A 144,179-nucleotide genomic window follows, 5' to 3' on the forward strand; every position below is an offset into this window, starting at 1 on the left:
CTTTATATGGGTTTCTTGCAGGCACGTTATATCTGCATTATGTTTAATTAATTTAGATAATATCCTTTTTCTCTTAATTGTTGAATTTAAACCATTTATGTTTATTGATAGTAATTTTTTTTCTTCTCCCATCTATTTAGTTTTGTTTTGCTCTTTGTCGTGTAACAATTCCTTTGGCGCTAAAAAATAAAGACACTTCACTATACTATGATAGCTGGAATTGTTGGTATAATTGGATTGACCAAAGATAAATAATATATTATAAGGCATAAAAGAAAAGTATCAATACATAATAACGAGGTAACGATATAAGTTAAAAACAGGTGTGGTTATATGACATAAGTGAAGGTGATGAAAACAAAAGAAGATCTTGCAAACTGTTAAAATAAGAATACTTTTAATCCTGTAACCTCTTTCTTTCTTTCTTTTCTTAAAATTCTTTCCCTCTCTTCCTCTTCTCTCTTCTTTCTTTTCTTTCTTTCTTTCTTTTGCTTATTTGTGTATGTATTGTGACTGGTTTTAATTGTAAAAATTAATAAACTATATTTTTTTAAAAAAAAGATAAGAAAAAATTGTAATCGGTTTAGCCCTTTTAAATATACTATATGTGTCAGGCTTCAATGTTTCCACACTCACCATGAAGCCCCACATGGAATTAACTGAACTGCATGTCGGCCAGGTTGATGAATGACGGCGAGGTCATTGATAAGAACAGAAAAAGCTAACATGTAGAAACCAAAAGCAAGTGATGAACTCCAGTCAAAATGAAGGATTGTTATGTCGATGCATGCTGGAGGTTTGCAGAACATTAGAGAACATTAGGGGGGAGTAGGTAGATAGATAGATAGGAGTGTAGTGGGGAGAAACCCCAGCTGGAGCAAAGACTGTTAGAGGGATTGTGATGAAACATTTGAGACAGAAAGGGGAAGTTGGTTTGAATAATCTAAAGGGTGGCTATAGCTGTGGGGAGGAGGTAGTGGTTTAGGGTTACATTAATCGGGAGTGGGATGATAGATGCGATTAGGAGCACCGGGAGGAAGCATGGGGAATTAGCCGGGAGGGCAGATGTTAGGTTAATTACGAAGGGTGGATTATTGCAATAAAAGGTGCTGAGAGGCAGTTGCTCTCAGCACTGGCTTTACACAGATATTTTCTTGTTGTCGCTGACTTGGCTGGGATGTATTGTAAATAAACCATTATCTTAACTCCACAGAAGCGAGTAATGTAGTTTATACCTAAAATCCCTACTTGCCTAGAAAGGCTGACAGAAAGCCAGTGCTCATTTACACCTGTACTTTGAGTGAAGAGAGAGTGATTGTCGGGTGACTATGGCGGAAGGTACGGTTCCAGAATGGTCGGAAGAAGAGGATGCAGAGGTAGAGGAGGAGGCAGGGGAGGTCGGACAGAGGTTGAAGCCGACAGTGGAGGAGGAAAATATGCCTTTGCCAGAACAACCAGGTGAAACCTAAACTGCCTAAAGGTAAAAAAAAAAAAAAAGAGGTGCAATTGAGTGAATCCCTTCATCAGCGGAAAGTGGATAAAGAGGCTTTTGGGGAAAAGCCTCAGCATCATGAGAAAGAACTGGACTGGCGGGTCAAACGTTGGCCTGAGGAAAGCCAGTGGGTGGCACCAGGCAGTGAAACTCTAGACATGCTAAGAGGTCAATTTGAAGAGATTTCGTTGAAGGGTCCTATTGGGAGGGGTTTAACTGAGAGGAGAAAGGGGTTGAGACCAGGCAGAGACCCCTTATTCACATCCAGTCCTATGGGGCTCCCAGAGTTGTATGTTGGAAGATTAGATCAGTCAGAGATACAGTCTCAAAGTCATGCAAGATGTGGAAGAGCAAAGGTATACCGCAGGACCCTGTGTATCAGAATGGCGAGACCTGTCATCTGGAGCTCATTGGGAAGTACCAGCACAAGGGAGATGGGGACCCCCTCCCTTAACTGCAACTTTTGATGGCAGTGCCAATAGGATAGCTGTATTCTTGGAGCAAGTCATTAACCACTTCAATCTGTATGGCCATAGTTACCCTTCGCATTGGTCTATGGTAGTGGCTGTGACAAGTGTATTAGTAGGGGAGGATCAAGAATGAGCAGTAGACATGCATAGCCATTGGTCAGCTGAATTGGGGGATAGCAGACAATTTTTGGTGGCATTGAGAACCCGTTTTGAGGATAAAACAATCGATAAACAAGTGGAGGAGGATTTGCTGGCTGTCAAGCAGAAAGGCAGAACAGCTCAGGAGTATGTCAGTGACTTTTGACAAGTGGTTGGCAGACTCCCTACTTTACCAGAAAGTCTATTAATCCATTTATTCAGGGAAGGACTGGATAATAAACTCAATCAAGTTTGTGTTGTGGTTCTCATACAGCATTAATAGACTGGTATAGGATAGCTATTGAGCTAGATGATGGGTTACGTAGATTAAATCCAAGACCTGAGGAGTGATACCACATAGAGGTGGGGTCCCAGTAAAGAGCCCTACAATCAGACCACTACAAAGTCAAAGTGGCAAATGAACAATGAGGTGTTTCCGATGTGACAGGCCTGGACATCGGGCAATGGACTGTCCAGTACCACAGTTGTCTATATCTAGAGATCCTCAGGTGGCTTCAACGTTGCATTAAACTAAATTGGATGGTCAAGGTTGGCAAGAACATGAGAGGATTAGGAAGGCTAGTGAATCAATCTCCAGTTAGTAGCGATGTAGAAAGATCGTCTATCATACCATCAACAGCGAGGGATGAATGTGAGACAGAGGAAGAGGTGCCTGATGACCCGATGGTGAGTGGACCTATTCAACCTTTTATTAGTACTGTTGCTCTTTGGAATACACGTACCAATAAGGGGACAAGGTTGGGAGCACTAATAGATTCAGGGTGTATCAGGTGCTTAATAAGTCAAGTGGTGCTGGATAGGCTAGGGTTATGGAAGGTCCAATTGAACACTCCTATCAAATTCACACAAGTGTACAGGTCTGTATTGGATGGGGTTCTGGCAACTCACCAAACCAAATATGTTAAATTGGTGATGGGAGAGCACTGGGAATGGATATCTTTTGTTGTGGTGTCTCACATGAACGAGGCACTAATTTGCGGTTAGCTTGGCTTGATAAGTGGGAACCAGTGATACATTGGGAAGGGGGTTTTCAGAAAATACAGCTGGCAATTGAACCACATCCACCTACCCCTGATGATGTACCACCAGCCGCCAGTAAATCAGTACAAGAAAAGAAGACCCAATATTACAACATTGATACCCAATTGAATATGAAGATTTGGAGGATGTTTTTAAAGAGGAGGGTACTGATTCATTACCTCCCCCTCGAACAACGGATTGCTCAATAGAAATAATGCCTGGAGCAAAACTTCCGAAACCACGAATGTACTCAATGACACCCAAAGAATTGGAGGAGATGAGGAAGTATATTGGGAAACTTTTAAAAAGAGGATTCATTACGCCTGGTAGATCTCACATGGCAGCTCCAGTGTTGTTTCGTGAAAAAAAGGATGGTGGTCTACGTCTATGTGTTGATTATAGGGGCCTAAACGCTATTCGTGTAGAACCCTTGTATCCGCTACCATTAATAAAAGACTTATTAGCAAAAGGACGGATTTTCCTTTAATAAAAGACTTATTAGTTGGCAAAAGGATGGATTTTCACCAAGCTTGATTTAAGGGAGGCTTATTATCGAGTAAGAATTCATCAAGGTGATGAGTGGAAGACAATGTTTAATTGTCCATTGGGCAGTTATTGTTTTAATATAATGCCATTTGGTTTGCAAGATGCCCCAGCAGTATTCATCCAATTAATCAATGAAGTTTTGCATGATTATCTCTATAAGGGTATATTAGTCTATTTGGTTGATATTTTAATATATTCCAACACAGAGGAAAAACATAGACACTTAGTAAGGCAGGTACTCAATAAATTATTAGAGGCCAAACTTTATGTAAAATTGTGATTTTCACACTAAGCAACTGGGCTATCTTGGATATCGTATTTCTGAACATGGGATAACAGTTTGCTCCTGTTAATCCAGGTCATTTATTGATGCTCCTTGTAAACAAGGGAGTTCATAATCAGATGGTTATGATTATTAAGCAAGCCAAAATATCAAAGTTTTGTGCAAGGATGGTATCAGCACCAAGAGTGCTGGTGGCTTTTATGCTTGAAGCAATTAAGAGGCTTATTGTAACCTTTGACGCAGGCAGATATTTTGTAATTCCTTCATTATGGCTATCCCTGACATTGAAATGGAATTCAGAAAGACAAGAAAGCTGCATAATGCTGGAGAAGGGAGAGGGGAGAGAGAGAGAGATAGAGAAGGAGAGAGGGGGGGAGAGAGAGAAAGAGGGAGCAGGAGAGAGACCACAACACATATTCCATTGCTGCTAGGGCCTAGGCTAAGCAGATATCACAGTTAAATATTTGACCCAATTTCTTCCACATTTGTAAAAAGAAATCAGATGAATTTCATCATGTATGATTGAAAAGATGAAGACGAAAAATATAGGTGAACATTATGCTTCTGTGTTAACATGTTCTAATTTATTTATGCTGTGCACATTGCGTAAGAGTGGAGATATTATTTCCATCATTTCCTTAACCTAACATAATTTATCTCAACCTTGACAACTTACATGAAGACATGTAGACTTCAATTCCCAGAATTCCCCAGACTGGGGAATTGTGGGTCTTTTTTTTTATAAACAAAATTTTATTTTTTAGACAAACATACACAAGCACAACATAAAAACATCAAGCCATCTTCCACTTATGTAAGTACAGTGTGTCGGTTAGTTACAAATTGTTTTGTGCATCCTCTCCATAATCCTCACTTACAATTACTTGTATATATTCTCATATTATCAATCAAATATTCCTAAATACATTATTGTCATTGTTAATCAATCATTTGACTATACTATAATTCATTCATGCTATGCAAGATATTCCATATTTTTAAATTGATTTATCTTATAATAATTCATATTATCATCCTAAATCCATCCCATAATTATAATATATGTATTATCATACATCTTTATGTATTCTATATAGTTCTATTCTCCTTATATTGTAAAGTTCTACGTATTTCATTACCATATTTTATTTTCTAATCATTGATAAAATAAATCCCAAATCTTATAAAATTGTTTATCTTCTCGTTCTCTAATTTCAAATGTCAATTTACTCATTTCAGCAAACTCCATTATTTTCTTAATAACTTCCTCCTGCGTTGGTATTTTCTCATTTTTCCAATTTTTAGCAAATACAATCCTAGATGCTGTTAATACATTTGCAATTAAATATTTCAATTCCCTACTGTATATTTCAGGTAAAATTCCCAATAAAAATATCTCTGGTTTCAAGTCTATGTTTTTTTTTGTCATTTTTTCCAACCTTGTCTGGATTTTAGTCCAATAACTTTTAGCATCTGTGCACGTCCACCACATGTGGTAATATGAGCCAGGTATCTGATGACATTTCCAACATTTTTCAGATTTGTTCTTGAACATTTTTGCTATTCTTGTTGGGGGTAAGTGCCACCTGTAAAACATCTTATACAAGTTTTCTTTATATGCTGTTGACATTGTCATTTTATAATTTTGAGACCACAATTTTTGCCATTTCTCTAAGTCAATCCCATATCCAAAATTTCCCCCCAAGCAATCATTGTTTCTTTAACTTGTTTTTCTTCTAATTTAATTTCTAATAAATATCCATACAGTTTTTTAATCACCTTTTCATCAGTACTTGTCAAAATCTTATCTAATTCAGTCAGTTCATCATAAAAACCTTCTGTTTTGGAATCTTTATCATATCTAGAGTGTATTTGCGTATATGAAAACCAATTCATCTTTATACCTTGTTCTTCTAGTTTTTGCATAGATTTAAGTGCGCCCTTTTCATTCAATATTTAACCACATTTAACTGTTTGTTCATTTTTATATGTTATAGGATAAGAAAATGCTTCAATAGTCGATAATCAGACTGGAATTTTCAAATAACATTGCTTTTTAGTCTTTTCCCAGTTTAGTAACAAAGCCTCACGTATATAATGTCTTCTAAAATACCCCTGTGTTTTAGTTCCCTTGTACCATAAGAAGGCATGCCACCCCAACAACAAGTCATGTCCTTCTGCAGGGGTGGGCAAACTATGGCCCGCGGGCCACATCTGGCCCCTTGGTCTTTTTAATCCGGCCCGCCAAAGATTGGTACAGAATTAAGGTTTGATGTGAATGATTGAATGATTGCATTCATTTGATTTTGACTTGTAATGACAGGCATTTCGATACCAGGTGGTGCATTAGGCGCAGTGACTTGATTTTGCGGAGATTTTGCAGTTTTTTATATGTATCGTATCTTGTGCTGACCCGGCCTGTCTGTCAAATTTTAAAAGTCAATGAGGCCCCCGAGCCAAAATGTTTGCCCACCCCTGTTCTAATGTCAACAGTCTAGTATTTCTTAGTGTTATCCATTCCTTAACCCACATCAGGTTTGTAGCTTGATAGTATAACTCCCAATTAGGCAGGCTAAATCCTCCTCTTATTCTAGCTTCGTGCAACAATTTTAATTTTATTCTTGCTTTCTTTCCCTGCCATATATACTTCAGTACTATTTTATTTGAATCTTCAAAGTCGTCTTTTCCTAGCCTAATTGGAATTGTTTGAAACAGATATAAGATTCTAGGTAATATATTCATCTTAATTGTTGATATTCTCCCTATTAATGATAATTGTAAATTTTCCCATTTCGCCAGATCTGTTGCAATCTGTTGTTTGAGTTTAATATAGTTATTCTCTTTAAGTGTGCTACATCTTGCTGTCAAATGTATCCCCAGGTACTTAACCTTATTTGTGACCTGGATTTTCAGAACATCCGCCAAGGGAATTGTGGGTGTTGAACACATCCCAAAGGTACTTTTTTCCAAAAGGCAATTGGAGATCTATAGGAAGTTCTGCTGCTGAACTCATCCTAACAATTCACATTGAGGTGTAAGATTCAGAATTTTTTTCCCTACCCCCATCCTTCCTCCCCTGGCACAATCCAAATCTTTCATTCCCTCTTTTAAAGGACAACAGTCAAGGTGAGGATGTTCTGAATCTTTTTCTCACACTATTTTCCCAGTTAATTGTTTTATCTCCCCCACATCCCCTTTTCCTTTATACTTTATCTTTGTCAGTTTCAATCTCTGTCTTATCTTATGTAACTGTTATCTCTGGCTGGCATGCTCAAGGTCCCGTCTCTTAGGTAGTGCCACCTTGTGAGATCTAGAAGTTATGCCTTCAAAGGGGAGTAAGGAGATAACCTTGAAGGAGAAATGCAAGTACAGTTAAGTAAATGTTAACTTCGGTTGGAAAAGAAGATGGGTGGAAAAGAAACTCAAGATCACCCCACCTTGGTTTTCTTGAGTTCAAGAAAGAGCAGATGGAAACTTTCAAAGCTTTCAAGATTCTGTTAATATACAGCTGTAAAGTTCCAGTAGTTACTGTGGTATCGGTTTTCCAATCTCACAAAAGTGACACTTCTCTACTGCAGAGTCTTCCCTATAGAGCTGCATCCTTAGAGAGATGCATCTTCCCAGAGATGCAGATGGCTCTGGCCATGGTGGGTTTTGTTGTGTTTTTGTAAGGATGCTCCTTTGGACAGTTGGACTAGGAGGTTAAGCAAACCCTGATGTCTATGGCGATTCTCAGTTATCCAGGTCATGGTTGTCCCAAAGATGCTTGGAAAAGCACCTTTGGGACAAGCTCTGATGGTTAATCTGTTTAGGTCACTTTAAAATCAGGCAATCTTAAAATTGTAATGATAAAGGGACCAAGTACAGCCAAAGAAATGTACTAAATAACATTAGAGGGCATAAAAAATGATGGCCTTGGACAGTAATGGTCAAATAAGGTGACCTGAACCCTGGCCAAGAAAATAACATGAGAAACAGTGGTGGGATTCAAAAATTTTTACCACCGGCTCTGTGGGTGTGGCTTGGTGGGCATGGCTTGGGAAGGTTACTACAAAATCCCATTCCCTCCCCACCCACCCCACTAACCTGATTTCCAGCTCCGTTTTCCTGTGCAGGGCAACAAAAGAAGACCCAGCCAATGAGCTGGGATGCAGGAATCAGAGAATAGATGGGTGTGGGGCCAGTCAGAGGTGGTATTTGCCAGTTCTCCAAATTACTCAAAATTTCCGCTACTGATTCTCCAGAACTGGTCAGAACCTGCTGAATACCGCCTCTGATGAGAAAATATCCCAGACAAGGTCCTCCCTAGTTCATATGAGGGTAAAGTGTGTAAAGGGGAAGCACCTTCAGACTGACAGTGGTACCTTGGTACTCAATTGCTTTGAAACTCAATAAATTTGATACTCAACTCATTTTGATGTTAAAACGTTGTCCTAGCACTCACTGTTTGTTTGGTAAATAACACACTAGAACGTGTCAGTATTGTCTGGTGTTCACACTAGAACATTGTGATATTATTCCTTATAAGAATAATTTGTTTGGTACGCAGAAGCGTTACAAGTACAGGACTTTTAACAACCTTGAAGGAAAGATTAAGGGGGAAAATCATGGTTATAAAAAGGCACATTAATGAAGGAATTGCTTTTTTTATTATGATTGTTGCTGGGCAGCAATGTTTTATCATGAATTTATGCGTTTGTAGACTCATGAGTCTGCAGTGTACAAATTTGGATGGTGATGTTGATGGGTATTTGGAAGCTTCGTGTCTTCTGAAAAAGCAAACATTGCAAATTACGTTACAGAACAAAGGACGTCATGTTGAGCCAGACTTTTGGTTTCTTCCCAATCTGTGACTTGATCTGTAGCTATTAAAATTACCACCGATTTTTTAAAGAAACGTAATTATTAAAAAGACCTGCTCCTCCCATATGCCTGTATCCGAAAGGAATGTCAAAGACTTCAGTAAGATATTTTCATGTTCAGATAATTGACAGGTGGTACCAACATATTTATTTTACTTGTGCAGCTGGTTTTCCAGCATAGGAAGGCAAGAAGCACCTATGGGAATACATGTCTTTCTCTTCCTTTAAATTAGGCAGCCCAAATGTTCATAGGTAGTCTATGTGGGAATGGAAAATTCTAATGACCCCCAGATTGTACCAGTTGCTCTTACCCACATCTAGTGCTACCTTGGTTTCCATACAAATTGCTATACTAATTCTTCTTTCGGGAGGGAGAGGAATGTAAAGGGTTTTAAAAGGAGGGTAAATGTATGAAGATGATGTTTTAGATCCTGCTGACCTTTCTGTCTTTAAAGAACAAGACCAGAATTTGTCATGGACCTCACAATGATATCATCAGATCTTCCTTCCAACTCCTCAACTGGAGAGTACAAAAATGCTCATTAGTGAGCTGCACTATCTATGTTTTAGTATATTTTGGATATATAAGCCCAAGGATCATTGAATCCCTCGCAGTGATAAGAGAGAAGCTGACTCGAAACAAGTGTGATGACCCTGGGTGGGATACAAAATAAACACGGTCACAAAATACAGGTGAAGCCCCTTTTATTCCTTCACTTTGCTTCCAAGCTCCAAACATCCTGGACTGGAGAGAAAAAAATCCCACACAAGAAGGAGGAAATGCCATTTAAATCATAAAGAGTAAAAAAACAACACAAACCAGGCAAGATAAAGGCTCGAAGACACCCACAGATATCAGAACACACACTGGGAAGGACGCCAAACTCATGCTTTGTTTCCAGCACTTGCCTGTAAACATGTTCGTCCTCTTATCCAGTTGTCACAGCTGCAGCGCATCAAGGCCCTTTCCTCCCCAGTAGACCATGTCTCTTCCTTATCCTCTCCTCCCTGCATGTCCTAGGATGGAGAGGGGATGGGCCTGGGTCCTCCTCTGACTGCCCAGCTGTCCTCTGCCCTTCCCCAGCCTCCTCCACAACCTCCGGAGCCACACTTCCACTACCCGTCGGATGTTCCTCCTCTCCCTCAGAGTCAGTCTCCACCAGGGGCATGACACAAAGAGATGAAGAGAGACCAGTTTCTGTCAATAGATAAGAACCATGGACATGACTCTGGAGAAACTAGGCACAGATGATTAAATAAACCATGTTTTAACCCCAGGAAAGAGTGAAAGAAGCTCAAATTGATTCTACCCTAATTCTATTATGGGGTATGAGAGAAATGAACTCAATCTGGGTCTCAGGATTTTGTTGTTGTATCTCCATAAAGTGCAGTGTCAGGATTCTGGCAGTTGCCCTAATTAAATCATGAGCTTCAAGCCAAGCTTCAAAAACTTCAAAGAATTTATTAGGAGAGAACATGTCAGCATCACCTGTATGAAGCCAATTTTGAGACACATAATTTACTGTCACCCGTGATCCTGATTTTCCCCCACCCCTCTGGGTGTATCATAATTCATATTCTCCAGCAAAATACATTCACAACTAAGAGTCATCAATCATGTTCTCCAATTAGAGATTTGCTTGGCAGAAATTCTGGTAGCTTCGTTATAATCTTTGCAAGATAAGAATGGAGTATACCTTCAGTTCCAAACTGCCACACTGCTTTCAAATTTCTTTCTCCCACCCCCCCTTCTGTTCATGGCAACTCGAAAACATAGAAATGTTTTATGAGTTGACATGCAGTATAAGTCAAACTTACGCAGTTTCCTGATTTTGTCCACTTGGAAAAGATTGGTGTAGTCTTGTCATTATGATCCTGTACCATATGAGGCTTTAAAGTTAAAAGCTATGTAGAACTTTAAAGTTCAGCACTCTGAAGTTCACCTGGAAGTCCGCTGGCAACCAAAGTGGTGGGTAACAAGGGGAAATTGTGATGTGCTCATTAGTACTCTGATCACTACCTTCCTAATCAACGGTAGATTCTGAATGGTCTTCAACGGCAGCACCATGTGGAGTGAATTGCAGTGATATGTTAATTTATTGACCATCAATAAGCCTCCAAGTTGGAAATGGTTACCACAAATGCACAAGATGGAGCTTTGCAAAGGTCCTCTCCGTTACCATTTAATCTGCATTTCTAATATTAAAAACTCCTGCTCCCTTCCTAATTTTGAAGATATATTCTGCAGGATGACATGCAACTGAATCAAGGATCAAAGCTGTCTCACAGAAAGTCCAGGATTACCATTAATGATGGTATTGAAAGAAGCCAGGAGATCAAATCAAATCAAATCAAACATTTATTGTCAATGCACAACATGTGTAGAATGAAATTGAAATGAGCCTCCTTGATGCTTGCCCTGCAAGTCTATCATATTAAACTTAATGGTGGTGTTTATGTTGCATTCAGAAGTCTGACAGTCCATGGATAAAAGCTATTTTTCAGCCTATTCGTTCGGCTGGCTATGCTTCTATATCTCCTGCCCAACGGTAGGATAGTGAAGAAGGGTGTGAATCATCCCTGAGGATTTTCTGTTGAGGCAGTGGGTCCTGGCAATTTTGTCCAGTGGTGTCAGGGCACACCCCATAATTTTTTGTGCTGTGCTCATCACCCTCTGTAATGCCTTTTTGTCTGCAGCTGTCAAGCCAGCATAGCAAACCATAATACAATAGGTAAGGACACTTTCTATCGTAGACCGGTAAAAGGAAATAATCAGTCATTCCACCTGACATTTCCGCAAGACCTTAAGGAAATGGAGTCTATGTTAGGCTTTTCTAACCACCTGGTATGTGTTATTTTTCCAGGTGAGATCTTGGCTAAGGTGGACTCAGTAGGATCAGGAAGTATGCTGCCCACCTACAGGGTATTCCATGAAATCTTGAAACCAGTCTAGACAGTCCACTATCCCAGAGGTGGTATTCATCAAGTTCTGACCAGTTCTGGAGAACTGGTAGCAGAAATTTTGAGTAGTTTGAAGAACTGGGAAATACCACCTCTGACTGGCCCTGCAGCCAACTATTCTCTGCCCCCAGCTGATCGGCTGGATCATCTTTTGTTGCCCTGCACAGGAGAATGGAGCTGGAAAACAGGTTAGTTGGGTGGGGTGGGAATGGAGATTTTACAGTATCCTTCACCTGTCATGCCCACCAAGTCACACCCACAGAACCGGTAGTAAAAAAATTTGAATTCCACCACTGGTTTCAGCCAAATCCTTTCAGGCAGTGTTTCTCAACTTTGGCATCTTGAAGACATATCAACTTCAACTCCCAGAATTCCCCAGCCAGCAGTTCTATTCCTTCCAAGTGGCCACAGTTGAGAAATACCGCTTTGGAGTATCAGGTACTTCAGAGGTCACTGTAAACCTTTTTAAACATGTGTCTCTCCTTAGGAGCTCTTGCTTGTCAATTGACCATGTAATTACACTGTTATAGCCATGTTTAATTTTTTTAATAGGATTTTGCAGTAACCTTACCCTGGACTGGGGAGGGAATGGAGATTTTACAGGATCCTTCACCTGCCATGCCCCACCAAGCCATGCCCACAGAACCGGTAGCAAAAAAAATTGAATCCCGCCACTGCACTACCCCATTCATCTCCATAGCTGCAAGCTTAACAACCTTCACTGAAAGTGAGAAGATAAACTGCTAGTTATCCCGCCCAGTTGGAAAAGATGTACTTCTTTCCTTCAAGGTGGATGGAGCACTCCTTTTCCCAAGGTCACATTATTCACTGCCCTCAATAGCTCCCTGACAAGAGAAGAAATCCAATGTCGTGGCAGCAAACCACTACCTACTTGTTCAGGATTGACAATGTCAAACCACCTCCCATGAGTGCCTCTGTCATCTCTTAATGAATCTGACCAGCCAACAAGTATTCACTGAGTATTCACTGAGTGAATATAAGCAATTTTCTTCTCCAAATGTCTTGCAAAGGTGTCACAGTAGCCTAATACATGATCATTTGCACCAGCCTTACTCAGGAGTATTCAGGTCACTCATTTCCCAGTGGTTTTACTGTCTATTTTTTACATTTATATTCCTCAATATGTCAGTTAATTGCCCAAAAGAAATGAATTGTAGATAAACATACGTATTTCTGGAACTTCTACCCATAGCTACTCAAGAGTTAGGAAAGCTTACGTATAAAATTTATTCAGCCAGAAAGAAGTACAAATGTCCCAGGAGTTACATACATATATAACAGATGCTCAATGTGAAGATTTTGGAATTTTGCTTGATACAAAAAAAAACTAAGATGGGTTTGTGAAGCTCATTTCCAAGCTCCACAAATCCAACCTATTCTTCAGAGGACAATCAAATGTCTAAACAGAAGTCAGGAACAAAACTCTGAAGGTTAAGTCCCCTTTACCGGGAGTCTCCAACCTTGGCAACTTTAAGACTTGTGGACTTCAACTCCCAGAATTCCTCAGCCAGCTTTGGAATTCTGGGAGTTGAAGTCCACAAGTCTTAAAGTTGCCAAGGTTGGAGACCCCTGCCCTATACTTCCCAGGAAAGTTTCTATTCACTACCTGATGTAGAGATTGTATGTGGTGCTTATGATTCACGAGCATTAATGGCATTGTTATTTTTATGGTCCATTAAGACAGCCTTGATTGATTCCAGGGGTGGGATGCTACCGGTTCTGCCTGGCTCTATAGAACCGGTAGCTCTGAAGAGCAGCTTCTGTGTCTGTTGCTGTTTGGCCTACTCACCCGCCCGGGTTCTTACCTGTCCTTTATTTCCTGCTTTTTCAACCTCAAGCTGCTTTGCGCGGCACAGCTGAAGTTGAAAAAGCAGGAAAAAAGAGGCTTTTCAAATGTTGCGCACCCACACACAGAGCTTGTCAGCTGTCCGGGCAGCACAGCTTATGACGTTTTACATGCGCGTGCAGCAAAACATAATCACCAAACCGGTAGTTACACCAGTTGAATCCCACCCCTGGTTTATTCCTGGAGACTGCTATAACAAGTCCCTGCAGTTTGCTTGGCAACATTTTCAGAAGTGGCTTTCCGGGACCTTCTTTCTAGAGCTGGCAGAGAATGACTGACTCAAAACCAACCAGCAGGCCTCATGTCTAAATTCTATAACTCAGGGTTCCCACTTTTAATACAGCACCTTTAACTACTGTACCAAACTGTCGCTGTATCTTCTTAAAAATGTGTGAAATTCTCCTTTCAAAATTATCCACACATGCAACCAATGTTATGACTTTCAGCAGATTTCTCCTAATCTCACATTAAGTCTCATAAAAAGTTTTTTGTTCCTTCACCTCAATAAGAAATAAACACAAGTAGCATCAAAGTCTGGTAGCTATGTTGAAAAATGAATGTCATTAATCCTAACCACCCATAGGGATGGACAGAGAGATCCAAATCACTCAATTTCCTACAAGAGATTACAAGCTTGTTTATGACACCTGAAGTACAATAATGTCATACGCACCCCAAGGATCCTCCCTAGAACTTTCCTGTGAGAATGAAAGACCAGCAACTTGCTATTGAAGATGACAACAGCCTCATCAACAAGAGTGACACTTTGTAAACCTAAGAAACCACAATCTGACAACAGGTGGCCATTTGTGAGTAAGGACATTCTAGTTTGGGAAGTGATGCTGGTATCTGATTCTGTGGGAGAGGACTCACAATTGAGGCTGCATAAACTACACAGAGAGCTCAGGTCTTATTATAATCGCTTTCCTTCAAGGAACCTTAAAGGTACACTTTGAAGCATCTTCACAGCAGCGGGGTTAAGCTGTGCAGCATCAAAATTAAAGGTACTGTTTTGGTCTCTGGACTCTCCTGTTTAAACAGGTTAGTGGAATGTTATACCCATTTAGAACACAGATCCATCACAGTCAAAGTTCTGTTCTCTTTCATTGCCTTCTTAAGGCAGTATCTTCTGCCATTCAGAGCCAAGAACATCTATTCTAAGCCTGTCCCATGAACATGGAATGTGAATAATGCTTGGGATAACCTGTCTTATCTTTTTAACTTAGTGCCATTCACCTTAGGAATATTTTGTTCTAGTAACATGAAGCAAACACACATGCAAACTGAACTACCATTCTCTTCATGATTTGTGATGCTGCCACCCTGTAGAATGACTTCCCCTTTTGCAATATGTCAGATCCAACACCAAGAGTAGATGTATAAGTCTTTTCTTTGTAGGATGGTTTTCTCCACCCATTTTCCCCCTCTCATTTTTAATGGATTTTATCATAAAACTACTTCAGGTTTTTTGCAATGAGAAACAGGACAAAATACTTTGGACTAAGGTGATTATTAAATTTAAATGTACTGACCTGTATTCAATTTGGGGGGGTCTGTTACTTATGAACTCAGCAGTCAGATGAAGATTTGCAGATGGATTCTGTTAATCCCAAAACTGTAAGACAAGATTTGGTTGGTATTTAAATGAGAAGTTACTCCCGTCTTCCTAATTAGGCTAAACTCAGAAGTCAAATAGCATTCCAAAAGAACCAATGGCAAATTACTTCCTCAGTTGCAAAGAAAACCACATGGTTCATAAAGTAACTTGGAACTGAACTCGACTGAACTTGAGCCAGCTACCTTATTTCTGATAGCATCTTCATTTTTGAACAACCCAGTAATTAGACAGGAGTTTCCATAAAGCTGTTGTCTAGATTATATACTTTTTAATTACAGCAATTACTTCTTTCTGCAGGTGCCTCCTTGAAGAATTCAAAGGCCAGGATATTTTACTTTTATTCAGCAGAGCCAGATATTTCATAGATCACTGTGCAGGGTAAGAAAGAAGATTGATGCATTTTTTGTTTTTTTAATAGCCGTAAGAGATCTGTAAGGCCAACTTATTTATTATTTACAAAGATAATTATGATAGCAGTAAGTTACAGTACCAAAGAAAAGTAACATATTACTTTAAGAGGTTAAAAAATACAAGAGAAAAAAGTATATTATTATTCAATATTACTCATCTACAACTATCATTGCCTACTATTGAGTATAAATGTGTCACATTATATTATGCTTGTCCAGAGTCTATGTCTATAAGCAATCCACTCATAGGTGGCAAGTATAACCAGCTCTCTCCAATCCGTTGAGTGAAATGTGGCCTTAGCTTTATGTTATGTCTTTGGAACTGGTTGGAGTCCCCAACCAGGTCCGCTGTTTGAGCGGGAGCACCAGCCGCTCCCATTGGCTGGCTCCGTTTGACAGTCAGCTATAAAAGCCGGCTGTCGAGCAGAGCCAGCCCGTTGTTGCCAGCTAACCTGCTAGTTAGAAGGCAGATGCGGCAACCCTTTATTCCCTGTAATAAAGCCTGTTCGTTGTTCACTCTGGCTCTTGCCTCTTCCTTCCATCGCTCCACAACCCTGGCGACGAGGATGGGATGTGATCGAAGGCTAGCCAGACGTGTTTTTCAAAAGAGCTGTGGTCACTGAAAGCGAAGCCACGGGCGCTGTAGCCGCAGCCTCCGGCGCTCACAAAGAGCGCGAAATTCAAAGAGCCTCCGTAGCCTAGAGAGACAGTCACCGCCTACGCTCTTCTAAGAGCGCGAATTTCGAAATACGACTGAAGAAGATGAACCCTGCATCTTCAAAATGAATGCTAATCCAGCATTCCCACCATTCAAGCCAACCGAGGAAACGTGGGACTCATACAAAAATCGTTTCAGCCATTTCCTTGATGCCATCGGTTTAGCAGACGCCGCTGAACACAGGAAGAAATCCTACTTCCTCAGCTATTGTGGGGCTGCAGTGTTTGACACCGCTACAGCACTAGTCGCCCCTCGCGCTATCAGAAGCGTACCGTGGGATGAACTCCAAGAAATCCTCTCCAACCACTACTCGCCAAAGCCATCTCAGATAGCCAGGAGATTCGCCTTCAGAATTAGAAAACAGGCAGAGGGTGAGTCAATCAATGAGTATATGGCAGCTCTGAGGACAGCTGCCTTGAAGTGTGGGTTCAAAGACTACCTAGAAGACATGTTATTGGACCAGATCGTCTGTGGGTCAGGGACCTGAGGCTCCAAAGATGTTTGCTAGCAAAAAAGGACTTGAACCTAGCTCTTGCCATAGAGGAAGCCCAAGCTGCTGAGCTCTCTGCCCAATCAGCAGCTGAAATTCAAGGTACTCCGTTAAAGCCCAGCAGTTCCACCATCCATTCAGAGGAAGTGCTCAGTGATGAAGACCCCACAGACTCATCAGACATTAACCGTCTTAAGCAACAGAAGCCTTCACAGGTAGGAGCGGGGCAGAGAAACAACTTCGCCACCAAACAACCTTCCATTTGCCTAACCTGCGGAGGCTCCCACTCTAGGGCATCCTGCAGGTTTAAGAACGCCATCTGCCTAAATTGCCAAAAGAAGGGTCACCTCGCTAGAGTCTGCCAAGCAGGGCGTACCTTGCCTCAGAGACCTCCACCACCTTCTAATTCCCAAAGGCAAGTGGAGGACTGCTATACCTGCTACCACGCTAACCATACTTCCCAGACTCCCAATAAAATCAAAATCTCTATTTCTTTAGAAGGTAAACCCTGCAGGATGGAGGTAGACACGGGATCGGCACTTTCAATCATCTCCTGGGATACCCTAAAGAAGATCCAGCCCAGACTGTCGAAGAAGCAGCTACAGAGATGCCACCTGACACTGCGGGACTACCAGGGCAAGAACATCCCTGTCCTCGGGAAAGGCAAGTTTTTAGTTCAATTCCAAGCCTTTAAAGGCCATTTGCCTTTAGTGGTTGTTAATGGTGCCCTCCCCAGTCTGTTGGGGCTAGATTGGTTCCCCTCCCTCGGCCTTAGTGTAACTGGGATCCATGCTGTCTCAACTTCTGACGTAGATGCACTATTTTCAGATTACTCTGATGTGTTTAGCAGCGAGCTGGGTTGCTATTCTGGCACCCCCATCTCCTTCTCTGTGGACCCCCAGGCAATTCCTCTGCGCCTTAAGCCACGCAGGGTGCCTTTCGCCATCCGTCCCAAGTTAGATGCAGAACTAGATAAGCTACTAAAGCAAGGGGTGTTAGAACCAACTGATTTTGCCAAATGGGAGACCCCCATAGTCACCCCACTCAAGAAAGATGGCAGTTTAAGAATCTGCGCAGACTATAAAACCACCCTCAACCGTTACCTGCAGGTCAGCGCATACCCTGTCCCTGTTATTCAGCACCTTTTACACACCTTCGAACCCGGCACCATTTTCGCCAAGTTAGATATGTCCCAGGCATACCAACAGTTCCCTGTTGATGATCAGACAGCTGAATTACAAACCATAGTCACACATAGAGGGGCATTCAAGTGTAAACGCCTCCAATTTGGTGTAAGTGTAGCCCCGGGTATATTCCAATCCCTCATGGAAAGGATTCTCCAAGGCCTCCCAGGGGTTGTCCCTTATTTCGATGAAATCTTAGTCTCAGCAATTGACAGACCTCAGCTCATACAGAGGGTCAGAGCGGTTCTAGAGAAGTTTAGGCAGCATGGCCTCAAACTTAAAAGGGAGAAGTGCGCCATCGCCGCTAGGCAAGTGGACTTTCTGGGATATAGGATAGACACCTCTGGCATCCACCCAATCGAATCCAAGGTAAAGGCCATCCATGAGGCACCCACACCAACTAACAAGACGGAGCTCCAAGCTTTTCTGGGGCTACTAAACTTTTACGCCTCATTTCTCCCGCACAAAGCATCTATCGCTGAACCCTTACACAGGCTGTTAGACAAAGAATCCCCCTGGCATTGGGGACCCAAAGAAGCCCATGCTTTCAAGTCAGTCAAATCCTTACTTACATCGGATGCAGTTTTAATTCAATTTGATCAACGACTCCCCCTGGTCCTAGCTGCTGATGCATCCCCCTTTGGGATTGGGGCTGTCCTAAGCCACAGACTTCCCAACGGTTCCGAGGTGCCAATTGCCTTCTTCTCTAGGACCTTCTCTACGGCAGAAAGGAACTACAGTCAAATAGATAAAGAGGCCCTGGCTGCGGTGGCTGCAGTTAAAAAGTTTCACGAATTTTTGTTCGGGCACCATTTTGAACTTGTAACTGACCATAAACCTCTCCTGGGACTCTTATCAGGGGATAAGCAAACCCCGCAGGTACTATCACCTAGAATGACCAGATGGACTTTATTCCTGGCCGCTTACTCATTCAAGTTGGTGCATCGACCTGGCAAAAACTTGAGTCACGCCGATGCCCTTAGTCGCTGCCCCCTACCAGTCCCAGTCGAAGACCCAGCACCGGTTCACGCCATTTTTGAAGTTAATGAACTTAAATTACCAGTTACAGCCGAGGACATTGCTGCGCACTCAAAAAAAGACAAGATAATTGCCCGGGTTCTGGACTGGGTGGGAAGGGGGTGGCCGGAAACTCAAGGTACCGTTGACTTTGCTCCTTTTAAAACCCATCAGCAGGAACTATCGAAGCTACAGGGATGTCTGTTGTGGGGTACAAGGGTAGTCATCCCAGCCACTCTTCGTGTACCCATCCTGAAGGTGCTTCACGAGGGCCACCCGGCATCGTAAGGATGAAGGCTCTGGCCCGCAGCTACGTTTGGTGGCCCGGCATGGATGCCCAAATCGCCAGCTGGGTAAGCTCATGCCAACCTTGCCAAGAAACCAGGGCTGCCCCACCAGCTGCCACGCCCACCAGGTGGGAGAGTGCTAGTGCCCCTTGGTCCCGCCTGCACATCGACCTGGCTGGACCGGTGCATGGCAGGACCTTCTTGGTGGTTGTGGACTCCTACTCCAAGTGGATAGACCTGGCCCTGCTACCCTCGACTACCACCCAAGCGATAGTTAAGGCTCTGACCCGCTTATTCGCTACCCATGGACTCCCTGACACGCTGGTGTCTGACAATGGCCCGCAGTTCACGTCATGTGAGTTCAGTATGTACGTTGCTAACTTGGGCATCCGACACATCCTTACAGCTCCCTTTCACCCCGCTAGCAACGGGATGGCTGAGAGGGCAGTCAGGTCAGCCAAGGAGGCACTTGCCAGGTTCGGCCAGGAAAACTGGCACTCTAAACTGTCACGTTACCTTCTGAGCCAACATACGACGCCATGCACCACTACTAATAAATCTCCTGCCGAACTCTTGATGGGGAGACGCCTTAGGACCACCCTGGACAGGTTGCACCCCCACTACTGCCCAGACGCCCCTTTAGGGTCTGACAGTCTGGTCAGGGACTTTGCCCTGCATGACCTGGTGTACGCCAGGAATTATGCAGGGGATCCTTTGTGGGTACCTGGTCAAGTCGTATCGGTCACAGGTCCGAGATCCTACAGGGTCCTCCTGGAAGATGGACGCTTGTGGCGGAGACACGTGGACCAACTCAGAAGGCGATGGAGAGGTGCGACTGTTACCGGCCCAGCCCGACCTTCCAGGGGCTCCCTGTCGGGGCCAATCTGCTCAGACGGAAGCTCCCTGCGGGACCCGGTCTACCCCATCGACCAGGAGTTTGCTGGAGGACCCGAGTTCCTGACCAGAGTCACCGAACCAACAGCCAAGCGAACCTGTTTGCCAGCCGGACCTAGCGACTCGCCCAGGTCAGCCCGAACTGGGGGACTTACCGAACTCGCAGAACACTACACCGGACCAAGCCCATTCCCCAGCAACCTCCGAGGCGCTGCCCGGGGCAAGGACTTGGCGCCAGCCAGTTTACCCGGGTTACGACGTTCTGGTCGCCAGTGCAGAGAACCGACTTACCTAAAGGACTACGCATGTCCCCAGCTGGGGGAAAGGAGTGTTATGTCTTTGGAACTGGTTGGAATCCCCAACCAGGTCCGCTGTTTGAGCGGGAGCACCAGCCGCTCCCATTGGCTGGCTCCGTTTGACAGTCAGCTATAAAAGCCAGCTGTCGAGCAGAGCCAGCCCGTTGTCGCCAGCTAACCTGCTAGTTAGAAGGCAGATGCGGCAACCCTTTATTCCCTGTAATAAAGCCTGTTCGTTGTTCACTCTGGCTCTTGCCTCTTCCTTCCATCGCTCCACAACACTTTATCTTTCCAATCCTGCAGTATCAGTCTTGAGGCCATAGTAAAAGCTATCAAATTCCATAGTAAAAGTTATCAAATTCCATGTACTGGGTATGTAATTCGAGAGACTATTATGCTCTGAAAATTTTAGCTCTTGTCACAAAGTCATATTTATTCTATATATGTCACAAGCCACTACTTTGTCCTAACAGGAAAGTCCAGCCCTGCAGATATATTGGGACTGAAATTTCTTTGTACAGGGAAGCAATTACAATATAGAACTGCAGGATAAATATAAGATTGAGGTTGCCTGCAGATTAGGCTATGCAATGTTTTGATGATTTAAGTGATGTCCCATCCCCAAAGCTAAGTCATGACATGTTGTGGCCAATCAATGGCCAGAGGAGCTGGCAGCAGACTCGGACAGTGAGAAGGTTGGGGAGGAACATGGGTCAGTCCTGAAGTCTGGAGAAGGCTCTGATTAGTGCTGTGTCGGGAGGCAGAAATGAGGCCAGGGCTGTTGGACGGTTATCAGCTGCCTTCGGAGTTGGACATCAGTGAGGCAGAAGAACAGCTGGAGCTTGTTCCCAGTGTGAGCATGCACAGAGTTGCCAGATGAAGGGAACAGCTAAGGAACAAGGGTTGACTTGGGAGTAGAGCCACAGGTGGACAGTGAATGGTCCTTCCCATAGGCAATAAAAGAGGAGTGAAAGGGGAGTGGGGTTTTGCAGGAGACAATTAGTTCAGGCCTGCATTCTTGCCCACTATTGTGGCATCTGAAAGATATCAGCCTGGCCACCCTCCAAGCCTGATAAAGGTCTGTAATTGGGAACTACCCTGAAAGACTGTTGGCGGGGACTTTGCTGGAGAGGAATTCACTGTAAATTAAATAAAAGGAGTTTATCAGGACGAGGACTCGGCTTCATGCTGTTGGAGAAGCCTAGAACATGACATGACAGGACCCCTTCCGAGAGCAGCCCCTTTGCCTCTCTTCACCTGCCCAAACAATTGAAGTAGATGAAATAGCAATAGCGCTTAGACTTATATACCGCTTTACAATGCTTTACAGCCTTCTCCAAGCAGTTTACATATTGGTCCCAATAATCTGGGTCTTCATGTTACCCACCTCAGAAGGATGGAAGGCTGAGTCAACCCTGAGCCGGTGAGAATCGAACAGCTGGCAGTCAACAGAATAGCCTGCAATACCACCACCACGGCTCAGTGGTAAATTGTGATACGTGCATAGAGGCATCGCAGCTTCTGCAAGGACTAGTTGAAGCTACAAAGCATGATTGTAAGATTCCACCTCCACCCCATTTATAATTAATCCTTTTGATTTATCTTGCTTGCTGTTCAGTTTAATGTTTTGACTTTTAGTTTTGTAATAAGGCCTTATTAGAAGCTAATATTCTAAACACACACACACACAGAGAGAGAGAGAGAGACAGCAGAGATGCAAGTACTCTAGCTCAAGGCAATTGTAAATGGTAACTTATTTGGGTTTTTGACGTGGCATGAAATGCAAAACTTAAAATATTTGGAAGCCATGTATTGGAAAACATAGCAAACATTTAATTTTTCAAGGAAAGCTTCAAGTTCATAAGTGCACTCAGATACTCTACATTCCCAGGATCCGTTTTCAGGGCTATTTCATAGGCCTCAATGGTTTCTTTTTTTAATCCAAGGCATTCGGAGACAGATCCCAAGATTTCAAATATCTCAACACATATTAGACCTTTCTTAACCGTTTTATGCAACAATTGCTTCAAGCTCCTTTCACATTTCTTTTGTTCGAATGAACCGTTTTCAATTTTCAGCCCAGCCAGGTACTGTTTCATAGCGTTCACTTCTGATTTTCTGTGACGTTCCTGAAAACACCCATAATTAAAATGGAGCTGCTGCTTCTCTGTAGCAGTTAGGTTGCTGATGGCAAACACTTTCTGAAAGGTTTCATCTGCTTTCAGGAGTCTTTGTTGTTCGACATACATGTTAGCAAGATCAATATAAGCATAGATGAACTTGGTTTTACGCTCCACCACTTTCTGCAAATGAAAAATGCAAAGGTTCAAAAGTTCAAACTGCTTCAGAACAAACTGGAATTGGCCTTTGGAGACTTCTTTTTTCAGTGCGAAGTACTGTGTTCTATAGCAAATCCCAATCTGATGGTGCAAGAATGCAGAGTTCGGGGTCAAGCTCAATGCTTTCTCCAAAAAGTCCAATGATATCTCTACAGCTCCTCTCCTTCTATAAAATTTGGCAGCATATCTTAATACATAAGGAACATCAGGATATTTTCCAAGCACTTCCTCAATGTATTTTTTTCCTTCCTTCCCTCTGTTTGTGTCCTGTAACTTTAATGCAAGGAGAGGCGTCACAAATATGTCGTTGGGATTCAGTTTTACTGCACGCATCAAAGGTTCCAATGAAGAGCTTTTTCCTGAATGTTTTTTTGCATAATAATCTTCCAGGCGGTATATTGTGACTGCATAGCCTGAGTTAAATTCTGGGTTTTCGGGTTCTTCTTCCAGGGCTTTTTCAAAGCTCTCCTTGGCCTTTTCATAATACCTGACTCCAAATTTTAGGAGCGCCCAACCCTTTTCACAGTAGATCTGTGGGAGCTCCAGCTTATAAGGAGACTCACTTCCAAGTTGCTTGCAGATGCTTTCTACCTTCTCCAGGTAGGCTTGGGATTCAGTAAGATTGCCCATGTGGTAGTGCACCCAGGCATAGTTGCCCCAGGTCACCAGGCTTCCCTTTTCAACCTTCCCAGGGTATTCTAGGGGCACAGCCTCTTCAGCTTTCTGCAAGTTTTCCAGGGCTTCTTCCTTCTTATCGTTCAGGAATTTCACATAGGCAAGAAGGTTGTAATTTTGAACTTTGGATTTATGGATTAAGAACCGGATCTGTTCAGCAATTCTTTCCTCCAATTCATCAGGGTCAATATGCTCTTTCTGCAACTCCCAAGTAAAATGGCATTCAAGTTGTTGGAGAATCTCCTTTAAACCTTCCCGGAAGAGGAGACTGCAGGACAAAAGGAAAGAGAATGAGAAACAGTTACATTGTGGAAATAAGAATTAAGAAAGAGTTATCTCCCATTAACTGTGATAATGGGAGTTTTTTTTAAAAAAAAAACCCTGAACATTTTTGTATTTGCATTTTTGTATTTTTTTAAATATACTGGTAGATAGGAATTAGTAGTATTTGCAGTAATGGTCTTCCAGAGAAGAAATGTTAATCTGAAGATGCCTGTGCTTTTATCACAGCAAAGCAGAAAAATAGAGCACTGGAGATCATCCACAAAGTGCTCCAGACAGATGCTCTTCTAATAAATGCAAGACATCCGTCTCTTTAGACAGTGGTGGGATTCAATTTTTTTTTACTATTGGTTCTGTAGGCGTGGCTTGGTGGGCATGGCATCCCCATTCCCTCCCCAGACCTGGGGGAAGGTTACTGCAAAATTCCATTCCCTTCCCACGAACCTGCTTTCCAGCTCCGTTCTCCTGTGAAAGGCAACAAAAGAAGACCTAGCCAATCAGCTGGGACTCGGGAGGCAGAGAATAGATGGGGGCAGAACCAGACAGAGGAGGTATTTGCCGGTTCTCTGAACAACTCAAAATTTCCGCTACCGGTTCTCCAGAACTGGTCAGAACCTGCTGAATACCAGCTCTGTGTTTAGAGCACTGGAAGACATCTTTCTCCAACCCAGATTGTGCCTTTAAAGACATTGGGTATGCATACTTATTTTACTAAAAACTTGTTAACTATTTTTTAAGCTATTAGGAAGCTTTGGTTCCACATGTCTGAAAGTATCAGGTGAGTTCCCTTCAATCCTTAGTGGAAGAAGTTTTAAATGCAAATTTTAAAACTTTTTAAAAATGCACATTTGGGGAATAAACAGCAAAAGGTTATTCGAACTTTGATTGTATTTGATTTAAAATACAATTTTGAAATTAATTACATCCTTCCTGTAAGAAAATGCTTTTGTTTTGAATTGTTTTAAAAAAGGGTAGATGAGACTTTGAAAAGTTTGGACACTAGAGGAAACTCGAAGAAATTATAGTTTACAATTAAAGGAACAGAACACTTAAATTAGACTTATACAGAATTAAGCAAATTCTGTCCATTTTAACACTGGACATATTGAAAGGTATCTTTGAACAATGGACCCAGACATTATCTTTAAGATATCTGCCTATATAGATAGACTCTGTTTAAAAGTTGTTAAGGAAGGGAGCTTATCTGACAAGATTGCAACTGATCTGGAAGTGTATTTAAAAGTAACATATCCGCTACAAGAATGATATGGAAAAAGGACTGGACATACAAAAGGAACTGGCTAATGTGTTAATTAGAAAGAATATTTCCTATATTGGATTTACAAAAGAGGCTTGTTGAAGAATTTTGTGTGAAGGGATTAAAAAATGAAATCAAAATCTAGGGCATTATTTGAAGGAGATCAAGTTGCAAAAGGAATTCAAAGCTGATTTATTTGATCGTGGTTAAAATAGAAATATGGGTATTCCCTGGTAACCCTCAATTGACTTTCCAGATCACAGAAGAAATGACAAGGCTTCAAGGGAACGATGGCCCTTTTATGACTTTATGTTGGCTCAGAAATTCTGGGAGTTGAAATCCACAAGTCATAAAGTGGCCATCATTCCCATCTCTGCTCTAAGGATTTGTTATATAAAGGAGATAAAATATGGGAAGAAGATACCATTTGTTGTATTTTAAAAGAAGGCGATAAATTATTTAGGATGGACGAGATTATATTTGTATAAAGAAGTAATTTCTTTATAAATTATAAAGATTTGCAGGTCAACTATAGTATTTTAAAAATTACTTATAATTATTTTTACCCACAAAACATCTGTTGTTCTGTTCATCATCTTCCTGCTAAAATATTCCATACTTTCCAATCAGTAATTCAAAGCCCACAAGTCTGAATGTGAGTACTGTTGTGGTTGTTGCCATGAGTGCCACTTAGACTGCTGACTTGAAGTTTTAGGTCAAAAACAACATCAAAAAGATGGGAGTTGCCTGTACAGTCATAATCCCCTCTCCTCTCCCAGTACTGTTTCCCCTACGTTCAGGACTTCCTTAATACATCTAGCCATATGCTAACCACAAAGGTACAACGTGTACAACAAAGGTACAACATGCATGGCGCTCTGATTAAATCTTACCTTTTTCTCCCTCCGCCATCAACAATTAAGAACCAGAGTGGTATTTTTAAAGATTTATGCAATTTTAAAATTGCCCATAACCCTCACAGTAGGACTTGGAAGTATATAGGTGAAACATCAAACCATTAAAATAATATATACAAAATTTTAAAAGGCAAAGATGATTAAAATTCAACATTAAAGAGTTAATTAAAAAGGTGTGTATGTGTGCGTGTGTGTAAATTTGAACCCAACTAGACAGATATATTTTGAACACACCAATAAGCCAGGGAGATGGCTGTCATATAAACTTAAAAAAGGGAAAGAAAAAAGATTAATCTACCAACTAATAAGATAGAAATGGTGATACTCAACATGGAATAGAACAGAAAAAAGAAATCGTCCATAAATGCTTTGAAGATCTATATAAAAAGGAGCGAGTAAATGAGGATAAAATAAGAAATTACCTGGACAAAAACAAAGGATAAAATAATTGGGGAAGAGATGAGAGAATTATTAAATAAAGATATCACCTGGTCGGAATTGAAAATAGGAATAGAAAACCAAAAAAACAGTGAATCTCCGGGACCAGATGGGATTCCAGGGGAATTCTGTAAGGCAATAGGAGAACAAATAGGACCCCTCATAATGGAAGTCTTTAACGATGTCTTACTTGCAGCCAGGATGCTGGACTTGTGGAGGGGAGCGTTGATTTTGCTAATCCCGAAGGAGGATTTGGACTCCAGAAATATACAAAATTATAGGCCAATCTCCTTGCTTAATACTGACTATAAAAGATTTGCTACCATTATAGCAAATAGATTAAAACGAATCCTGAACAAGTATATGCACAAAGATCAAAACGGATTCCTCCGAAACAGGCAAATCAGGAATAATTTAAGAATAGCCCTAGATGTTTTAGAATTTTATGAAGCCCATCCTGAAAAACAAATATCCCTGGATGTTTCTAGACACCCAGAAGGCTTTCGACAACTTAAATTGGCAATTTTTAATTCAGCAAATTTATAATATGAATTTAGGCACTAAATTTGAAAATATTATAACTACTATCTACACCACACAAAAGGCAAATATTATAGTTAATGGGGAATATACATGGCCGATAAAAATAGAGAAGGGGGTTAGACAGGGCTGTCCACTCTCATCCCTGCTCTTCAAGCATTCCCTGCTTGGAAAAATTAGTAACGAGAGTTGTAGCACAACTATAAAGACGTGGGAAAATACCCGAACAAAGCTGAATACCATACATATGTGTGTCTGTGTGTGTGTATCTTTGGTTATTCGGGTTTTCTCCCGCATAAAATTGGAAGTATCTTGGCAACGTTTCGACGAAATCTCATTTGTCATCTTCAGGCTTGTGTCTTCGGCTTTGTGCTTCTTGGAGTAATATTATTTGCTTCCTGGAGTAACATTACTCCGAGAAGCACAAAGCCGAAGACACAAGCCTGAAGATGACAAATGAGATTTCGTCGAAATGTTGCCAAGATACTTCCAATTTTACGCGGGAGAAAACCCGAATAACCAAAGATACACATACAAAAACACGTGAAAAGCTCAGAAAACATACACACACCCACACACATGAGAGAGAGAAGTTGGATGATAGATGATAGGATGGATGGATGGAGAGAGAGAGAGAGAAAGAGAGAGATGGATAGGTTGGATAGACGATAGGATGAATGGATAGATATGATAGATAGATATAATAGAGAAAGACAGATATAGAAAGAGATATAGATGATGGATGATTTAGAAAGATGATAGAGATGGATAGATATGGTAGATAGATATAGAAAGAGATAATAGAAAAAGATCATATAGATATAGTGTGTGTGTGTGTGTGTGTGTGTGTGTGTGTGTGTGTGTGTATCTGTATGTATGCAGGTCTTGGCGTGTTCGGGTCTTTTCCCATGTAAGATTCTCAATCTTACACAGGAAAAGACCCTAACACGCCAAAACCTGCATATCTATCTATCTATCTATCTCCTGATGATGGCAGATGAGATTCCGCCGAAACGTTGCTACAACTTTAAAAGCACAACTATAATGACATGAGAAAATACCCGAACAAAGCTGAATACCATACATACATACATACATACATACATACATACATACATGGTATTCAGCTTTGTTCGGTATTCAGCTTTGTCTTTTAAAGTTGTAGCACAACTATAAAGATGTGGGAAAATACCCGAATAAAGCTGAATACCATACATACATACATACATACATACACACACACACACACACACACACACACATATATGAGAGACAGAAGTTGGATGATAGATGATAGGATGGATAGATAGATAGATAGACAGACAGACAGATAGATAGCAATTGACAGATGAGTGTGCATGAGTGATGGGGGAGCAGAAATGCCCACTTGCAAGTCTTTAAAGGAGTGAAAAGGATTTTCACATGCAAATGGACCGAGATTGGCTGCAGGAGCTGAAGCCTGAGAGAAAAGGAACGACTTAAAAGAGCTAATACTTACGGTAAGAAAACAGTGCTACAAGCTTTAGGAATACGTACATACTACTAGAACATAGAGACAAGGAATTTGTAGAGGAAGTAAGATGAGAAGAGTTGTGAACTTATAGGACTAGGAAGATGGTAGAACAAAACACGGGCTTAATTTTGTACAGTTCGGGGTGGGGAAAACTAACGACAATCTTTGTGTTTTGCGTTCTGTACCTTATTAGAAAAATCTCCAACAGGATGGACGAGATCCTTCTTTCCCATCGGAGCTTTCCCTTCAGGGCTGTTCTCGCAGACATAAAACCGCGAAGCCGCCCTGATCTTTTATTTAAAGGAACTCTTGGAACCGCAATCCAAGCACACAACCCAGCTCCAACAAAAACCTCCACACGATGCCAGCTCAATTTCGACGCCGGGCGCTTCTTCGGGCTTAAGGAATCATTCGCCGCCTGCCCACAAGACCAAATCGGCAGGAGCAATCAAAGGCAGAAATGCAAAAGACAACCCTCAGCAAAGAAGAAGAAGAAGAAGAAGAAAAGTGCCTCTATTATTATCCGTCTCCTTACCTCATGACTGCAGGTTTATTATTAGGCGTGGGAGGGGGAAAACCCCGATGGTTCTCCTTTTCCTTTTTTCCAGGAATGGCGATCAGGGTTTTCTTTAAATTTCACACACACACACACACAGAGGATCGGCTGCTTCTCACGGCCAGCCGTCTGGTCAGAAAGAAGTTGGGAGGGGAAAAAGGGAAAAACGAAACTTAGGCGATCCAGTGAGCTCAGGAGAAACGAAACTTCAATTCTGCCCTACTGGAAGTAAAGTGTGGAGCAGAATCGATTTCCATTTCTTCTCATTCCGCCGTTGTTAAGGGGGTGACGGGCAGGGCAGGGTGGCTTTTCCTGGTTTGGGGTTAAATAAGGTTAAGATTGGCCAATAAATCTGGTCAAGTTTAACACACGACACTCCGTAGAACTGACGGGAAGGAATAGACGCGCTGCTTGCATTTGTCTGTGTTAAATACACGGGTGTGCGTGTTTATTGCACTGTACATCTGGGAATATGGCTGAAGATTTTTGGGGGGAGGGGAGGTGTACAATCTAAATCAGGGGTCTCCAATCGTGGCAACTTTAAGCCTGGCGGACTTCAACTCCCAGAATTCCCCAGCTAGCAAAGCTGACTGAGGAATTCTGGGAGTTGAAGTCCACAAGTCTTAAAGGTTAGGGTATCCTGCTTGGGTGGGAGAGTTGGAATAGATGATCCTTCCAGCTCTGTTGTTCTGTATCTTTTGTGTATCTGTTGCGTTGAACAGTCAAGGCCAGAAATGCAACAACCCCTCTACCCCTTCCCTTATTAATTCCTTCCCTTATGATTGCATTCTGTTAGCAGGGTGGAATGGAAAGCAACTGAGTTTCCTAAAAAATTGCCAAGCTCGATTAATCTACTCAGCCGGGTCAGAAGAAAAGAAAACGTAAAAAATCCATAGCTTTGGGAAACTGAAACGAAACGAAACTTGGTCAGGCTGAAGGTAAAATCTGGAGTGGAATCGGTGTCCATTTCTTCTGGTTTTTTGGTATTGCTGAGGGGCAGGGCAGGGCAGGGCTGGGCAGGCTGTCTTTGTATGTTTCCCAGTAAAGAATAGTAAGGGTGAGTGGACAAATCTTGCCAGGTTTAAGACACGGCACTCTGTGAAACTGACAGGAAGGAATTAACACTGCTTGTTTATCAGCTGTGTTAAGCAAATAGAGGACTGTACTATATCACATATCTGAGGATTTTTGCAGGCTCTCCCAGATAGACTCTAGACAAGTAACTCATCCAGGAGTTGTAGCTCTATCTTTAATATCCCTTGCACCTCTGTGGCACAGTGGTTAGAGTATAGTACTGCAAGCTACTTCTGCAGCCAGCTGCCTACAATTTGGCAGTTCAAATCCCATCCTTCCGAGGTGGATAAAATGATTGGTGGGAGCAATTTGCTGATTCTGTAAACTGCCTAGAGAGGGCTGTAAAGCTCTACGAAGCTACATATAAATCCTTCATCAAGTGCTATTGCTATTTATAGACCAGGAAATGAAGGAGGATCTTTTCTGAAACATTTGCCACAGGCCATTTTTTTCAGGGAGCCCAATTAATTTTGCAACAATATAGACAGAGTTAACCATAGTTTCAGTTGTGGGAAATGTGACCATCCTACCTCAAGCCAAGTCCAAAAATTTCAGGGAATTTCTAGAAGCCTGGCAGCCTGACAAATCAACTATCAGTAGACACATAGGCATTAACAACTTCTATAGACTCTGCAAGAGACAACCAACCAACCAAAAATGGAGCCAACAGACCCAAACACCTCTCCACCAGCAATCAGCACCCAGATGAGCATAGATTAACTCCAAGGTTAACATCAGACCAATAATCAAGTAAACAATATCCCAATCAAGAAACTGCCAAAGAAGCTGCCAACAGTAAACAGCCTAAACGAAGAATCTGTAAGACCAATGCCATCAGCAAGTCACCAGAAAATAAACTGACAGCAAACCAAACTCCTTACTAGCACTGGTGATATTACCTACCTAATTCGGGTAATGAAATGTCTGCAAGAAAGCAAGCCTCAAGGACCCCTCTTTTTAACCCTGGACTACAAATATTCTTTATTGGTCTCTAACTAAGGGCCCTTCCTCCTGTCTCCTTGGTTTCTTCATTCTGAGTCGGTATTGATGTTGCACCTTGAATTAAGATGATGCCATTGAATGGAAGACAAGCAAACTCAGCCTGTCTGGAACAAGGATGTAGGCTCAGCTCCAGGATTACTATGACGTTCCTCAGGAAGAAGTCCAGCAACAACCATTCTTGGAGAGGAAAAATGCAATGGAGTGAATTTTGATCCTGACCAGATTGCTTTTTTGAGGAAGATTCCAAAACAGGCTGAGGCTTTCGCAGAAACCACTGTGGCAAGTGCAATGGCTGTGGAAGGAGACCTCTGGTGCCAGGATCCCAAATACCAGCCACTCTGTGGTGGCCACTCATGCTGCATTTCTTTAAATTTGCTTGGAATCTAGTGATGGCAGACCTCTTGGACCTGACATTACTTGTGTGTGGTATTAGTAAAGATAAAATAGAATTTATGAGTTGCGGGCAGATGCTGACTTCTAGGGTGAAGGCTCCAAACTCTGGACTCTTGTGGAAGATGATGTTCATTTGCTTTGGGATCTACAAGCCCAAGTTTGAAAGCGGTGTTACACAAAGTGCTGGATACCTTTTACTGAATCATTAAAACAGCCGTGTCTTTTTCAAAGCTTGAACAGCTCTGGTGTTTATTACCTATTCAATTTAGTTCACCTTCGTCCCCCAATCTCCCACTGATCGAAGTTTCTTCTCAGTCACTAAAATCGATCTTAATAGCCAGAAAGCTAGAAATATGCACAAAGGAGAATGGACAAATCCACATTGCAAACCAGGAACCTCAACAACCTAATCCCTAAATGTTCAGCAGAAGAGCAATTCTTCAAAGGTAGAAAAGAAATGACCAATCTGATTTTGAGGGGCAGCACAACGGCTCGAATAAGTTGCTGGTTAAAACATAAAGAGGGAAGAGAAAGAAATCAGGATTTTACACCATTTTGTTGTTGTTATATTTACAAAGCTGAATTTAGGCCTCCCTAGCTCAAGAACACCTCTGGAGAGCCTGAGATACTAACTTCTACATCAATGGCTCCCGAACTTTTTCACTCCACCGCCCCCTTGGTGCTACAAACTCATCCTCAGTGCCTCCCATCCAGGGATGGGATTCAAATTCCTTAATAACTGGTTCTATGGGTGTGGCCTAATTTGTGGGTGTGGCTTGGTGGTCATGTTACTGGGTGGGCATGGCTTGCTGAGTGGGCATGGCTTGGTGGTCACATGACCGGGTGGGCGTGGTTTGGTGGTCATATGACTGGTGGGTGTGGCCAGGTGGCCATGTGACTGCCAAACCAAATATAAGTGGTCCTCGCTTAATGGCCGGTTGCTTAGTAAGTGTTCTAATTTATGACTGACCTCCCCAGAGCTACTTGACCTGTTTTTGGAGCTTTGACAGCCATGCGCGTGCGCACACACACACACACACACACACACACTCACTCCCCCTTCTAACCTTGCTGGACCAGGTGGTTGGACAAGATATCTCATTCACTTTCTCCTCCCTCCCTCCCTTTCTTTTTCTTTCTTTTTCTTTCTGTCCCTTCTTTCCATTCCCCCTCTTTCTTTGTCTATCCTTTTTCTTCCTTTGTGTCCCTTTTTCTTTCCCTTTTTTTTCTTTCTTCTCTTCCTTCTCTTTCTCCCTTCCTCCCTCCCTCCATATTCCATTCACCTTCTCCTCCCTCCCTCATTCCCTCTTTCTCTCTTTCCCTCTTTTTTTCTGTCCCTTCCATCCCTCATTTGTCTATCCCTTTTCTTCCTTTCTCTCTCCCTTTTCTTTCTTTACTTTCTTGTCTATTCCTTCTCTTTCCCTCTTTTCTCTCTCTCTCGCGTTCCCTCTCTTTCCCTTTCTCTATCCCTTCCTTATTCTACCTATTTTCTGCCCAGGAAGGCGTGGCCTAATCTGTCAAAGGCCCGGGCTAATCCTGCATCACCCCATTTTCCCTTTCAGAGACCCAGCCCTTAATCTCCCCATTTCCTCCCCCACAACCACCTGTTTTGTCATCCCACAGCCATGACTTTACCTTCCTCTCGTGGCTGGCTACCAGGGAAGGCAAGCCAGGGCTGAGCTATTCTTGTCGCTGGGCTCCCCGCCAGCCCATGTTGCCCTTGTCACAAATGCCTGCAGCTGCCACTGTTTTTTTCTGTGTAGCTGGACTGCAGCCCCACCCAAAAAAAACCACGGTAACTGGAGTTTTTTTTGCAGTGAAAATTACCAACCTCCTGCTTTGCTCTGCTTTTCCAATGTGCCGCTGCGACCGCATTCTAGGCGCCGCCCCACAGGTCCACCCCATTGAGCCCACTGCACCAGAGGGACTTCTCCAAGCAAGTCTGAGCGGAGTGGTGCAGCAGTCAATGGTTGAGCCTTCATGGCCGGTGCTAGAACGTGGCAGCAGTGGCGGGTTGGAGAAGCAGAGCAGAGCTGGAGGTCGGTAATTTTTGCTGCAAAAGACCTCCAGATGCTGCGTATTTCAGTGAATCCAGCTGCACCGAAAAAAACACATGGTGTCTGGATTCTTTTTGGAACGAAAATTACCGACTTCTGGCTTTGCTTGCTCTGCTTCTCCAATGCCATCAGCAATTGTTGCGCATGCATGTGATGTCGCACCTGTGCAATAAGGACTGACTGGGCAGAGAACCAGGGTTGCCATCTGGCCGTTTTTCAGGCCAAATTCGAGAAATCTGGCTGTATAGAAATCTGTTTGGCCGTGAAAAAAAATGTCTCCGGCCAAATATATTTGGCTGGAAATTTGGCCGTATGAAAGTTGCTTGGCCATGAAATCGAAATTTTGGTCGAATACCGGTTTTCAGTACAGTATATTCGCATGAAAATGACTGTCAGATCATCTGAAAACCTCTGAAAGACAACGCGATACAGGCCGAAGCCTTCTGACTGAACAGTGCTGCGTAATATAAGCGGATGTTAATATCTCAGTATTGGATTGTTTTCTCGCAGTGAGAGGGTTTGTTTTTTTTACAGGTGAGGTGTGAGGAAACTCTTGGCATGGCAACAGGGCAGGAAAGCGCCCGTGCGCTGAATCAAAGAAGCGCCGCACACGTTTCCATCCCCTTTTTCTTCGCGCCTCTGCCACGAAGCGGAATGTGAGAGTGTCATTGCGCACAGGGGTGCGAGGAGCATTTCTTTTTAGTGCCTGCTAAAAAGTGCCTGAGTCTCTGATTTCACAGAGAGGTCACTTCATGGGAACAGGAGACTGGCCCCAAAGAAGCCTCTTTAGAGATTTATGGAGATTCTCAGTCATCCAGCTTTCCAAGCGGTAGTAGCGGTTATTTGAAGTGAGCTGCCTAGCCTGGATGTGAGTAAAGAAACGCAGAAATTCCCATGACGTCACGTTGTCGAATAAAGACTATTTTTTATGATTTGATTATTTAAAAACAGTTAAAAAAACAAAAAACAATATATCCTCATGTTATATTGCATAAAAAAGTTTGGCTGGAAAATTTGGCTGTGAGAGAAAATAATCTGGCCGAATTTGGCCATATTTTGACTTGAGTTTGGCCGCAGAGCCAAGCTGCGATCTGGCAACCCTGCAGAGAACGGAGGAACGGGCAGAGAGGAGCAGGGCCAGCCAGGGGCCCATTTTACTGGTTCTCCAAACTACTGAGAAAAGTAATGAACTGGTAGAATCCCACCCCTGAATTGCTCCTTGTGAGGGTCCACCTCCAGCACTGCCCTGCCAACTCTTAGCACCCCCCTGCCGGCCCCCTTGCCTCTTAGCGCCCCCCTAAGGCAACCCATTTTGGGAACCACCGTTCTATATTCTCTTATAAATCAGATTAGCAATATCTGGAAAGTGTTTATGGCATTAAGCAAATTTTAATGTATGATTCCCTTCTGGACAATAAAAAGCAGGTTTTGGAAGCATATTTGTGAGTGTATGATGAACGTTCTTTGATTTTCAATAAATTTGACAGATGGGGAAAATCAACTGGGAATTTTTGATGTTGGATAGCTTTTTAGGGAAAAACAGGAAGGTTTCAAACTAATTAATTACCCAACAAATTATCCCATCACAATCAAATTTTGACCTGCTAACTGTGTAGGTGTGGGTACAGGATATATGCAGACTCATAGGTATACATTCTACTATAAACCTCTTTATATATAAATCAAGAATTAAAACAACCACACTCAGATAAAAGTCAATCCCAATCACCATATCAAATATATGTGAGTATTACAGACATTTCTTGCCAATAAAACTGGTGCAAATTTATTACCAACTTATGTTTCCCCAGGAAGAGGAGTAATACGGTAGCTGTGTTTTGGACATTATTGTACAAGCCAGCATCCATGCTTCTATGAATTACGTAAAAGACAATCAACTCTGTGGCTTCAAGACAGGAAATCGAATTATAAACAGAAATAAATCATTGCAGCAGAACTCCAGGCCTGCTCAGGCCTATTGGGAACTTAGATTCATAAGTTCCATTGGCACGATGGGGTACCAATTTCTTGAATGATCTTCCATTCCAATGTTGTCACACTAGTACGAATTATTTTCAGGTCCTTTGCAAAGGAAACCTCTGAGATGCCTCAGCCTTTCAAAGTCTGTTTTTATCTGCAAATCCAAATCTAGGTAAAAGTCTTGGCGTTGTTATATTTTTTTTTTCAACAAAAAAGAGGCAAGCCGCATTGTCAAACGTGGATTTTCAAAAGTTCCTTGCAAACAATACTGAGGCACTTTGACAGATTTTTAGCGATCTAAAAAATGACATTCGAGTTTACTGCGCCACACCTTTTGAACCATTTCTGCGTCCTGTTTCAGTGTCTTTCTTTCCTTCTTTCCTTTCCCTGTGAATACAAATTGTTTCTAACACTGAGTTCATTTGCCTCACACCACAGTACTGGGATCCCATCACAATTTACAAAATCACCATGATCACTGAAGCCTTTGTTTACTACAGGCTTTTTAATTTGCTAGGAAGACAGACCGTTTCTAAATGAAAATTCTGTTTATTCCTGCCTCCCTCTATTGGAGGAAAACAAAATCAACTGTGTAGCAGACTTAGCAATATCTGTTTTAGGCAAAAGGGGAGCATTAGTACATCTGTCATCTTTTGCTGTGGCTGCTTGGCTCCCCAGCCAACAGTTCTTCACCTCTTTGATCCAGTTCTCCAGTTACCAGATAAACTATAGTTCCATTTGTCCAGCTTTCTTGTTTGGCCAGAGTGTCTCTGCTCCCTGGTCCTGAGGATGTGGGTGTGATCTTGGCCAGTCGTGCGCAGCACAACAGTGTCGAACTGAGTACCATAGAAAACCCACAAAGCAGGAAAGATGCAGTGTAGTTGCCAGTTGTATCCACAAGCCAACCTGTAGGTAACACAAAAGATAATTCATGTATTTGGATTAGTTCACATACTTTTGTGGACCAGGGTTCGTTGGCAATCAGCTAGCTGGGTTTATACAATGGAAATATGCTTACGGTTTACACCAGAAATCATGGTGTACAAATAATAATAGCATTTAGACTTACAACATTTTACAAGCCTCTCTAAGCTGTTTGCAAAGTCAGCAAGTGGACCCCAACAATCTGGGTCCTCATTTTACCCATTTTGGAAGTATGGAAGGCTGAGTCAACCTTGAGCCGGTCAGGATTAAACTTCTGGCAGTGAGCAGAATTAGACTATATTCTGCGTTCTGAACACTGTGCCACCGTGGCTCATAGCTAGAATGTCTTTCTTTCTAAAGCCTAGCAAAGTGTATATACCTAGCCAGCAGGTCTTGAAAACATGAGTTTCTTTACTGTTACCTTTGCAATAAAACCCCATCCTAAGTTATTAAATGACACATCCATTCAATTCAAAGGTTATACATCCATTCAACTGGCTCAGATCCTGTTACTCTTTGAGAGGGCACTTAAGATGGATATTCCCTTGGATGTTGGGGTCAGGGTATTGATGAGCATGTCCTGCAAGGTATGACACATCTTGGGGCTACCCCAAAATGAATGTTATTTTGTTGGGACTTTTGTTTCCCTGTCAGTGGGACTTATTATATTCTGTTTTTATTGCTGCACCTCACCTCCCACCCCCCCCCACACAATTTTTGCAAGTTGAGCAGCCTTATAAAGACCTTAAATGAATGACTAAATCATGTTGCAGAATCAAAATATTTCACTCCTCCATTCCATCATGTCCAGATTTCTTCACATTCCTAAGAGACAAAATCTCTCTGGAGGAGGAAGGAAAAAACCTTCAGCTGCAAAGGCAGAAGGTTATGTTAAAGGGGTACCATTCTCAGCGTATGAGTGAGCAGAATGGGGGACACGGTATTGTGATTTAGAGACAGTCCTTTCAAAGATCTGTAGGTCCCGAGCAGAGATGGGACTGTAGTGTATCCTTTCAAATAGAGACTCCATCACAATCTCTGTCCACCATCTTGCTGGTTTTGACCTCACCTTTTCCACAGCTTCTGTCTCTTCTCATTGATCTCTCATTAGAACTACAAATCCCATCATCCTTTATCGGGCCCTGTACACAAGGAGCATGCTGTTCTGAAAACTGGTGATTAGTACCTGACAGTCTGCCGATTCCGCTCCCTCGTCTAAATGCTTCCTTATATAACATAAACAGCAGGAAAGGACCTGCTGAATCAACATAATTTAAATGTGATACATACGTCTGATTATCTTGGCACAGTTTCAGGGGCTTGGCACAAACATTTGGCTTAATTTCCTTTTTGGAAGAAAAGGAGGCATACAGTATAGCAAGCCTGGACCGTACATTAAAAAGATTATGAAGAAAAGAGACATATACAACCCTTCCCTTCTTTCTATAATAAAAAATGGGGATGGGTCTTCTCCTTGACTTGTGTGGCTTTCAAGCCCTGGAGGAGGTTGGGAGTGAAGGAAAGTGAAGCAAACAGAAACAAGTGGAGACATCCAGGAACAGCTCTGAAGGAGTTCTTTAAACCATAAAAAAAAGACTTGCCTGTTTTTACAATTTGAAGATTAGACTTCTCTGGATTGCTCTACTACTTCATAGATTCAGAAAACAGAGTTCATAGAGTTCATAGATTCAGAAAACAGAAAATGATCTTGGCAACGAAAGTGTCAAACTATGGTAGTAAATAACAAAAGTCTATCCGTAATATTTCAGATTCATCAAAGCCCTTGAACTACCGCTCACAGAGGAGCAACAATATTATTCCTTTCCCGTATTTTCCAGGTTGCTGAAGAGAAGAGATAAGAACACTCTGCCCTCTAGCGTTGAGTTTATGAAAAAATTACACCTTTCATTGATTTTGCCCAAAGAACTGAGCATCAGTCTGTTTGGGGATCTGTTATTTCATGTGTGTTCGTTTATAAATCCATACTGTCAATTGTGTGTTAGTTTAAAGATCCCCATTGTCAGGGCTCCAACAAATCCACCCTCATTCAAATCAAAAGTCTCTCGCTGCATCACAGAGAAACTATGGGTTTAGTTGACACCCATAATATATTCATGTAAGTGTAGGCAGCTTCAGAGATTCATGGGATCCACAAAGATCCTTCGGTGGTGTTCAGAAGGCCTTCTGAATTCTCTCAGTATGTTGGTGAAAATCTAAGATGGAATTGTGGAGAATACTTTCAAGTTTCCTTCTTAGTTCTCAAAAAATGTGGGATGAGACATTCATGGCAACACTTAATTCAGTGGGGATAGAGATGTATAACATACTGATGATACCTCACTTGTTGGGGACATTCAGACTCACCGAGTGGCCTCATGTAAGATATTAAAATAGAGAGGAGAAGCATTGAATCCTGTGGCACCCCCACATAATAGGGGCGAAGGACAGGATCTCTCCTCCCCAAACATCACCAACTCAAATCCAGAGGAAAGGAAGTGATCCAGCACTACACACTGTGTTCCCATTCCCAAAGTATACCATGGTTGATGACACTGAAAGCCACTGAGAGGTCAAGTAGGGAAAGGATGGCAGTTTGAAATCTAGGTGTGCAAAATAATAATCATACTTCATATATTAGATAACTGCCCCAGGCTCTTGGCTGCTACCGGTATAATCCTCTTTCTACATTGGATTCCAATTGATTTAGCAGTTTCCCACCTTGTCCTTCTGACTATGCATAGGAACTTGTACCTGTGGTTTTTATGGAGTGCTTTCATCTTCTCTTCCAAAGTTTTTTTTCATTCCTCAGCTGGGCTCTTTCGTTTGCTCTCTCTTTGCAAGGTAGGAAAGCCTTATGAGTGGATCCCCTTTGTTGAATCTCTCTGAATGCCTGCAAGCGTTTAATTTCACCTTCTGGCTCCTGCCGCCATCAAACTTCAGGCACAGATCAAAAGCTCCTTTGATGGCTATGCTCTTGATTCCTTCATTGCTCATCTGGATATGACACTTCAAGGTTATTTTGGTTTTCCCTCTCATCAAAATAAGCACTGCTGCATATTTGAATGATTCGGTGGTGATATCAACAATTCTTGCATGTAGCAAATATCTAACCAGCACTCCATCCTCACGTCTACAATTCAGTTTGGTTCTCTTCTTTTCTGGGACACAGGCAAAACCTTAGAACCAAATATTCTCATGTGTCGTGATCAAAGCTGGGCTTTCTTCCATGCCTTAGTTTATATGACAGTATCTCAGCACCTTGACAGGGAAGCTGTTTTGCAGCTAGATAACTTCATTGACTATGTCTCATGAGGAGGAGAAGCAATGGATAGAAACTAATCAAGGAAAGAACCAACCTAGAACTAAGGAGAAATTTCCTGAGAATGAGAACAATCAACCAGTGGAATGCCTTATCTTAAGAAGTTGTGGGTGTTCCATCACTGGAGGTTTTTCAGGAGAGATTGGACAGCCATTTGTCCAAAATGGTATATTATATAGGTAATTCTCATTCAGTTTGGTGCTCACAGGAGAATGGCGGAATAGCAGGTGTCAGATTAGGAAAAAGGGAAGCCTTTTAAGAGCCAGACATTTATTGGGAAGAGAAAGCTTCACATGAAGGTGATGGTTGGCAGATGAAATGGCTAAAATAGATTTAGATAGTTCTAGTGGCGATTGAAGATGCACTGATAGAGATACTATGGTTTTAATCCAGAAAACTAGAAAACTACAGTTTTAATCCAGGAGAGATACAGTTGACAGAACTGAATGAAACCATATTTGACAGGTGTATATAAACAGATCTGTATATTATTCTGATTCCCTCCTCTGTACTGACCTGCAACTGGTGGGCTGACCAGGTAAGGGACTGCATGAAGGAAGTAAATCATTCCAAGGGCGGAGGATAAGGAAGCAGTCCCCACGACATCTGCTGTCACCACAGGAAGTAGAGTGATGTAGGCTCCGTCAAAATAGCCAAAGGTGAAAGAGAAAGGCAGCAGGAGTGGAAAGCTTTGGAGAACCGGAAGGAAGAGGCAACAGAGACCATCCATTGCCACTGCAAAGAGGTAGCAAACATAACGGTACTTCTTCAGACACCTGAGAGGGAACAGTCAAGAAAAGAAAGGAGAGAGTTAGTTGTGATGAGATCCTCTTTTTCCAAGGAGGTGGAGGGGAGGAGGATCCTTCGTGGTCTTGTGGTTCCACCTTTTATTCTTTTTTCATATGTTTGGACTTCGGGCCTATTCAGATCTTTTTTCTCCTGCCAGGCTAGCTATCATGTCATCCGAATAAAAAGCAACAGCTTCTTTTCAGGTTATACGCTAACACTAATTCGTAGCATCTTTTTCTTCTTCTTTTTACAACCCTGTAACCTCTTTTATTGGGTTGGAGTGGGGGCAACTGAAAGGAACTGAGTGTTTACTGGCCGGATGCCCTTCCTAATACCTACGTGGAGATAGCAACGGACAGTTTCTCTTTTGTTGTTTGGCCAGGGTGGGCGTGGCTGGGGTGGGTGTGGCCAGCTCAATGTCACTCGTGTCAAAGGCGCCTGTGCTGGGCCAAGCTCCAGTGGCAGAGGATTGCAGGAGGCCACCGCAGCCAAAAACGGAGCTCGGGAGCCCATTTTCGCTGGCAGAGGCACCCCGGGCCGGTCCTTTGCTGTTTCTGGAGTGGCCCTGTGGGCCAGATCTAAGCACCCCATGAGCACCCCTGTTTTAGAAGAAGGTGGGAAACATTACATCAGAAGGAGGGAGAAGTTGAGGATGACTATAGGTTGGGCCCACAATGGTCTGAGAATACTACAAAGGCTGCATCACAAAGAAATGACTTCTGCAAACGGCTCCTCTGTGCAAGGAGAGCATCCAAGTGCTTAGTGCCTTGAACCATCTCCTTCCCCTGCACAGCCCTCTTACCTTTGATCCGTGAGCCATCCAAAAGTAATATTGCCAATGATGTCAATGACTCCAAGGACAGACATGAGAAAAGCCGCCTGTTGGTGGCTGACTCCAACACTTAATGAGTAAGGCACCAGGTAAACGAAGAGTGGACTACAGCCATAAGCCATGAATAAGATGGACACTGCAAGCACCACAAAGTCTGGGGTCAGTACAAAGTTGTACTCCTGCTGTGAGCAGCGGCACACCCACTTGTGAGACCATAGCTTGATCGCAGGGGAACAGAAAGACCACGCTTTGAAGGCTGGCTTTGGCGCTTCCAGCTCAATCTCAGAGAATTCCAGCATGTTCTTGTGGTCCTCTTTTCCTGCAATTGGCCTCATTAAGGCGCCACAGACACAGAGGTTCAAAACAAAACCGCCCAGGATGAGCAAGGCGCCGCGCCAGGAAAAATGCTCAATCAGAAGCTGGACCACAGGAGCCAGGATGAAGGTCCCAATGCCGCAGCCTGACATGGCGATTCCATAGGCCAGGGCTTTTCTCTTGTGAAAATAGTTGCCTACCATGGCTACGGCTGGAGAATATGAAAGAGCAAACCCCAATCCTGGAAAGAGAACGACACACACACACATATACACACACAAGCAGAAGATAAATTAACTGCAGCAATCAAGAGGGATTGACTAGTGAAACTCTGTATGTTTTTCAAAAAATATCCTTCCTATTTTGCATTAATCTGCCTTTTAAAATATCTTTATACTAATTAAGTTGAAACAAGAGTGAACTAGTCGTCAAGCCCAAAACTGAACATCTGCATAGCCATTTTATTTAGCCCAAAACTGAACATATGCATAGCCATTTTATTTAGCTTTATTATATATTCCTTTTCTTTCTTTCTCTTTGCTAGGTATGGTGGAGAAGGGTTTCGGGATTGCCACATTCATAAGGTGGGAGGAATGGAGATAGAGAGTACAGTTTAGGCTAGGTGGTTCTTCTTCCTGTGGGAACATGAACTGACCCGGCTGAGGCCTTGAGGTGGAGATTGATGACACTAGGCAACATTGATTTACTTCTATTGGAGAATGTGACCTTTGGGGCTGTTTCTAACTTCCAATATTATGTGGTGTAATTCCAGATTGTGTCAGATCCGGAATTACAACAGACTTTGACAATTTGATGCTTTCCTAAATAAAAGAAATTGTCTTGGAAGATGGACTTTGTTTTTTTTCTTTTTAAATGGATTTCATCACTTGGGAACCTGACACTAGTATTTTTGCCAATATTACTCCTAAGAACCAGCATGAAGGCAGTATGTTTTTCTTGGTTTACTGATCTAAGGTTAAAAGTCCAACTTATATATCACAGTTGAAACCTACTATTCCAAATATCTTCTATTAATCTGTTTATCTAAGATACCAATCATTAATATATCTAAAGCTTTGGGTTCCATAGATATTTTATTTCTCATAATACATCCCATTAAGAAATCCTCTATGGCAGGAGTCCCCCAACCCTTGGCCCGCGGTCCACTACTGGGCCATGGCCTATACAGAACCGGGCTGCATGTATGGCGAGCTGGTGCATGTGTATGTGTGCGCAGCTTAACGTGCACAAATTGAGCTACATGCACTTGTGCATGCACCTCGGCCTGCCGCTCTCACCGACCAGTTCCCCTCTTCCCTTCGCCCCCCCAGCTGGGCCGGCAAGCGACAAAGGTTGGGGACCACTGACCTATGGATATTTTATAATGTCACCAGTAAAAAGAACAGATGCATTTACAGACAATGCTTCCAACTAAGGTTGATGGAGAAGTGTTGGCCCAACACATCAAACATCCATCACAACACATGATTTTTGTTCTTTGTATAAACAGGTTCTTGGCAGCATTTCTGTGCCATATTTTTGCAAAATTGTTGTTAAATAGCAGGGGTCTAAGCAGTAAGCTCACATCACTACAGCTACAATGCAGGCTTTAATAAGTCAGCAATTTTAGCATAAACATTTCTTCTGTCTCATTTTGAACTGGGAGAGAACAATGGGATGCTTTAGTTTTGTTCTGTTTTTAAAAGGAAGGTCTTGATTCATTGGGAACAAGACTCTGGACAATACAGTCTGCTACAAGTAAATATAGTCAATCAACCATTAAATGTTAAGCCTTCACATATACCCAGGTGAAAAACAGGAAACCTAAATTTTAAATTCAGAAATTAAGATTTCATCTCCACTCAAATGTGAGTATTATTTTCCAGATCTAATTTTAATTCTATTCCAATTTTCTTTATATTCCTTTGCTGGTTTTGTTAAAAGTATCCATAAAATCTCTTCTCTCCTTAAATTCTTTCTTGGATATCAAGTCAAAATACTTTTATTTGGGCAATTAGCCAGCAAAAAACTGAAGAGTAAAATTACAACTGTCCCATTGCTTTTTGATCAATAGGATAAATGATAATACAGCTAGTTTTACAAGTTAGATTTTAAATATCTAAGATAACTTTCTTGAAGGTAACTCCCACTGTATGGCTTTGTATAAACTTTCTCTCTTACTTAATTCCCAAACTGTAACAGGGACATTACAGTAACCTAATCCAAATATCTAATGCAATGGCCCCCAACCTTTTGGGCACCAGGTTCTGGTTCCGTGTTTTTCCATGGATCAGAGAGGGCGTGGTTTCATGTGCTGCCTGCATGCCATGGACCAGTGTCAGTCCACACACTGGGGGTTAGGGACCCCTGATCTAATGTACTCCAGTTGTAATCCTAAATAAATAAATTCAAGAATAAATTCCACTGAATGCAGTTGAACTGCTTCCTAAATTAATGCACAGGATTACACTCCCATGCATTGTATACTGCAGGTAACAAAACAACGGCTCCCACTAATGTGTACGTAAACAATCATACCCGTGCTAGAAATAATACCTGTAAGAATGCCCAAGGAGAGGTAAAGGTGCTCCAAAGTGGTGGCGAAGGAACTCAAGATAAATCCAGCAGATGCCAGGAGTCCTCCGAGCATGATTCCCACTTGACTAGAGACATGATTGCTGATGAAACTCCCGAGAGGAGCTTGAAATGAAAAGAAATAGCAATAGCACTTAGACTTTTATAACGGTTCACAGTGCTTTTACAATCCTCTCTAAACAGTTTACAATGTCAGCATATGGCCCCCAACAATCTGGGTTTTCATTTTACCAACCCTAGAAGGATGGAAGGCTGAGTTCGAATGGGTGGAGAAATATAATTCTTATGTTTAACATTAAATTGATTTTAAAAAGGGGAGCATCTTTCAGAAGGCAAGTTTAATTTCAAGGCAATTGGAGAATACTGGCAAAGCTTTAGTTTCACATGGACAAAGTGACCCACAGAACCCTATATCAGTAGGGTATAATGGTTGTATGGATGGAGTCAACCTGGGGAGACATAGAATCAGGGTCTCCCCATAGCCATGCAGCTCACTGGGCACTGGTGGGATTCAATTTTTTTTACTATCAGTTCTGGGGGTGTGGCCAGGTGGGTATGTGACTGGGTGGGCGTGGCTATGTGGTTTCCCCCCCCCCCTTTTTGCATCACCTATTCCCCGTGCCCCGTTTTTTGCCTACTGGGCCTCAGGAAAATACAACAGTGAGAAGGGGGGGATCGGCTATGCCGCATGATTCAGATTCACTAGAAAGCAAGAAATCTGATGATTTTCTGCTTTCTAGCAAATCTAAATCATGCAGCAGAGCTGATTGTTGGAAATACTGGTTTTGCTGAACCAGTAGCATTTTTTTTAACTATCAGTTCAGCCTAACCAATAGCAATTTTTACTACCGGTTCGGATGAACCGAGTCAAACTGTCACTGGGTGACTCTGAACTAATTGTTCTTCATTCAATGTAGAAATAAAGAAAAGAAAAAAGCGTGTGGAGAATTATAGATACACAAAACTGAATTCCTGGAGGAAAGTCAAATTCTAACTGTAATCATTAAAGCAATTACAGATAGTCCTTGACTTATAACCACAGCTGAGCCTAAAATTTCTGTTGCTAACCAAGACAGTTGTTAAATGAGTTTTGCCTCATTTTATTACCTTCATTGCCACTGTTGTTAAGTGAATCACTGCAGTTAAGTTAGTAACACAATTGTTAAGTGAATCTGGACTCCCCATTGATTTTGCCTGTCAGAAGATCACAAAAGGAGATCATGTGACCCCTGCAACTGTCATAAATATGCCAAGCATCTGAATTTTGATCACGTGACCATGGGGATTCTGCAATGGTCACAGATGTGAAAAATGGTCACAAGTCACTTTTTTCAATGCCGTTGTAACTTTGAACGGTCCCTAAACGAATGGATGTAAGTCAAAGAGGAAGGTTTTTCTCAGGTCCAAAATAATTCACTTTATTTTAGCCTTTTCCAACCTGGTATCTTTCAGTTGTATTAGGGCTGAAATTCCCCAAATTTCCAATGAACAATTCTGGGAACTGAAGACTAAAACACTGAGTTAGGAAAGCTGAATTCGATAAAATCAAGAGCTGAGTCCATTTGGTTCTAGTTATTTGGGACCAAGCATAAGGAGGTTATTCATAATACAAAACACAGCAGAAGTGTAAGCATTGCTGGTTGGAGGTTTGCATCATCTGCCATGTAATACTGTACAGTACATAAATACTAACCACACAACATAGTAGCACAATCTACAATGGAATGGATCCAAGCTGTCCGGGCATAATCTTGTGCAAAGTAAGTCTGGAACTCCACAAAAAATATTGAGATACATCTGAGGAAAGGGGGAGGGGGAAAGAAAACTTATCATTGGATGCAATACCATCACAGTGAAACTTGAAAGATTAGATAGAAATTGACCGAACACCTACTAAATCTAGAACTAAGCCAAAATCTCTAAAAAGATATCCATGTTTAAAGATATGGTGATGGTATCTCTTCAGCATACAAATCTTGCAGTCTACAGTATCTGCAAATCCAGCCTCCTTATCAACCATCATCCTGAGATAACAGCAGCAACCAACGTTTCCCTAAATGCAATTATTTTCACACAGATTGACAAGCGTATCTAAATTTAAGAACAAGGTTTACTTTGGTGAAAAATAGCTCATCTTTGAACAATGGATTCACTTTACGACTGCCATGTTTGTTTTACAACCAGATTTGCTCAACGACCACCAAAAATGGTTGTAAAATGAGGTCAGTCAAATTATGACCCACTTTGTCACTGTCATGACTTACAATTTAAATTGCCAGGCTTAATTATGATTGTAAATCAAGGAGGGCCTATAATGATGAAACTATGCAGTGCTAGGAGATTTCTGTCATTAGCAGGGAAGGCAGAGGTTGAGGTCTTGTTTTTAATGTTATAATTATACAAAACAAATAAATGGAATTTAAGTGATGTGACTGGAGAACTATGATAAGAACAGAATAGATAAATTCCAAATTTGACCAGAGCAACGTGAGGAATACAAATAGCAAAGGAATTCGTCTTCTATATTCAGGAAGTGCCAATCCTGCCATTTGACAAATTAAAAGTTACATGTGTTATGGATTGGGGAATACATATAAATATATATTTTAAAACAGCAATCGTCATTGTTTAGACTTCATTGTTGTGCTTCCAATATGAGAGGATGTATACTAGGGTGGTAAGTTCTATAATGATGCTGTCAACTTCGAATCGAATCTGGCAGAAACCATTTTTCTACTCCTCAGTTGCCACACAGAGGGGGAAGGAGGATGAAATATGTTGCTGGACAAAACACAGAACTTTCTCGTGGGAACCAAAGTAATCTCTACAGGTGGTAGATAAAGACAGGGAGGAGTGCCTGGAGAACTCCACAATTAATCTAATTGGCCAACATGACCTGGGACTTTTGGGGAGGGAGTTATTTCCGATTTTAATTATACCGAAACCACAGGAAACATTTAAAGTTGGTTTTCCATTTGATTGTGCCAATATGATGTACCCAATAAAGAAGTTCTTAGAGGAAACCCCCAGTGTCAGAGTTCTGATTTGCTTGGGTTCGGGATCTTGACAGATAACTTTTACCCTTGCAACATTACCCAGGGGTCATGTGAAAATAATTATAGTCATAGTACTTATTGTGTTCAAGTGGAAGAGTAACCAGACACTAAACAATATTGTTACCAGTACAGGAAAATTACTTGGTAACTGAATAGCAAAGGAATCAGTCATAGTCGTAACTACTTGAGTCTGAGCACTGGCGTACAGTTTCAGGTACAGGTATTTTTTGTATTTGGAAGCAATAAGTACAATAGAATGGTTAATTAAATTTTATTCCAAGGCAGTGTGAGAAACAAGGAAAAATAATAGAGTACAGCTCATAAAATATATATTTAAGAAACAATAACATAGTTTGTCTACTTGGAAGGGCTGATAATGTCTGTTCATCTAGGCCAAGGATAGAGGGAATAGGGTATCTGATCAATATGTCTACCTGTCCTTGCCATGAAATATAACTTATCCTTGACTGTCTTCACTTACCCTATGTCGAAATCATGGCCATGGCAAGGTAAGGAGTATCTTATTAATAGGCAAGGACAGAGAATATCCAGATTTTCCATACCAAGGACAAGATAAGAAAGTTAAAACAAAATAAATATTCAAGGTTTGATAGCCTTTTGCACTTGTGGCAGCTTCATCACTTGAGACTTTCAAGAAGAGATTGGACTGCCATTTGTCAGAAATGATGTAGGGTCTCCTGCTTGGGTGGGAGGTTGAACTAGATGACCTACAAGGTCCCTTCCAACTCTGTTAATCTATGCGGATCTAAGTTGCCAGACTTTTTACCATAGAAGAATTACTCTCAACAGTCAGCCCTCAAGATGAATTGTTCCTGTGGCTGAGATTCTTGGAAATCAAGATGAAATGCCTCCAGTATGGTCAGCCTTAATTCAACCTGTGGCTCAGAATCCTCTTCAAGATTAATCAATTCCACCCAAATGATAGATAAATTACAATCAATGTGTAACTCTATTTTTAATTCATTTATTTTTATCCCTCCTTTATTATTTTATAAATAGCAAATCTACATAATACTCCTCCTATTTTCCCTAAAACTAGGGAAAATTCACCTGAGGTGAATTGGGCTGAGAGAGTGATCTGCCCAAAGTCACCCAGATGGTTAGATATCTAAGGCAGGACTAGAACTTACAAGGCCTTGGTTTCTAACCAGGTGCCTTAGCCACTGGACCAAACTGCCTTATGGTAAATTATTCTATGGTTGTAAGGTAACCTTATGGTAAATTATGAGGCAATTAAGGTTCATAAAGATACTGGCATAATAGTTAAAAGATTTCCAGTCTGGACTTCAATATCGCATCTCTTTTTATGAAATTATATGAATACAATGAAAGTTCAAATTAACAAATTCCAAGCAGAGCTGACAAGAGTGAAGTCAATAATTGATAATTCTCGTGAACCCCAAGCTGAATGCAGAGAAACTTCAATTCAAAAATAAGTAAGGAACTTACATCTGCATGATAAAGCTTCAATTAAACTACAAGGAGAGCTGGCCAGCAGAAATGTAAAGATATTCCTACAAATAAAGAGCCCACAAGCTGTCCGCTTCTCTTTATTTTCATCGTTAGAAATTATCGCCCAGAACTTTGAAGCAAAGAATAAAATTAATAAAATAGAGCAAAATCTCATGGCCACTAGGTTTACCTGGTCACAGCTCGAGTGCAGATCGTAACCAGGAAGCAGCCAATCACAATCATCCATCCCCATCCGCCATCGGGAGGAGAGGTACTTGAACGTTTCTTTGCCGCAGCCATGTTTGATGAGGAATTACTGCTTTTTAAACTGAGGTAAAGTTAGTTTAAAAAGATGATTGCAGAATGTACAGGAAATACTACCTGTTACAAAGATTGTTCAACATCTGAATTAAGGAGAACAAAAGAAAAAATAATATCAAAGGTAAAGGTGTTCTTCTAGCTCCAAGGATTGCAAGATGAAAATTTGACACATTGTTGGAACATGATAGATAAATCTAGGTAAATAGATATGTAGATAAATCAAGAGTCCCACCCAGTGATCTAAAATGTCTGATTTGATTTTACTGACTGATCTGAATTGACATAAGTATTGAAGCCCCTCAGTGGTTTACAAACAAAAACAAAACCTAATTTAAAATCACAATTTTAATGGCAGTGAAAAATGCAAGTAAGTAAAAAAACAATAATTAAAATCAAGAGTTGAAATGATATAAAAACCTGTATGAAATATGTGCTGTAATGGCCTTCTTAAAAGCTAATGAAAATATTATACCTCTTATCTTTTCAGGTGAGCTTGGATGGCAACAGAGAAGGAGGATTTCTATTCATTGTCAGATGAGCTTCAGGTAATCTTAACGGTGGTCTACAAATATTCTCAGTAAACATGGAATATCATATATTTTCTTAAAACAGCTGTGATGGTGCAGTGGTTAGAATGCAGTATTGCAGGCTAATCTGTCAACTGCCAGGAGTTGGATCCTGACCAGCTCAAGGTTGACTCAGCCTTCCATCCTTCCAAGGTCAGTAAAATGAGGACTCAGGTTATTGGGGCAACACGCTAACTCTGTAAACCATTCAGAGAGGGCTGTAAAGCACTGTGAAGCAGTATATACGTCTAAGTGGTATTGCTAATGCTAAATAATCTGAACCTAAGCAATAGAGGACTTTTAAAATATTGATCAGGACTTTAAGTATAGAGATGATATGGTCTCTTTGTATCCTTCCTAAAACTAAACTTTTGTTATCAGTTGAAGCTTTCTGTTAAGAGACAAATGTTGAGCAGGGAGAGGGGAGAGGGGCGTGTAAGACTAGAAGACCTCCAAAGTCCTTTCCAATTCTGCTATTCTATTGCCCCATGTAAACCTCATTACTATAGTCTACCCTGGAAGTTGCCAGCACATGCGTCATAGCTTTATGATTATTATCTCCCAGAAAGGAATGCTGTTGACATACCAGAAAAGCTGATCAAAGGTGTTCATGTTCATTGCTTTAATCTAGGAAATGAGAGAGAGTTCTGGATCCACAAGCACTTAAAAAAATGCATACCTCTTCCTTCAAGTCCATTCAGAACAGACAGATCTACCACTTCTTTGAAGTTATTCACAAGAGATACCTCCGTCTTATTTGGATTCAATGTCCATTTGTTATCTCTCATCTAGTCCATTGCTGGCTGCAGAAAGGCATTTGGGGAACTTGGCCATTTTCTGAAGAAAATATAGACAAATAAATCTGGGTATCATCAGCTTCTAATCTCCAGATCACCACCCCCAGCAATTCCATGCAAAGATTGACCTACACTGGAAATAAAATGATCTTTTCCAGTTTAGCATAGTGTATAGATGTAATCTGCGTGATGCCATGATTACTTCTTACTGCTAGAGAAAGGGGTTTAGGTCAGAACATATTCTCATACGCTCACAAAACTGCATTCCCCAGAATCTTCCAGGAAAAGGTAAGATAAACTGATTAAAAACTTCTTCAACTGATCTGCTAACATAAGGGAGATTCCATTCTATACCTTACAATGGATGTCTCTGCATTTGCAGAGCGACCAAAGTAGAAGACCTGGCTCACATCCTATTTGATTTTGCCTGCATGAGAGGGTGAGAGATAGTACCTTGGTTTATATAGCAAACGAATGACCCATTGGGATCCCCATATCAAAACAACTTACCTTATGTGCTGCCAGAATCTGAAAATAACGTTTAACACAGCACAGTTCTTAAGCAAAATGGCTCATTTGAAATCTGCATACGTGGGACTGATTGGGGTAGATTGTAGGGGTGACACCAAAATACAATTTTAGCATATTTTATCTATATTTTAAATTATTGTATTTTATTCCATTTTCATCTTAGATTGTATTTTGTTCCAATTTCATTTTAAATAATATTTTATTCTAATTTCATTTTAAATTGTATTTTATCCAATTGTATTTTATCAAATTTCAGTAATAATTTGTTTGGAATGCTGAGTTGTCTGGAACTCTGCACTTTGATATGGCCCAAGGGCTAATCAATCAATCAATAAAAATATGATACCTGCTAACAAGTAACTAATATATATCTCAGAACAAGAGAAACAATGTCTGAAGCAGAGAATACCATCCTTGACAGACTTAAAACCTGTATCAATTCTTTTAGAGTTTCCTCTGGAAGTTCAGGGGTGTCCACAATGGAGCAGGGAGGGGAATCTAAAAAGACAATATGGCAGCCCAAAAAGGGCATGGCTTTGAGTGCATATTTTTTTAATCACCCTCATGGACCCAGGAAATGCAGAAAATCCTTTTAGGCCATCTATCTTAATAGCTCACAATGCTTTTGAAAGTTATATGGCTTCCGCCCCTTCCCTGCAACCTTCTGAATTAAATTAAGATTTCAAACAAATACAGAAAAAACTGTCTGGTATGTGTTTCAGTTTTTCTTGGAGACGAACTTAAAATGGCCCAGCTGCAGTCTAATTAGCTATTGCACACATAGTATTCACGCTGACAAGAATCAGAGGCTGACCCATCAAATGTCATCTGATGCCATCTAGGCTGAGACTAGTTTCTCTGTAAACAATCACAAGTTACTTAAGAGAAATCTGCAGGTTACCATTTCTAATTAGTACTGATTGAAGATGTTCTTCCATCATAATTACCAAGTTCACACTAGGATTGTGTCACGCTATAAGAGCTTCTCACAGAACCAGGCTATATGTTGGTAATCAATTTACGTTATGGCCTTTGCCACATTGGAGCTAAAAAATCAGCTGTAGATGTTTGGCTGGATCCTTGGATTCTACACAGAAGATCCCTTAATACTCGTGTTTTGAAATATGCTTGATATTTGCTGGACAACATGGACCTACTCTGATGCTTCCTAGCCCTGCCCCACCGCCATTTGCAGCCCCCAAAGCTCTCCGTGAACATAAGGTAGCATTAAGGTGGCAAAATGGTCACATTTCTACAGTACAATTTTCTGCCAAAAAGAAAACAAGGGTGAGAGAGCCTCAGGAGCTGGCCTGAGATTTCCAGACTGGTTTCTAGAACAGGGGTGGCAAACTCAATTTCATTGAGGGCTGCATCTGGTTTGTGTTTGACCTCGGGGGGAGAGCAGAGTGGATGTGGCCAGGGTGGGCATGGCCAGCATAACATCACTTGTGTTGGGGGGCACCTATGGTGGCCCAAGTGCTCTGCCAGCGAAAACGGGGTTCCCGAGCTCCGTTTTCAGCTGCGGTGTCCTCTTCCAGTACAAATGGAGCTCAGGAGCCATGCATGGCCCTCACAAGCTCCATTGTCAGCTGGAATGGCCTCCCTCAATCCTCTGCCAGTGAAAATGGAGCTCAGAAGGACCCTCACAAGCTCCATTTTCGCTGGCAGAGGCACTGCAGGATGGTCCTTCATCAATAGATTTAACAGATAATCAGAGTTGGAAGGGACCTTGTAGGTCATCTAGTCCAACCCCCTGCCCAAGCTGGAGACCCTACGCCATTTCTGACAGATGGGAGTCCAATCTCTTCTTGAAAGTCTCAAGTGATGGCGCTCCCACAACTTCCGAAGGCAAAGCTGTTCCATTGGTTGATTGTTCTCACTGTCAGAAAGTTTCTCCTTATTTCCAGGTTGAATCTCTCCTTGTTCAGTTTCCATCCATTATTCCTTGTCTGGCCTACAGGCACTTTAGAAAATAGCTTGACCCTTTCATCTCTGTGGCAGCCCCTCAAATATTGGAAGACTGCTATCCTGTCTCCCCTGGTCCTTCTCTTCACTAGACTAGCCAAGCCCAGTTCCTGCAACCGTTCTTCATATGTTTTAGTCTCCAGTCCCTAATCATCCTGGTTGCTCTTCTCTGTAGAATAGATTTCTCTATTTCCAGGGCAGCCCCGTGGGTCACATATAAGCACCCTACAGGTGTAGAATAATGAGAAATGCTAGGGATTGCTAGGGCCATACAAATAATTTGGAGGGGTGCTTTGACTGGAAGACATCAGCCTTTGCTTCATTTGTATGGCCATTCTCGTGGAAAATTCTTCTGAGTATACCCAGGTAAGGGCAGTTAACTTCCAGAAATTTCCTGGTTACAAATCAGCACTGATTCAATTCGAGTTACAAATAAGAGAATCGAAGAAGGCACTTCCAATGACCCAATTCAAGTGTGCGGTTTGAGGGAAAAGCAATTCAATTTGACATTTTGCAATTTGTCAGAAATAGGACAAATTAATCTTGTCCTATCACAGGGAAGCATTTAAACACTGTAGCTGCTTCCTTTGCGGGGTAGAACGGAATGAAAATAGATATGATGCAAGGCATTTATCTAATTTTATCTTGATTCTGTCGAGGTTGCACCATGTAATAAGTTTTTCAGGCATTTTTTCTTCAATTTACAAGCAGAGATAGCAGAGTGAAGGGAAGGTCAGCACCACAGCCATGAAATTTCCCCTTGAAAGGGCCAACATTTGCTGAATCACAGCGGAAAGCGTCCAACTCAACTTGAAAATAACAAATCTAAAAAAATGTTCAGAAACTAAGCTCTTATTTTCCCCATTTGCATTTCTGGAGAACTGGACTTACTGCAACACTGGTAAGTGACAACTGATTTAAACATGCAGGTAATTTGCCCTTGAATACAGATAGTTCTCAACTTATAATAGTTCATTTAATGACCATTCGAAGTTAAATGGCATTGGAAAAAATGACTTATGAACATTTTTCACACTTATGACCAGTCATCCCCACAGTCAGATGATCAAAATTCAGATGTTTGGCAACGGACTCACATTTATGACAGTTGCACTATCCCAGGGTCATGTCACCTTTTGCAACCTTCTGACAAGCAAAGTCAATGGAGAAACCAGATTCATTTAACAACTCTGTTTTTAACTTAACAACTACAAGTGATTCCCTTAACAAATGTGGCAAGAAAAGTTGTAAAATAGGGCAAAATTCACATTACAGCTGTCTTGCTTAGCAACAGAAAAGTTGGCCTCAATTGTGGTCTTGAGTTGAGGACTACCTGTATTATGGAGTACCAGTAAAGTTAGCCGATATGGCTTTGGTGGCAAGCAAACTGGGTAGGGCATCCTGGGAAATATAGGTTTTTTGGGTCAGAATGACTCTTGATTTGGTTTTGTGAGACAGAACAGCATTGCTGCCCCTGTTTACAGGGATTTTCTGCGGTACTAGAAGGATTGGCACAGCTGATTGACAAGTTCATCCTTTCTCCTTGAAAAGGCCAGTTCATCACTGGCAGGACTGTGTTGTCCCATTCTGGCATTCCTCTGTAGCTCAGTAAAAAAGGCAGCAAAACTCAATGAATTTCAGTGCTCAGAAATAGAAAGACCACAGAGAACCAGAGTGGCGCAGAGAATTGTTAGTATTAGTTGTCCTCTTTTCTTTAAACAAAAAACCAAAAAGACAGTTGACCTGTCTTTCTTTCTTAGGGTGGCATGGTAGCTCAGCAGTTAAGACACTGGATTTGTCAGCTGGAAAGCTAGCAGCCCATGTTCAAGACCCAAATGCCAAGCAAGGGGTGAGCTCCCATCTCACTCAAGCTCCTGCCAACCTAGCAGTTCAAAAACATGAAAATGCGAATAGATCATATCACTTCGGTGGGAAAGTACAGCACTCTGTGATGTCACGCTGGCTACATGACTGCAGAAATGGCTTCGGACTCTGCTGGCTTAATGGCACTATCAGTTATAGTTAGAAATGACTAGCAGAATAAAATCTGCAGGGACTCCTTTACCTTTTTACCTTTCTTAAAAATGTAAACATTTTGGCCAGTTTTCACCCCACTCAAGGACTAGCTACTAAATGGTAGTGGATTAATCCTATTTTGTCCTAAAGATTCATGCCCTGTTTTTCTTAATCCCATCAACCTGGAGCTGAAGGTCTTTCGTTTTGTTGATAGGCTGGCCCAGTCTGAGTCTGCTTTCTGTCTTTAAGAGCACGTTTCTCCATTTCTCCCTTAGGGGAAATATTCTATTCTGCCTCTTTAATATTGCCAAAAATATTTCATTTTTCTGGCAGGGGTGGGGTGGGGTGTGCGGCTTCCCACACCCCATTGATTTTGCTTGTCAGAAGGGTTGCAAAAGGAAAACACACAATCCAGGACAGTGCAACTTTCATAAATACAGGTCAGTTTTCAAGCATTTTAATTTTGATCCTGTGACCATGGGGATATGGCAATGGTAACAAATATGAACAACGGCCACAGGTCACTTAGTGCTATTGTAACTTTGAATGGTCATTAAAGGAATGGCTGTAAGCAAAAGCAGAAATACCTGCATAAGCAAAAATGCCTTGAAACAACTTCAAAATCAATCAGACAGTTAACTGCTTCCTATAATAGTTCTCCTCCTTCTGATTTACCAGCTACCTGAAAGTAATTCAAAAAATGAAGTTTGGTGAGCAGATATATAAAACCCAGTAGCTACTAAATGGATAAACGCTTAAGTGAAAGAAAAAGAACAATCAGCAAGGGGCAACCTTAAAGGTAATTCTAAATCTGTGTTTTGGCTCCTCTGTTGCTTAGGATTAAAGAGTTGAAGAAGCTTCTTGGATGAGAAGTGAAACGTCTTCAAAGGAAAACCAGAAAGTCCAGTTGCCTCTTGAAAAAGCACCTTTGGGACAATCATGATCTGGGTGACTGAGAATCTCCATAGACTTTGGATTAAATATACACATTTGCAAATTTTTGATAAATAAAATCCAGTGGGATAGACACGCTAATACATGCAATTTACTACCCATTTGTTAGAGGAGAAAGCAACGCATGTTAACAGGATTTTGAAGATTAAATGCACAGAAATGTTGACATGTTGGAAACACCATTACTTGCTTTGAAGCCGTTACTTTTAAGTTTACCTTCTGGATCAGGGCTGCAAAAATCCAGATGACCAGCGGATGACACAAAGAAAATGCCCACTCTTTGCTATTTATTGTTCATCTGATCCAGAAGCCTGATCAAAGCAACTATTGGCTGCCCAACCTTTGACTGAACAGATTCCCAAATGAATAGATGACGATGTAAACTTCATGGAAATAAAGCCATTACTCTGGCAATAGTTCAAGGGAAATAAACTTCAAGGCTTGACTTTGATAAGAAATTCATCTTGTATTCAGAAGAACATATTTCCAATTATTTTCCTGACGTTTTTTCCAGGTTGGGATGAGGGAAGGAAATTTGAGGAGAAAATCGTTCAACAAACTTACTTAAAAACTTCCTTACTTGATATCCTCCTGCAGTTAACAACTGAAAACGACAACAACACCCCCAGGATGCCTCTGCTTTTTTCCATCTGCCCTCTTGGATACTACAGGGTTTGGGCCATTTCTAGGTAAAATTTCACATAGGGAAATATTTCTTTAATTAACTTATTTACCTCATGCCATTTTTTTTTTACAAATAACTCAAGGCAGCAATCATATCCAACATATCTTCCTCCTATTTTCCTCACACCAACAACCCTGTGAGGTGAGTTGGGCTGAGAGAGTATGACTGGCCCAAGATTACCCAGATGGCTAAGACAGGACTTGAACTCACGATCACCTGGTTTCTAGGCTAGTACCTTAACCACTGGCCGAAATAACAAGATATCACAGAACTGGATAGAGTTCTTTGGGAATTTTTTCTAGGACAGCCAGAGATGCACAAATTGTGCCTGTTTACTGTCTACATCTGCATAACATACATCTCCCTGGAAAGAAAGCAAATAAACTATCTTAGGTTAGCCTTAGGTGCTGAGATATATATATTTTTTAATAGTAGCAGGTGGTTATCCAATAGAGAGCCCATATACTTTACCTTCTACAACGTAATCTTATCTTGAGGGAGAAGACAAGTCTTGGAAGACAGCTTGTTTTCCAAGTTATATAATTCGTTTTTTCATGTTATGGTGAATCATGTTTCACTCAAAGTACAATAGAGTAACCAGATCTAGATCCACAATTCTTTACATGGATTGTGCCAACCTTTTGTAACCTGGTGCCCTTTAGAGCTATTGATGGACTACAGTTTCTAGAATTCCTAGGTAGTATCCAGAGAGCTCTGGTTCCAACATATTTGAAGGACAACCAGGATGGGAGTAGGATATTCCCTGTCCAAGTATTCTCCGCTCTGATATGAAAACTTCCCCCAAACAAGTGATTTTTTTTATCAACTCCATATATTTGTGGCTCTAAACCACTTTAACTCGTTATTAATACAGCTTTGCTATGAATACATTTGCCATCCATCCATGGCATACATATTAGCATAATCAAATTCCTAGCTAAGATTCTTTTATGCTTTGTAAATATCACATAATTCAACAGCATACACAAGTGGTGAGAACCAACAGAACAATAACCAAATCAGCATCATGTAGAAAGAAAAGAAATAGTTGCATTAATATGATTTATGAAATGGGGAAGGGAAGGGGAGGGAGGTCAGTACAAATGTGTCTTAATAATATTTGGTTATTAAATAATTTGCTTAATTCAATATATTTATGAAACATGGCCCTCTTTTGCAAGCTGTCATGTTCTTTCAAAAGCTGATGGATCTTTTATCCAAGAGAAATTTACAGATCTAGTCCGTACTACCAAATCCATGACACGGTACTCAAGCCAGGAATTCAATGCTGAAATTTTGATGGATTCACATGCTAAAATTTAAACATTTTCATCAGATGTTTCTCCAATAATTTTACTTTCTCAATGAACTATATAAAAGCAAAAGGGCCAGTCTGGTGAGCAGAATTATGTTCCTGTAGGACTCTTCATAAAAAACAATTTAGAATTATTTTAGCATCCCGCAGGAAAGACAGTGAAACTTTCCAGGAAATTGAATTTAGACAAAGGAACAAAGGACGTCACTACCAGATTTCAATCTAAATTGTTGAAATAAACTGTATTCATCTATAGTTACTGCAAACACTTTTGGTGTTATTATTAACTCTCACTGAGTTAGTCAGCTCACTAGCACATACATGTCTACCTTGGCACCAACCAAATGTTTTTTGAATGTCTATGATTCATGAGGGAAAGCTGACAGAATTCTTTCTGCATTTTATTCCTATTTGACCTCAGTGTTTACAATCTGTTCAACCATATTTAGTATTATCTTTCACGCATCTGAGTAAATTAGTGCCATTCCATAGAATGCCACTATGAATGCTATTAGCCTTATATTAATGCACTTCAAGTATTGGGTTCTCTGGTCATTTGGAAATGTCATCCTGATCTTTTCAAGTTCACAAGGTTAAGTTTATGTGATTTTTCCCAAAGATATTTTTTGTTTTTCCTTGGAGACATTTCGCTTCTCCTGAAGAAGCTGAAAAAGGAAAAACGTCTTCAAGGAAAAACAAAATCCACTTGCCTTTCCCTTTGGGAAAATCACATCAAGAGTTTCCTCTTGAACTTGATAACAGTCCAATCAGCCCCACCCCTTCTGGAATTTTTAACTGAATAGGTATTTTGATAAAGAGCAATGCCAAATATGTATATATCCAAATCTCAATGTTATTGATTTTTACTCTCTCTTGACTATCATCACTGTGGTTCTTCAGTGGATTTATGAGCTCAATAAAATCAAATATCCAAATACGGAGGCTGTTCAGCCACAAGAATCAGATAAGAATGCTTAAGAATCTTTGAAGAGTGGTTGCATTGGAGAACGTCTATTTGAAAGGTGCTGCCAAATTTGCCACAATAATTATGAGATTTGGTTGGATGGTGGATTCAACAATGCAAGAACAAATCATAACACTGACAGAATTCCTTTTAACTAAGTTATGAGATCACCTTGCTTAAAAATTACTATTAAGTGTGACAATTCTATGTGTGATTCTTATGCAGGATTCTCTTCTGTTCATCCTGAAGTTGCCACAGCTTTTCATAAAAAATAAAATGGGTGGTTAATTTCTAAAGGTTTTCTGAAGGTTAAAAATGATATCCATTGTAAAATGACCATTATAAGAACTTAGCTGCTAGATTATAAAAATAAAATTAATCGTGTCATAATATTCCCAAACTACAATACTCTTCTTCAACTTGGTGCTTTAACTCCCAGCCCTCAAGGGACTTTGTGTTGTTGGGACTTGTAGGCACTAAACTCACAGACAGCTGGAGGGCCCCAGGCTAGAAAAGACTAGCCTTAAATATAGTACAGGTAGTGCTCAACTTACAACAATTCATTTAGTGATTGTTTGAAGTTACCACGGCCCTAAAAAAGTGACTTATGACCATTTTTCACATTTATGACCTTTGCAGCATATCCCTGTGGCCAAAAGACAGATGTTTGGCACCTGAGTCATATTTATGACATTTGCAATGCCTTGGGGTTATGTGATCGGCTTCTGACAAGCAAAGTCAATGGGGAAACCAGGTTCAATAACAACTGTGTTACTAACTTAAAAACTGCAGTGATTCACTTAACAATTGTGGTGATAAAGGTCGTAAAATGGGGCAAAATTCACTTAGCAAATATTTCACCTCGCAACAGAAACTTTGTGCTCAATTGTGGTCGTAAGTTGAGGACTGCCTATTCTGAGTGAGCTACTGTACGTTGTGACGTGTTTTGTAACATTTGTTAGAAACCATAATAAAGTAATGTTCAGCTTCTAAGCTTCCATACAGTATTTCATGTTGCAACATTTGTAAAAGAAGGAATAAAGCAAATATTTTTACCTCAAAGAATTGGAAACTGCCAAGATAGGCCTTCATCTGCAGATCAAAGCAGAAATGGAAGGATACTTCTGTAAAGAAATGAATATAAGATTGTTGCTTTTAAAGAGTATTTACAAAGACACGAGCAACAAAGAATGCAGTTTTGATTATGCAGTCGCACATGCTCAAGATAATTTTGGAAATGGATTATCAACTAACTTGGTAACCTATAATTTTTTTCCACATTTACGTGTAATAGCCACTTATCGAAGATCCACACACCCAATGTTTATAAAAATGTGTTCCGAGAACAGAAATAACATATTAGCAAGGACAATTCCAACATCATTTAAGGTTTGAAACCAGGGTCATCCTAGCAGCCTAGATATTGTGTCTTGATTCACACATGACACTAAGGCAAGGTTTGTTGAAAAATAAAAGTTGATTAAAATAATCTTATTAAGTCATAATTTGACAGATGATTTCTATACTGTAAGAAGCTAAGCTGAAACCAATTTCTTTTTGCACACTAGGATTTAGTGAAGTGTGTGAATCTAAGCTTCCTGTGATCATGGTTAGTCAATGAACTATACAATTGTTTCAGACTTCAAATAATTTGGAGCAAAGAAGATTAACACATGGTAGAAGGGAAATCAAATAAAACATATCCCTTAGGCATCACATTCTCTGTGTCTGAAAACCTGTTTTGATGGGGCAAGATCTTTTTTGTCTAAGTATGCAAAACTATTGATCCATGTCAATCAATTTTACCTAAGACACCACGAAAAGCTTGTCAGAACAAGTGCTAACTGAAGGTAAGCAGTGAATGGTAATCCAGCTTTTATCATACTAATGTAGCCTATTAAATTAAACGAATCAATCAACTTCTAACCCATCTTGGAAATACACATTCTGATCAGCAGGTTCAGTCAGCCCCAGCTGGCACCCAAGAAACTTCACCATAATTTACCATTTGCCAAGTCAAGATGACAATCATCTATTATCACATAATCGCTTTAATGTGTTTAACAGTTTTCATGTGAAAAACTGTTGGATTAGCTTCATAAATCTGCTTAGTAAGTGAGGCTAAACTGATGAAATTCACTTTATTATTAGAGGCAGTCTGTTCTCAGGATATGCATGTCACTTGATCCTCCTGGCTAAACACACTTTCTATGGTACATAATCTGTGCAATCTTTTGAATCAAAAACAAATGTACACAAGTGGCATGTGATACAATTAAATCAGTTGCCATTCTAAAAACACCACTTTTTTAAAAAAATCAAGAGCTGTGCCAGTTAAGGGTCATGGACCAAGACAAATACTCAGGACATGGGAAGGATAGCACTGACTCTCCAGAAGGACCAGGACTTTTGTCCCTTGAGAAGAGGTGAGGACATTCCGCAACTGCAATTTCTAACACTGAATGATCTCAGATCTTACATAAAGTGGACCAAATCTACAAGTGGCTCTTTTCACAGAGGTAGCTCATATATCTCTATGTGGAATGCATGGGAACTGCCAATCAAACTTCAGTAAAATGAGCCCTTCCCTGGGGGCAAGTTGAAGTGCTTCCCACCCATCTTCAGACTGGCAGAAAACAACTTCAGCATGAAATCTGACTCCATTGCTGACCTCTAACATGCCTCTATTTAATGCCAATCCTTTAACTTTCCTCCAAAATAGTGGGTGACAAAATGTTACCCATCGTCAGGTTGCCCTGTGTAATCTCAGTGCAACCACTTCTCCAAAAAAGGCCAGCTCTGCCTTTACAATCCAGCAGAAAAGAAGAAAAAAAACCAACTGATGACATGCATTTGCCTTTTTCCACTCCCTTAACACATCGGCAGTTTTATTTAATGTATATCTCCTCTTTATTATTATTACAAACATGGCAGTGAAGATATCCAGTAAAACTTCCTCCTCCTATTTTCCCCACAAAAACAACCTTGTGAGGTCAATGGGCTAAGAGAGCACAACTGGCCCAAAGTCACCCAGCTTGCTTTCAGGGACTAGAACTCACAGTCTTCCGCTTTCTAGCCTGGTACCTTAACCAGTCTAAAACAAAATTGTTCTTAATGAACTCTTGTTGCACAAAAAAAATCAAAGGTCTTGCTCACCATTTTTTGCTTTATGTTTAAAGAGGATTTTGTCATTCATCTTAATAGTCTTGGGTATATGCCTTTCTTCTCTTGGGGGTAGGGCACCTTTTAGAGAATTCTTGCATATCAGCAGCCAGTGGTTAGCACATTATTAAAAATCGGTTGGGTTCCTGTTGTAATGTTTTAGTGTGCTTATTAAAGTGCTTGAAAATGAAAGTTAGGGATGAGCAGTGGCCATGTTTCTCTTTATTGGCCTTTTTAAAATCAGGATCTCCATTTTTTGAAAATAATTTTGATTCTGTGCATCTGACTTTGCTGCACACTAGCATACTACTTTTCAGCTGAGTTTCCAAGGCTGTACCTTGGATTTTCAAGGATTCTGAAAAAAACATAACCCTGCTTTTTAATTTTTTTTTACCAATCTTTTTGGAAACATTAACCTCTGAAGTCCAATGTGGATTGTTTTGGCAATCTCCCACTTGTATGGATAGATGAAAGGTCAACATTTCTAACAGATCAGAAATCAATTTTAACATATTTGGAAAAAAGTATGGAGCTGGGTGCTTTCTCTTTAGCTCTCTTGACAGCTAATATAGCTTTAAGAATATCTAGATTCTTTGCCCTCTCCAAATTATACTTTCCCCCAATCTAGATGATTGGGAAAGGTTACTAAAATGGATCATTACTATTATCCTAATTTCCAGTTTGTTTATTATTGTTAAATCCCCTATTCCCCTTGTTATTTCAATTATTCCAGCATTATAGGCAATAATGAGAAATCAAGTGAAAGGAAGATTTTAATTGATTCCATTCAAGGTAAACGATCGATTAATCTTGATAATGCTAGAGGCAAAATAAGCATGTGGGGAAAGAAAAGTATGGATCTGTGCCCCTCCAGCTGTTTCTGGCTACAATTCCCAGCACCCACAGCCAGCATGCTAATAGCGAGGAAGCTTGAGTAACATCTTGAAGACCACAGGTTGCTCAACAGATATTTTCTTATCTTCATGACATGGAAAAGGTCAGTACATTGGCCTGGGTCACAGGTAACTCTAACTCTAAATGCTTGTTAATAGTATATGAAGGAGACATGCTTGTATGCTCCAACTTCTCTTCTCTTTCAGAGTATCTACAAAAGGCTTTTGCTGCCCTGTTCAATGAACTATAGTTTCTGTCAGCCTCAAGATCTCTTCGGTTGCCTTAACTACTATCTATCTCATTTATTTCTCCCATATCTTCTCTATTGCTAGCCTTAGTTTCTTTCGGCTGTCATTAGCAATGGGGGGAGGGGTAATTGTGGGGGGGAAGAGAGCTGGAGGTGTTTTGCATTCCTTTACTGTGGGCAGAAGAAGGAGGGGGTGTATGATTTCTTCTTTTCAACTTTCATTTCCTTGCTAGCCTCTATCCCTTTTGCGCAGCTGTGAAGTCTTATCAAAATATGTCAAGGTCAACGGACAGAGGCCTCATCACCACCTGAAGATGCCCACATGATCATATTCAGAACTTTTAATTGGAAGAGACTTCTGAACTTCGGGGGGTGGGAACAATTCCATTTCTTTGTATGTGTGATCTGCGCGCCAAATCCTCAGTTTCGGAATTCAATTTGTAGCTTCCTTTTCATCATCCAGTAAAAGAACAACTTTGCTCTAAACCATGGAGTCTGGGTATTTCTTTCTTGGATTTTGAAAGGAGCACACACTGACAGTTTCTCTTAAGAACAATATCAACAGTGATTTTGTAAAATAAGCAAAGGAACAACTGCCATCATTTGAAATTGGTTTGTTGCACTCATCAGATTTCGGGCTGGTAGACACATTGCATTCGGTCCTAGTGTAGTTTCTTGGCTTAACAGAATCCATTATTTACTTCTATATGCTGTGTAAAGTCACACAAACACAACCTAGTTGTTTTAATGTTTTAAAACTAGCATAGATCGGTGTCTGAACCCAAACTTTGTTCAAAGAAGCACCCAGCAAGAAAGAGAACCCAATACTTCAAGTCCAAATTCATTCAAATGCATTCCATCAGCATTAAACCAGAGTTCAACATTATGTGTGGAAGATCATTCTCAGTCAATTCTTCTTTTTTCCAGAAGGCAGGGCAGAGAAGAACAAAAGAATGTTCAAGTCTCCTTGTTTTCCTTCTGTTTTTACTTACAAGTCTGAATTGTCAACGATGTTCTTTTGCGGGTATATCAACTTAACAGCCAATAGTTGCCAATAAGAACCTTGTAACAGAGGCAAACAAGGGTGTGCTACACTACTTCAGGATTCCTGGCAAATTTTTATCTGAGTCATGAGCTAATTGCACATCATGATTTCCATGTAACCTGAAACACTCTCAAGCTCAAAAAAGGATTAAGCCAGCAAGTTTATACATCGGCACAACTTTCTCCTATGAATGCTGGGAACTGGAATCTATTATTTATTACTGATCTCTGCAATACTGGAGTAACATGACCCTCGCTTGTCAGTTAGGCAGGGCTTACAAATATCCTGTTTCAAGCACTTATTCGACTTTTTCAAGACCCCACTTGCAACAGACTTTTGTGGGCAAATGTACTGAATGATTCAGAGTATATGAGACCACATAAGCCTAACACTGTGGTATTGCACCCTTGCCATGTTTATGAATGACACGCCTATATGAAATCCTCCCACTGAAAATTGGACTAAAAGAGGCAGGTCTTTGCCAGCAGCTTCATGTGGACAGATAAGTTGGATGAGTGATGAGATGAGAATCCTTGAGTAGATCTAATGACCAGACAATGGCTGAAAATCAAAACAGAGGGGAAAATATCTGATTAAAAGAAAACAGATTTTTAGCCTTGCTTTCTCCTGTTACAAATCAAACTCTTCCCTTAAATAGCCTGACAAGTTCCTTAAATAACCTGATAGCTGTAGGTAGGTAAATAAACCAATTAGCACACCTCTTATTGAGCCTATCAGGTAGTCCTTGACTTACAACAGTTCTTTTAGTGACCGTTTGAAGTTATAATAGCTCTGAAAAAAGTGACTTATGACCGTTTTTCACACTTATGACCATTGCAGCATCACCAGGCTCAGGTGATTTACATTTGGATGCTTGGATTTGGATTACATTTGGATACTCACATTTATGACGGTTGCAGTGTCCTGGAGTCACATAATCTCTTTTGTGACCTTCTGACAAGCAAAGTCAATGGGCAAGCCAGATTTGCTTAACAACCGTGTTACTAATTTAAGAACTGCTGTGATTCACTCAACAAATGGGGCGAAAAAAGTCGTAAAATGGGGCAAAACTCAACAAATTTCTTTCCTTAGCAACATAAATTTTGGGCTCAGTTGTGGTCGTACGTTGAAGACTACCTGTCATTGTATACTAGTCGTTTATAAATATTTTACATATTTTTATACAACATGGTAGCTGTGGATATATTAGCTTTGGGTTTTTTTTTCTGTTTGGCAAAAAAGGAAAACATTTTTAAAAATTGGGTGGGGGGGTATTAAAGAAGATTTGTACAATTGATATATGTGCCATAAAATTGGTGTTGAATCTTACCAGTCACATATTTTTTTCCCATGACAATCAGACCCTAACTTGGTCTTCCAACTGTGCAATTGTTGCCACAGTAACTGAGTCCAGGCACTTTGCTGCTGGTCATCCTCTTCTTCTCTTTTCTTCCACCTTTCCCAGATTTAGATATGCTCGATAAAGCTTGGCCTTCGCACAATATGTCTGAAATATAATACTTTGAACCTGGTCCTTTGGGCCTTGAGTGAGAATTCTGGGTTAATTTGTAATAGTGATCTGTTTGTTTGTTTCACTGTCTACAGTATTCTCAGGAGTCTTCTCCAATCTCAGAGTTTAAAGGTGTCAATATTCTTTTTCCCCCCCCCCCCCACCTTTTTAAAGGCCAACTTTCTCTTCGATAAAGTGTCACCGGAGATAGCATAGACACATCCCAGCACCTGAATATTTTTTTTCCAAAGCTTTCATAATTACTCTACCAAATGTTAGTCAATGGCAAATTCATTTAATTGCTTCTTCCTATACTATTGATGGTAGATCCTAAAAGGCAAACGCTATGTGCCATTTCAGTATAATAATTAGCACCGTTGTTTGTTTTTAATATCAAGAAGCCACCATAACTGATTGAAAGCATCCTGTCGTATTGTATTATTGCTTGGAAGCATTACTGTTTCGGTTAGGAAGGCTGCGCAGAGTGGTGAAGAAGACAGAAAAGATTATTGAAAGTTCACTTCCTTCGACCCAGGACATAGCATATAAGCGCTGCTTAAGCAGGGCTCGTAGTATTGTCTGGGACGCATCCTCTCCGCGACTGGCTTTCTTTATTACTTCCTGGGAGGAGACTTCGCGGTATCTGAAGCAGAACAACTAGATTCCGTAATAGCTTTATACCATATAAAGCATGGGTTTCAAACTCAAGGCTCGCGGCCACAGGATGCTTAAATCTGGCCTACAGGGCCACCCTGGAAACAGCAAAGGACCGGCCCGTGGTGCCTCGGCCTGACGTAGGCTGACTGGGTGCTGATCTACAACTTGGTGGTGGCTGGCAGAGTGCTGTAGGAGGCTGTCGCAGCCAAAAACGGAGCTTGGGAGGGCCACACACAGTTCCACAAACTCTGTTTTCGCTGGCAGTGTTCTGGAGGCTTCCTTCTGACCCATGCACTTTGCCCTCCTACCTCTGACCACACACCATGAGCAACCTGATCAAGGAGAATGAGCATAGCAGCAGCAGCCACAAGGAGGAGGTAAGGGAAGCTGGGCACCCCCTCAGAGGGGCTATGGGGTCTCGGTGTCTAGGCACTTGACCTCCGCTGACTAAGGCTCTGGACAGCCGTCTGGGGGTCCTCCATGTGACATGAGAGGGATGGCGAAGCTCCTCTGGAGGATAAGGATTTGGCCCTCTCTCTGGTCTCACCTTCCTCCACTGGAGACAATGGATCCCCCCAGCCCCACCCAGGCCACCACAGGCACCCATGACACGAGTGATGTTGAGCTGGCCATACCCAGGGATGGGATTCAATTTTTTTTAACAACCAGTTCTGTGGGCATGGCTTAGTTGGTGGGCATAGCCTGGTGGTCTTGTGACTGGCTGGGCGTGGCCAACTAAATATCACTACATCGTGACACGAATCTCCTCGCCTGGCCTCTCGTGACTGTGGGGATGCTGCAACAGTCGTAAGTGTGAAAAATGGTCATAAGTCACTTTTTTCAGTGCCACTGTAACTTTGAATAGTTACTCCACAGAAGCAAAGTACCAGCAAAGAAGGGAAAAAAACTCCAGAGACGTTCCTGAGACAGGAAGTCTAGTCCTGCCAAGAATGTAATAAGGATTAATGGAGAGACAGTTTCTGTAAGCAACACCAGAATGTTTCCTTACTGCCTTCCTTACAGGATTAGGCCAGTAATTTCTTCTAACAACCGGTTCTCTGAACTGCTTAGAATGTTAACAACCAGTTCTAGCAAATAGATGCGAACTGGTAGAATCCCACCCCTGGCCATACCCACCCCAGACATGCTCACCTGGCCCTCCGAGGTCAAACACAACCCTGATGTGGCCTTCAATGAAATTGAGTTTGACACCCCTGATATAAAGTTTGTTAACTCTCAAGACTCTTTTTACCACTATGTATTCAAAATGGATGGTGATTTTATATATGTATGTGTGCGTGTGTGTGTGTATATGTATAGGTATATGTTTTCTTTAGTTTTTTCGGGTACTTACATGTATGGCATTCGGCTTTGTTCGGGTATTTTCCCACGTCATAGTAGTTGTGCTTTTGAAGTTGATGATGGCAGATGAAATTCTGCTGAAATGTCGCTACAACTTTAAAAGCACAACTACTATGACGTGGGAAAATACCTGAACAAAGCCGAATGCCATACACGTATGTATGTATGTGTGTGTGTGTGTGTGTGTGTGTGTGTGTGTGTATATATATATATATATATATATATATATATATATATATATATATATATATATATATATATATATATATATATATATATACATACATACATACACACACACACACACACACACACACACACACATACTCAGACCAGGCACCAGAATTCCATTTTTCAATGTATGCCTGTGTATTCACAGAAAAAAAATGAAAATAAAGGTTATTTTATCTTAAATAAAACACAACCAGTACAGGTAGTCCTTGACTTACAACAGTTCATTTAGTGACTGTTTGAAGTTACAAGGGCACTGAAAAAGTGACATATGATCATTTTTCACACTTATGACTGTTGCTGCATCCCCATGGTCACATGATTTCCATTCGGACGCATGACTATTGCTTCATATTTATGACAGTTGCAGTCTCCTGGAGTCATGTGATCATCTTTTCAACCTTCTGACCAGCAAAGTCAGTGGGCAAACCAGATTCACTTAACAACCGTGTTATTAATTTAACGACTGCAGTGATTTACTACACAAATGTGGCAAGAAAAAAATGGGACAGAATTCAATTAACAAATGTTTTACTTAACAACAGAAAATGTTGGGCTCAATTGTGGTCATAAGTCAAGGACTATCTGTACACTGCAGATAAGGGGATACATTGTTGGAAGGCTTTTTTTCACATCTACCTCCAAATTATTTCCAACATACTAGGTTCCAAATTGAAATGTAGTTAACTTCAAAGAAATTGACATCTTACTGTACATGCTAGCTCTCTTCAGCCATGCTCTCTGGGGATACTGAGAGTGATACCTTCATCTGGAAAGCATCACTCTGGCAAAGAAGACTGTCCTTCAAATTAGTCCCCCTGAACTCAGGAGCGCTTGCCCAGAACGGACACAAACAGTTTTTCAAGAAAAACAAAAGTTTTTTTTAAATCATACACTGCAAGGTTATCATTCAAGGATACAGAATGTTCTGTAGGATGCAAATCCTTGCTGCATATACAACTTTACTGTGTCCTCAGATTCCCATTTATAAGGTTACCTTGAAAAATTCAAACTACACCCAAGTAATTTCATTGCCGTCCTCACTCTTGCCTCTGATCCCCCTTTGAAATCCTGTTTTGCAATGGAAAATTTATTTTGCTGTGCAATAGTATTTATGGTGTATTTTTATGGATGATTATTGTGGGTTTCCTTTTTCAGCGTGTCATGCTGTTTCTCAATCTTTTTTTTTTAAAGTTCATTACAATTTTGTTACCTACAGGTATAATTTAGAACCAGTAACTGTAGCTTTTTAAGTAGAGTCTTTAATGTATACCATTTATTAATTCAGTGATCTTCAACCTGTGGTCTGCAAACCCCTGGGGAGGGGGCTGTGATGTCATCAAAAGGGGTCCACGGAGGCTTGAAGAAATGTTATGATTTAAATTTTGAGTTAAGACTTGGAAGCCTGGCATGGTCTGCTGCCAGAAAAGGTATTTAAAGAGAGCCCATAGTAAAGAAAAGGTTGAGAACCACTGTATTAATTGACATGTGCCATCAAGTCAGTATCAACTTTTAGCAAACACATAGTTTTTCTCCATAATGGCACCTATTGCCACTTGCCACTTAATCCACTCATCATGCCACTAAAAAAGTAAAGCTGAAATATTGGTAAAGTGCCTTACTGAATGCACACAGATTATGTGCTCATAATACAATTCTCAAGAAAATATTACTATGGGTTTTATTTTTTTAAATAGCCAGTTTAACTGCTTCATATCAAGTTGAACACTAAAAGTGGAAAATAAAAAATAGCAAGATGAATGATGTTCAGAAAACACAATATATGTTAAAATTTCAAGTAGTTTGTATTATATTAGAACACAAATAGGTTAGGGGTTTGTAGGAGGAGAAAGATATCTAACATGAAAGAAACAGATTAATGTTTCAAAATCTTGACTGCCTCATAATTGTCACTGTCTGCAATAATCCCACTTGGATACGATTTTACAAAAGTTTCCTAAACATATCAGCCCTTTTTCTGATACGATGGAGAACAACAAGCTTCTGACCATAGCTCTTTTCATAACGAGAGGAAGAAACAGAAATTGTCCTGTAATGATAATGAATCTTAAAGTATCTAACTATCAAATTTGGATGAAAACAAGGAGGGCAATGCAAATATACAATTTCTAATTTCAAGAGTTCCAAAAAGCATGTTTGGATAATGCTTTCACTGTCATTGCCAATGGTGAAAAGCAAAGCTTTAAGTTCTTTTAAACTCACTGTCAAGACGGAAGTCAAGGATGAGGAGGAAGAAGAAGAACAAGGAATGTTGAAGGAACGGAGTGACTGGGTTCACATATGATGATGCTAAGAAATGAAATGATTTATTTGGTTCTGACAAACCCAACAGACAATCAATACAGAAAACAAGCTATAGTTCTGAATTATATGTAATCACAGCCAGACTTCATTCTCCTTAATATGCAGCCAGGTAAAAAGCTCCGAGAAACTTACATTTGTTTCCTCTCTTATGACGTTTTGGTTAGCCTTAAAGAATTCATTGCATATTTTGAAGTGTTTCTAACAGACCATTACGTCTGTCTTTGCATTCTTATTTCAAAGTCACCAGAAATATCCTACACCTACTCAATAACTGATGTTTACAAGCCAACATTAAACCTGGACAGGTTCTAGGTTCATCTCAGAAGGTGTTTTATCACTATCACAGAACTGCTATTCGTTCATATGAAAAGCACCAAAGCACTTTCGTAATAAAAAAAATAGTGACATCACTGTTGTCTGGGGGATACTCAGCTAGGGGCTCCATTTCTGTCTCCGTTAAGTTGCCCACCCAAATTGTATCCACTTACCGACTCACATCTGCCCGCTTGTGAACTGCTAGGTTGTCAGGAGCAAGGGACAAGACTCCCAGCCTACCACACAGCAGCAACTGGGTCTTGAACACGAGTCTGCCAATCATCAGCCCAGCATCCTAACCATGTCCTAACCAGAACAATTGCTAAACCACAATAGTTTCGTAAATTTCCAGCACTGCTGGCATCACACTTCAGAGGCAGTAGCGTGACCTGTGTGTGGTATCATAAAGGAAGGACTGTAATACAGTTCTTTAACTTTTCATAGCTATATACCCATAAATAGAAAAAAATATTGAATCAGACAAGTTTGTCTCTTGGTGCATTTATGAACAGTTTGTGTAATTTTCTTGGCACCAAGAAGGAAGCGATTGGCCTTGATTTCTTCCAGAATGTTTTGATGACTTTCCATCTAATGTCTACTCCTACTATTTCCAGTCTCCCATGCAATCACACAAAAAACCCAGCGTACCTTTCAAGATTAGCCAAAATTAGTTAATGTTGCTATCTTGATGGGCTGAAATGTGACACACAAGAAATTGTGTAGGGGTTAGACTATCAGATCTAGGCTGCAGAAAGCCATTAAATGGCAGGAAGTTATGTTAACTCCATGACATCTGGTTGTTGATGGGATTTTTGCAGCCCCATTCAAGATGGGCATCAAGACATCAATGCATTATTTAATAACTATGTTTAGCATGTGAAGGACACAAAAACTCATCATTTTTCAATCCAAGGAAAAGGGTTTTAGAAGACGAGAAAATATACGGAAGGGAACAGAATATTGTGAAGATGCTGAGGATATGTGCAGCTGTTCTCTGACACTCAAGAACAAGCTGGGACATTCCAGAAAAGTTACAAGCAAGTCAAAGGTATAATATTAACCATAATGGATGTATTAAGATATTTGAAATTTAATAGTTGGAGCAGTGAAGGATTGAACAATGAGTAAGAACACACAGTTGTAGCTAATTGATTGAAGAGAACTAGCCACTGCCTTAGGGAATCTGAGCCGTGATTGGTTGCTGTGAGTGAAAGGGGCTGTTTCCTTGTTTCCCGCCTTTTTCTTCTGTGTGTTCTCTGGGATTTACCTCATGCTGTGTTGATTTACCTGACAATGTTATTTGTCTACCTTATTTACTGTAAATATATTTATAACAATCTTGAACTACGTCGCCTATGGTTGGACTTAAGCATAGCACACAAAATTATCTGCTACAATGTCCTACCAGTCAATGACTACTTCAGCTTCAACTGCAACAATACAACAGCACACAACAGATACAAATTCAATGTTAACCGCTCCTAACTTGACTGCAGAAAGTATGACTTCAGCAACAGAGTGGTCAATGCCTGGAATGCACTACCTGACTCTGTAGTTACATCCTCTAACCCCCCACTCCTTTAACCTCAAACTATCCGCTATTGACCTCATCCCATTCCTAAAAGGTCTGTAAGGGGTGTGCATTAGTGCACCATCGTGCCTCCCGTCCCTGTCCTATTGTCCCCATTTATTTGTACCTATTTCCTGTATTCTTACTCATGTTTATACTTATACCTATTATCTTGTAAGCAATTAACAAATAAAATAAAATAAATAAAAATAAAATAAATAAACATGCAGAAGTGGCCTTCATCCTGCAGTGGATAGACAATGGCATAAAATGATGACGATGACGATGATGACAACGATGATGATATAAAACTGCATCTCTGACTCCATTCGAATACCCGGCTGCACAATTCTCTGTCAGGACGTCAGATTCATATAAGCAATTTTGGCTAGAATTTTTTCCTCAGAATTTCATTTATTTGAATGTGTCCACTAGCTGGCTGCCTCTGAGATTTTTGTACCTATGCTACGCAAAGCAACTAATATTAAACTAAGGTCTTGCAATCTATAGGCAGCACGTTACCCATACAGATCTATGACCATGTCTCCTTCACAGTATTTTACAAGAGATTTCTTTTTAATAGGTTATTTGTCATTCAGTTACACTTAAATGCCTTATTTTATTCTCTTGCAACTGACTTGCCCAACAACTTTTTGGTAGAAAAGCTCAAAATAAGTTTTACATTTATCTATTTTTTAAAAAAATGTTTATTTTTAAATTGTCCTTTTGTTCCAGCTCTTTGATCACAGCTTTTTTTTTGTCAAAGGAGCAGAACTTGGCATGACAGAGTTCATTCTCCCTGTTAATAAACATCCTTTTTATTATCATCGTTCTCAGTTTACTGGCTAGTGAGTGTTCAAGATATGAACTCTCTATCCATCCCACATGCTAGGGTTAAGATGATGGTGTCATATAAGGACATTTCCAGAACAAACAGAGTTGTTGCAACCACAAATTATTAAGGTGGATCCCCAAGAAAGAGATGGAGCAAATCCATGAGGATTTCTGGGACCAGAATATTGAAACCCTCTCCCATTCACATATGAACTTGGCCTTTATTACTAGAGCCCCATTTCCCACATGGAAAAAGACACAGGTAATTCTTCATGGGTCTGAAGATGAAGGTGGACAATTTTATATACACCATAATAATCAACAACAAATATTGAGTCCATGTATGCCTTTGCCATCGACTGTATTCATTTGTGTTATCTTCTCAAGAGATTTCAACATTTTGGTCTGAAGCCTCTCTCCTTTATGACTTTAATAAAACACAGCCCTAAATTTTCCTGGTTTTCTCCTAGCCTGGAGCCTTATAGATATGTTTAGACTACACTTCTAAAAATTTCCAGCTGCATGACATCAAGCTCAAGGAAGGCTGAGTTACTTTAGTACAACTTTAGCACAACGTTGTAGGAAATTGGAGCAACAACAAGAATGGCACATATGCCTTGCATTTTGCTAATTTTTGAACAAACTACACTGAAAATTCAAACAAGGGTAGAACAGAATAGGAATAGAATTCCTCATTTAGTGACCATTCAAAGTTACAATGGCACTGAAAAAAGTGACATGACCATTTTTCACACTTATGACCACTGTATCATCCCCATGGTCACTTGATTTACTTTTGGGAACTTGACAACTGACTCACATTTATGATGGTTGCAGTGTCCTGGAGTCATGTGACCCCTTTTAGTGACCCTCTAACAAGTAAAGTCAGTGAGGAAGGCATTCACTTAACTGTTTTACTAATTTAACAACTGCAGTGGTTCACTTAACAAATCTAGCAAAAAAGTCGTAAAATGAGGCAAAACTCACTTAGCAAATTTCTCACTTAACGACATAAATTTTGGGCTCACTTGTGGTCATACACAGACCTGCAGACACACAGAGACACACAACACAAAGCTTCCATTGTACAGAAGTTGAAGCAGGACATAAACGAACACGGCTGCTTCCTAATCTGTTTCCAGAAACTAATCAAGGCAGGGTGTTTGGAAGGCACTCAACAGTGAAGCAAAAATTGAGGCAAAGCCATTTAAGGTCAATGCAGTTAGCTTTGTTCCATCACTTATTTAATAAAATAATAATAATAATAACTCCCTGGATCCTTTCCATTACCTCATGATTACAGCAATGCGCAATCATAATATTAAAAAAAAATACTTGTAGTTGAAACCTTCTTTCTTTTTAACATTCCCACATGTTTTCATGTATAGAGGAGGCCAGAAAAATAAGCAGCAAAGACAGGAGTTTCCTATTCATTAATTTAAAAAAAAAAGGAGAGATGATTCATACTATTTATGTCAGGCACAAATACAAAGTTCTGTTTTTGGACAATTGCCAATTGGGCAATCGCATAAGAATTTTGACTTTAAAAGTAAGCATCATATTTCCAAAAGTGGGAAATATCCAAATAAATGTACTAGCAAGCTTTAGAACAATCAAAACCCAATTTAATCAAATTAGGTTGAATTCAATTGACTTGAACCCCAATTTATAGTTCTGGAGAGTCCTAGATAGATGTTTCAAATTTGAGCCATTCTGTATCAGTAGCAATAGCACTTAGACTTATATACCACTTCACAGTGCTTTACAGCCCTTTCTAAGCAGTTTACAGGGTTAGCATATTGTCTCCAACAATCTGGGTCCTCATTTTACCAACCTCAGAAGGATGGAAGGCTGAGTCAACTTTGAGCCAGTGAGACTCAAATTGCCAAACTGGTGGCAGCTTGCAGAATTAGCCTGAAATACTGTAGTTCGGCATTCTAACCACTGCACCACCATGGTTCCTCTTCACCAGGGGTGTCAAACTCACGTCATCACATGACGTATCAGGACTTTTCTCCCCTTCGTTAAACCGGGCAGGGGTGAGGCCAGCACGTGACACATCCGGCCCGTGGGCTGTGAGTTTGACACCCTGCCCTACACAAATTCTGGTTTCAAATCACTTCTTCGTTAGAGAAAACAGAAACACACCCCTGAAAGGATAGAACTGCTTTGTGATGCAAGGAAAATTCTCATTAAAAGAATATAGCTTTTTAAAAATTATTATTAAGCTGTGGAACTGAGAAAGAATTACAAAGCTACATTGGCCAGGCTGCATTTGGATACCGATAGTGTTTGCAAATCCCTTTTCTATGCACTTATATATAGAAATGACAACTTTTTATTGTAGGTCATCCTACATCATATTTTCATACAGCATATTTTGGAACAGGTGATGGAATAAACACACCCCATTTGCGACTTATGAAAGCAATTGTTTTTAAAACTGCATAGGCATATTTATTTTATTCCTGAAATGAAAAAAAATCAGAGTTGATTTCCAGAAACATTCCCAAATTATGAGGATGGGAAATGGAATTTAAAATGTTTTTCAAAGCCTCATATTACTGTCTTATCATAACATGGCTGGGTGGATGCATTATATATTTTAAAATGCACACCTTTATGGAGGTATGGTATTTAGAACACAGCAGTCTCTAAATAACAACACTAAATCATCAGCTGTTACTAATTTTGCAAAAAAAGTTGATTGTAAAATAATTAAGGATGCCAACACTGTAAAGCAGGGACTTATTTTCAGAAAATAAATTTCAAAGAATGGACGTGCATTTTATAACCGATGGTTTACTTATAATGAAGGCAAATGACTTTTACAGCAGCTCATTAATCTTGCCAGGCTGCATTAATTTCATTGTCTGAGTAATTTGCCAACATTAAAGGAAGGGTTTCTTCACTGACTCCGCAGGGAAGAAACAATGTACTGAACTAGTAGCAAAAGGTGACCCACGCCAGCCTGCTTGTTATTCCAATCAAATCATTACAGTAAACATCTTTGTGTCAGCAAAGTCACTCAAGTGCTCTCATGAAATTTTTAGAATAATTATACTTGTGTTTCTTTCCAAACAATTAATCACCTTAAAAATGTAACAAGTACAATTTAGTCTCATTTTCAATGGTTATATAAACTTTTTGATACCCGCTCATTATCAAAAAGCTGTCCAGGGCATGTACAGAGGGAAAAAAAATCCAAACCATAATATATACCATGTTTCTCCAACAATACGGCCTCCCCCAATAGGAAGTCCCAGCATGTTTTATAGGCATGAAATGAAATTAAGCCCCTCCCCCCAATTTAAGGCCTATTTTAAAATATGCAAAATGGGGGGAAGGGCGGGGGGGATTTGCCATTTGGAGTCCCTCATGGGCACCCATGCCTCGCCACCAACCTCCCTACTTTCACCAAATACTTTTGCTGCACACCCGGGTATGGTGCTGCCTGCGTTGACCTCGGCGTTGGTGGGGCACTTCGTATCAGGAGACCTTCCACCACTGTTGCTTTCACTTCTCCCCGTGCCGCTGCAGCGTTTGGCGTAGCCACACGGGGCTGGCCAGGACTCCTCCCTGCAACCGGAGCCCGGCAGAGACACTCGGCTTCAGGCGCTCTTGTTGCCACCTTCCCAGGCATCGTTTGAAGGCAAAGCCCATTCTTTTAAAAACGCCCTACTACGACAAAGCCGCCCCTGCCCAAGAGGGCAGCCCAACCCCATGTAGGGAGGCAAATCTCCCGGGGCCGCAGCGCAGGATCAGCCCACCCCGGGAGAAGCGCTCAGCCGCTGTCCCTGCCTGGCGCCAGGCACAGCGTGAAGAGCTTCGCCTGGGGCGCCCAGCGCAGCTGACAGGAGGGCCCTCCTGCCCAGTGGCGGAGCTCTGGCCAAGGCAGCGCGCGCCTCCCTGCTGGGCCCTCTGCTCATCCCACCAGGGCCACGCCGGAGCCGGGCGGGTTGGGCAGAGCCAGGAAAGCAAGCTGCAGGTGCACGCCTGCCTGCCAAGCGAAAGAGCCGGGCCAACCTCAGCTTGGAGAAGGGAAAGCAACGGTGGCAGAAGATCTCCCAATACAAAGTGCCCCACCAATGCCGAGGTCAACATCCAAGCCGTCGCCGCCCGCCCGCCTGCCCGAGTATGCAAGGTGGGGAATTAAGTCACCCCCGAAAAGACAGCCTAGCCGTTTTTTCAGGGCTCAAAAAAAAAATAAGACCTGGACTTATTATATGAGAAACACAGTAGATAATACATTATAAACATAACATTCACAGCCACTGAGGCTATTGGAGTCCTACAAATTTTTAAAATGGAAAGCTAAGGCCGCAGTTGTAGAAATCCTTCTTGCTTCTAGTTCAATGTACAGCTAACAAATTTAGCTTACAAAAAACACAGAGATCCACTAGATGGCACTAGACAGAATTAGATTTTTCTAAATCTCTTTGGTGCCCCAATTTCTGCCATCCAGTTTTAGAACTCCGAGTTTAATGCAATATAGGAAACTGTTGCCTTCTCTGAAAAAAAAAAAAAATCAAGCCTTGCAATCTAATCAACACAACTAAAATGCAGGAAAAGGTCAGCCCTAAGCCTTTCAAAACCAAACACAAAATCCACAAGTGGTGTCTCTTTTGTGTGTGAGCCAAACAAATGCAGTTGGATAGGCCCCGTTGACTTTACAGCAAGGTACGCTCTGTCCCTCATTTCGTGAAATTATACTGATAAGATGAAAACAGTGTATGAAGAGCACAGTGGCCTCTGAAAGGTCAGTTGTTAATTTGTCCATCTTGAGGACGACCTCCAGTACTAGAACAGCTGCAAAGAAAAGGTTTTCCATCACCAGTTTCAAGATACTCTTAACTGCAGCAGGAGCTTTTCTGGGTAAAAAAATTTGTCATATACCAGCTCAGCTCTGTTTTCTTCCCAATACTCCTCCTCAGCAATAGCAAAGGAAGTCTCTCGCTTTGACAAATGACTTAAGGAAGAAGGCTTGATACTCCCCCAGCTTTTCATGCAGACCTCTGCAAGTTGTACCTACCAAATGTTCCTTTTTTTGGCCAAACTACAGACAGGATTTGAAGAGCCATCCTCCTTCGCTTGCCTATGATCCTCCTACAGGCCAGTCCTGACTTTCCTCTGTGTGGAACAACATTCAGAAAACCATTTCTCCTTCTCCGTGCCTTTCTTCAAACAAAAGTGGCCCTGCCTTCTATCCACCCTGCCGCTTCTCTCTTTGAAGTTTGCTCAGACAGCAAGAATGCATGAAGGGGAAGGAAAGGGTGGTCAACGGGGAGTGTGAGTGAGGCGCAAATTCTTGACTATAAACAAAGAAGGCTTCTATCTATCATACTGCATCCTCAACACAGGGTAGCTGCCTGATAATTCTTCATCTACACAGACAATAAACTTTACAATTGTAATAAATCAGTCTAAAACTAAGGCTGCCGATTTGTACTCAAGTAAGGCAGTCAAGGCAAATGTCTCCTGGGGGAATAAACCTTATTAAGTCCTTACTTGAATGAGATCCAGGAATGCCTGTTTGCTTCCAGCGGATTAGGAAGTCTAGTAAACAGTTTGAAAATTTGTAGGACCAATCTGAGCATAGATTGTCTGGGATAAAATCTAAAATCAAGTTAGTAGCAAGAGTTGATGTTAACTTGATGACAATCAATCAATCCATTATTGTTGTTGTTGTTGTTGTTATTATTATTATTATTATTATTATTATTATTATTATTATTATTATTATTATTATTATTATTATTGCATTCCTGACCATTCCCTGATTCAGGGCAGTAATTCCTATCGCTAGTTCGCAACTTTAAAATGTTGCCAAGGACAGAGAGTTCATGGTCCTGTTGAAGGTTCCCTCTGAACAAAATATAGCAGCTATGTCTATACCAGTGTTCCCAACATGGGCCCCACGCCCCACGGGGGGGGAGTCAATTTGATTTTTAACAGGAGCAATTTGAAAAAGAGCTATTAACTGAATTTTTGAAAGCCCGCTAATTGTTCTTATACTGTATATTTGTGATAAAACAGCTGTGTCTCATTTACCTATTGCTGTCTTTGTTAAAGTGCATTTCCTAGGGCCTGACTGAAAAGGATATCCAAGCTGGCAGGTGGATGGAGCAACTGCCATCCAACCAGATGTGTCCCCACTAAGGATCATGGGACTGGCAGCCTCTCTCTCTCTCTCTCTCTCTCTCTCTCTTTCCTGTGGGCTTTGCTGCTGGGTGGTTGCAGGGAGAACTGCTCTGTGGGGAGAAAGAGTGGATGGCTGCTGGGGGAAGCCCAGCAGTGAGGATACAGGACCAGGACCCAAGTTTAAGTAAGAAATCGTTTGATTTTCAGTTATTTTTAGTCTGTGTGTTTCCCAGGCTGTGTTTTACAAGACTTTTCCTCTCAGAGCAATCTGGGGCTGAGCCACACATGCCTAGGTACATTTTCCTGGGAGTAAGCCCCATTGAAGACAATGGTACTTATTTCTGAGTAGACATGCATAGGATTGCATTGTAAATATGATCTTGAAGTGAGCTCAGATTGTATTTTGAATTTGTTAGGTACCTTTATTTTAATAGGTATAGTAATTAATATGCTCAAACTATTACAGAAAAAGCTTTCTTTAAAGTTATTTTATATTTATGCATTTCAGTTTTCTATTGTGTTTTGAAACTTTATTTGCTGGTTTTTCATATTTCTTCATACTATTTTTTTTTTTAAGATACTCAGTACTTCTACTGTTTTTTGTTCTTTTATTTTTCTCTTGCATGGATGCCCTGTTCTTTGGAACCTTGTTTAAACCAAGTTAATGGCCTTTTAGGCTTCTTCCGCGTGAGTAGGAGTTCACTTTTTGAATAGTAAGAATTATACGTCATGGGGGGGGGGGGAGCATCAGGATTTTAGAGATGCTTAGGTGGGGCATGGCCAAAAAAATGTTGGGTTTTTCTACATAAATGGAAAAAAGTACGTCCATCTTACACCATTCTTTAATCACCTCAAGTTTATGCAAGTGAACCAAGAAGAATGAGATTATTAATTTTTCTGAAGGTGCATACCAGCACTATGCCTTAATGTCTAAACCAGCTTTCCTTAACTTGATGTCTTCTAAATATGCTGGGAGTTTGGCTGATTGTGGGTTTGGGGAGTCTAGAGTAGCAACATGCAACTGTATGCCATATAGTACTAATTATTATCAAGTTCCATGCCACCCATTAAAACTGAGGACCAGTTTGGTAGGAGGTTAGGGCGCCAAGCTAGAAAGCAGGAGATTGTGAGTTTTAGTACCACTGTAGCCATGAAAGCCAACTGTGTTTTGGGGTTATTCACTCACTCGCAACCCAACTCACCTCAGAGGGTCATTGTTGTGGGGAAAACAGGAGGAGGGAGGTGTGTCACATGTTTGATGTCTTGAGTTATTGGTAAAGCTAATAAAGGCAGGATACAAACAAAATAAATTTAGAATTCATAATTTTAGATCCCAGGGACCATTAACTGGTTCTGTGGGCGTGGCCTGATTTGTGGGTGTGGCTTGGTGGTCATGTGACTGTCTGGGCATGGCTTGTATGTAAATATTATACATATTTATATAAATATTGAATTTTTTATAAAAAAAGAGCAACTTTTACCCAAAATCAGGCAAAGCAGGCAGGCAGATTGAGTTGCTCACAGAATCATAGATTCATTCAGAAATCTATCTATTTGCCATTGGCTAGCTCAATCTGTCACATAAAATTTGCTTGCAAGCAAACTCACAAATTAACTCACAACACACCATGCATTTAAATATTGAATTTTTTATTTTTTAAAAAGAGCAACTTTTACCCAAAATCAGGCAAGGAAAAGCAGGCAGATTGAATTGCTCACAGAATCATTCAGTGATCTATCTATCTGACATCGGCTAGCTTAGTCTCTCAAATTTGCTTGCCATGAGTTGGCACTGAATTTGCTTGCAAGCAAACCTTCAGTCCTAAGGGAAGCAGAGCCAAAGATCTAAAGACTAGCTAGAAAGCAAGAAATCCAACCATTCCTGCTTCCTAGCTAATCTAAATCTCCCAGCACAGCAGAACAGATGATGGTCGGAAAAAGGAAAAATAGCAATTTTAGCAGGCAAGTTTGCCAGATAAGGAGTCAGTGGGTGGGGAGCATTCCTGCGGGCCATGTGGGCAGCGCAGCCTTGTGTTTCTGCGCAGCCTGGATTAATTGCTTTGGGAGGGTGCTCTGGGGTTGAGATTTCTCTGCGGCCCACCAAAATTTTCTCAAGGCCCACCAGTGGGCCGCGCCCCACTGGTAGGCAACCACTGGTCTAGAGTGTTGTGCTAGGTCTGCAACCTTAAACACTCAAAGAGCCATTTGGACCCATTTCCCACAGAAAACAGCAGGAGCCACAAAACCTGGGTGGGCGTGGCCAACTCAACATCACCCCCACCCAGTCACATGACAACCCCCTCCCCACGCCTACCCAGTTTTTGTGGCTCCAGGTGTTTTCTGTGGGAAATGGGTTTCTCTCTCTCTCCTTCCTTCCCTCTATTTCTGTTTTTTTGTGTTTTACCTTCTCATGCCAGGCGAGGAGTGACTGGGAGGGGAGGCTGAGGGGCGGGGCCAGCCAGTGGTGGGATCACCCGACAGGGAGCCAAAGCAGAGGGCCCAAAGAGCCGCATGCGGCTTCAGAGCCATGGGTTGCTGACACCTGTGCTAGGTCAATGCCAGTGGCAGTGGACCTTTTGAAAGATAAAGAGGAAGATAAACTGGGTAGGAATCTGTAATCTCCTACCTGATGAACTACAAAACCTTCAACCAACATAACCAGCAGCTGGAAGATATAATTCAGCGACACTGGATGGAGTTACCATACCAACTGTCTCAGAAAAACGAGGGAGAGCCCCTTTTGGCTCCAAATTTAGAGGAGGGCTATCCCAGCAGGATGGTTTCCGGTGCTCCCTCTGGATTGCTGCTGATCTGATTTGGCAACCTTAACCAGGATCTTTGGTTGTAGATTTCACACAGGCAAAGTTTAACTTTGCAGCACCACCAACTCAGACCACCGGATAAGAATGCAAGCAAGCCAACTCTTCATAAACTGCTCAAACTATCATTCAATTCCTTCAATCCTGAACCACTCAAGGTTGAGTTCAGCCTTCCATCCTTCTGAGATCTGCAAAAGGAGGACCCAGACTGTTGGGGGCAATATCCTAAATCTGTAAAACCCCTTAGAAAGAGCTGTAATGTCTAAGTGCTATTGCTATCAACCATTACTTAGAAATTCTGATCTCAGTTTTGGTCGTAAGTGGAGGACTAAAAGTTGTGGGAGCTTCATCACTGAAGGCTGTCAAGAAGCAATGGTGTAGGGTCTCTTGCTTGGGTGGTGGGGGTTGGACTAGATGACCTACAAGGTCCCTTCTAACTCTGTTAATCTAATCTAATCTAATTTAATCTAATCACCCTGCACTCACTTCTGCAAAAACTTGTGAGGCATACAAGCTGGAGGAAAAGTTTTCTCTCCCTCTGTCCACTTTCATTCCTCTACACCTCTCGCAACCTGAACCAACCCCCAACTGTCCACATTCCCACGACTCCCTCGAACTAAATCATTTTGCCTGGCTCCTTCAACTCGGGAAGGCTACCAAAAACTTCGGCACTGTTAGAAGAGCCATAAACCGCCGGCATCGCATGTCCCCTCGTGGTCACGACCACCTATTGGAGATGCCGCACCTGTTGCGTTTCTGCCCTGACCCTAAAATGGCGGGGGGGAACAACCCCGCCGGTAACGAGAGGAGCGACCCTTCCCGCGCTTTTTTTTTTTTTGCTAAGCGTTAATTTCGCCCTACCTGACAGGCGCCCCCACAGCCTCGTTTGCAGCGGGCTCCGTCGAGCCTTCAGCAGCGCCGCGCAGCCGTCTCTGCCCTGGGAAGGGAGATGGGAGACCGGCAGGCTCAGGAAGAGGCTCCACCTTGGAGGCGCCTGCGAAGCAGCTGCCGGCCGTCTGGGGTCGCGGGATCAAAGTAACAGTGCGAAGGGCTGGCCCATCCCTTCCCTCCCTCCCTCCCTCCTTCTGCCCGCTAAGGCTTATTATTCGGGGGCAGGGATTTCCAGAATAGCAGGGGTGGGAAACGCGCCTGAATCCGGATCTGAGGCGGGAGACCTAATTGCGAAAGGGGCGTTTGGGGAGCAAGAAGCTCCGAGGAGGAGGACGCCTTAGGGCTCGGGTGGAGCTCGTTTGATAGTCCCCGTCTGACTGCAGCCTGAACTCGCAAACTGATCCTAAAAGGCTCTTGCATCGCGTGGAGGGGGGCTTGTGCATTTATGTTCCCCGGAGGTCGGGCTGAGCGCTGCCCGGGCGTGTCGGGAAGGAAGTCTGCTAGAAGAGCGGCCATCTATTTATAAGGTTCCAGGCCTTAACAACAGTTTCTTTAGTGACAATTCAGAGTGACAACATCGCCGAGAAAAGTGACTTATGACCGTTTGTTCACACTTACGACTCGTAGTCAAAATTGATCAAAACAAATGGCAACTTCAGATCTCAACAAATAAATGCTCTATTGGCAAAAAATAAATAAATCAGAAAATAAAATACAGGCTGAATAGTCAAGACCTTGTTGATGATCCAAACTCTGTCAAGGATCTTGGAGTACTCATCTCTAATGATCTAAGTGCTAGAGCCCACTATAACTACATAGCCAAAAAGGCATTAAGAGTTGTTAACCTAATCTTAGGTAGCTTTTTCTCTGGTAATATCACACTACTAACTAGAGCATACAAAACATTTGCTAGACCAGTACTTGAATACAGCTCATCACACTGGAACCCACATTACTGATCTGATATTAACACAGTTGAGAAAGTCCAGAAATATTTCACAAGAAGAGTTCTCCACTCCTCTACTTGTTGCAGAATACCTTATACCTTAGACCTAGAAAACCTAGAACTACACCGCCTTCAGTCCGATCTAAATATATAAAATCATACATTGCAATGTCCTACCTGTCAGTGAATACTTCAGCTTCAACCATAACAATACAAGAGCAAACAATAGATACAAACTCAAAGTTAATTGCACCAAACTTGATTGAAGAAAATACGACTTCAGCAACAGAGTGGTCAATGTTTGGAATTCTCTACCTGACTCTGTGGTTTCTTCCCCAAACCCCAAAAACTTTAACCTTAGACTGTCTACTATGACCTCACCCCTTTCCTAAGAGGTCTGTAGGGGGCGTGCCTACCATCCCTGTCCTACTGTTCTTTTTTCTTATACGTATCCATTTCATAGAATCATAGTTATGTTTATACTTATACCTGTTATCTTGTAAGTGATTGATATATCAAATAAATAAATAAATAAATAAATAATTCAAAGGCTTGGCAACCAGCTCATATTTATGACTTTCAGTGTCCTGGGGTCATATGCTCCCCTTTTGCGACCCTCTGACATATTTGTGGCACTGTGGAAGGGCATATTCTTCTGCAGTTAGTTTTCCTTTCTTTTGGAATATGAGGGAATATGGTGGACATGTAGTATAGATAATTCTCCACTTACAACAATTCATTTAGTGTCCATTTTTGAAGTAACTATCGCTGAAAAAAAGTGACTTATGATAGTTCTTCACGCTTATGAACATTGCAGCATCCCCCATGATCATAATATGAATGTTTGACAAGTGATCCATATTTATGACTGTTACAGTGTCCAGGGATCATGTCCAGGTATCAAGGAAAGTCAATGAAGGAAGCCAGATTCACTTAACAACCAGGTTACTGACTTAACAACCGCAGTGATTTACTCAGCGAGTGTGGCAAGAAAGATTGCAAAATGGAGCAAAGTTCACTTAATGACCATCTCATTTTGCAACATAAATTTTGGGCACAATTGCAGTCGTAAGTCAAGGACTACATGTACAAAGCTGTGCAAGCTAAAAAGCAGACCTTTAATTGATTTCAGGTTCTTGCTTCGCTTGATCTTCTTTATCGAGGAAGAAAGTGTCTCTGAGCATATTTTATTTTTGGTTTGGTGTTGTTTAAACACAGTATGTTGACCCAGGAGATAAAATAATTTCAGTTGCTCAAGGTGGATGCATTGTTTTCCTGAAGGTAAGCGGGAGGGTAAAAGCAACTGAAAGATCAGTCAGTTCTTACTACTAGTACAGGTAGTCCTCCATTTATAACAGTTCATTTAGTGACTGCTCAAAGTTAAAACAATGAGAAAAAAATGAGTTAATAACTCACTTAACAACTATGGCAAAAAAAAAATCATACAATGGGGCAAAATTCACTTAATTGTTTCGCTTAGGAACAGAACGTTTGGGCTCAATTGTGATCATAAGTTGAGGACTACCTATATTCAGATAGACTGTTCCTGCTTGGAATATTTAACTCTCCTAATCAAATAACACTGCATTCAATGTTTATCGTGGTCTCTCTAACTTTATTCTCAACTCAATTTGGCTAATGGCGGCCTACCTTAAGAGCTGAAATTTATGCTTAATTGAATTCTAGTGTTTAAATATCTGCACCAGAGGTGGGATTCAGCAGGTTGACCGCTTGACCTTTGTTACTTACTCATGTCTTGACTCTGCTGAGGTCCTACTCGTCTTACTGCAATTGTACTAATGTTCTTGATTCACTCAATTTAAAATTGCAATCAAGTCAAAGAGTGTAGCTTCCAGACCAACTTGATTCCAGAATTCTGGGGAATTTTTAGATTAGGTTAAATTAAATTAAATTAAATTAGATTAGATTAACAGAGTTGGGACCTTGTAGGTCATCTAGTCCAAGCCCCCCATCCAAGCAGGAGACCCTACACCATTTCTGACAAATGGCAGTCCAATTTCTTCTTGAAAGACTCCCACAACTTTTAGTATAAGTAGTCCTCCCTTTACAATCACAACTGAGATAAAAATTTCTAGACAAGGTGGTTGAATCACACCCTTTTTAATGTCCTTTTGGACATAGTTTTCAGCAATCACTGCAGTTGTTAAGTGAATATAGCTTCTCCCATTTACTTTGTTTATCCAAGTCAGTTTTCAGCCAAAGCACACCCATTGTGAAGCACTGGTTTGCTTAATGACTCCAGCATTTGCTTAATGACCACCATGGTTGCTTAAGGACTGCTACAGGAAACATTCTAAAACAGGTCATGTGACCAACCCATTTTATGAATAGTATGGCATATGACCATAATGGGCAGGCTCAATTATGCGAGCACTACTTGAATGGACTCTCTGCTGAAAATGGATAAAAACGAACTGCTGATTTTGGAATTTATTAATTTAAAAGTTTTGTTTATAGGAAGAAGAGCAAATTTGATAAGTATGGCAATGGTATGTAATGTTTGGAATTGTGGCAGAAAAGATTTGAAGTTGCTTCTTTAGATATATTTTTCTTGCTTTTTTGTTGCCACTTTTTCTTTTATCCTTTATAAACTTTTTCCCTCTATGTTTCTCTTTCAATACTGTTTTTTATAAAAAAAATTAAATCCTTTAATAAAAGTTATTCATAAGAAAACTCTGGAAACACTAAATAGGGATAAAAAACTTCAAATCCTCAAGATAAGTGTTAGTGAGCAGAAATAACAGTGAACAGGGGAACGAAAACAAACTTAGTATGTGTGCGTGTGTTTTCTTTCCAATTCTCCTCTGAGAAAGGAAACGATGCTTTTGGAGATGGTAGGCTTTCCAGCTCAAAAACCGTACTTTTTTTTAATACCAGCCCGATATTGGGAAAATGTTATTTATACTGGACTTCATTCGAAATGAAAATGCTTATTTAGCATATATTACAGAAACCTGGCATGGGAGTGTTTGTCCTATTTTGCACACCAGCATTCCTCTGAATTAGGTTGGCAGAGACGTTGCATCCATTTATTGGAAGTCTGTATTGTTAATCAGATATTCCAGCCAGCTGCCTGCTGATTCTGAGTTCAAGCTGGTGTGTGCCTTTGGGTCAGGGCACAACGTAGGAAACTTCTCCCTGATTGATACAGATTTGCCAGACTCTTTTATTACGCTTCTCAGTATCACATTCCTGAAGCAAAGGAATGAGAGCTCTCAGCAGTTAAGTGACTTTTCCTTAAGGTAATCAAGATTATTAAACTTGCAACATCATAAAGTAAATGTTTAAAAGAAACCTGAAACCCCAAATGAACCAGCATTCTCTGGCTGTTAATTCTAGAATATCCCCTCCACTTCCCTTTTTTTTATATGCTCTGCTTGAGAACTTCTGCACTAAATATCTTCTTAAATTGTACAATACGGCCTCAAGCACAGAATGTCCTACCAAGAGAGGTATATTGGTGACATTTCTAACATGACTCTATTATTATTATTATTATTGTTATTGTTGTTGTTGTTGTTAGTAGTAGTAGTAGTAGTAGTAGTAGTAGTAGTAGTAGTAGTAGTAGTAGTAGTATAAAACTTTAGGTTGGACCCTTACAATTGCTGTGGTCCTGGAAGACTTGAGGCCCAGAAGTCTAAGACAGGGGTGTCAAACTCAAGGCCCGTGGGCCATATACAACCCGTGGCCCACGGAGATGGCCTGGAAAGAGCAAAAGACCAGCCCGCTGTGCCTCTGCCTGCAAAAATGGAACTTGCAGGGTGCCGCATGCGCCTCCCCCAAGCTCCGTTTTTCCTAGCAGAGGTCTGCAGGAGGCCATTGCAGCCGGAAAAGGGGCATAGGGTGTGTGTGCGTGTGCACAGCCTCCCTGGGCTCCATTTTTTCTGGCAGAGAGCTATCAAAACAAACTAAAAACAAAACAAAAGGAGCAATGTTTCCCCTTTTGTATTTGAGCATGCAAGAAGGGACAGGAAAGGGGAAAGGGAAAGAAGGAAGACAAACAAAAAGAAGGAAACATTGGAAGGAAGGAAAAATAAGGAAGGGGAATGAAGAGGGAAGGAAAAAGAAAAGGGAGGGAGGGGCTTATAATGAGAGGGAGGAGGGGTCTCAGGTAAGTCCTGCCTTAGCACTTGGCCACCGCAGCTTCCCCTGACATGAGTCCCATGTCACGCCCATCATGGCCATGCCCACCCACGGCCCTCCAAGTTCAAACATAACCCTGATGCGGCCCTCGATGAACTCCAGCTTGACACCCCTGGTCTAAGAGTTGGATAGAGATACAATTTTTTCTGTCCTCTTGCAGTCCTCCCCCGTCACAAAAAGCCTTCTATAGTCCTTCTGAAAAAAAGTGGAACATGGAGATATTTTGATCAGATCAGAAGAAGACTTCACCCCTCATATGATCTCAACCACAGTGGCTACGATTTTCTTTCAAAATAGAGGAAGGGGATTAAAAACATCTTTAGAAGAGGTATTAACATATTTCCATGAATTCAGAGGAAGGCTGAAATCAAGGTCTCTAGTCTCTGAATTCTGTTTACCTTTAGAGCTTTGTGCTCTAGCTTCCTTTCATAAAGTTATTACATTCCCAAAGTTACATTTGATTTTAACAAAACAACATCAGTGACAACTGATCGGTGAGTTATTGTCTCACTGATTAATGGGCTTTCTAAGGGCAGCTTATAAATTGAGCAACTGTGTCCATCTAATGCAGGGGTGTCAAATTTGCATCATCACGACAGCATCATGATGTATCAGGATTTTTTTCCCCCTTCGCTAAACCGGGTGTTGGCGTGGCCAGCACGTGACACATCCAGCCTGGGGTGGGGGGGGTGCTGCGAGTTTGACAGCCCTGATCTAATGGTATATTTCTAATTTGATGGTTACGCTCCAGCTAGTGCTGGATGCAGATTTTGTAATGAACTGTCTTTCTTCCACTTGGTTTCATTTCATAGGAAGCAAGAAATATAACTTTTTCTCTGTTTTGATACACTTTCTGATTTTTTTTTTTTTTAAAAAAATGTGTTTTAGAAAAGAACAAATATGGCTTATTATTATGGTTGGTTGCACAGTCAGCCACATGCATAGACTGGATTTGGCATCTTTATCCACTTGTTTCCCAAGAAACTCTGGGATAGGTAGATGTTGTTTGGTCATGCTAAAGGTATTGTCACAGGATGTAAGTTGCACCGTGTAAAGTTGCCGTTTGCAATTGATTGAATTGAGTGATTTTGTCAATGTCAATAGCGTTCAAGGGATTGCTCCAGATGTTTATTATTATTTGAAAATATTTTGATAGTTTTTGTAAGCTGGGTGAGCTTAAACTCCATTTAACATTGCCATCTACTGGGGAAATTAAGGAATGTTAGTAAGAGATTTGAGTATCCTGTAAAATGGATATTGAGATTTTCCTCCCTGTACAAATACTTTAAAATTCTGCTTAGTCTCTCCCCTTCTCCAAAATGTTCTAACAAATCTTAAAGGTGAAATAATTGTATTACATAATTTTCTAAGTACGTTTCATTTTGCAAAGAAATTGCTAAGCTGTTAGGGATATTTTTTCATATCTCAAAAGAGACTCTGCAGCTTGTACAAAGCAAATATCCCTTGAGACAGGGGTCTCCAACCTTGGCAACTTTAAGACTTGTGGACTTTAACTCCTAGAATTCCTCAGCCAGCTTTGCTGGCTGAGGAATTCTGGGAGTTGAAATCCACAAGTCTTAAAGTTGCTAAGGTTGGAGAACTCTGCCTTAAGATATTATGAATCTCTTTAAATTCTAAGGTATTAAAGAGTTTATCCGAAGTTTTAAGTGCACCCATTTTAAGAGGAGATATAACAACATTTGAACAATGATGTTTCCCAGGGAAATTCTGTAAAATTATGCAGTTCTTTATTAATGTGAGAATACATATCAAAACTAAATATACAGCATGAAGCAAAAATAATTTTAATTCATAAAACAGAAAAATATTTTTATTTCATCAACTTTATTTAATTATTTACAAAAATTACATGGCTCTTTATCTCATACAATGTCTGGATAGCTCAGAAGAATCCATAAAACATAGTTTAAAACAAAGGTAGCCTTCTCCCAAGTGTCAGACCAAACAGTCTCACAACTCAACCCCCATCCTAGCCCCATGCTTGGGGGAAGAGCCAAGTATTCACAGCCATCTGGAAGGCTGAAAGGGTGGGTTACCGGGTTGACCAGTGAGAAGGCAGGTGTCCAGGGTCTTGTCAGGTAGCAACATTTAAGGAACGAGACATAAAACATGACCACCCTACGTAATAAAGTAGGACAGATAGATAGGTGGTCTTGGGAGTAACCTGACCCTATGCTATGTAAGACTTTAAAGGGGATAACCAGGTACCTTGAACTGCCATTAGAAAGCAGCTAGAAGCAAAGGTAGCTCGTACAACAGTGGGGTTACTTGGGTAAATCCTGTTCATGCTGCTACATTCTACCTTGTTTCCCCGAAAATAAGACCCAACCAGAAAATAAGCTCTAGCATGATTTTTCAGGATGCTTGTAATATAAGCCCTACCCCAAAATATGCCCATTAAGATCCTTAGCCAGGCAGGTGCATTTGGGACCGTATTTTCCCCCAAACAAGACCCAACCAGAAAATAACCCTAGCATATTTCGGGATGCTTATAATAAATGCTCTACCCCCAAAATAAGCCCCAGTTAAGATTGTTATCCAGACGGATGCATTTAATAATGTATTTCCTAGAAAATAAGACCTAGTCTGAAAACAAGCTCTAATGCATCTTTTGGAGCAAAACTTAATATAAAATCCTGTCTTATTGTAAGGAAAACATGGTAGTTGCTGCTTCTGACTGGTCTTCAAGGGCAGCCCCATGTAGTGTGTATTGTAGCAATCCAAATATTTGTGTATATTTAATAACTTTTAAATGTGGGAACATAAAATTTACCTAGTTCTAAATTAGCTGGTTGATTCACAGTAATCAAATATAGGTAATAGGCATACCATAATGAAAAATATAATATGGAAAGCCTTCTTAAACATTTTAGAACATTTTATCAAACAAATGAATATGTAGTGACAAAAAATAAGCTGATTAATCAATGACAGGGCACTTATTTCTGCAGTTATACACTCGTGAGATGTATATGACAATATACAAGAACCACTGTTTCTCAATGAAAGAAGCAAAGGAAGCAGTTTGAAAGGATGTCAAAGCCAAACACTCCTCTTACGCATAGCCTAAGTAATTGCTGATTTGGTCTAGTGGTTAAGGCACCAGAAAGCTGGATGGTGACTTTGGGCCAATCACTCTCTCAACCCAACTCAACGCACAAGGTGGTGGTTATTGGGAAAGTAAGAGGAAGAAGGAGTATTACATACATTCAGTTTTGCAGCTACTAACATTGTTGGTCATGCAGACACAAAGGTAGCCAGGGAAATGACTGAAGCCTGGGAAATGGGACCCCTTGCCAGTTAACAGGAATGCTGAGTTACCATCAGGTATTTTAAGAGCTGAGGATTTGGCAGGACAAGGAAACAACAGCCAATTACCAGCCTTCAATACACCAATCAATCAATAGGAACATAAATATGGTGCATAGAATAGCCCGAAGCATACACTCCGGTAGAGAGAATTTCTCTGAGGATGGGCTCCAGCACAAGTCTGAAAGCTCAGAAGACTAAACCTCTGGTTCGGTGACCATCCCAAACTGGATCTTACAGTGTTATCTATATTTACCATCTTGAGTTATTTATAAAAATAATAATACAAGTAGTTAACTTACAACAGTTTGCTAAGCAACCGTTTGAGGTTACAGCAGAACCTCGGAAAGGCCAAGTAGCTCCGTCCTGGAAATGGGCACCATTTCCAAGTGGCCACCATTCATTCTCTCCCAATTCTCATTCTCTGCTCCTGGGAGAGAGCCAAGCAGCCTTTGTTTTTTTAGGAAGGCAGTGCAGTGTGGGAGCTGCTTCTAGAAGATCCACAATAAAAGTTAAGTATTAAGGATAGGGAGGATGGTGTGGGATGCATCGGAAGCAGGCCTGTGGGGACTCTGAGGGGCATAGGGTGCCTCAAGGAGTGGAGGAGGCCTTGAGAGGCTCAGGTAAGGTAGTTCTGGACCTGCATTGTGCTTTCCAGAGCATTCCCATCCAAAGCAATTCACTGAGGCATATGCTATTAACAGGGGTGGGTTTCTACCAGTTTGGATCAATTCTATAGAACCAGTTGTTTCTGCGCAATTCAGAGAACCGGCAAATCACACCACTGGCTGGCTCCCCCCTCCCCACCCGCCCGCCTAGGAGGCTTTCCTGAGGCCCAGTCAGGGTTGGCATTCCGGGGGTTGGGGGAGGGAGAAGTATCCTGAGAGCGGAGCTGAACCTTCCTTAGGATTGAAGCTTCTATTTTTCAGTGCAGACTCAGGCAGCAGATTGCAGAAAGGTAGATCTGGAAGTGAAGCTGTGATTCTGCAAGCAGTTCAATCTGCCTGCCTGCTTTGCCTGATTTTGGGTAAAAGTTGCTCTTTTTTAAAAATAAAAAATTCAATCTTTACATATATATTTGCAATATTTACATACAAGCCACACCCAGCCAGTCACATGACCACCAAGCCACACCCACAAATTAGGCCACGCCCACATAATCGGTTGTTAAGAAATTTGAATTCCACCCCTGGCTATTAACCATATCGCAGAACATATAGAGCAGGGGTCCCCAAACTTGGCATAGATGGCTGGAGAATTATGGGAGTTGAAGTCCACAAGTCTTAAAAGTTGCCAAGTTTGGAGACCTCTGATATAGACTAACAGTATCAGTAGTAATCATCGAAGCAGAATTGGACGCTGGGCTTCTGCTCAGAAGTAAAGAGGTAAATATCATTCAAAGACTGATTCAAAAATTCAGAACAAGGTTGGCAGAACATTTTGCTAGCAAACATCAAAAGTTCACCTACAGCTGACTCAGTGAAAGCTGTAAAATTTGGCAGTTGGAAATAAATGACGGGAGCGAATGCAGTTATCAAGATTAGTAAAAGCCAGCATGGAAAATAACAGAAATCTAAATGTATAAAACAATTCATGAAATGCGCCTCTATAAATGAGCTTGATTGTTTTCTAATTATCCAATTAATCTGAAAAATAACCCCACTGATTATGACTTGGGGAGGGTTTTATCATTTCAATTAGTTTACTGGACAGATTAGATGGAATGTGCTAATTAATACTCTAAAACCTTTTGAGGGTAATATTGCGTGAGTTGTTATTCCATGAGCTATTAATAGAGCACGATCCTGGAGTTATATGGAAGATCTTGTTTTCTATAGCACAGTGAGTCTCGCTCCCACTAATTCTGGAAAAAGAGCTAGTCTTCTGATGTTGGTTTCTGTGGGAAGAGATGGCTTTCTTCCCATTTCAAAATGTCAAAGTACAAGGAGAGCTCATGGAAATTAGAGTCCTTAGAAGGCAAGAACACAGAATACCTGATTGGAATATAAATGGGCTTCCTGAGAAATATCTCTGCCCTTTTTTTCCACCTGTGCCTGGATAAGCTGGATGTCTCTTCCTGCTATAAAAGGCCCTTCACAACAAACAGTGTACCTTCTCTCTTGCTGCTTTCACCCTGTAGAATATCATTTCCTAGACCTCCACAATCCCATTAAACTAGTCTGCCTGCCTCTCAAAAAGCTTTAGAGACCTGGTTCTTTCCCTAAGAATCTGATCTAGGAATCGGATGGAGATTCTCAGTCATCCAGGTCATAGTGGTCCCAAAGGTGCTTTTCCAAAAGGTAACTGGACTTCATTTTTCCTTGAAGATGTTTTGCTTCTCATTCAAAAAGCTTCTTCAGTTCTGTGTTGTTTCTCTGAATTTTTATATTTTATTATGTAGCTTTTATTGATTTTCCCACTGTTTGCGATATAGGTTACTCCAAGTCTTCTGCTGAGGAGGGTGGCTATTCAAGTTGACTGATTAAAGACATAATTAGCTTTCTTACCGGGGGATTCTAGACTGAGACCTTGCACAACTGTTCCAATTTGGAGGTGGGGTGGGGGCCTAATCCTTGTTGGGAACTATTTTCTTCTGCCAGATAATGTTTGGCTCAAGACATAAAACTTATCTTAAGACATTTTTGTAAAGGAGGAAATGGACAACCATGTAGCAACCTGATGGTCATTTCCTTGGAGAGACAGGTGCATTCGTAATGTTTTATGAAAACGCTGAGCCAAGTATGCACCATATATGCAACTTTTGCTTAGCCTCTCTGGCGATAAGATGACAGACTTTGAGGGGCATGGAAGGGGTAGTATTTGGTGAAACCAGCATAAAAACCGGGAAAGTGGAACTGTCTATATTTTGGCAAAGGGTGGTGAAGGAATCAGGCGATCTGGTTCTCTCACTTTCTACACCTTCTGGTGTTCAGGCCATTTGGATCCCTGAAGCTGTGGTTGCAAGTGTTCCACTGGGCATAAGAGGGCATGTAGTTCACAGCTGGTCACTTGGGAGCCACCGTATTGGCCATGATTAATTGGAATCACAAATCCTTATTGTCCAATAAGGAAATACTGTATGATGCTGAGCAGTTGAAGGCCAACTCTCTTCATCATCCCCATCACTGAAAATTTCACAGGAAGCCCTGTGAAATCTCTCACTATTATTAGTTTGCTATCTGAAGCTCTGACAAGCAAAAACTAAGAACTAATAAATCATGAAGTGAAGTGTGTGATCAAAATGGCCCCGATTAACAATGATGGGAAAAGTTTGTGTGTTTACATTCTCTGGAGAAAATGATATTGCTAAAGCAAAACTAAAACGAACTGTATTTATAAGGCTTCCCAATGCAAAATTTGCCATGAGCAGCATGCAGATTTAAAACATTTTCAATACCTAAATACGGTTAACAGAAATGAACACAATATATCCCAGGGGGAAACAAACATGCCCGAACTGAACCAATATTGCATATTGATGTACACGCGAAGACTTATCCCAGACCTTGTGGGGAAAGCCATGTTTTCAGAAATCATTGAAAGGCTTATAGAATCAGAGCAATGAACCCCAGGGGAAATCCAGAGGGCAGGAGCCACAACAGAGAAGATATGCTACCTAGGTTCATCCGATGTCATTACTTTATTGGGAATCCAAAGGAAAACCTGTAGCTACTAAAGGCCAATCGATTAATAAAATCCCATCAAGCAATTCTAGCTCTTAATTTTATTGGGTCTTTCGTGATTAATAAAGAGAATTGAAGACTTAAGAGATGAGTTTATAGAAAATGGGGTGAGTATGGAATGGAAGTATTTGGTTGCATTGTAAGAGATGGCAATAGGCCATTAATGTTGAATGTTGAATTTTTGACGGGTGAAGGGAGAAGTTTCCTATATTTTCCTTTTTTTCCCCTTTTTGTTAAGGAGGGAATTGTTCACTTTCTAAATATTTCATTTTTAAAATGTATTTTTGTAGTAGGTTTTTGCCTTATCTGTTTAATATAATCCTTCACAAAATTATACAAAAAGCAATGTTAACTACATAGTGACTACATAGATACATCTTCTCCAGGATGATCAGTTTCCAACCTGTTCTTTCAGGTCTTCCAAAGGTGTATCCATCATCTTTATATAGGTAGTCCTCGACTTATAACCACAACTGCGTCCAAAGGTTTTGATGCTGAGACAGTCTTTGAATGAATTTTGCGCAATTTTATAACCATAAATTCTTACCATAATTGTTAAGTGAATCACTGCAGTTGTTAGTAATACAATTGTTAAGTGAATCTCATTTCTCCATTGACTTTGCTTATCATAAAAGGTAATCACGTGACCCCAGGCCACTGCAACCAAATACATGCTAGTTATCAAGTGTCTGAATTATGATCACATACTGCAGTGGTTATTAAGTGTAAAAAATGATCATAAATCACTGTTTTCAGTGCCATTGTAACTTCAAACAGTCACTAAATGAATAGTTGTCAAGTTGAGGACTATCTACAATTAAGTCTATGCATTTTGCTTAATTTGAAGCCTGGTTATTTGAGTGAAAACTCTGTATTGCTTTGATTACTTTGTTTGTTTTCTTGTTTACATCACTAGAATTCTCAGGAATTTCTCCAACACCAAGGTTCTAAAGTGTAATTATTCTTTCTACTTAAGGCCATAAATACACTACAAATCATCACAGTAATAATGTACTTTTATTCCAGCCAGATAAGCCAATGTATGTTAATGTATTGAAAGTTTCAAGGTAAAGAAATCAAATATCTATTTTAAACAATCCAATTTACTAGAGGATACTTACTCAATAAAACTATATTTTCCCTTAATGGCCCCTGTAGAATTTGAAAGCAGAATAAAAAATAGAGATTAATACAGTAAATAACACTGTGTTTATAATTTTAATACAACCAATCATTGGCTAATTTCAATGTGGCTTTTTAACAATGGACAAAAAAAAATGACATGTCTGACATTTTAAATATATTAAAAATATAGCATAACAAGTCTTCCAATGTGTGTATTTACCATAAAAATTACTGTCCTTCAGAGTTGACTTTTCACAAGTGAAGATGAAGTAAGCCTATTTCTGGACTGTTACAGTATACCATAGTAATTTATTTTTTCTTTCTTTTTCTTTTGCAATAAAAAAAATTACAAAGACAGTAATTTGAATATGCAATCCAGAGGCATTTTATCCACTGCAGAAAGATCATTCAATGACACAACATGTTTAATACCTCATCCAGAAGCATCCATTACAAGTTGCAATGACATCAAAAGGAAGACAGATGGGTCTTGAAGTCACTGTACCAATGAAGGGCTTATGCAACGACATCATGATGCATTTGCATAAGTTGCATAATTTGTGTGACATCACACATGTGTCATTTACTGCCCTTCCAATCATCTCTGGCCTTTCTTTTATTCAATAATCACATGTGTTTGGCTAAGAGAACCAGAAATAAGGATTTTCAAACTACAGTGAATAAGTACTGAATATATGAGTTTTCATAAGGTGTAAATTGAGGTATTATCTTTCTTTTCAGTAGATTTGATGACACATCTAAAAGTACTATTTACTACTGCTGACATGAACAGCTAAACAAAGGCAGTACTTTATGAAGGAAATGAGCATAGTTTAACAGAATGAAGGCAGCAATATTCATTATTTTAGTGTTCACACTATATGCCAGCTTTGCAGTTTCATTTGAAACCAACAGCGATCATGAAACGTCATGAAAGATTTAAAAAAAATCTCCTAGAGTGATTACTAAACGAATCATTATCACACTAGATCAGTAAACCCCAGAAGAAAATAACAATAATATACCAGTATCTTATAATTTAGGTCCTTTTTCTACAAGATGCCTATTTTTTAGACACAATCCATAAAAATTGGCCACACTGCACATTTATCTTAAAAATGTTGTACCCCCATAAAAATGCCTGGTACAAAGTCTGAAGTTAACGTCCATCCCTAAATTTAAAAGATCAGCTAAAATAAGTTTAAATTATTACAGTATTTATAAATCCAGCAGGTAGAACAGCCATCATGGCTTCTTTCCCATCTTCCTAGCAGCTGTCATCCTTCAAGCAGCTTTGACGGCTCCTTTAGCTTCTAGAAGGTTCCTCATTTATCATCAGTCATTTTGAGCAGTTCTAGAAGCGCCCCCACAGCACCAAAATAACCCTTCAAAATGATTGAAAAGGAGGAGTTAGCAAAAACAAATCCAAACTAAATTATTGCAATATTTAACACTGGGAGTATTTTTTTAAGGCTGTAGGAGAAAATGCACAAAATCACAGAGAAAAGGATTAACATTAGCTAATTTATATGCATCCACCTATTTAGTAAATATTAGATGTGACAAAAAGATATAAAGAACCAAAAAGGGGTTATTCTTTTTTTAAAAAACCTCTTATTTTTAACCAAAATCTTCGTTGATTCATTAAAAAACTTAAGTACTCATATTTTTAGAAAATTTGCCACCGATGACCATTACACACTCAACCTGAAACAGCATCACAAGCTTGTTCCAAAGTTTAACATGTAGCAAAAGATAATCTTCACCAGAATAAGTCAAGCAGGAAAAAAATGTGTGTGATAAAGCTAAAATTCCCCATATACCCCAAGGCTGTGCAAAATCATTCAGAAGGTCATTCTGTAGGTCTGCTGAGGAGCTCAGTATTAAAACAGTGCATCCCCTCAAGGGCTTAGCAAGGCCGTTCCACACTGACCTTTCACAAAAGACAATGTCATCTGCCAAGGCAATGTCATCTGTGCATGATTCTGCACAGTTCTAGCACAAACAAGCCGCTGCTATCTATATGGTACAGGATATATCAATAATTACTCTGGTATTGCCTTCCAATAGAATTCAGTTACTGAAATGTATTGTCCACCCATCTTACTCTGGGCAGCTTATAATTGTAAACAAAGGAAAGGTAGAAAATTAGCAATGTAATCCTACCTATCCACTCAGAAGTCCCACCGATAAATTTCACCGAGTGAAAAGGGACTTGTTTTAAAACAAGCAACCTCCTTACTGCTTTCTGATAGGAGTTTGCTTCTATAATCTCTGCTGGATCAAATACTCTTTCATCAGCAGAAGGACCCAATGAGATGAAGCCTGATGTTCTTTCTTGTCTAATATTCCCTCACAACTACTAAAACAGATACCTTATGCAGATATTGCCTTATACAACAGACATTCATAATTTAAAGCAGGGGTGGGTAATGATGGCCTTTTTATGACTTGTGGTCTTGGACTCCCAGAATTCAATTCTGGGAATTGAAGTCCACAAGTCATAAAAGGGCCATCATTTCCCTTGATTTAGATTGAAAATTATCAATAATGATAGCTATGACAGGAATTTATTGATGTTATAATCCACCTAGTGAGATGGGAGGCAAACAAACTTCATAAATAAATACATTACCATATTAATAATATAATGCTTTTTTTTAAATGGTTTTTACCTCATGTTCCAAAAAAAGAGCTTTGAGTTGTCCCTTTGACCAATAGTCCATGGCATAGGCTAGCACCTTCATAGCAACTGTGTTGATTCTCAGGAAGTTGCCTACAAACACCACTCGATCAATATTCTGTAAAATTTAAACAAAATAAGTGAATTATGTGCAGTTAAAAGGAACTTATTTTCAACCTTATACACTGGAAAACATTCAGCAGTGTTTAAAGTTGCAATATTCCTCTCAGGTGGACAACCCAAAATGGATGAACTTGGTCATGTAACACAACTGATCCTAAATAACATTTTTCTGCAAACCAAGCAACAGGAAAAAGAAATGTATAGTTACAATATTTTGTTTTTTAAAGTTTATTGAAGACTCATTCTATTCACTGATACGTTATTTGTTTACCATCATATCTTACATATTTATTTTGTTAAAAAAACAGCCATCTCTATAGATTATGAGAATGATCTCTAGCATATTAATGAACTATGAAGAATAATTATTCAGGACTAACAGCACTTCTTTCTATATAACCATGCATAGGGCTGACTATTTTTTTATTGATGAATGTTCTACTATAGGTTCTTTGGAACGGATTCTTCTAGCCATGCATATCCTGGAAGCACTTAATTTTCATTCCTAAATATAGTGTGTTATCTAAATAATATGTACTTTAGAGCACTCTAGAGAAATGTTTATTTCTCTAGAACAAACAAAAAATAAAACAACTAATTTTTTTTAGCCAGGTCTGTGCTAATGTAGTAGAATCTGCAGCTGAAATGAGAGTCTGGGTAGACTGGTCTCCATGAAGGGGGGAGTCAGTAAAGGAAACTTGACTCCTTCTCCTCCAAATCCCTTGTAATCTGGTTGTTTGCAGGAGAGTGCATTTAGTCTGGTGAGATTCTTTTAAATAGACAAGTAGCAATAAATACCTTTATCTGATCAGTTTGCTGTGTCTTTCTGTTTCTTGCACCTGACAGCTCAAGCACTGAAGTAATGCATTTCCCCAAGTATTAAAGAAATGTTATAAATATAGTGTGAAAGTCCAAGTTTTACCAAACCACAGAGTCTTCATGCAATTCACTGAAACTGCCTAGAGATAATTTTGTGCTGATCATGGAGGATTAAAGTTAATTTTGTTGCTGGCAGTGATGTTAATCGCTGAAATGATCAGAAAATGTCAAACAGTAAAGAAGAAACCTCCAGGTATTTACTAGAATTACAATATACTACCACCACCACACCACCACCACCACCACCAACAACAACAACACACACACACACACACACACACAAAAGCCTATGATAGCCTTCCTCTGTCTATGTGCCTTTCAGGTGTCAAGACTTCCAATTCTCCATATTCTTTGCAATTGGCTATTAGAATTGAGGAGTTCTGAAGGAGGCACAGGTTAGAGTAGACTGTCTAGAAATTAGTTCCATCACTGCCTTGGCAAGGGTATGAATTTGTACTGCAAAAACCAAAGGGAAAAACAGGACAGCAAAGTCCACATTCTGGAGAAGGAAGACTGCTGTTTTGAAAGAGGAATCAAAGAGGCCATCTATATTAAGATTGAACACTCTTTTCTCAATAGAGGGCTAGGGATACGACACCACCTGTTTACATCTGAGTCCTTTCAACAGTTCCAAGAAGGTTCCACATCCATTTGCTCTATTCAGGTGACCCTGAGGGCCCAGATAAACCTCCAAGTGGCCTCAACGGCTCTCAGAAAGAGCACTGACGACCACATGATTGTAAGGAATATAAATCCTTCCATCCTGCAATCATTTAGTCAGAACTGAAGAAGCTTCTTGGATGAGAAGCAAAATGTCTTCAAGGAAAAACAAATCCCAGTTGCCTTTTGAAAAAGCACCTCTGGGATCATCACTATTTACTCTAGTGTATTTTACACGTAGAAAATATCTTTATTCTCTTCTGCCTCTATAATAGAGTCGTTCTGAAATTCACTGACATTTGAAAGAATAATTCACTACCAACTGCAGTGAAATCCTTATTTTGATAATACTTTTTCACCTTTAAAGAAGGAAAAATTAATTATCACTCAAGCTTGTAGCAAAAGAAGCATCAGCTTCTTTTAGTAATTACTGCAAGTTATTTTTGCTCTGAAATGTTGGAGATGCTAACATGACAAAGCTTAGTGTTAATCATGCATATTTTAAGCTTGTCTTTCTTGTCAAATGTGACCTCTGTCATCATCTTCTTTTAATGACCCCACAATCCCTTGCAGGGTGGAATCTGGGCAACTGAATGAATTGTAGTGTTTACTGGCCAGATGCCCTTCCTGTCACCAACGTGGAGTTTTGTTCACCAGATATATTCTCATCGTGCCCAGAGACAGAAATATCTGTCTCTACCTAGGATTGAACTCATAGCCTCCTGATTGTGAGGTGAGAGCTCCATCTCTAGGGCCATCGCACCACTAGGTGCATCCTCTGTGATCCAGTTTAATTTAGCCCTGGTTTAAAATTTTAATTACTATAATAACAGGAAAAAATACTGTTTCAGATTTCTTTATAAGAATGTTATTACTAGTATTCCTGAACATTTTAATATTATACATTAAGAAATTAGTTACCAATTTTGGTCTAATGAGTCTAACCAGGTATTACTAGGTGGATTCATTATTTGGAAGCATTAGAGAAACAACTGCAACATGCAAGATAGTGCCTTTGAATTCAGACCACAGTTAAAGTTTCTTGAACTGAAATAACTATGGAATTAAGATGCTGCACAGACAGAGTCTCACAATTTTCACAATTATGGACTCCAAGTATGTATTGTAAGGCATGAGCTTAATTTAGATTTCTCCCAATATTTTTGGAAAATCACTGCTCAGACCACGTGCTCATTTGCACTCTCCTCCGTTATTCTGTACAGTCTCACTTTAACTACCAAATCAAATCAATCACAGATCACCATAAGAACAAGCTACTGTCTACCACAACTGCAAAATCAGCCAAATTCCATCTCTCCTACAAAACCAGGAACTATTCTTTGAAAAGGCTCCCAAATTTGCTAACCTGAGCATTATATTAAACTGGCTAATGGATTATTATGCAAGCAGCTGCAAATTGTTAGACCGGAACTCAAAAGACTGTATTGAATGAGCAAAAATTTCATGAATTCCAGATTTTTGCAAACATTTGCTGGGATTCACAGATCACCGGAACGCATATCTAAAATTGCAGTCCATTTCTGCTGCCAGAACAGAAATTAGATAGTAATAGAAATACAGAATTTGTCTGAAACATAAAGAATCCCATTCCCATATGTTCTCGCAAGCCTTCATTAACAATACTCCTCTTTCAAAGCTAAACAGGTTATATTACGAGTTCTCCCTAGGTCTCTTTATATTTATAAAGCTGTGTTGCTATTGCAGTTAACTCTCTATGCTTTGATAGCCCTGTACAATGCTGCTTGAACTCCATGCCACAAGGCAACACTGTAAAGAAGCTGAAAGCAAAGAGGATGTTCAGGACCACTTATTATTGCAGAGGCTTCCACTGATATTCCTATGTAAAATATTCAGGAATATTAAAAGCTTATGGTCACCAATACACAGAAGCAACTGAAACAGGTCCTCGGTTTGATACGCTAACATCTTACGCCTGCATTTCACCTAACCTATTCAACCACTGAACTGTTTGACAATATGCCAGTGTCTTCCTTCCTCTTGTCATGTATTCTCTTACTATCTTTGAACTGAAAAGTGGTATAAGAGAGGCAATATATTGAACCTGTATGCTGCCAGGTTTTACCAGTGGGCAGTAAGATAAGTTGCTATTGTACACAGCGTCATATTTAAGGCTTAACAGTCACTGTCTGGGATAGGTTATGCCAGTGTCAATTTGCTTGAGGAGTTATTGGTCTTTATATTGGTCAATTTGCTTGAGGAGTTATTGGTCTTTATAGCTGAAGTCCCCACATCCAGATTCAACATTCTAGCAATGATACCACACAGTTTATAACAGGTGCTAGCAATATCTTTGAGGAAAAAAAAACAGGGTCCAATTTCTCCTCTCCTGCTGATATCATCAGACTCCAGGGGACAAAAGCTATCGAGGCACCAGCAGCAGGGGGGGAAAAACCTGCTTTGAGCTTGTCCTCAATGAAGAAGATCTGAGGACTTGGGAGGATGGAAAGCAGCCTCAGATGATGAAGGTTCCCAATCATTGACATACCTTTAAAATACTCTAATATAGTCATGATCAAATCAGGTTATAACACTTGTATAAACAGGTATTTTTATCGCTTTACCTTTAAAAAATTGTGTAGTTTTTCTCTGCTATGGCTAAAATACAAATGAAAAGGTATTTAGCTATTGCTAATTGTTATGGCACTGCCACTAAAACAAAGTTTCCAAAATTGGAAAGAATTCAGATCACTGGACCAAACAACGTATGGAAATCATACTGAATATGCTGTTTCAATAATGACCCAACACTACCATTAAGTTAATGGGGTCCATATGCTTTCGGTGTAAATATTGGAGGGTTCAAATTAAACAGAACCTCTGAAAAGTAAATCTTGAGCAAACACAGAATCCCACTTATAGGCTCAAAGAATTAGTCTCAGGAACAGTGATCATTCTACTTAAGTGAAGTTCTTAACAACTTAGCAAAGGCACACTATAAAAAAAAAATCATTTTAGTGGTTTTTTTTAAAAAGAAAAAACAGTAGAATCAGTTCATATCGTGGAATACTTTAAAGTAGGGGTATCCAATCTTGGCGACTTTAAGGCTTGTGGACTTCAATTCTCAGATTTCCTCAGGCAGACATGCTGGCTGAGGCATTCTGGGAATTAAAGTCTACAAGTGTTAAACTTGCCAAGCTTGGAAACCTCTGCTTTAAAGGAGTGTTCAATGTTTTCATTGGTCAGAGAAGGTATTATAAACCAAAACTCCCAATCTTCTTAGTAACCCAAAACTAGCTTGCTATTAAAATGATCTCACCTCATTCAAGGCGCACATCCGAGCAATGGAGCCAATGTTATTGGTGATGGTGACTAACGTTGCTCTTGCCAGATCCTCTTTGCTGATTGTCTCTCGCTTTTCTTTGCTCATCATGTTGCCGAAACTGTGTGATAATACTAGAGGATGTGATCTTTCTTATATTTTTCAGAAAGGCCAAGGTTTCTAAAAATATGTTTTAAAGAATTTGTCTGGGATATACAGAGCCATTCATTCAGGAAGCAAAACACACGCTCACATACAAATAGAGAGAACTGATCAATTCCAGCTACAGGTAATCCTCACCCTCATTAAATATAACTTGATATCAAGCATATAAAAGTTACCACAGAAGAATCAATATTTATTTTATAAAGCTGAATCCTGGCCCACTAACCTTCTAGTGTTCTCAGAGAGGAACTTTTTAAAAGGATATTGTAAAACAATTGAGAATACAGAAAAGTCAAAAGGATCTAGGATTTAAAGAGCATAAAATAAGGAATGCTTATAACATGGGGGGAGGGTGTTCAGTTTAAGAAAAAAGGTTATTCAACAGAGGACCAAGACAGAAAGAAAGTAGTATGGGAAATATTCCCAGAATACAGAGCTTGGGACTATCCAGGTCGTGATTTTTTTTAAAGTATTACTTTACACGGTGCATTGTCAATTTTTGAAATGTACTATTTTGCAAGATACAATGTTGGCCATTAATCTGACTGGTTTCTAAAGGGAAATTGGATCAACTCCTATAGAATATACAGTATATAGTCCTTGGTCATAATTATCTTGTTTTTATTCTTCTAAAACTAACAGGGCCATTGTACTAGATGAGTCTTGGATCTGATCCAGCATATTTCTTACATTCTTATGAACAAATTTTGGTGAAGCCTGTTTATTCCAGTCCTCTCAAAGTATAGCTCAGCAAATTAAGCTATGCTGAGTTTACAGATTGGGTTCCTAAATCACATAACAGTAATCAGGAATAAGCTATAGGGGGCCTGATAAATAAATAAATTTGGAAAGTGAATGTGCCAGATCTACAGTAAATCATTCTTGAAGTTTGGCAATTAATTTGAGTAATTGCATTGATAAATTGAATTGTGCATAATACAATTTACTGTTTTCAGGATGCTGGTTGGTTTTCTGATTTCATTTTACAATCTGAAAATTCATTTTATTTCATTTTTTTATTTATCAATCCCGATGACAGAAGTTAATTAGCTATAGACCATCAACAGCAAGCTTGTTCAACTAGCAGCCCATGGGCCGGATACGACCCATGAAGGCCACGCCCACCCTCGCTCCACAAAGGCATAAAACGTCACGATACGGCGTGATCCGGTCTGTGAAGCAATTGAGTTTGACACCCCTGATCTAGAGCCTTAAAATGCTTGCTTGTAACTTATAGGGCATGCTGCAAAATCTAGCATTTTACTGGAGGTTTAGAATGCACAACTGAAGCATTGAAAAATTATCCCCCCAATCCCCAAAATCCCATCTTCCCTCTCTGCGTAGCTTTGCCCATTTTGTGTCATCATCTTGTTATTCACCACAACCTTCAGTGTCAAACCACTCACTGCTGTAACTAAGAAGTGTAGCCATCAGGCTGCAAAACACTTCCTATCCTTGTTAACAGGACAATAATAGCTGACTGTCATTGACTAACATGGAATGGATGGGGATGGTAGTTAGATTAGCATGAAGCAATATGAACCAATATGAACCAATATGAAGCAATAATACAGGTATAAATAAAGTCACAGAATTTGCATTGCAATTTGTCCATGCGTACCTTGATGCAACAGCAGATCCTTGAAGACCAAACCGTTCATAGTCTCCTCCATAAATATCCTTCACCAGCTTATCAACATTGGTGCTGTCTCCTTTAGCTGCCATTTCTAGAGCTTCCTCAAAGGTCTCACAGCCAGTCAGCAAACAACACAGACCCAGGAATGTACCACCACCAAGACTAGAAAGCAAAAAAATATCATTTCATATGTTTGACAAGAGTTGGGGTTTCTTTGTTCCAACAATCCTGAATAGAATTTTAATTCTCTCTCTTTAGGGGCTGCAGTGAAATATACCTAGATATACAATATTTCTATGATTGTGACATTGGTTGCTTTATGAAAGAATCCAGTGCCTCCTACATTCAGCTAGGCACCGAGGCTGCTTGCAGAGTTAAGAAAACAGTAGGCAGTAAGACTGATGATTGTAAAAACTTCATTTGTGTAGTGTTTCTCACCTCAGTGAAAGCTGGCGATGTGAAACATACAAAATGCACAACCTTATAGCCAACTGTTCTCTTAAGTGACATCAATTCTGCCTATTTAGACTCTCATGTTTCAGTCAGCAATATTAAAGAGTAAGATATCCACTAAGTTCCTGATGAAAATTATTCATTTTGAAATAATTATTTATCTCTAAGCAAGCATCATATATTTTCTTTACTCTGAAGCTTTATTTAGTTTGAAAAAAACTTTTGCCTCTATCTATACTAAAATTAGATAGCATATTTACTGTACTAAATCAGCACCTACTAAAATGTAGTGCAGGAAGGATTTTCAATGACAGAATGGAATGAGACGTGCTTTTATTATCTAAGCAGCTTGGCTGAATGATTCCTAGCAGGGAAATGGGTCTGGGAGCCCTATTCCTTAAGTCTAAAGAGCTGAAAACAGCCTATTGTAAGCATACAATTAAACCCAGAGCAGTAAAATCGGATCTCTAAATATTTTAGACCAACTCCTGTCAGTTTGATCAGCATTTCCTATGGGAAGGATTGTGTATCATAATCTGAAATATCTGGAAGACACCAGACTAGATTAGCATTATATGAGAAAAACCAAAGCAAGTTTTGGACTCTGGCCGTTTCTTTTGCAGAGCCATTAAAAGGTAGAAAACACCCACTTTCTGTTTCAAAACTAATCAAAATTGGTTTCTAAATTTTTCTTCTTCCATCCCCCATGCCTCAGCTTCAAGTTCAGTTCACACAAGAAGCTCTCATCACTTTCTAATTCATAGTGGGACATTTTCAATCTCTTCCTGGAGGTCAATATACAATCCTCATTTAGTGATCACAATTAGGACCAGCAACCCATTGTACAGCAAAGCGGTCACTAAATGGAACATTACAATTTTACTTCAGCTTTCCTTTACTTTACAGACCTGAGAAAGTCCTAAATGTGAGAATTGGTTGCAAAGTTACTGTTCAGCACTGATGTACAGTGGTTACCTTGGTATTCAACTGCTTTGAAACTCATTGAATTTGGTACTCCACACATTTTGACAGGAAAATTTCATCCGGTGTTCATTGTTTGTGTGGTACTCAACGCACAAGCTAGAACTTGTCAGTGTTGGCTGCCTTGTGACTCACTACATTATTCTTTATGGGAAAAAATGTTTAGTACTTTTTTTGTTTTTGGTTCCTGGAATGATGAGTACCAAACATGGTGCCTCCCAGAACCAATTAACAATGAGTACTGAGGCACCACTCTATGGCTTACCGCTACTAATTCCTGCAGTGTTAAAGCCATGATTTAGAATAAAGATAGACACTCAGGTTCTGCACGCAGTCCCCAATACTTTTTTTTTTGTTTCATTTGGCAGCCTCTAATTGTGCTGCCTATCTTAGAAGAAAAAAGAAAAACTAATAGAAACTGAGGTGCTAAGGGTAGAGTTTTGGAGAAAAGAAAAGAATAGTGCAGTCCATCCAATTTGTGTGATACTGGCTAATAACAGCTAACAGCAAACTGATTTTGGGACTGCAGACATAACTAAAATCACCCATCTGTATTTAGAATTACATATGAAAAAAGACTTTCTTTTTTACAATTTTTCCAACGAAGAATTACAATAAACAGGTAAAGGAGTACACAGCAATGGTGGGATTCAATATTTTTTACTACCGATTCTGTGGGAGTGGCTTGGTGCGCGTGGCAGGGGAAGGATACTGTAAAATCTTGTCTCCAGTCAGAGGTGGTATTTGCCAGTTTTCCGAACTCAAAATTTTCCGCTACCAGTTCTCCAGAACTGGTCAGAACCTGCTGAATACCACCTCTGGTATACAGCATCGTTAAAAGTTGGGAAGTTGGACAATTGTGTCTGATGGAATCTCTTCTTTTGGATTAGTCTGAACACTGATACTATATATAATTTTACAGGTCTTGAATAAAGATAATTTAAAATAAAATTATTTGACTCCTAGCCATTAGATTCTGTTCCCTATCAAACTCATTCTCTAATTTAAAAAAGCGTATTTTCACTCATTTTACAAAGCACTTACTTGGAATACACAAACAAGGGATGATAACAAATTTGAGATTTGGGGAGAATATATTTTTCAGGGACTGAATATGAAAGTATAACAAGCTGTTGATTTCAGAGATTTTTGGAATTTTTTTGTGTGGGGGGAGAGGTTGTATTTCTCTAAAGACTTTGCTTAATTGTATCAGCTAACAGTTCTGGGGTCTTAACCCAAATAGTTGGTTATTCCATATATCCTACAAAAGTACCTTTTCTTTAATATCCATTATTGTTTTTTTCTTTTTGCATTTTATTATAAGATTCCCAGAATCACAGTGTTAGTGAAATGGGTTGCACAGAAATTCAATAAATAAATAAAAAATAATAATATTTATATTGTTGCTCATCGTGCCAAAGCCATACCCAAAATACAAATATTGTATCCCAATTCCCAGCTCAAGAATGAGCTGAGAATCTTTACATCAGGAAAAAGTTATTTTAGGAAAGTAGTATATTCACCTGGTCCCTGTAACTCTTTTATAGTTGTCTTTGGAATACACTGCTAAGATGCTGACTCCAGAGCCAATGTTCACTAGCAACATAGGAAAGGGGTTATCAAGGCGGTAAGGCTTTTTCTGACAACGCTCAGGGGCTGAGGGGTTTTCAAAATAATAGCATTCCGGCTGGCCATTGAAGCCGACAGAATCCACATACAGAAGACCTTGGATCAGGCAGTCCAACTCATCTAGCTTATGAAGCTGGAGGTCAGCAATCTGGAAGAGAAGTTAATAAATGAACATTCGTCGACACAGCAGAAAAATCTGCAGAAAGTTGAAAACATAATAGGGTTGAAGACTTTGTACTATTTGAATTACCCAATAGATCAAAACCCTGAGTACTAAATAACTATTTACACAGGAAGTGTCAAGTCAAGTATGCTGTCTGCCTGACAACAAGTTTGTGTTTACCTGGTCAGGATGTGTTTTGTTTCTGAGAATTGGGGAAAAAGGTTGCTATGATTTTGTGACGAGGTCACAGTAGAACCAAAAATCGAAGGTGTTTTGAAAGAAGGATCGAACAGGTAGTCCTCGACTTGAGCCCAGAATTTATGATGCTAATTGAGAAATTTGTGAAGTTTTGTCCCATTTTATGCTTTGCCACATTTGTTAAGTGAATTGCTGCAGTTGTTAAATTAGTAACATGGTTGTTAAGTGAATCTGGGTTCCCCATTGGTTTTGCTTTCAGGAGATGGCAAAAATTGGTCACATGATCCTGAGGCACTACAATAAATGTGAATCTGTTGTCAAGCATCCAAATGTAAATCACATGACCATGGGGCTGCTGCCACGGTCATAAGTGTGAAAAATGGTCATAAGTCACTGTTTTCAGTGCCGTCGTAACTTCAGACACTAAATGAACTGTTGTAAATCAAGGACTACCTTTAGTCCCCTTGTTCCAGTTTTAACTCTGGTTAGTCCATTCAAACAAAAACCTGCACAACAATGTTTTGCAAGAAGTATGATGAGATTTTTTTTTAAAGGTGTGTACTATAGAAAAATCCTCAAATGATTTCTAGTTCTTAGAAACACACAGTTGCATCATGCAGTTGTTGTTAACATCAGCAGTCTGTTAAATGTGGAAACCTAACCAAATTTTGTAATTCGTCATTGCTTAACAATTTACTTACAGCCAACAACATTTCAGGAAGCTCTGTTATAATCTTCCAGGGTAATTTCATCAAATGAAACCAGGATTTTTTTTAAAAAAAAATGATTTTTTTTAAGGGCTGTAAAATTGAAAAGATATCTAATTCTTTTATGTGTTAAATTCAATGTCTGGGCAATGGGTTATGCTGGCTGGGGAATTCTGGGAGTTGAAGTCCTCCAGTCTTAAAGTTGCCAAGATTGGAGGCCCCTGGGTTATATAGTCAAGTTTTTAACCATTTACCTAATGACCTGTGTTAGAAACTATGGCATTCCTAATACAACTTATGCTGAGTAGCCATCAGACTTACCAGTCTTGATTGGAATATTATGATTAGATGAAGCTTATATCTCAAAAATTATTTAAACTAATAAACAAAACAGCAAGAGGCACAACTGGCTTGTTTTCAGATTCCTGTGCTTTTTTCTTACCTCTTACATCTTATACAGGTAGTCCTCGGCTTACAATAGTTCATTTAGTGACCATTCCAAGTTACAACAGCGCTGAAAACAGCAGCCGTTTTTCACAGCTACGACCTTTCCAACATCCCCATCATCATGTGATCAAAATTCAGTTGCTTAGCAACTAGTTCATATTTATGACGGTTGCAGTGTCCCAGGGGTCACGTGATCCCCTTTTGCGACTTTCTGACAAGCAAAAGTCAATGCGGAATCCAGGCTCACTTACTAACTTATGTACTGCAATGATTCACTTAACAACTGAGGCAAGAAAGGTAGTAAAAGGGGAGCAAGATTCATTTTAACAAATGTCTGACTCAACCACAGAAATTTTGGGCTCGACTGAGGCCGTAAGTCGAGGACCATCCGTATAGCCTCCAGGCAAACCGTAATACGAACGATGCATAATTGAATCAGCAAAAAACATTCCAAAACTCTGTATGTGGCTTCAGTTACACCTCTCTTATTACCATCCCTGCTGTTGAGGCCTCTATCCGTCACCAGTAATGAATTATGTACAATTTGAAACCCATGGCTTGCGCTTTCGTAGACGATGAATAAAGGCTAAAGAAAAGTGTTGATAGATGGAAGTGATTCCATTTCAAACTAAGCTGCCTGTGAAGGCCTGAAGCAGGAAACGCAACGGGGGGGGGGGAGGAAAGGAAGTGTGTGTGCTTGTTACCCCAATGTTATCCCCATGTTACACCTGATCCCAAAAGAGATATACACACCTTGCCTTACTTCCTTTACACCTCACCTCACGCTCAGGGGTGGGATGCTACCGGTTCTGCCTGGCTCTATAGAACCGGTAGCTCTGAAGAGCAGCAGACACCGAATTGGTTCTGTGTTTGCTGCTGTTTGGCCCACCCACCTGCCTGGGCTCTTACCTGTCCTTTATTTTCTGCTTTTTTCAATCTCAGCTGCTTTGCATGGTACAGCTGAAGTTGAAAAAGCAGGAAAAAAAGTGGCTTTTCACACGCTGCGCACCCACGCGCAGCACTATTCAGCTGTCTGGGCAGCACAGCTTAAGGTGTTTTACACGCACGCACAGCGCGTGTCAGGCGTGTGTGCAAGTGAAGCCTGAACGCATACGCAAAATGTAGTCACCGAACCAGTAGTAACACTGGTTGAATCCCACCCCTGCTTATGCTTCAAGCCAAACAGCCAGTATGAGAAACACACTGAATACTCTTAACTTTGTCGCTTGTATCCTTAGATTTATATTGACTGTTTCCTAGTATGATTTGATTGCTTATTGTACCCTATGACTATCATTAAGTGTCGTACCTTACAATACTTGACTCTTGACGAATGTATCTTTTCTTTTATGTATACAGAGAGCATTTGCACCAAGACAAATTCTTTGTGTATCCAATCACACTTGGCCAATAAAGAATTCTATTCTATTCTATTGTGTAATTCTATTCTATTCTATTGTGTAATTCTATTATATTGTGTAATTCTATTCTATTCTATCGTGTTATTCTATTCTATTCTATTGTGTAATTTTATTCTATTGTGTAATTCTCACTGTGACTTTTCATTTCCTGTTTCCAGGAATCTTACTGACAATAATGAAAAGGCAGAATGAGAAAAGGAAGTTACCAGTCAGAGGTGAGGAATGTTAAGATGCAGGAGCCCATCAGCACTGTTTGGAGAACCAGAGATTTCTCACGGAAGACTTCAAAACAAAATGCAGGCAGTCCTCGACTTACAACAGTTCATTTAGTGACCATTCAAAGTTATGTCACTGAAAAGAGTGTCTTATGACCATTTTTCACACTTACGATCATTGCATGGTCACATGCAGTGGTGGTATGTACCGGTTCGACACGGTTCTACCGAGCCGGTAGTGGTGATGAGCAACCAAGACTGAACCACTTCTCTCTGCTGTTGGGCCCACCCACCGGCCCAGGCTCCCATACTCACTCACCTTTATTTTCTGCTTTTGAAGCGCAGCTGCTTTGCGCACCACAGAAGAGTGCCGCGCAAAGCTGCGGAAGCGACCGGGAGAGTGCAGGCTTGCAGGAGGGGAGTTGGAACACCTCTGCACCTGTGCAAACGCCTCTGCGCCTCTGTGTTTGACACACCTGTGCACGCAAAGTGTGCGCACATGCGCAAAGCACGCCCACCAAGCCGGTGGTAAAAGTTTTTGAATCCCACCACTGGTCGCATGGTCAAAATTCAGATGCTTGGTGACTGACTTGTATTTATGACGGTTGCAGGGTCCCAAGGTCGTGTGATTTATCTTTTGCGATCTTCTGACAAATAAGTCAATGGGGAAACCAGGTTCACTTCACAACCGTGTTACTGATCCACTTAACCACTGTGGCGAGAAAAGTCGTAAAATGGGGCAAAGCTCAGTGAACAAAGAGTCTCCCTTTAACAACAGGAACGTTGGGCTCCATTGTGGTTGCAAGCTGAGGACTACCAGCATAAGAAATACCCAAATACAGGTAGTCCTCGACTTATGACCACCATTGAGCCCAACATTTCTGCCGTTAAGTGAAACATTTGTTAAAGGAGTTTTGCCCCCATTTTATGACCCTTCTTGCCACACACCCTTCATGAGTGAATCACTGCAGTTGATAAGTCACTAACCCGGTGGTTAAGTGATTCTGTTTTCCTCATTTGCATGTCAGAAGGCTGCAAAAGGGGATTCACACGACCGTGGGAACACTGCATCTGTCATCAATGTGAACCAGCTGCCAAGAATCTGAATTTTGATCACATGGTCATGGGAGAAATGCTAGAAAGGTCGTAACTGTGAAAAGCAGGGGTGGGATTCAACTGGTGTTATGTTTCGTATTGGTGACTACGTTTTGTGTGCGCACATGTGTAAAAAAAAACCTTAGGATGTGCCGCTCAGACAGCTGAAAAGCGTTTGAAAAGCCACTTTTTCCCTGCTTTTTCAAGCTCAGCTGTGCCGCACAAAAGAAAGCTTTAGAACCGGACAGAACCGGTAGCATCCCACCCCTGGTCACAAGTCACATTTTTTCAGCCCCGTTGTAACTTTGGACAGTCACGAAATAAACTGTTGTAACTGTTGTAAGTCGAGGGCTACCTATACAGTAGCCTTTCCTACAAGCAATATTTACTGTTGCAACCACAAAGAGAATTCTGTTTTTTTTTCTTAGGCGAAAGTGGCAAAAGCTATCATCCTTTCTAAACTGGATGGGTAGTCCTCAACTTATAACACTCCATTCACTGACCGTTCAAAGTTACAACAAGCACTGGAAAAAGTGACTTATGACCGTTTTTCACAGTTACAAACTTTGTCGCCTCCCCCATGGTCATCTGATCAAAATACAGATGCTTGGCAACGGGTACATACTTATGACCGTTGCTGTGTCCAAGGTCATGTGATCACATCTGCAACCTTTTGACAAGCGATGTCAATGGGGAAGCCAGGTTCACTGAACGACTGGATTACTAACTTATCACTTAATAACCGTGGCAAGGAATGGGGCAAAATTCACTTCACAAATATCTCATTTTACAACAGAAATTTTGGGCTCCCTTGTGGAAGTACGTCCAGGGTCACCTATATAGACATGACAAATCATTTAACACAGGTTAATAAGGCTTGGTTTCTGGGGGGAAAAGCATAGCCTCTTAACCAAAAGTAAAAGAAATAATAATTTTTAAAAACCCTCCACTCTTAAAATGTAGCTCAGGTTTGTAAGCTCACCCAAGTGACTTCTGAATCATCGAGCAGGAAGCAGCTTACCATTCATATGACAGGTTTCCCAATTTTGTTTTAAGGGATGCAAAACTAAGAGGTTTAGGAGGCTATAAAGCAGCACTATTGCAATACTGATAGTTGTAGAGTTTAGTGGGACAAAGTTTACCACAATTCCTATGCAATTTTTTTTTTTAAAAGTCTCAGTATAGCACAAACGCTGACATGACAAAATAGCACCCTCAGCCATCTAAGATGTGTGAAGTCTGGACCAAATATACCTACTTACAGTATCAATGACATTAGAGAATGCAGTAAAATGTTCCTCTTAATAAATACATTTAAGCTGAAAAGTGGGTTTGATGCAGGGGTGGGCTTCAAACATTTTAGCAAAGGGTTCTCTGCCTGGTTGCTGGGTGGCCATGGCCATGGTGGGTTGGCCTAGTTGGCCTCCTGCATCACGGCGGGGGAAGGGGAGGGCGTTTTTGCACTCCTCAGGCTCCAGAGGCTTTCCTCAAGTTATGGGAGGGCAAAAACAGCCTCCCCGGGCTCCGGAGGGTCTCTGGAAGCCGGAAATGGGCCCATGTCCAGCCTTCCCAAACTTCCAGGAGGCCCATTTTTCACCGTCCCTGAGCTTCTGCATGTGCCCTGTATCCAAAATGGGCCACGTGGAGACTCCTAGGAGGGGTGGGATGGGGTAGGTAGGTCCAGCCAGGGGTGGGATTTGAGTGGGAACTGCGCAGAATCTTAGCTGAGGCTCTCCCGAACCCCTGCGAACCCCCAGCAGCCGACCCCTGCTTTGATGGGATTAAAACATAAAGACGACTTCCCTGAATTTGAACTGGCAGTCTTACCACAGGGAGTAGGAATGCTCCTGAACGAAGGCAGAACGTAAATTCACCTACCATTCGGAAATCTTCCTCAAACTTGTAGGCTCCCCCTCCAGTGGCGCAAAGCGTGGTATGCAAGCTTGAAAAGTTTTTTTCGCTGCCCATCTGTATGAATCTGTGCATAGCACAGCTTGGGAAACGGATGAAATGGAGATTCCCTTTACGTCCGCACATAGTCAAGTTTTTCAGTTCCAGGTGGACATCTCGGATCCCTGTTTTACCGTAGGCGGTGTTGGAAGTCAGATACTTCCTGATGCTTTTGAGGTTTTCCACTTCTTCCTGCTCTTCCTCAGCGGTAATGTCTTTTGGCTCAAAGTATACCAGTTTAACAAGGGTCCCACCAATGTCCATGCCAAACCATGGGAATGCTAGAGGAAGGAAGAAAATAAAGGTTACTGCAGGAATGCTTTAAACCAGGGGTCGCCAACCTTTTGGACCTCAGGGATCACCAAACTCCTAATTTTAAATCCCAGGGACCACTAACCAGTTCTGTGGGTGTGGCCTAATTTGTGGGTGTGGCTTGGTGGTCAAGTGACTGGCTGGGCATGGCTTGTATGTAAATATTATACATATTTATATAAATATTGATTTTTTTATAAAGAAAAGGAGCGACTTTTACCCAAAATCAGGCAAAGCAGTCAATCAGATTGAGCTGCTCACAGAATCACAGATTCATTCAGAGATCTATCTATCTGCCATCAGCTACTCAGTCTGTCACATAAAATTTGCTTGCCGTGAGTCTGCACTGAATAATAGAACCTTTGGTCCTAAGGGAGGTTTGGCTGTACTTAAAAGCAGAGCTGAAGGTCTAAAGACTAGCTAGAAAGCAAGAAATCCAACCATTTCCTGCTTCCTAGCTAATCTAAATTTCCCAGCACAGCAGAACAGCTGATGGTCGGAAAAAGGAAAAATAGCAATTTAACAGGCAAGTTTGCCGGGTAAGGGCGAGGAGAGTTCCTGTGGGCCATGTGGGTGGTGCAGCCTTGTGTTTCTGCACAGCCAGGATTTATTGCTTTGGGGGGGGGGGAATGCTCTGGGGGTGAGATTTCTCTGAGGCCCACCAAAATTTCCTTGCGGCCCACCGGTTGGTGACTGCTGCTTTAAACAATACTTTTAAATGTTAAATGAAATAGTTAGAAGGCTTTTATTGTACTGCCAAGTTATTCCAAGATATAGTTACTAAGACCAGCGGCTCCCAAGCTTTTGGGCACCAGGGACCGATTCCTTGGAGAGAGGTTTTTCTATGCATCGGGGGGTCATGTGCTGCCTAGATCCTGTGGCTGGGACTTTGCTTGTTTGCGCAGATGGGTTTCTGGCATGCTACGGACCAGTGCCGGTCCATGGACCAGGGTTTGGGGACCCCAAGCCTAGACCAAACTTCCCCAACCAAGTATTCTCTAGATCAGGGGTTCCCAACCCCCAGGCCACAGCCCGTTCAGAACTGGGCCACAGGGGCATGTGCGTGCAACCATCCCCTCTTCCCTCCCACTACTGGTGGCACTGCCTCTGGTCCACTGAGTCAGAAAAGTTGGAAAGCCTCAGTGGCGCAGGGGTTAGAGTGTTGTACTGCAGGCTACTTCTGCTGAGTATCAGCTGCCTGCAATTTGGCAATTCAAATCCCACCAGGCTCAAGTCTAAGTGCTATTGCTATTGCTGGAAAGTATGGTATTTCAAATGCACATCTGGAAAGCTTATTCCATCTTTTAACAGCAACAACAGTGTTATCAGCCAAGTCAAAAGATTAATTGTGTATATTGAATCAGCCTATGACATGCATACTTAATGAGTCAGAGACTCATTTAATTGTTTATAAAGTAATTCAGAGCATATGCTCAGTCAGAAATAATTCTCTTGACCTCAAAGTACTCTATTTATCTCCTTCAGATGCCTGCCTGAACATTTTTTTTTCTTTTTGTATTACTGGGACAACTTGCTTTTTGCCACCATATTTTCAGCAACAATATCAGCAAAGTTCAGAATTCCCTTTTCTAAACTTTGATTAAAAGGCTCCTTCCCAGAGACTCCTTGAAAAAGGAATCTCTCCTTTTCTTTCATTATATTAAAATATAACGCAAAGCACCATGACCACGAACCACCCAAATACAAATAAATATTGGATTTACTGTTTGAAAAAACATGTGTCTGTGAGCATTATGACATTTATGATAACTACTTTTTGGTAATAAGATAATTGTTTGAATTTTGAAATTAATAATAACAACCTCCTAATAGAATTTGACCATAGAGAGGATTCTTGCTTGATGCAGATCTAGATCTAGACATCTAGATATGTCTATTTTGGAATGTAGCCCATGCATTATTCAATGTTTAATGATGCCAAGGCTCACGGGAGTACCATATCTATTCAACTAAGTCTACTTTTGTTTAAGGGATCAATTCAAATATGAAATAACATATTTATCACAAAGCTTATTTCTAATTTTCTACGAATATTGATACAGCAGCAATATATCAATTATTCTGTTTGTTACTGAGGCAAGCATGATTAAAAAGGAAAAAGGAAGGAAAGGAACAAGACAGCCACACTTCTGTGATCTCTTTCCTAATCTCTGTCCATTAGGAAACAACAGTCCCAAAATAGTCCCTGTTCTTCTATTTTTGGCACCCCTAATACAACTGTTGCAGGGGGATGCCGTGAATATGTGTGCGGCAACGGCTCCATTCATTCACATGGAAATATCAGCCTCTTATCAAACTATTTTTGCATTGTATTGTACATTCCACTTATGTAGTAACTGTATATAATTAGTGCCAAAGTATAGTAGCTTAAAGTCAGTGCTATATCTAGGAGGCCAATCCATGATCACACATCCCATAGGATATATAAAACGACAACTGCAATTTGCATTAACCAGGAGGCATAGCCGATGGAATACAAGGCAGCTTATTTTATGTATTCCTATGATTGCCCAATTGAAAAAGTCCTGAATTCCACTAATCTCTGTGCCACATGTAGCACTGCTTTGCCAGAATGGCACACAGCAGCCACACTAGCATACAATTGTTACATAAATGGGGAAAATGCAAGGTTTCCATGCTCCCAATACCAACTGAAATAGGAGAACGGTTATAAGGTAGAATTTAAATCAGAATTGAATAAAAAAAATATCAGCAAGGTATCCTAGGGCAACAAATTAGCCTTAATCTTCTCTAATGGGCAAAAGTCCAAAGTTTGTGAATATTGAAAAAATAAAAACATTTTCCAACTTTTTTTTATGAGCTTTTTGTTTTGTTATTGTTCATTGTCCAAAGTCACTTCTGGTGAGATGGGCAGACATATAAATTTAATTAAATAAAATAAGAACTTGAACCTTTGGTCTTAAGTTCTCAGTTAGGGAGACTATATGCGGTATGATCACCCAAGAATCTCCTGAATTTGTTCAGACCCTAAGTGTTTTTTATCAGGGCAACCCAATCTACCCAATTATGGGACAGAGCATAGTGCTTCTGTTTTCACCTTTCACCCCAATCCACAAGCCTTCGCAGGCAGTCGGTTTCGCGACAAACTACTTTTCTGTTAAATTTATATTTACCGACAAAGAAATAACGGGCTTCAAATTCCAGAAAATTTGAAACAGATCTATACGAGTGTCCCTTTATTTCTTTGTCGGTAAATATAAATGTAACACAAAAATTCAATCATTGTTGTATCTGACTCTTTGTGATCCCATGGACCATAACACACTAGTCCCCCACACGCCCAACCCCCACTATCTCCCTGAATCTACCCAAACTCATATCCACTATGTTGATGACATCTCATTCTCTTTTGTCCCCTTCTCCTTTAGCCTTCAACCTTTCTCAGCATCAGGATCTTTTCTAACAAGTCGTCTCTTCTCATTTGGTGGCCAAAGTATTTGTGCTTCAGCTTCAGTATCTGTCCTTCAGTCAGGGTTCATTTACTTTAGGATTGACTGATTTAATCCCCTGAATGGACAGGGTTAAAGGCTATAGTCTACTTTGAACCAAAAGTTATTACATCCTCTTCAGACTACAGACAGTTGCGGATTTCAGCAGAAGGCTTCTCATCCTTTGCCACACAAAAACCATAGTTCAATATACCCTCTATGAACTGGATTAAGTCAACAAGAGATAGCAAAAGGTGAACGGAAGATAAATTACATCTTGCAGAAAACATCAGTTGTTTACAGAATGAAGTATTGCAAATTTCAAAGTCTGCAACAAAATTATTTGCACGAAAAAGGGACACACTCTGCCAGCAAGAACAGAGCTCAGGAGGGCCGCCTGCGGCCCTCCTGAGCTCTGTTTTTATTGGCAGAGGCACCACTGGTCAATCCTTCGCTGTTTCTAGGGTAGCCTCACAGGCCAGATCTAAGGACCCTTAGAGCCGGATCCCCCCTCAAGCCTTGAGTTTGACACCCCTGAGTTAAAGAATTTCAATATGGCATAATTGCAGTAACGAACATAGCTGTGAAAGGTCATTCTTGCTAATTTGGCAAGATTCTAGATTTTATACAATATTATCTTCGTTCTGTTGATGCTTCTATATCTATCTAATCTATCTAATCTTATCTATCTATCTATCTATCTATCTATCTATCTATCTATCTATCTATCTATCTATCTATCTATCATTATCTAAATACAGTTTATGCTAAAATCTATTTAATTGGAAACTACTCTAAAAGTCAAAATAGGTAAAAGAGGATTTAGAACTTAAATATTTCTTGGCTACTTCCTATACTAAAACCCTGAAACATTTTACAATAAAACAACGATTCATGTAATTATTTCTAATTGTGCATTTTCTCGATCTTCTCTCCACTTCAGAAGAGAAGAAAAATTAATTATACATATTTTCCTTCTGAACAATTATAGAGCCAAAATACCTTTTTCTCTTGAGAATTTCTGAGAAACAATAGTCTGAAGGACATACTGTATATAATAACATCATGGACTGGGTCAAGGGGCTCTTAAATGTTAAATAAAAGTCCAAGGCCAGATGACAGGGGAAACTATCTTGATTAAATACTGGAAAAGTCAAACAGACCTCAGCAATACTGCATTACAGCCCATTAAACCTATAGACTGAATTTTATTGCAGCTTTATCCAAATCCTATTTGTTCAGCTGTAGATATCTCTATATGCTTTTATCATGATGCATGCCAAAATCACAGTTGCCTGTTTCTAGAAGGTTAATGTGGATTTCAGAGCAGAGTCAAGCACATATTCACTAGTTCACATGAAAGCAGTCTTGCAACAGCTATTCCCCAAAATGAAGTGCAATATATTTGTCATCTGTATGATTTCACAAGGTTGAAGAAACTTGAAATTCCATGTAAGGGCACATCAGAGCTCTCATTTGAAAGTCAAGAACTGAAATGATCACTTCAAGACATCCTGCAACTATACAAGACTATATTTTGGGGTTGGGAATAGTTTAAATACTTTTTAAACTGAGTCTGAGCACTTGCAAACTTTTAAAAATTTGCTTCCCTCAGAAAATCAACTGAACGTCATGTCTCCATATTAGACCAGGAGTACAAAATTTCAGTGATGTAATATCTGAAAGCCATGTAAAAGGAGCATTTATAAGAAGCATGTGGTGTAGGAGTTACTTGTTGCTCATTCTGATTTTAATCTGTTGAAATCCTGTGGCTTTGTGCGAAAAATCTCTACTACTTGGGGGTGGAAATGTCTAATGACTGCATAATGTCAGTACCTCACACCAACCTCTGCACAATGAATTATTACGCTGGGATTTTCAAAATTCACCTTTAGCTCAGAGGTAGTTTTTGACTTAAGACCATAATTGAATCTGGAATTATAGTCATAAATCAATTTGATTTGATTTTACAACTGTTTTTGTGATGGCCATAAAGTAATTTCAATGCTGCCATTTTCTGCCAGAAAGCAGCGAAAACGGTTACAAATCATAGTTACATGATTGCAGAAAGCTTTGGTCAGAAATACGAATTTGTTGCCAAGCATGTGAAATGAGATCAAATGACCATGGCAGATGTAACTTTGAGGGTGGGTCGTAAGTAGCTCTTTTTTAGTCCATTGTAACTTTGGTTAAGCAAGGACTACCTATATTACGTAAGACTGATGAGACAAAGAAACATTAGGCTGTGTCCATGTTATTTTTGAAAGAGAACTATGTCAAGCAAAATAGGGCAATAATAAGAAAGATTTAGCTCTGTTTGAGATTGAGAGTGTCTCCAACATTCTCAATAGGTGAGAATAGGTGAGAATGTAAATCACATTCTCAATAGGTGAGAATGTAAATCGTTACGTACAAAATCACAAAATGCTGTCTAATAAATATGCCCAGTCACTATTTCCTGATGACCACCTGGTAAGAATTATCCACCTTAATGTAGGATGTGCTCTCGTTATGTAGCTTCCCGATCTTTTTTCCCCTAAATGAATTAGCACTCAGGTGAAGATTCTCATTATTTTTATATTTTAAAAATTCATGTAGGATGGATGTGGGCCCCCGACACATTATTGTAAATAAGAATGATGCTAGAACTTAATGGGTTTTATGGTGTTAATAGCAAAAAAAACAACAACATTTAAACCAAGCCAAGTTTCCATCCTTGCACTGTGCCTCATAATCCAATGTTTTTGTTTTTTTAATCTAACAGGTTCCGTGGCCTAAACATTTGAAAATCCCTGTTCTAGAAGGTAATGTTCTGTGCTCTTTTTCTTTTCTAGCCAATATAATCTTTTTACATAATTATGTACAGTGATGCTTAAAAGTTTGTGAAGCCTTTTGAATTTTCAGTGTTTCTTCATAAATAAGGCCTAAAACTTGATCTGTTCTCCATACAAACGCACAAATAGAATGTTGGGTTTTTTTTTACTTGTTTGTTTCATTTAGTGCTCTATCTAATTTTAGGATGTATGTGAAGAACAGATCACTTTTCCGCTCACTTTCATGCAGAAATACTGAAAATTCAAAAGACTTCACAAACTTTTAAATACTATTATAAATTAAGAGAGCTTGGCAAGCAGCATGGAAGCTGCCCATAGATACCACCTCACCTAAGGAACTATATTATAAATGTTCACAGAACAAATGGAGCATTTAAATAATGTTTCCTGTGCAATCATGGAAAAATGGGGTTTTAGTTTATAATTGGGAGAACACATGTTCTGTGTGTCTCTTTTTCCATGAAATGGTGGAAGTAAAACAGTGTTTCCACCTTTCTCTTTTGTTAAAAAAAAACTTTTTTCCCTCACTTTCAGAGAGGCAAAATAAATTACTTGTGTTTTGCCCCTCCCAATCCCATAATGAAGCAGGTTTTCTTATGCATGCTAACATCAGCATTAAGCAAACACAGTTCTTTATGTCAGTGTTGTGTTATGTACAACTTGAAACCAAGCCAAACCAAAGGAATCTAAACGCAGGGAGAGGACACCCTATGAATGACCTACAAAGGGCAAACAAGTCCACACGAGGACAGCAGAGAGATTACAGTACACAAAGGCAACTACAAGGTGGTATTGCAGTTATGTTAACTGGTTCATTTTTTGTGGACTTGGCATTACCACATTTGATAATAGCATGTTAGTATACCTTGACCTACCTGTTCAGCAAACCTTTCCCTACACTGTCCAAGTTCTGTGTGCTTTGAAGTTGAAGTATTATGAAAACGTGATTGATCATTATTATAGTCGTCCTTGACTTTTGACCACAATTCAGCCCAAAACTTCTGCTGCTAAGCGAGACAATTGTTAAAAAGAATTTTGTCCCATTTTACAACCTTTCTCGCCACAGCTGTTAAGTGAATCGCTGCAGTTTTTAAATGTTTAAATTAATAACGCAACTGTTAAGTGAAATTGGCTTCCCCATTGACCCCAGGTTGATCACATGACCCCAGGACACTGCAACCATCATAAATATGAGCCAGTTGCCAAACAACCGAATTTTGACCACGTGACCATGGAGACATTGCAACGGTCATAAGTGTGAAAAACAGCCACTTTTTTCAGTACTGTTATAACTTCAATCATTAAATAAATGGTTAAGTCAAGGATTACCTGTATTTTCATTGTAAAGTTTTCCAGAGAACTCAGAATACTGTTGTATTTGAGTTCACTTTTGTCTCCTTATATTTTATAGTTTTATGGTTCACAACAGCTAAAAAGCAGTAAAGAAGTTTTTCTAGCATAAAACCAATATTCAAGAACACTACAGTGTTTTGATGTGTTCAAAACAAGGAAAAAAAGAGTCCATTTCTGAACTCTTCTGAGTAGAAGCTTAGAAACCAGGTCAAACAAAAAAGGAATGTACCATCTTTCAAGATCTTGAGAACATTTTATTTCTCTAAGTCAAGGGTCTTCAAACTTGGCAAGTTTAAGACTCATGGACTTCAACTCCTAGAATTCCTGAGCTAACATGACTAGAGGAGGAATTCTGGGACTTGAAGTCCATAAGTCTTAAAGCTGTCAAGTATGAAGACCCCTGCTCTAAGTGGTAGAAAAGCAAGGGAAGATAAAAATAACCAGTTCAATATTTAGTCCACCTTAAATCTAATGTTGGGTCATGTTCTATATTTTAGATCCAGCACATGACGTAGATTGCGTAGTGAAGGAATCCATTGCTCCTAAATGCTGCATGAATCAGATTACAATGATGATTCAGGTGCATGGCAGATACTGCTTGGTGAGTATTGGCTGCAACCTAGATTTTACCTTGGGCAAAACACACAGGTCCTTGGTAGGTAGCAAACAAAAATAGAGAAAGATGTTAGAGATTAATTTGGTATGCTGCACCAAGCAAAATATTCAACTGAAACCAAATTATCTATCTAGAAACTTAAATAGATGGAGACCCATTTTAGGAGATAATGACAAATGCATCTTTTCTTTTATATATACTGAGAGTATTTGCACTAAGACAAATTCCTTGTGTGTCCAACCACACGTAGCCAATTATATTGTATAAAAAATAACTTTTAGATGTGCAGCCACCCTTGCCCCACTTGACTTTTCTGCAAGATTGGGAGTGAGAGGCACTGTGTTGTACTCGTTCATCTTTCTCAATGGTCAATTCCAGTGGGTGATGGGAAGGGGAGAGATCCTGCCTTTGGCCCCCACTGTGTGGGATGCTGCAGGGTTCAATGCTTTCTTCACTCTTATTCAGTATCTACCTAAGGTCACTGGGTGAGTTCATCTGTTGCCATGAGATGAGGTATCAAATATACATCTCTGTGCCTGGCAAATTAAATGATACTGTGGACATCTTATCTCAGTGCCTGGAGGTTATGAGGGTCTAAATAAGGAATAATGGGCTTTAGCTGAACCTTAACAAGAATGAATGGCTTAGGAACTGGGGCTTGCCAGTTTTAGGATTATGCCACCTTTGAAGTTGCACTGTCCCAAAGAAGACCTACTACACAACCTAGAGGTCCTACTGACTCCAGAATGAAGAACAAGTAGCAGTCATGGCTAGTCTTTGCACAACTTCATATCTGTAGACTAGTTGTGTATACTCCTAGATTGGGAGGTTCTGCTCATGGTGACTTACATGCCCTAGTCACCTTCCAATTGGACTATTGTAATAGGGCTTCCCTTGAAGAGTACTGGAAACTTCAGCTGGTGCAAAATGCAGTAGCATGGACAGTTATGTGTGCTCCATTGGTTGCTACTCTGCTTCTGGGTCCAATTCAAGGTACTGGTTTTGAACTTCAAAGCCATCCATGGCATGGAGCTATCTTAGGAATAAACTCTTCCAGATTACTCTACCCATCTCATCAGATCAAGCAAAAGAAGACAGTCCCGTCTATTAGGGACTTAGAGAGGAATTCTGGGAGTTGAAGTCCACACAAGTTTTAGAGTTGCCAAGGTTGGAGACCCCTGCCTTAAAACCTGATTATACCATCAAACTGGGGGCCATAGGGGACCAATGAGGTAATGAGTTAGCTCCACTGTTGTTAACATCTGCTGTTCTCCTTTAGCTTTTGTGATTTTTAATAATAATAATAATAATAATAATAATATAGGGTTTATATGTTAACTACTTTACAGTTTTGTTATACAGCACCCAAAATTATTTTAATCAGATAGGTAGCCATGTAAACTTGATGAATAAATAAATAAGTTCCATCCTAATGAGCCAAACATGGTATTATTCAACAAGGCACTTAATAAAAATAAATACCACGGGGCTCAATTCTAATTATACTACGGCAATACTCAGATCTGAGCCAAGTAAAATGAACAAGAGTATGATAAAGCTGGACTGGTATTTTTATTTCTTCTTTCATGTCAAGCATTCATGTAGCTATGTTCATAACAAACCAGAGGTCAGGCTATTCCAGTTCATCCTAACCTGATGTTCTCCTATTCATTTGTGTAACTCTTGGGAATAATAGAAAACCAAAAATTTGGAAATCCTTGTTGCAAGCAGTTATCCACTATTCTGATGAAATAAAGCACTAGGCAGCAGTATTTAAAACAGCAAATCTTCTAAAGCCTGGGAGAAAAAAAAAATCTCTTTGTTATTTATCATATTTTAAAAGTGTGCATATTTTAAAAGTTAGCGTTTCCACTCCCAGCAAAATAAAGCAAAAGGTGCAACTATTTCCTACTATTTTAATTGCATTTTAACACGATCCTGAATCATTACTCTATGATTGCAACATATAAAAGCTGATTTTCTTTTGTTCAGAAGAATTAGTTGGAATACACCAACCTTGTTACATAATATTAATAAAACATTGAGCGATGGGAGGAGAGGAAACTCAACACTACCATTGTTTTATCAGATATAAAACCTGTATTGGTGCAAGACAATCCAGTTCTACACATTACACTATTCAAACAGGACAGCATAAAATTAATCGTGTACTGTGAAAATTCTAACCGATTACATCTAAAACAATTTAGGAGTATTAAATGACATAATGCAGAAATATGATGCTCATCACTCTAGGATATATTAGAAATCCAAATTGTGTATTGTTAATACAAAAAAAATGACGAACTAAGACTCACTTTCACACATTGGTATGATAATTGTGGATCTAACTGGTGTTGCATAAGACTGTTGGACAGAATCCATTGGTTGGCAATTATTGATTATGAAAAAAACAATCTAATACGTAGGAAAGAGCTTAGGAAGAAAGCTACGCTAGACTAAAATAGTTTCCCTAATATCAAATTTTCTGTGCTTAAAAATATCTTCTATTTAATCACAGGAGCATCTGAAATGATACAGCCCAGACATACATTTATTTGCAATCTCTATCACAACAAGGACTAAGTAAACAGAAAGAATCCAAAACATTACAAGGGTCATTTAACTTGATGGATGTTAACAGCTGAACCATATAGAGGAAAGTTCATCAGTGGACAAGACAAGAGAATCTTTAACACAGTTTATGAGCCTACCTTTGGACGAGTCCAAGTGTTGCCAAAAACTGATGAACCATATAAATTTTATTGACTCTTCTATTCTTTATGTTTTTTCAAAATGCAGGTAAGAGTTTGTTTTAATGTAGCATGGAAAAAGGGAATTCTAACAGATGTCACTATTTGTGTTGAAAGCCAAAGCTGGAATTAATCAAAGTCAGTAGTTCTTCAATTAATTGACATAGCTTACAAGGATGTAACTGAGACCACAAACCCCTAATGCCAATTTCAGCCCAAGTTTACCCCAGAATACATGCTTGTTTGCCTACCTGTAAATAATTAAATTTGGATATATGGATACAAAACCAGAAAAACAGATGCCCAAAACTGCAAAATAATGTAACGAGCGTTCTTCTAAAGTAACTTACTGAAGTCTTGTGCTCAGTAACCAGCACCAACTTTCTACGTAAAAGTTTAAAAGTGATATTTTGTGTAGTTGAGCAAAAAAAGTGGTCCCAATGCTATCCTTTCAAAAAATGTCTTTGGGGAAAGCATGACAGATCCAGGTCCAACATTATACTGGAAGAAGATAGGGTCAACTGGTAGGCATCAGCCATAAGTGCTCTGGTTCACAACATGGAACATGATGCTGAGACTTGTGTGCCTTAGATTCGTGCTGGGACTCCCTTGTATACAGAGCGTGAAGCTTGAAGCATAACACTCAACAGTAGAAGGGATCAGTTTATTGAAAATAAAGCTCTAAGATGTGGGAACTACTCTTTTTTTCCCTTTCTCTGGGACACACATTTGACTGCAGATTGCATCTACAACTATTAATTTGTAACCATTCCCTAGAAAGCTACCAAGAGGGCAAACTTTGATTTGAATTAAGAGGCTGGGCATAATGACCTGGAAAATCATTTCTTATCCATAACAATCTGGCCTACCCAACAGTCAAGGCCATTTCAACCCAGAAGCAAACATTTCTTAACTTCTTTAGCATAAATCAAGAGGACAATGTTCCCTTCATAATCTGAAATTAACACTATCTCCACCACTATCTGTAGTTGTCTGTTATTATTAGATTTGTACCCTGCTTTTCTGTTGTATAATTCAAAGTGGCATACATAATGTTCTCAACTTCCTATTGTTCTCAACACCAACCCTGTGGGGTAAAGTGGGGTTAGCCAATATAGAATGACTGACCAAAGTCACCCAGCCAGCTTTCGTGCCTAAGGGAGGATTAGAACTCATTATCTCCTGGTTTCTAACCCAGCTATTTCACCAAACTGACTCTCTGTTAGATGTTTACTATGGTATTACCAAAGAAAACTGAAAAGATTTTTACATATGTAAGTGGGACAATTATTCCTTCTTGATTTAAAAAATGATAACATCTTTTGTATAATGCAAGGGATTAAGTAAACAAAGTTGGAGTTCCAAGTATGGGTTTCAGGTCTTCTCTTTATTACGCTACTACCTCATGCAATTTGTAAAGCACACTTTCACATACAAAACTAATAAGCGCCTTTTAACACTGACCTCTAAATAATCCTGCCAAACCAGAACAACCAGATTATTCAGCATTGTATTTTACACAGGCTTCTTCAGTGAAAATTCCTTATTTTGTTACTCAATATAAACAGTCCAAAGCTTCTAGGAATCTCATTTTTATCACCGTTTTTCCTTACTCCGCCTCAGTCTTTTTATTCTCCTTTTATTCTCTATTTGAAGTTAAATCCATGTTTTTCCTAATTGAAAGTGCTGACCGTGGAGCTTGCAAGCCATTCTTTGTAAAATATTCTTCACAAAGTATTCTATTATTCATTGTATTTTAGATTTTATATCAATAAGCAACCGCTTTTTGCTGATATTAAAACAAAGATGGTGACTGCATGACATTATTCTTAAATACAGGAATTAAAGGTAACACCACCAGCAACTGTACAAGCTAAAAAGGGGCCCTGGAGGTTATCCAGTCCAACCTTCTGCTCCAACAGGAAACTCTATACCAGTTTAGACAAATGGTTGTCCAATCTCTTCTTAAAAACCTCCAGCGTTGGAGCGGATCATAAAGGCTCTTTTTAACTTTGATGCCTAATGGCAATGAAGAAATTGAGGACTGAACGTAAGAGCCACAAATATTAAGGGTTTTAAAATTATGCACATTGAGGTCCAAAAAATAAAGTATCTGAACAGTTGAAAAACAAGCTACTAATAATACAAACAACTATTATGCATGTGCATAAAATTAGAATATAACAAAAAAACATCAGTTTGTACTGAAATAATTAAATTAATGCAGAATAAAGAATTGCTCTGAAAATGCTTCCTTTTTTAGATTCTAAGATTTACATTGCTCCAAAAGAACTCACTCCAAGATGAACATGTTTAAAATCTTGCAATACTTTTTTGAAAAATGTTATGTAAAGCTAGAGCACTATTAATTTCAGTAGGGTTCTTTCATGTGTTGAAGTAAATATAACAGGTGAGATACCACAAAATTAACTGACAAAAAAAATCAATTAAAAAAATCAAAGTCAACAATCATATGCAATCATTTGTGAACTAGATTTACACCAAGTTTCTATAGTCTACCATATTGTAATAAACGTAAAAGTTCCTATAAACACTTCTGATGGAAATAAAATCTTCATGTCTGCATCATTTTAACAGGTACTTTACTTTCTTTAACCTTTTCCTATTTTATCCAGCTGTGAATTGTTTTCTTTTAAAATAAAGCAATGACCTCATAAAACTCCCAATCTATGGGAAAATAATACGCCAGACAATGGGTGGAAGTTTTTTTGGCTCAGCCAGTTTAGGAAAAATGGTTTATGTTTCTCAAAATCCAACCCAAAAAAACAAGCCATCAAAACTATAGGATATATTGTTGCTCAGTGGGGTTGTATCTAAATATACAAGGGTCACAATGAATAAAATAGGGTCTGACTTCCAAGTAAATTAAGAATCAGATCAAGTTGTGAGTGTCATTGTTTTAGCAGCATGGACCCAGAGCCTTTTTGGAATCTATTTACAAAACTCAACACTCTGCATTTCTAATTATTCTTTTTGAGTACTATGTTAAACTGCTCTAACTATTAAAGACGCTGCTACATCCACACACATTACTCCAAAACCCATGCTAGTGCGACTGATCTTTGAGAAATATACTGAATTTCATAGAATTGAAGAGGTAGATTTTTTTTAAATTCCAACCCAATAATTTTCAGACAGCAATCCTAGTCAATCCTGCTGCCTAGTCAAACTCTACTAAAAATGCTACCAATGGCAAAGAAAACCATGCTGCTTATGAAAACGAGGGTACCCCTTAACACACAAGTGCCATCTACTTACAATGTTTCTTGTCAATGATTAGCCTCATTTTGAGTTATCAAAACCGCTGGCTCGAAGCAGGCAATCCAAGTCTGTGTGACTTTTTTTTTTTTTTACATCCCCCAAAAAACGGGCCCAGCGCTTTTGTCAAGGGCACATTTTATACAACCAATCCAGGCTGAGAAAACCTCTCGTTTTAGCGCTTCTGCAAACAGAAGAAGAGGGAGATTTCCCCGAGACCAGCCCACACCTTCCCAGCCTCCTGATTGGTCAAGCCCGGGACCGGCCTACGTGGGATCAGTGGGTGTGCACCCGGAGGACGCGCTCCTATTGGCTGAGCCCGAGACGGTATTTAATGAACTGATGTTTGGGGCGGCGGAACAAGAAAAAGCAGCAGCTCGTCGCGAGGCAGAAGCGCCGGAGCCGCTTCTCGGGAGTTGAAGGACACCCCGGGGGCGGGGGCGAGGGGGCATCAGATCCTCTACCCAGAAACGGCATCACCGGCGAAAAATAATAATAATAATAATAATCAACGACTTTAAAAAGATGATTTTGGGGGGAGATGATTTTTTGGGGAAAAATGATTTTAGGGGCAAAAGGATAATTTGGGGGAATGATTTTTGGGGGAAAAGAGGATTTTGAGTGGGAAAAAGATGATTTTTAGGGGCAAAAAGATGATTTGGGGGTGATTTTGGGGGGAAAGGATTTTTTGGGGAAAAATGATGGTTTTTTTGGGGGAAAGATAATTTTGGGGGAGAAAAATGATGGGGTTTTTAGGGGAGAAAAGATGGGTTTTGGGGGGGGTGGAGGGGGGGGGTTGTTGTTCTTTATTGCATCAAAATAACCTTCGCGTTTGCAGCGAGCAAATGAACTCTCGCTTGCGCCAAGCCCTCGCTTGCTTCTTTTCATCGCACGTGTGAATGAATGCGCTTTTTGGTTTGTTTGTTTTTGGGTGGAAACATTCGGATGGCACATAAGACACGTGAGCCGGGCGAACCTGCCGCCGGTCTCATTCACAGCTTGTTAAGTTTCTGCCCCACCCCCAGCCCCCTCCTCCCCTTTAAAACGAAGACAGCCGAGACCGGTCGGGGGAAAGGGAGAGAGATCCGTGGAAGGCGAAGGAAACCCGCCGGCAGCGATGCGCCCGGGGCGACTCTTCGCTTGCAAGGACCCCCCCCGCACCCGGGTTGGTCTCCCCGTGCCGTCCCGCGCCCCCCTGCCGAACCGGACCCTCGCCCAGCCTTCACTTACGCGGCCTGTTCTTTCTGCCCGAATCCATCCTCCGCCGCGCCCTGCTTTTCTTCGCCGACGACTCGTGGCTGGAGAGCGGCAGGTCGGCGCGAAAATGCAACGGGTGGGAAGCCTCGCCATTGCCGGCCAGAGGGTGGAAGCCGTTGTGCAGCGGCAGCCCGTTGTGCAGCGAGCAGGTGGGGGGAGCCGCCGCCGCCGCCGCCGAAGAAGAGACGCCGGCTTGGCCTCGTAGTCTCTCCCCCATGGCGCCGGCTTGCAACCGCCGCCGCCGCCTCCCCGAGGCCCGCCGCTCGTCCTTTGTCCCTCGCTCGTCCTTCTCCCCGCCGCGGAACCAGGCGAGGGGCAGCGTCCCGCGGCGCCCACCCTGCTGGGTCTCCCCGCAGCAGCGGCCGGGGGCGCCGCCTCCTCCTCCTCCTTCACTGCTGCCGCCGCCCTCCCGAGGCAGCGCCGAGCGCAGGCGTCCGGCCCACCGCAGGAGGAGGAAGAGGAGGAGGAGGAGGAAGGGAACGCCGGGCGAAGGATTGCTGGGAAGGGGGGCGGTGGCAGAGCCGCAGAGCCGCTTTGCCTCCTTCCCGAATGTGGGGCGTGACCCACCGGCTCCCTCGCCCGCCCGCGCGCAGCGGGTCCCGGGGGTGGGGGGTGGGGGGAAGAAGAGGAGCTTTTGCCCGCCCGGAGGAGACTTGCGAGCGCCCCGTTCTCGGAGAAAAGAAGAAGGAGCCGGGCTCTCTCGCAAACCGACCGACCGACCGAGAAGCCGGCCTGGTTTTGCTCTCCAGGACGAGAAACCCGCCCGCGCGCCACTGCGCATCCCGGGCAGAGCTCAGCAAAGGGGGAAGCACTTGGAAGCCAAAGGAAAGGATTGAAGAAAAAGGAAACATTAAAGGAACCGCCCCCCCCCCAAAAAAAACCCTATTTATTGTAAATCTCCATCCTGGCATCCAAGTTTCTGACAGTGATTCTTCCTTTCCCCCGATTAACGGCTAGATTGCCTTTTGTTCCTTCAATTTCTCCCCTCTCTTTCCAAAGCTTAGCCCAAAGGTGCTTCCCTCCTCCCCCCCCCCCAGGAGGCAACTGGATTCTTGTTTTCTTTCTTTGAAGACCTTTTGCTTCAAATGTAGAATAGAATAGAATTCTTTATTGGCCAAGTGTGATTGGGCATACAAAGATTTTTTCTTGGTGCAAATGCTCTCAGTGTGCATAAAAGAAAAGATACATTCGTCAAGAGTCAAGAATCATTAAGGTGCAACACTGAATAGAAATAGAACAGAACAGAATAGAATAGAATAGAATTCTTTCATTGGCCAAGTGTGATTGGACACACAAGGAATTGGTCTTGGTGCAAATGCTCTCAGTGTGCATAAAAGAAAAGATACATTCGTCAAGAGTCAAGAATCATTAAGGTGCAACACTGAATAGAAATAGAACAGAACAGAATAGAATAGAATAGAATTCTTTCATTGGCCAAGTGTGATTGGACACACAAGGAATTGGTCTTGGTGCAAATGCTCTCAGTGTGCATAAAAGAAAAGATACATTCGTCAAGAGTCAAGAATCATTAAGGTGCAACACTGAATAGAAATAGAATAGAACAGACCAGAATAGAATAGAATTCTTTTATTGGCCAAGTGTGATTGGACACACAATGAACTTGTCTTGGTGCAAATGCTCTCAGTGTACATAAAAAAAAAAAGATATGTTTGTCAGGAGTCAAGAATCACAAGGTATGACACTTAATGTAAATTCATTCCCCACCCTCCGGTTAGAGCTGAAGAAGCTTCTTGGATGAGAAGCAAAACCTCCTCAAAGAAAAAACCAGAAAAGTCCAGTTGCCTCTTGAAAAAGCACCCTTGGGGATAACCAGGACCTGGATGACAGACTTTTAGCTATACAATTTGGGATGAACACTATTTGAATGGTGTGGGAGTAGGAATGAATTTCCAGGGGAAAAAAAGATTGCAGACTACAGGAACCATTAGCACCATTCACTAACCCTAACCCTGAGGATACAGAGAACCCCTCCCCCAAGTGCTTCACTGGACCCTCTAAAAGGATGCAAATGTCCAGCTGTCTGCAAGGAATATAAATCCTTCCGTTCCCCACCATCCAGTCAGAGCTGAAGAAGCTTCTTGGATGAGAAGCAAAGTGTCTTCAAAGAAAAAACAAGCAATTCAATTTTTGAAAAGCAATTTTGGGACAACTATGACTTGGATGACTGAGAATCTCTATAGACTTTTTCCAAATCTTACCAACTCCAAACAACCACCACTTTCCCAGTTTTCCACCTTTTTTTCCCCCAACCCCTTCCCTCTTTCTTTGCAAATGGTTCTCATTCACTCTCTCTAAAACAAAACGTTTGTACTGGTTACTGGTTTCTATGTTCGGCATCCAGATACTCTTGATGTTATCTCCTCTTACACACCCTTCTTAAATTCTCACTGATTTAACTACTATTCCATTTCTCTTGGCATACAGAGCTCTCGCTCCCATATAACAAAATAGACAGAAGCTCTTGTAGGCAGTCATTTTTGCTTCTGTTGACAAACATTCATTTCTCCCAACAAACTACAAATTACCTGATAACCATTCTATCAGCATTTACACTTCTGGAAATTTCTTAATCTATTTTCCCATGGTTAGTAATCCTTATTCTACTAAGGTGCAAAAATCCATTTAATCTACTTTATGTAATTACTATTTACCTGTAACCATTCTTTCCATTTTCTCTGTTGGGTAAACCTGTCCTGGTTTTTACTACATTAGGTCACCCGGGCCAACTTTTCTTGAAGGTAACCGAGATGTGGTAGAATATATCCACCTGAAAGCCTTGTAATTGGTGATTGGTGAAGCTTTGCAATTGTGTCCACTATAAGTCATAGACCCACTGAATCTTGCTTATTATCCCTTTACGGTAGTTCCATCCTTCCCATTTTCTCACAGTGCACTCAAGTGATACATCAGGCTAAGGCTAAGCAATAACGTATACTGTACAGTGCACCTCTTACTGGTGGGAAGCTGGCAATAATATTGTTTTCTTTTTATGTCCAAGCCTAAGGGGGACACATCATTAGTATGATTCTTCTTGTACTTGACACATTTCTGGCTGGTGCATTCACTAATGTGCTGGTTAAAAAAAATGAATGCTTTAAATTTTCTAGTTAGAGAAAAGTGATGGCACTCTTCAATTTCACTTGGTTGAACTAAGGAACCCATCATTTCATTGTTCCACTGGTGAATTTGTTAAAAAAAGAACACCTATGGAGAATAGGAAGCACCTAGTGACTAAAAGAGAAGAGGCTGTGCCAACACAGCACACAGTGATGGGATTTGTGCTCAGTAAAATACAACTTATGCTCAGCCATATCAGAAAAACCTACTTTTGATGCACAGCAATCAATCAATCAACTGATTTTATTTATAGCCCAATGATCCAAAACTAAAGTTGCAAATGCAATCTAAAATTGGCATTAGATAAAGCAGTTTAACAAATGAAATATTTAATACATATTGCATAATACATTTAAAATCCTAACTGATTGGTTACTAAAAAATTTTTTAAACCCTTAGTTAAAAACGTGGCTGTTGCCATTGTAACTTTAGGATTTTCATCTGCAAGTAATTTTCTTAGTTTATATTTTGAGATAAGTATAAGTATCATTTGAAGAATTGTGACTCTACAGATCATAGTGTAGGAAGAAAAATTCAGCCTGGTTCCAAGCTGGGAGCCGGGGGGAGGGGTGGGGAATCAATGGAGGCTGTTTATTTGGTTTCCAGAAACTTTGGTGATAGCAGCATGTTTCTGGGGTGGCTGACAAAATAGCTGATTGAGTGGATGGATTTTTATAGGGTTCTGAGGTTTTGTAATTGAAACATTCCAGGGGGGTTTGTGCAATCTAGTGAGCCTTGAGTCTTTCACTATTTCAGTGGTGGTGAGTTAATCCTATTATGTCCTAAAGGTCCTGTCCTGTCCTTAGAATTTGGGTGGGGGGATGTACTTTCTTATTCCCATCAGCTGGAGCTATGGCTGAAGGTGTTTTGTTTTTTGAATAGATTGGTTAGTTTTTCTGAATGGATCTGCAAAATCCGCATTCCTAAAAGTCAGCCTCTTCAAGCTTCTTTGGTTGAAGCTGTTTTTCTCTGGCAGAAAGGCTGGGGCTGCTTTCTGCCTTTGTTAAGATTTTTCTCCTTTGGGGGAAATATTCTATCCTGTCTCTTTTTAATATTAAGAATAAAGAATATTTTAATCTGGGGCGGGGGGCTTCCTACAATAGCAAAATATTACTTTTACTACAATAGAATGAATGGGACTTGCAATGTTGGACTGATGCTATGTATATACTCTCTGCTTATGAAGTAACGGTTTATATAATGTTAAGACTGATCAGTATTATTTTATGGGGACAATGTGAACACATTCTTGCTCTTTTTGTCTCTATAATTTGAGCTTTTATGTTGCTTCATTCTAAACTTGTAATTAGATGAGAAGATGCTGCATATGACACTAATCCATGAGGCAGCCATGCCTCAAGAACCATATTTTTCATACATCCGGGTCATCCCCAAGATTCTTGCAAAAGAACCAGATCTTGATAACCGTCTGAAATTTCAATGGGATGGTATTGAGGGAACACCTTGCAATGGCCAGCATCTTCCTTCTCTTTGTTTTCTCTCCTGGGACTCTAAAGCAGAGGTAGTATTCAGCAGGTTCTGACCAGTTCTGGAGAACCAGTAGCGGAAATTTTGAGTAGTTCGGAGAACCGGCTGACTGGCCCCGCCCCCATCTATTCTCTGTCTCCTGAGTCCCAGCTGATCATCTGGGTCTTCTTTTGTTGCCCTGCACAGGAGAAGAGAGCTGGAAAGCAGGTTAGTGAGGTGGGGAGGAAATGGAGATTTTACAATATCCTTCTCCCAGGAGTAGGGTTGGAATGGAGATTTTGCAGTATCGTCCCCCCTGCCACGCCCACCAAGTCATGCCCACCAAGCACGTCCATAGAACCGGTAGTAAAAAAAAATGAATTGCACCACTGCTCTAAAGGCAGCCTGAAAAGCACCACACCCACCATTTTCAAGGTTTAAAAAAAAAGGCGGGGGGTGGGGGGGAGAAACCTGAGAGCACAAGATGCGTGGAGGAAGATATGTGTTGTGTGGAGATCAGAAAGGAAGCTTTTGCGGCCAAGGGAGTGGATTATCCATCAGCTCAACAAACAACCGACTTCTCCAAACCAGCAGTGGACAAGCTGAAAGGAGAAGCAGAACGCAGCAGCTCTTACATTCCAGTGTTAACACTAAGCTGTAAGCCAGCCAGCAATCGGAGAAGCACCTTTCCTTTCTCATCCCAGTGAGAAATTAAAATGCCAAGGTTTCGTCAGCAGTTTAGCACAGCAGCTAACAGCAACAGAAGTCAATTTGAACGTGGCTACATGATGGCTGAAGACTTTGGTATAAGCTCAGACAAGAAAGAAGAATAGACTGGTTAGGAAATGTCCATGGAGATTCTCAGTCATCCAGGATCATGGCTGTTCCAAAGGTGCTTTTTCCAAAAGGCAACTGGACTTCGTTGTTGTTTTTCTTTGAAAACATTTACTTTCGTCCGAGAAGCTGCTTCAGTACTAACGGGTAGGGAATGGACGGTTTGTACTGTATTCTTTGCAGGCATCTAGTTGCTAGCCCCCTGAAGTTCACTTTGGCACCCTGAGAGTCTTTGAGGCCACTATCTTTATCCTCACCTGAATCAGAGTGCAAATGGGTGGGGAATCTTCTTGGGACAGCTAAAAGGACAGTGTTGTAAACAGGAAATGGGTGATGTCTTATCCTCCCTCCTCTGAGGAGATAGAGAGCTGTTCAATTTTAGCGTAGAGGGCCTCTTTCAAGCCAGTGGTCCTCTCTCTACAGAATGTGAACTTTGTTGTTTTCAAAAGAGTGACCTTGCCTTTAAAATGCAGATGGGTTGCTGAATCCTGTCCTGATGAGTTGGTTGTCACAAAGGCATGGCACAACGCAGTAGCCTCAACAACTCTCAGTGTGCTAACAACTAGCACCCCACCCTCAAGCGAACTAACAACTAGATGATTGCTAAGAATATAACTGTTGTAAGAAAAATCCAGTCAGGTTCCAATCCAGGAGAAAGACAACTGGAAATAAAATGAAGGCAGGGGAGGCTGTTTATTTGGTAGCCAGAAAGTAGTAATAGCAGCATGTTTCTGGGGTGGCTGACAAAATGGGGTTGAGAGTAGGTGGGTTTTTATACATTTTGGGGGGCTTTGTGATTGAGATACCTGTTCCTGTGTAAGAATGTGTCCTTTAATATTTTAATGGCTGTTGCCAGATTCCTATGGTGTCATGTAGGGGTCACGGCTGGCTCTACAGGCAAAAGGGGAAATGCAAATCCTCAAGTGTTTTCTCACCTAATGTTGTCAGCTTTGGGTTGTCTAATTGTGTTGCTTATTTAGAGTCTCTTTGCTTATGAATAGATTGGCCCAATCTTTCTCAGTGGAAACAAAATCTCCATTCCTAAAGACCAGCCTCTTCAGACTTCTGCTTCAGGTTGTTTTCCTATGGCAGAAAGTTGGGAGGGGGTGGGTGGGCTCCTTTCTGCTTTTTTTAAGATTGTCCTCCTCATTTAGGGGAAATATTCTATCCTGCCTCTTTTTAATATTAAGAATAAGGAATATTTTAATCTGGGGAGTGGCAGGGCTTCTTACACCTCCTTCCATTTACCAGCAGTCAGGTAGGACTGAAAAAGGTTCTTGGATGAGAAGCAAAATGTTTTCAAAGAAAAAAACAAGGAAGTCATGTTGTTGTTTTTGGGAGACTGTTTAGGAATAAGCAATAAACATAGATATAGAAGTTAGTGTAGACATAGAATAAGATAGGATAAGCTTAGTAAATAATTGAAATAGGAAATAGTTACTTAATTTTATTTTTCATAAATGTTCCCTGAGGAAACCGGGAAGATAAAAATAGTCAGTTTGCTGCTAATCTTTAGCATTTCCCAATATAGTTTCCTCACAGATGGGCCATTTATTGTTTTTTCCCCTTTCCGTTAATAAAGGTAGAATAATTCTGTGGTGTGATGTTGCTAAGCTATTAAAAATGCTTTAACTTATCCAGTGACTCCTTCTAAATCAGACTTTTCAGCATTTTTCTGACCCCTTAGACCAGGGGTGTCAAACTCAAGGCCCGGGGGCCAGATCCGGCCCGCAGGATGATTAGATCTGGCCCGCAGGGCCACCCTGGAAATGGCGAAAGACTGGCCTGCGGTGCCTCTGCCAGCAAAAACAGAACTCGGGTAGGGCTGCACACAGCCCTCTTGAGCTCTGTTTTCATTGGCAGAGGGTTACTTACAGGAGGCCGTTGCAGCTGAAAACGGAGCTCAGGGGCCTGTTTTCTCTAGCAGAGGGCTTGGGCCACCACAGGCACCCCTGACACGAGTGATGGTGAGCTGACCACACCTACTCTGGGCACGCCCACTCTGCCCTCCGAGGTAAAATACAATCCTGATGCGGCCTTCAATGAAATCGAGTTTGACACCCCTGCCTTAGATCATGGGTGTCAAACTTGTGACGTCACGTGACCTATTAAAACTTTTCCCCCCTTTGTTAAACCAGGGATGGGCGTGGCCTGTGCATGATGCATCCAGCCTGTGGGCCACAAGTTTGACACCCCTGCTTTAGACAAACACATGTTTATTTTATCAAGACTATTATATATTTGTATTTTTTATTTAATAGTATATTTATTAGGAATAGGGACCATTCATATCCTGTGATCATTTTAGGGATGTTAGGTGCTTGTGATCATTAAGATTTGGTTCTCCTCCCCACTGTAAAGTTTATTTTATTGATTCTTTTAATTAATTGTATTGATTTCAATGTTAATTTGACCGCTTTGGGAATAAGGTAATGAAAGTATGCCTGTTTAGAAAATATAAAATCCACAGAGATTTTTCTATATAGAGTTTTGCATATCAGTTGTAGAAGGCCCGTGCAAATCCTTATAATTGTCCCTCTCTCCAAATTAATATTTGGGTTTCCTATTTATTTTGGTTTCCTGCTACAGATAATACACACTGTGCATGAAACAGTAGTCTTTTGCATCAGTGGCTTTGCTTTCTCTGTGGCCATAATATACGCACAATTTGCTGCATAAGTCTGAAAGTCTTTTCAGGAAATCAGTTCCAATACAAGTTTTTACTTGTTCTTTTTTGCATATATTATTAAACTACAAACACCCAAATCCACAAATAAGACTTCCATTTGGCAAATGTTTGGGTGTTTTAACAGTATCAAGTTTGTTGTTGCTATTTTCTGCATGAAAATAAGGTGGTTAAAACACTTCACAACTTACACATATGGTGTTGTTTCCAGATATGTCAAAACTGTCATAGCAATGAATAGAAAATGTCACCAAAGTTTGAATAGGAGAGAACCTGTGCTACGTAGAAAGAAGATTGGTAAGAAGTTGACTCTATGAAAACATTACAGATTTCTGTATGAGAAAAATACCAGTGCACAGGGAACATCTTTATGTATAATCGAGATATATGTGTGTGTGTGTATACATACATACATACATACATACATACATACATACATACATACATATATATATATATATATATATTTGTTTTCTGAGGTTCTCATGGGTATTTGTATGTGGATCTTTGGTTGTTCAGGTTTTCTCCGCGTAAGATTCAAGTATCTAGGCAACGTTTCGATGAAGTCTCATTCATCATCTTCAGGCTTCTGTCTCCGGCTCTGTGCTTCTCAGAGTGATGTGAGATTGCAGCTGCTTCTTCCTTTTAACTGCCAGTGGGGGTGGGACTTGATTGGGTGGGGGCTTGGCTGTGTTCTGATTGGGTGGGCGTGTGTTCTCATTGGTAGGGGGTTTGGCTGTGTTCTGATTGGTTGGGGGGTTGGCCGTGTTCTGATTGGTTGGAGGCGTGTTCTGTTCAGGTGGGGGCTTGGTTGTGCTCAGGTTAGTCTTAGTTGCTGGGGGATTTGAGTTGGTGAGCTGTGATCTTGCTGTTTGGCTTTGAGTTCGTGATCGTGCTGCATCTTCATAGTGGGTGTCGGTTTGCTTCATGTATGGCTCGGAGGGGTTTGAAGTGGGTAGTGATGCAGCTGCAGTGCAGCTTCTGGTCCATGGTCGTGTCTCATCTTCTGAGTGGGTGTGAGTCTGTTTTCTACATGGAAATGTGGTGGTGGCATCTTGTGTGGCTCTCCTGGGTGTGGGTCTGGTGTCATTCTTCATGTTAGGTACTCGTCTGTTCATGAGGGCGGGTTTCCAAATGGCTGGAAGGCGGGAGGTGTCATCTCGTTTGTTCATGCTGTGTGGGCGTTTTTCTATCTCTATGGCTTCTCTGATTATTCTGCTGTTGAAGTGTTCGGTTTTGGCGATAGTTCTGGTATTTTTAAAGTCAATTTCATGTCCTGTGGCTTTGAGGTGTTGGACCAGGGAAGAGGTCGTTTCTTCTTTTTGATTGAGTTCTTATGTTCTTCAATGCGTGCACTTATTCTTCTGTTAGTTTGTCCAATGTATGTGGTAGGGCAGGCAGTGCAGGGGATTTCGTATACTCCTTGGTTTTCTAATTCGATTTTGTCTTTGGGGTTTCTTAGGATGGTGGATATTTTTCTGTTTGTGCAGAATGCTGTTTTAATGTTGTGTTTTTGGAGGATCTTGCTGATTTTGTCTGTAGTGCCTTTTATATATGGGAGGAGGGCTTTGCCATTTTCTTGTTCTCTGTCTTGGATTTTGGTTGGGGTTTCTTTTTGGATTAGGTGGGTAATCTTCTTTCTTTGGAATCCATTGGCTGTAAGTACGTTGGTGAGAGTGTGTAGTTCGGTTTTTTGGTGTTGTTCATCGGCTAAGCATTTTGTTCTGGAGATGAGTGTCTCGGCTACGGAATTGATCTATGCTGGCTGGTGGTGTGAGAGTGCATGTAGATAGCGGTTTGTATGTGTTTTCTTCTGGTAGATGGTGTGTCCTAGGGAGCCATTGGATCTTTTGTATACCAAGACATCTAGGAAGGGAAGTTGATTGTTGGCTTCTGTTTCCATGGTGAATTGTATTTTGGGGTGTAGGCTGTTGAGGTGTGTGAAGCAAACCGACACCCACTATGAAGCAAACCGACACCCACTATGAAGATGCAGCACGACCACGAACTCGAAGCCAAACAGCAAGATCACAGCTCACCAACTCAAATCCCCCAGCAACTAAGACTAACCTGAGCACAACCAAGCCCCCACCTGAACAGAACACGCCTCCAACCAATCAGAACACGGCCAACCCCCCAACCAATCAGAACACAGCCAAACCCCCTACCAATGAGAACACACCCCCACCCAATCAGAACACAGCCAAGCCCCCACCCAATCAAGTCCCACCCCCACTAGCAGTTAAAAGGAAGAAGCAGCTGCAATCTCACATCACTCTGAGAAGCACAGAGCCAGAGACAGAAGCCTGAAGATGATGAATGAGACTTCATCGAAACGTTGCCTAGATACTTCGAATCTTACGCGGGAGAAAACCCGAACAACCAAAGATCCATATATATATATAAAATAATTACCTGGTGCATTTCAATAATTACTTGGTTATTACAATCTGTTGGGTTGTCCTGGGCTTACAATTTCTGCTCAAGGAGCATGGAACAGTCATGGCTAGGAGGACCCTTGTCCAATTTTGCATTATGCACATTTACACCCATTCCTGGATCAGAAGGCCACACATGTCCTGGTCACACATGTCCTGGTTGTCTCCTGTATTATTATTACCTTTATTGTCAGAGTACAACATGTGTACAATGAGATTGGCTGACCCTACCTTCATGCACACACACACCCTCCCCAACACAACTCACAGTGAGGACAGAAGTCCCTAACCCAGTCTCAATCTTATTACACTATTGCAATGTGCTTTACATGTGGCTCCCTGTGAAGAGTATCCAGAAGCTACAGCTGGTACAGAATGCGCCCATGTGAGCATGTTGGGTCATTCCAAGGATGGCTTATATAACAACTTGGTTACCTGAGCTGTATTAGTCGCCGGTCTAGTTCAAGGTCCAATTTAAGGCATGAGTTATTACCTTTAAATACTAGCAAGATGATTACCTAAGGAATGGCTTACCCACATCACATCTACCTGAACCACCCAGTCAGACAGGGAAAGTATGTTTTGGGCCCCATCAGTTAACAAGAGAGCCTTCCCTGTCATTGCCAACACCCTTTGGAATGTATTTATTTATTTGTATCCCAGCTTTTTACTTTTATAAATAATCAAGTCAGCAAACGTACCCAACACACCTTTCTCCTCCTATTTACCCCACAACAATCTTGTGAGGTGAGATGAGTTAGGTTGAGAGAGAGTGACTGTCCCAAGACCACCCAGTTGGCTGTCATGGCTAAGGCGGGACTTGAACTCATAGTCTCCTTCTTTCTAGCCTGGTACTTTAACCACTAGAGACCAAAAATGGGCTCCCACTCTCCTGGCCTTTCAGAATGGTTTGAAGCCCTAGTTATGCCAACTTGCATAACTGAGTGGCATACAACCCCAGGGGTGGTTAGCACTTCGAAGATGCTTGTCCTGCCTCTTAAGTTTGTTCTTTTTTTAAAAAAAAACTTGGCTCCCATTTTACTGAGGAATTGTATTTTTACATGGTTTTTAATTTTATGCTTTTAATTATAGATCCCCAGAATCTGCCTTCAAATGAGATGAGTGGTCCCTAAATTTAATAAATACATGTAGTATATTTACCTCATAGCTATTTATCACAATCACATGTCATTGCTTAGTACCTTTCTTGAATGAAAAAATCTAAGTACGTCCTATCCCAGATAAAAAATCTAGGTTCAATTAGCATAAGAAGATCATCTTCCTCATTTGATAGTAAAACAGAGGTTATATACATCATAGTAAGCTGTCACCTAGTAAAAAGTCACGAGACATATGTCTCATATGTCATGCATTCTTCTTAGAGGAACCTGTAAGGATTGTAGCATCCTCATTTTTGGTGAGGTGTACAGGAGGTGTTTTGTACATTGTTACATGGCCAATATGTTATTTGAGATGGAGTCTATATTGGTACATATGTTTATATTAGGCGGAGCTCTAAGTGGGGAGACAGATGGAATCTTTTTTCTATGAATCTTATTTCTAAGAGTCTGTCATTGAGTCCGTCATTGGCACAGCAACCAAACAAGACAGACACAGACTTCAATAGATAGTTAGGACCACAGAAAAAAATAGTTGCAACCAATGACCAGCCTGCCTTCCATTGAGGACCTGTATACTGCATGAGCCAGAAAGAGGTCTTAGAAAATATCTACAGACCCTTCACATCCTGGACATAACTCTTTCAACTTCTACCCTCAAGATGACACTATAGGACATTGCACGCCAAAACAACTAAACACAAGGACAGTTCCCGCCTCCCCCATTCTATTACTCTGCTAAACAAATCACCTGTATAGCTATTATCCTTCTCATCTTTCCTATTACCTATTTCTTTAGCTTCTTAGGATTATAACTTTGTTGTTTCTATCTTACGATTTACGTTGATTGCTTATTTAGTATCCTACGACGACAACTGAATGTTGTATCTTGTGACTATGATGATTGTATTTTATGATTGAGGGCTTATGCACTAAGACAAATTCCTTGTGTGTCCAATCACACTTGGACAATAAAGAATTCTATCTCTTCTAAAAAAGAAATGTGTTCTTCAGCATTGGAATTATCATCAACAATTTGGATTAAATGTAGGTCCCAGTTACTTGTGGGATTGAAAATCTGAAGTTACTTGCAATTTATGAATGAACTGTTCATCGACATAGAATTACATGGATGATTGTAACATGGTTATACTTGATTGAGATTACTGTGTGAAACTTTATATAGAACTACATGTTTGATAAATCATTTTAGGTATGTGTGCATATGCATATACATATGCATTTTGTTCTATTTATTTCATTTTCTGTTATATTTAATCAAAGTCAACTTTTTAAAATGTTGCAATGTTTAGATGGTGCATTGTTTACATTAGGCAGAGCTAAAAGTGGAGAGATAGGTGGAATCCCTTTCTATAACATTGGTCTGATTCTTTCTCCTTTCATCACACAATTGACTTTTCCTTGGTTATCTATATTTTAAAAATACATCGAATCAGACTTTTTTTAAATTATACTTTAATTTCACCCTTGTTCAAATTGGCTTTTAGGGGTGAGACTGAGTACTGGAATAAACGAACCAAACTTTCCTGTGATCTGGTAACCAAGTGAGCTATAAAATAACTAAGACAGCCAAACAGCCAAAATTAACCCTGTAGGGTATAAGAGGTTCTAAAGACATCTCATTTGCTTTG

The 144,179-nt window shown here is 40.5% G+C and overlaps 3 protein-coding genes across 17 annotated transcripts; all 3 read right to left on the minus strand.

Moving 5' to 3' along the window:
* Positions 1–22,369: 22,369 nt before the first annotated feature.
* Positions 22,370–29,416, minus strand: LOC113442787 (interferon-induced protein with tetratricopeptide repeats 5-like). The gene is made up of 2 exons (XM_026710568.2): positions 29,072–29,416; positions 22,370–23,856 (listed from the first exon to the last, which is right to left on the minus strand). Exons 1-2 carry the CDS (start codon positions 29,074–29,076, stop codon positions 22,407–22,409), a joined length of 1,455 nt encoding a protein of 484 aa, XP_026566353.1. The 5' UTR covers positions 29,077–29,416; the 3' UTR covers positions 22,370–22,406.
* A 5,856-nt stretch (positions 29,417–35,272) lies between these two features.
* Positions 35,273–83,397, minus strand: SLC16A12 (solute carrier family 16 member 12). Of its 13 annotated transcripts, none has more exons than XM_087932400.1 (10): positions 82,989–83,397; positions 80,511–80,588; positions 60,072–60,139; positions 50,468–50,625; positions 49,092–49,305; positions 46,066–46,169; positions 44,334–44,477; positions 41,433–42,018; positions 40,358–40,617; positions 35,273–36,504 (listed from the first exon to the last, which is right to left on the minus strand). In XM_087932400.1, the coding sequence occupies exons 5-10, from the start codon at positions 49,199–49,201 to the stop codon at positions 36,245–36,247; spliced, it is 1,464 nt and encodes a 487-aa protein (XP_087788526.1). In that variant the 5' UTR covers positions 49,202–49,305; positions 50,468–50,625; positions 60,072–60,139; positions 80,511–80,588; positions 82,989–83,397; the 3' UTR covers positions 35,273–36,244. The 13 variants fall into 13 exon arrangements, with proteins under 13 accessions (XP_087788526.1, XP_087788529.1, XP_087788524.1 ...); XM_087932403.1 differs by lacking the exon at positions 80,511–80,588 and adding an exon at positions 49,695–49,985 and having other exon boundaries at positions 49,092–49,220; positions 82,989–83,377; XM_087932398.1 differs by lacking the exon at positions 80,511–80,588 and adding an exon at positions 49,695–49,985 and having other exon boundaries at positions 82,989–83,377.
* Positions 83,398–96,139: 12,742 nt separating this feature from the next.
* PANK1 (pantothenate kinase 1) lies at positions 96,140–131,289 on the minus strand. Of its 3 annotated transcripts, none has more exons than XR_015743435.1 (7): positions 130,820–131,284; positions 114,901–115,253; positions 108,671–108,924; positions 105,699–105,875; positions 103,910–104,092; positions 98,942–99,067; positions 96,140–97,651 (listed from the first exon to the last, which is right to left on the minus strand). XR_015743435.1 is itself a non-coding variant. In XM_026710618.2 (7 exons), the coding sequence occupies exons 1-7, from the start codon at positions 131,061–131,063 to the stop codon at positions 97,592–97,594; spliced, it is 1,338 nt and encodes a 445-aa protein (XP_026566403.1). In that variant the 5' UTR covers positions 131,064–131,289; the 3' UTR covers positions 96,140–97,591. The 3 variants fall into 3 exon arrangements, 2 of the variants coding, with proteins under 2 accessions (XP_026566403.1, XP_026566404.1); XM_026710618.2 differs by having other exon boundaries at positions 103,910–104,033; positions 130,820–131,289; XM_026710619.2 differs by lacking the exon at positions 130,820–131,284 and adding an exon at positions 129,590–129,792 and having other exon boundaries at positions 103,910–104,033.
* Positions 131,290–144,179: the final 12,890 nt, after the last annotated feature.

Source organism: Pseudonaja textilis, chromosome 4 (genome assembly GCF_049901715.1).
Source record: "Pseudonaja textilis isolate UNSWEBS1 chromosome 4, rPseTex1.2, whole genome shotgun sequence".
Lineage (NCBI taxonomy): Eukaryota > Metazoa > Chordata > Lepidosauria > Squamata > Elapidae > Pseudonaja > Pseudonaja textilis.

Bases quoted from the DNA above. Each gene is read 5' to 3' on its own strand.
- PANK1 (XM_026710618.2), bottom strand. From the start codon at position 131,063: ATGGGGGAGAGACTACGAGGCCAAGCCGGCGTCTCTTCTTCGGCGGCG. The intron at 104,034-105,698 runs GTACGCATGGAC...ATTATCACACAG, and splicing joins GGATCTGCTGTTGCATCAAG to TTTCGGCAACATGATGAGCA. The intron at 99,068-103,909 runs GTGAGATCATTT...TAAATTTTACAG, and splicing joins GGATGTGCGCCTTGAATGAG to AATATTGATCGAGTGGTGTT.
- SLC16A12 (XM_026710566.2), bottom strand. From the start codon at position 49,201: ATGGCTGCGGCAAAGAAACGTTCAAGTACCTCTCCTCCCGATGGCGGA. The intron at 46,170-49,091 runs GTAAACCTAGTG...CCCTTTCCTCAG, and splicing joins TGCACTCGAGCTGTGACCAG to ATGTATCTCAATATTTTTTG. The intron at 36,505-40,357 runs GTCAGTACAGAG...TGTTACCTACAG, and splicing joins GGTCAGCCCACCAGTTGCAG to GTTGGCTTGTGGATACAACT.